The sequence below is a fragment of the Adelges cooleyi genome, unplaced genomic scaffold (assembly GCF_023614345.1).
Source record: "Adelges cooleyi isolate 19-005CV unplaced genomic scaffold, UGA_ACOO_1.1 ACOO_flye_CR_arks_rails_tigmint_CR_PRNA_523, whole genome shotgun sequence".
Lineage (NCBI taxonomy): Eukaryota > Metazoa > Arthropoda > Insecta > Hemiptera > Adelgidae > Adelges > Adelges cooleyi.
The window spans coordinates 1-141,905 of record NW_026096212.1 but is presented as its reverse complement, the minus strand read 5'-3'; the positions used below and the strand labels follow the sequence as shown (position 1 = coordinate 141,905).

Here is a 141,905-nt window from a genome sequence, read left to right as displayed (position 1 = left end):
ATGTTAAAAATAAAATATGAACAAATACGCTGATTTAACACTCGAATTAGTTCCACATTTTTATGGAATATTCGTTAAACATAGCACTATTGGTAAATATTAGAAAACCAATAACATATCATAAGTCATTTCTGGAAGAAATAGAATTTATTTTTCTTTAATTGCCTTTTTCAAGCAGCGTTTTAGGGATTAAGGTATGACAATTAGACCGTAGGTAGAGCTACAATGGAGGCGACCTATAACATTATGAATATTTTCTTCAAAATTCTGTAGTCAAACATTAAGTAAAAAAAAAATAGGAAAATTTTACTTAAAAAACTGATAAATACCATTTTGAGCGAAAAATTATAGTATATTAAAGAATGTAATACAACAGTAATAGTTATACAAATATTATAAAGAAATTATTTAAATTTTTTAAATTGCTTATACATTTATACGTAGATTTTTATTATTAGATAACACATAAGGAATTTTTGGCAAACATTTTTAAACAGGAATTTTTAGACATATTGAATTTGAATTTTAGTTAAAAAATGTGTGTGTTGATTTTGTCCTAAAGCGAAGCCAATCGTAAATATTATAATCGTCTAATTATATTCTCACTTAGGAATTGATGCAGTTGATTGAAATCGTCCCTGCTACAGCTTGGTCGGGCGTCCGTGTCTTTTTTAAAGTAAGTGGTTGCAAGATTTAAGATACTTTCAAGTTCTAGTGTTGCTCTGGTGGCAGTCGGGAAAAGTTCGACGTCCGTATACACACCAGTACTCACCAATCCCATCATGTTACGATATCGTTGACTAAACTCCATGCATGTATCCTTGTAGAATACTTTTCGTTCGGCCAATGACTTAAATGTCGTCTTTAATACTGTGATGGCCTGTACTATTTGACTCACCGGCTCAGTCGATATTAAATACATTTTAAACTTGTTTTTAATGTGTGTTATTACAGGATCGATCAAATCGAAGTGAGGTTTGAGTGCCCTCTGTGGCATCTTTTCTAATATTCTATTTGATAACCGACATATTCTACCTAACATCGAAATACCTTCACTTTCGATCACGTTTATAAGTCGAATAAATGCCTCTTGGTAATTTCCTTTTATTACACAGTCCTGCACCACATCGTGCAATGATCGATTTACAGCACGACTGCAATAGGTTTCTAGTGTATAGGCCATAAAACTTTCTGTATTGGTTGTCAGCCAATTTCCAGTGAATACAATATTATGGCTCAGATCTTCAGTAACCGTAAAAGGTGGTATCGCATTGTATTTTTCATAGTCCACTACAACGTCTGCGATACTAACACATCTTTTCCGAGGGGCTTCTTCGGTCTCGTGAGTATAGCACGTAGTGTCCGAAAACACCAAACTCATAAAATTCCGCTCGGATCCATAAAAATGTTGAAATGTTTCCAATGTGATCATCGTTTGACAATGGCGAAGACTGCATAGTGCAAAAAGACAGATTTGGAGCAAAAACATTTTTCAACTTTTATCGATTTTTTTTGAAAAAAATCAAAACTGGTATCTACGAACAAATGATATTAGTTATATTATGAACTTTTATGTTTTTACAAAATTATGACTGTTCACTACAAAGTATGTTGTATCGACTGAATCGCCGTTATACCTTACGTGCCAATCCAAAAAACTTTTTACAGTTACGTTAAATTTGTTTCTAACTATAATAATGTTCGTGGTGGGTAGGTTAGATTTTTTAGAAAAACTTGAACAAATAACAAGACGACGTTGGAGAGGTACAATTGTTGATGTTGGTTTCATGTACTTTACCCTTCACCGTCTTTCCGAAAATAAAGAAAACATATTCTCTTTTATATTTTTTTAACGCAAATATCTATGAATTTGCAAAGGCGTATAAAGTTTTTATTATTATTTAAACGTAAAAAAAAAAAAATTGATGTACGCTTGTGTAGACACTGGACTTGGTTTTGATACAATCACGCTATGCGGGTTTATACTTTACTTGGTTATACTATTCCTATTTAGTTTAAGCTATATATATATACTCGTATATAAGAAATCGATAACCAGATAATGTTAACCGGAGGAGGGGTGTGGAATAAGGTTATTTATTATTATATAAATTTGAGGATTTTGCCGTATGCCAAAAACTGCTACACTCTAAAATAGCGAGGATATGGATATTTTTCGTATCATTAATAGAGAAGATAATTAACAGGTAGATCGGATATAATTGTTAGAAAGTTGAATCTATGTATGTCTTTTATCAAAGGGTATTGGGGGTGCCTTAGTTACAGTCTTTTCACACTATTTTCATGTAAGCTAATGATATTAAACAAGTCAAATTAATCACTCTATCTGTGTACTTTATATTTTTATAAGTATTTAATTATTTCTTTATTGTATTCGTCTTGATGAAATATTACTTATTCATTATTACTATACAAATTGTGTTTGTTTTTTATATTGTCTCGATCCGCACAAATCGTCGAAATTCAACTCAGATTTTTTTTTTTGTGTTGACAATGTTGGCACGTTAATTTATTTTAGCTATCTATTTTACAGTTATAAACAAACTGCACCGCCGATAATAAAATTGGTACTGTATTAAACATGTACTAACGGTATTAAATCATTTGGGACATTAACAAGAAGTAATATTTATAAGATATAAGATTTCTAATCAAAAAAAATAATTAGTAATGATTAAAATGTTTTGCCAAATTTCAAGATATTGTGTAAAACTAATACTAACACAAATTTCGTCGGGCAAAAAAGGAAATAATACTTTCAATATAATTTTTCAAACGCTATGTTGCGCATTTTTGTAAAATCGCAGCGGATTTTAATGCGATTGTAAAACAATTATTCTTATATCTGATGTACGCAACACGAGCTAAGGCTTTATTGATCAATGTTATGTTTGAAGAGCTGATGTTTTTTGCGCGCGTTTGACAAAAACTTTACGGTATCGCTTCTTGTACATGGTGATTTTGGCTGTACAGAATAAAAAAGACTTATTATTATTTTTTTCAATTTTATTATTTGTTATTTTTATTTTTTTTAGTCCACCCAATTTTGATATATTTTGTCAAAAATAAGAAAAAAATATTTTGTGAATTAAGACCAACAAAAAACTGTGAAAAAAAAGGTCTAACATTTCAGATGAATTTGAGAGAACCGTAGTTAACCAATCACCCTGTACAACATGTATTAAAATATTAATACTTTGAAAAAATAAAATGCTAGTAACAGTTTTGCTTTTCAATCCTCTATTGACTAATATATAACCATGGACGATCTAAAGACGATGATACTAATGGCGGTGCTTTAGCAAAATATACGAACAATATTATACCCATATGCACTTAAAAATATCTTATAACATATTATTAACACTGGTAAAATTAATTTAAAAGATGTTCAAACCCGAATTTAATCTCTAACCTCTCAAATATGCTCTAATAGGTAAAAAAGTTTTTCAGCCGATTCTGCAACCACGAAAGAGCATTTTCATATCTCGTTGAATTACCGAATATTTTTCGCCCCCTTTCTTATAACCCCTATCTTATCCCCCCCCCTCTACCTCTTATCCCCTTTCTCATTAATCTTACTCCTACCCTCAACCCCATTCCCAACCCCTATCGCTGTAAAAAACCTAATAATCCGCGCTCTAGTTATAAAATACAATTGGGAGAAAAGTTATCAAACATAATATTAGAACTTAATACTTTAGCAAGGAAAAATGACATTGTATTTATTATGTTCATAGGTAATTTTAGTACACCAATTTAACCCTTCATTGCGTTATGTTGCTTACTCGCAACAATCTATTTTTCCTTTTCCATTATTTCGTTTGTCATATTTCATCTTACTAGTGAAAATCTAGCGGATAAATCTAAAACTCTTTAAAATCAAAAAAAAATCATGGTTGAACAATTTTCAAATTTAGTTTAACAGTTGTAATAGAATACTAAGACATAGCTTAGACATAAATTTCTATACAAAATTATTAATTTTTAATCTCAAAACTTGCAGTTTAATACATAGTTTTTACATTTTTCAAACAAAAGTTTAAAGAATAATATTTACAGTTAAGTAAAAATTTAATTATTCCAAAAATGAAAATAAAAACCATTTAGGAGCGAAAAATTTGTTTACTATAGTAATGGTAAGATTTAAGTACATTTTTAGGTCTAATATATTATATTACTACTTACTTCTTATAAGCAAGCCCCAATTTTATCAGCTTTTACATAGTCATTAGTTGGAAAATGTGAGTTTTGACCTAAGCTGAAGCCGTCCATAAGTACTATAATTGCATATTTATTACCTAATTTTGGAGTTGATGCAGTACGTGGAAATCGTCACCGCTTGATTCAGTGTCCGTTTCCTTTTTGAAAAATTTAAATGCAAGTTTTAGAATATTTTGGAGTGCTTTAGCGGATTTGTGGCAATTCGTTAAACTTTCGAACTTCGCAAATTCGCAAGTATACACCAAATCCTTCATGTTATCATATCGTTGCCTATACTCATTACTTGTATTGATGAAGAAATTATTTGGTCCTTTTATATACTTTTCAGAATATTCTGTAACTTTTACTACGTTGATGGCGACTTTTATTTGACGCAACGGCTTAGTCGATATGGAATAATTTTCAATTGTGTTGGCAATGTGTGTTATTAAACATTCTACCGCATCATAGTAAGGTTTCATGTCAAAGGTATGCGACTTCTTTATATTACTCTTAATGTCTCGTAGAATCTGCACATCATTGAAATGCCCACTCTTTCGACCACGTTCATAAGCCAAATAAATGCCTCGACGTAACGTCCTTTACCTGAACACTCATCCACTACGTCGTACAATGATTTGCCCACGACAGTTATCTGTACATAGGCCATGTAACTGTCTGGATATTGCTCACCGGTCGTCAGCGAATTTTCAGTGAATAAAATATTACTGCTCAGGTCTACAGTAACCGCAAAAGGTGCAATCACACGGTATTTTTTATAATCTATTACAACGTTCGGGATACTGACACATCTAATCGCCACGTTAGTATAGCACGTGCCGTTCAACAAGACCAATTTCATCAATTTAGACTCGGTTTCTTTCAAAGTTTTAACGGTTTCCAATGTAATCGTCGTTTGACAATGGCCAAGACAGCATAGTATAATAACACAGATTTGGAACAAAATTATTTTTAACTTATACTTGTTAATTTAAAAAAAATATATATACATTAAAAACAGGTAGGTATGTTATGAACAATCGTTATTTACTATAAGCCGTATTTTTTTTCACAAATTTATAACATGCGCCCTACAAGTGATTCAGTTGATGCAAACTGAATCACCGTTATAACTGGCGTGGCAATCCGAAACACTTCACAGATACATTAAATATGTTTTTAACGCTATTATGTTTGCTAGTAGCTATATTTCTATTTGTTTTTTTTTTCTTAGAAAATTTCGGGACGAATAACAAGACGGTTTAGATACAATGCTTGACTTCGGTAACCTATATTTTAATAAATATGTTGTTTGTACTTTTCACCGTAAGGTACTGCCTGAGTGTGCTGGTTTATACTTTGAATGAATTTTATTTAAATTTTCACTTGGTCCAGATTTACTTCCTGCACTTTTCCCATATAAATTTCGTTATTCATTAGCTTTTTCAGTCTAATTTTTATTTCATTAATCTTGCTTTGAAACTTTCCAAAAGATGATTTGATCTAAAAACGTTTGCCGCAGTAAAATGATTTGTTTGTTTTTTCTTTAATACAACCGTTAACATTGTGGTTTGGATTAGAGCTGCACTTATTGTTTTTTAATTTATATTTTCAAGAACGACGATATCATATTGTTTATTGAAAATTTGCACACTTTATGTACATTACTGAAATTGTCATGAACCTTGACTTAATCTATATTAAATAGATAAATAATATCAATTAGAAAAACGTTCGAGAAACAGGTAATATTCAAAAGGGACTTTTAAAAGCTTCTGCGCTTTTGTTTGAGGTTATAACATTTCAAGTCCAATCAAATTGTATTTTAATTCCGATGTTTGAAAAAAATAGCTTAACACGCATATCTAAAGTAACATACAGATTATAATGGGAGATTTTAATATCACACCTCCTTCTGTCTTGTTAACGAAGGGGAAACAATTATAACGACATAGTATGAACATCAGTAACATCAGTATGATAAAAACCAAAAATATTTCTCGTTGGTCGTTTTTTTATAATTTAAGTATATCGCCAACAAGTCAGGTTGGCCTTCAGTTGTAAGTTAAAATACTGCAAGCCTAATTGGGGTACCCGAAAAATCGTTACAGTCTTATGACTTTGATTCATTTGAATTTGAAAAATTGAAGATTTCGACGGTTAAGTAAAAAAATAATGACTTAAAAAAAAAATTATTCCCTGTTATTCAGTGCAAAAAGCTCACCTTAAAGAAGGGGTTACATCATTTTCAGTTTTTTTCAGCCCCTAACTCTTCTCTTATAACTTATCTTATCATTTTTTTCTTACCTCTTAGTCTCTAATCATTTATCTCTTATCACTAATATCTTATTATTTATTTCTTATCTCATGTTTCTAATTATTTATCTCCAAACTCTTATCATTTAGCACCTATCTCTTATCATACATCTCTAATGTCTCATAATTTATCTCTTACCAATTATCTCTTTTCTTTAACCTAACCTTCAATTTTTGAATTATCGAAAAAATAAAAACGAGGTATGTCCCAGATTCTTCTTTGGATGTGTCCCAGATGTCCATTCACCTATTACTTACCTTTTAAGCTGGAACACCCTGTATATATATATATATATATATATATATATAATATATAAAATATACTTACCGAGCCGAGCCGAGCGTATATATATATATATACAGGGTGGCCCACAAAGATTTGACAAATTAAATAACTATGGTACAAGCGAATGTTTTTGACATTTTTCTTTTAAATAAGTTATTCTCATTTGCGCTATAAGTACCATGGTATTTTTGTACTTACCTGTTTCACTTTTTTAAATTATTTTTTTATTTTTTTTATCTCCTTTTTTTAAATTTTTTTTTCAAGATAGCCGTTTTATTCAAAATAATTTTTAAAAAATAATTGGTGGAAAAAATGTGTATCTCTATTCGTCCGTTCAAAAGTTATATTCATTTGAAAGTGAGGATGACTGATGACTGAGAGGTGAAGTGCGGTAGAGTAAACTGCATGTGCCGTCATCAGTCATAGTTCTGTAGTCAAACATTAGGTAAAAATAAAAATGGAAAAATTTCAATTTGCTAACTGAAGAAGACCATTTTGAGGGAAAATCATAATATAATAATAATAATAATAATAGTTATACAAATATTATAAAGAAATTATTTAATTTTTTTAAACTGCTTATACATTTTTACGTAGATTTTTATTATTAGATAACACATAAAGAATTTTTGGCAAACATTTTTAGACATTTTGAATTTGAATTTTAGTTAAAAAATGTGCGTGTTAATGTTGGCCTAAAGCGAAGCTGTTCGTAAATATTATAATTATCTATTCATATTCTCACTTAGGAGATGATGCAGTACATTGAATCTGTCACCGCTTGGTCCAGCGTCCGTCGTAAAGTACGTTTTTGCGCGTTCTAAGGTACTTTCGAGTTCTTGGCTGGCTTCGTCACTAGTCGGTATAAGTTCGACGTCCATATATTCGCCAGTACTCACCAAGCCCATCATGTTATTATATCGTTGATTAAACTCCATGCATGCATTTTTGTAGAAGGCTTTTCGTTCCCTGCTAATGGCCTTAGCTTTCACATTTAATATTCTCATGGCTCTGTAGTATTTGACTCCACTGGCTCAGATCGATATTAAATACATTTTAAACTTGTTGATAATGCGATCTATTACAGGATAGATCAAATCTGAGTGAGGTTTAATTGCCCTCGACGGCATCTTCTCTACCATTTTATTTGATAAACGACATATTCTACCTAACATCGAAATGCCTTCACTTTCGATCACGTTCATAAGCCGAATGAATGCCTCATCGTAACGTCTTTGTTTTATACAGTCTTCCATCACTACGTGCAATGATTGATTTACGGCAAGACCGCAATAGGTTTGCAGCGTATAGGCCATAAAACTGTCTGTATTTTGTAAATTAGTTGTCAGCGATTTTCCGTTGAATAAAATTTTATATCTCAGATCTTCAGTAACCGGAAAAGGTGGTATCAAATCGAATTTTCCATAATCCACTACAACGGTCGGGATACTAACACATCTTAACCGAGGGGCTCCTTCGGTCTCGTGAGTATAGCACGTAGTACCCGAAAACACCAAACTCATAAATTTCCGCTCGGATTCATAAAATGTTTGAACTGTTTCCAATGTAATCATCGTTTGACAACTGCGAAGACTGCATAGTGCAATAACACAGATTTGGAACAGAACCATTTTTTAAACTTATATTTGTATTTTTTCTACCCTGATATCTTTCACAAAACTATGACTGTTCACTACAAAGTATGTTGTATCGACTGAATCGTTGTTACACCTTACGTGCCGATCCAAAAAACGTTTTACAGTCACATTAAATTTGGTTCTGACGATAATAATGTTCGTGGTGGGTAGGTTAGATTTTTTAGAAAAACTTGAACAAATAACAAGACGACGGTGGAGCGGTACAATGGTTGATGTTGGTTTCATGTACTTTACCCTTCACCGTCTTTCCAAAAATAAAAAAAACAATTTCTCGTTTATATTATTTACCGTAACGTTAATATCTATGAATTCGCAAGGCACATAAAGTTTTTATTATTATTTAAACGTAAAAAAATAAAATGATATAATTTATAATATAATGATAATTTGATATCAGCGCAATCCTTATCATAATCAGATATAATAATTAACCACCCATTATGATACGTTCTGACATTAGTAGATATGTGTTCGAAAGACGAAAGGTAGACTGCTACGGATAACGGACTTCCGTTCCGAACTATTTGTCGTTGAAATGTATCACTACAATTGTTTTACTATGTGCTATCAATGTTTAAATTATGTAAAGCACACACAGCAAAAATTAATGAACATTGTTCATTTAACTCTTTAATGTAGGAAAATTGTCGCATACGCATTACTGGAAATATTCTTTTAATCGTTATTTGCATCATTAAATGTAAACAAAGTTTATTTTTAACAACTATGCATTATAAGTCAGTATAATTGATCTTATAATTATTTGTATTCATACATAAATGTAGTATACATACATGTATGTGTAAAAAATCAGACAAACTTGCCGCGTACAAATTTCGTAAATTTGAAATCCTCAAAAATGTGTTTTGTTACACAATAATTGTTGAATTTAGAGACTAAAATTTAGCAAAGGCTATTTTTGATTTAATATTGCTACTTTTGCATGATCTTAGTAAAACATACCCGTTATAATTGTTTAATAATGTCAATTTTACTTTAATTTGTATGGTTAATCAAGAAAATATAAAATAATGGTTTTCTTTTTAAACGACTAACGTCTATTAAGCTTTTAATTTTCTAGATATTAAACAGTGGAGTAAATTATAAAAAAAAAAAAAATACTGATTATAAAATCAAATTAAACGGATTCAACTGTAAAATAATTAACTTTTCGATTTGAAATGTTTTAAATAGACATATTTTGTTATAAAGGCTTATAAGTTATAATAAAAGTTAGTCAGTACTAATAAAAGGATTAGAAATATATAAACTATTTAATTAAATAGTTCTGATCATTTAATGTTTGAGTGACACAAACTGTAACTTTATTTCTGAAGTTTGAGTATCATTGTGTGGTTTAGTGTAATTCTTTAGCCGCTGATAATATAGGTTTGTCGAGAGATATATACAGTGGAGGGAATTGGAGGGAATTTTAGATATGAAGATGTACCTGACAGTAGGCCAGTATAAAGAATCCGTGGGGGGGGGAGGGATTATTTGGTATTTTTGTAAATAAAAAAATTGAAAGAGTTTGTTAAAGCTAAAAATTATGTTATGAAAAAAGACGATTGCGCTGAACTGATATGGTGTTAGTTCAATGAATAAGCAACCTTATACAATAATCGAGTAATTCGGTAACATTTTGTTCTTTGGTGAATATTGATGTTTGTTATGATGTTAGATTTTTCAAAGTCTAGGTGGCCGCTTAAAAAAGACATTTTGAAACGAATAAAATACTGCATATTTTCACATTATTGCACTGTAAACACTAAATCTTAAAAATTATATTGTAAATTACATAATATTGTCCGTGTACTGCGAAATTGATTATATATTTAATGCTTAAATATGTGTTGTGTGTTAAAGTTTCATTTAGTGTTATCGAAGATGTTTACATGTTTATTGGGTTTAAGTGAAATACAATTTTATTTGTGTTGGTGAGTCAATGGGAAATTAATGGTGAAATTCCAGAAAGACAGGCCTATAATAATATATATCGAACAAATGTGTATCTCTCTTCGTCCGTTCAAAAGTTATATTCATTTGAAATTGAGGATGACTGATGACTGAGAGGTGAAGTGCGGTAGAGTAAACTGCATGTGCCGTCAACAGTCATAATTCTGTAGTCAAACATTAGGTAAACACAAAAATGGAAAAATTTCAATTTGCTAACTGAAGAAGACCATTTTGAGGGAAAAATCATAATATAATTATAATAATAATAATAGTTATACAAATATTAAAATAAAATTATTTAATTTTTTTAAATTGCTTGTACATTTTTACGTAGATATTTATTATTAGATAACACATAAAGAGTTTTTGGCAAACATTTTTAGACATTTTGAATTTGAATTTTAGTTAAAAAATGTGCGTGTTAATGTTGGCCTAAAGCGAAGCTGTTCGTAAATATTATAATTATCTATTCATATTCTCACTTAGGAGATGATGCAGTACATTGAATCTGTCACCGCTTGGTCCAGCGTCCGTCGTAAAGTACGTTTTTGCGCGTTCTAAGGTACTTTCGAGTTCTTGGCTGGCTTCGTCGCTAGTCGGTGTAAGTTCGACGTCCATATATTCGCCAGTACTCACCAAGCCCATCATGTTACGATATCGTTGATTAAACTCCATGCATGCCTTACTGTAGAAGTCTTTTCGTTCCTGCAATGGCCTTCTCACATTTAATATTCTGATGGCTATTACTATTTGACTCACCGACTCAATCGATATTAAATACATTTTAAACTTGTTGATAATGTGTTCTATTACAGGATAGATCAAATCTGAGTGAGGTTTAATTGCCCTCGACGGCATCTGCTCTACCATTTTATTTGATAAACGACATATTCTACCTAACATCGAAATGCCTTCACTTTCGATCACGTTCATAAGCCGAATGAATGCCTCATCGTAACGTCTTTGTTTTATACAGTCTTCCATCACTACGTGCAATGATTGATTTACGGCAAGACCGCAATAGGTTTGCAGCGTATAGGCCATAAAACTGTCTGTATTTTGTAAATTAGTTGTCAGCGATTTTCCATTGAATAAAATTTTATATCTCAGGTCTTCAGTAACCGGAAAAGGTGGTATCAAATCGAATTTTCCATAATCCACTACAACGGTTGGGATACTAAGACATCTTAATCGAGGGGCATGTTCGGGCTCGTGAGTATAGCACGTAGTGCCCGAAAACACCAAACTCATCAATTTCGACTCGGTTTGTTGCAAATCTCGAATGGTTTTCAATGTAATCATCGTTTGACAACTGTGAAGACTGCATAGTGCAATAACGCAGATTTGGAGCGAAAACATTTTTAAACTTATATGTGTATTTTTTGTACCCTGATATCGTTCACAAAACTATGACCGTTCACTACAAAGTATGTCGTATCGACTGAATCGTCGTTACACCTTACGTGCCGACCCAAAAAACGTTTTACAGTCACATTAAATTTGGTTCTAACGATAATAATGTTCGTGGTGGGTAGGTTAGATTTTTTAGGAAAACTTGAACAAATAACAAAACGACGTTGGAGAAGTACAATGATTGATGTTGGTTTCACGTACTTTACCCTTCACCGTCTTTCCGAAAATAAAGAAAACAATTTCTCTTTTATATTTTTTAACCGTACCGTTAATATCTATATTATATCTATTTTATTCAATTTTATCAATTTTATTTATAATAATTCTTGTAGACCTGTGACCTCTCCGTTTCCTCATTGCTTTGATTACATTATGCCAATACTCTACTGTACTAGTTCTGTCGGATAAAATCGCTTTTAAATAAACGCTTTGATGCTCATTTGAAAATACAGAACCTTCATTTAAAACTTTTTAACTTTGCTGGTTTATACTGTGCTTGGTTTGGACTGTACTGGCTTGAAAATACTAACTACCGATTTGCATCGAAGCGTTTTTTCGAAAGTGATTTTATCACTGATCGGATGAATAGTGTACTAATGCATAAAGGACAAACAAACAGACAGACAAACATTCATTTTTATACATTTGGATAATAATCTGTTTCCTATATTTATATGTGTTAATAACCATGAAAAATGTTTTTTTTAGTAAATTAATACTGCTCAAATGGTTACACGTGGGTGCTAAACTAGAAAAAACGTAATAAAATCTATGTTTTTTTAATAAAGGCCGCATCTCCTCTGCTGCTCTTCTGCTTTTAGCCCGCACTCATAATAATAATGTTCTATCCGGACCATTGATTTGCTGTAATTGAGTACAAAGATGTTGAAGTGGAAAAAGGTGTCGTGTTTGAAATAAAGATAAGGTACTTTCAGAAATAGTGATGTATTTATTTGTGTCCATATTCCTGCAATTCATCTTAGGGCACCTAAAAATGTCTACATCCGGGCATGAATAATTTTACCATTTTATTTTTATATTCATTTGAACCCGTTTGAAAATATTACTATGTTCATCATTGTTATTACTTTTCTAAATTTCGTGTTGAAAACACTTTTTAAATTCTACTATTTATTAAACAAAGTAAAAACATAATTTCATGCGTTGTTTTGTATGCTTGTTTAACCAGTAAGTCATACACTAATGCACGAAATAAGAAATATATCCAACACAAAAACAACGTCTCTAACATCGACCTAGTTATATTATTTTAACGTTCTAAAATAAAAAAAAAAAACATCAAAATTTCTATTATATAATCGGTAATTTTAAGCTTTTCCTCCGGCGTAATCTCAAATTGCTAATAACTCCATAAATATATGTTCAATACTTGGTAACGACCAGTTTTTTTTTCTATTGAATAATCCTGATATATTTAACAAAATATTTAAAAAAACATACTTATATTACATTATTTTTTTTTGTGTCTAGAACTTTTTGAGAAATTGACCACCCCCCGCCCAGGGAGTTGGAGAAGTGGAAATATCATTAGTATGATTTATATATTGTGTATTATAAGTAATGTTGCTTACTTGAGTTCTAATTTGGAATGAACGAGGGCACAGTACAGTACTTACAAGTCTTACATGCGGCTACGAAGACAGCGGTAGTCAGTGTTCTACTATCAAAACGCCAAATCAAGTTCCAACTATTGAGTCACACACTTTATACTTTAATATTATTATAATATACTACTTATCTTATGAAAAATAATTTCAAACCTTTTCAAATAGTACGCGGGTTGCTATAAAAATGTTTGGCTATACAATTATTTACAAAGACAAGCTATGATTATTATATAATTTGTGTGTAATAACTGATAACACTGGCATCCGCGGTGGTCGGCTGGAGATAGACGGCAATACAAAATGATAAATTTATCGTGAACCACTCAAATTATTATATTTAACGAGAAATTTAATTTGTATTTTTCATAATGTTTTTGTACAATGTAATCTAAATTGTTCACAAAATTTTATTTTTTTTTACCCCACTCCCAACTTGTTTTTTTTTATAGCGACTTTATATATATATAGTTTTGTGTATGAACCTTAAATGTGGACGCACACGTATCATTAACTTTTGAGAATAATATACTAAAAGTATGGATATAAAGGATATGGAAAATGTTTGCAAGGCTCTATTAAAGGTGTTCACATCGGTATTACATATTACATTTTAACAGTATGCGTACGAGTCCGCCACACCACGGTAAACAATTTTATGTATCTAAGGTTGCTGGTAAACATCAAATTTTTGGCTAATATTTTAGTGTTTTCATAAGATCAAGCCCAAAACAATTCATAGAGAATTTTGCCTCTTAAATGATTGAATTTATTGTCCATTTCTATTTTGAACGTTGTGAATACAACATATTATATGCTATCTTATCAGATAAATAGGCTTATTTTTTCATTTTGATAACTGGTGTCGATGTTTCGGTTTATGGGCCAAAGCAAAGACATAAAAATGTCAAAATGTGAAAAATTTGAATCACATTGTACAAAAACAGTATTTAAAAAATAATAATTAGTGCAATGTGTAAATCTACATCTATTACGTACACCTAACTATGAAGAGGCTGGCCGGTAATATTGTAAGTAGAGGAAACAGAACCAACCATAACATTTAAAATTAGTTTTTCCAATATAAAAACAATTTTAATAAATAACTTAGGATATAATATAACTAGGTAGTAATTACGGTAGTTATTACGTGTAACCATTAAAAGTTGGTCAGATTAATAATATTATAAATACCGATTTCTTCTTGTAGCTCCTCTATAAATCAGAAATCGTACCAGAAAATTATTTTAAATGATGTAAAAAATAAAATTAAAAAAAATACTCTGCTTTGTTTTTTTAGAATATTCGTTAAACATAGTACTAGTGGTAAATATTGGGAAACCAACAAAATAGCATAAACCATTTCCCCTAGAAGGGATAGATTTTTTTTTTTTAATTCACTATTTCAAGCAGAGTTTTAGGGATTAAGGTATGAAAATTAGACCGTAGATAGAGCTACAATGGAGGCTACCTATAACATTTTACATATTTTCTTCAAAATACTGTAGTCAAACATTATGTAAAAAAAAATGGGAAAAATTCACTTTGCTAACTGATGAAAGCCATGTTGAGCGAAAAATTATAATATAATAATAATAATAATAGTTATACAAATATTAATAAGAAATTATTTAATTTTTTTAAATTGCTTATACATTTAAATGTACATTTTTATTATTATATAACACATAAGGAAATTTTGGCAAACATTTTTAGACAATTTGAATTATAGTTAAAAAACGTGTGTGTTGATTTTGGCCTATAGCGATGCTACCCGTAAATATTATAATTATCTATTTATATCCTCACTTTGGAGTTGATGTAGTACATTGAATTGGTCCCCACTACCGCTTGGTCCAGCGTCCGTGTCTTTTTTAAAGTAAAAGGTTGCTTGCCTTAAGGTATATTCGAATTCTTGGGTGACCATTTGTTGAGTCAGTAAAAGTTCGACGTCTGTATATTTACCAGTACTCACCAAGTCCATCATGTTATGATATCGTTGATTAAACTCCATGCATGCATTTTTGTAGAAGTCTTTTTTTTCCCCTAGGGTATAGGCTTTTATATTTAATATTTTCATGGCCTGTACTATTTGATCCACCGGCTCAGCCGATATTAAAAACATTTTAAACTTGTCCTTAATGTGATCTATTACAGGATAGATCAAATCTGAGTGAGGTTTAATTGCCCTCGATGGCATCTTCTCTGCTATTTTATTTGATAAACGACATATTCTACCTAACATCGAAATGCCTTCACTTTCGATCACGTTCACAAGCCGAATGAATGCCTCATCGTAAAGTCTTTCTTTTACACAGTTCTCCATCACTACGTGCAATGATTGATTCACGGCAAGACCGCAATAGGTTTGCAGTGTATAGGCCATAAAACTGTCTGTACTTGGTAAATTAAATGTCAGCGATTTTCTGTTGAATAAAATATTGTATCTCAGATCTTCAGTAACCGGAAAAGGTGGTATCAAATCGAAATTTTCATAATCCACTACAACGGTTGGGATACTAAGACATCTTAATCGAGGGGCATGTTCGGGCTCGTGAGTATAGCACGTAGTGCCCGAAAACACCAAACTCATCAATTTCGACTCGGTTTGTTGCAAATCTCGAATGGTTTCCAATGTAATCATCGTTTGACAACTGTGGAGACTGCATAGTGCAATAACGCAGATTTGGAGCGAAAACATTTTTTAACTTATTTTATTTGAAAAAATCAAAACGGGAGTCTACGATGAAATGATATAAGTTATATTATAAACACTAATATTTTTCACAAAATTATGACTGTTCACTACAAAGTATTTTGTATCGACTAAATCTTCGTTATAACTTATGTGACAATGCAAAGCACTTTTTGCTGTTACATGAAATTTGTTTATAACGATAATAATGTTCGTAGTAGGTAGGTTAGATTATTTAGAAAATCTTGAACAAATAACAAGACGACGTTGGAGAAGTACAATGATTGATGTACGTTTCATGTACTTTACCCTTCACCGTCTTTCCGAAAATAAAGAAAACATATTCTCTTTTATATTTTTTACCGTAACGTTAATATCTATGAATTCGCAAAGTCGTGTAAAATTTTTATCATTATTTAAACGTAAAAAAATAAAATGATATAATTTATAATATAATGATAATTTGGTATCAGCGCAATCCTTATCATAATCAGATATAATAATTTGATTTACGCATGACGTGTAGATAGTGGACTTGATTTTGGTACAATCATGCTATGCGGGTTTATGCTCTATTTGGTTAGACAATTCCTATTTAGTTTAGGCTATATATACTCGTATACTATATAACATCGATTATTAGATAATGTTAACGGGAGGAGGGTTGTGGAATATGGGTATTTGCTTATACATATAAAAATGAATGTCTGTCTGACGTATGGCAAAAACTGCTACATACTATAATAGCGAGGAGATAGATATTTTTCATAGCATTAATAGAACATAATAAACAGGTAGATCGGATTTCACATTCATGCCGTGTAATGATTTGAATTTTTAAGTATCGTCAACCTGATTAACACACCAGCAGTCCTCATATCGTTCTCAATCGCAACTAACCACTACTTTACCGGTCTTTCTCTTCCCTCCTACGTTTATTTGCACTACCGTTATTACTGCTTCTAATAGAATACACGCCATTAAATATATTCAATTTAAATACATTCGAATAATACAAAACATACATTTTAAAACCTCGTAATTGTTCTATATTAAAAATTGTCTATAAAATAGGTATATGTGTTGTCATTTGAAAGCTTAAGCTGATAAAGCTTTAACGCTTAAGGGATGTGATTATATTTTTTAATAAGTAAATTAATTTGGAACAAATTATCTCTCTGGATTGCTATATTTTTTTTTTATACCTGAAAACATATTTTTAACGGGTAAAACGATTATTTGCTAACGTGTAGAGAACACTTTATCCAGAGGCCCAAATTTAGGTTTCCAAGTGATAATATGCTGGGTTTTATTACTGAATTTACTGAATTTTCGTTGTGCGAAATGCAACATACGGTTAGAAAAACATATTATTTTGCGTTATGTTTACCTTACATTCGCATCGATATGAAAAACATATTATGTTACCGGATTTTTTGCACTAGTAAATGCGGTGGTATAAAACAAAAATACTTATAACTGTTGCGTGAAAAACACACAATTTTTTTTACCATTGTTTTTAGCGTCTTATTTTTTTAAGTATTTTTTGGATCGATGTGAACAACATATGATCTATTGCCCGCAAATCACACTTCTCTAAATCAATACACAACCAAAAGAGCACTTTTACAAATATGCAATTTACCACACATTAAGGTGTTGGAAAACGATTTGAAATCGAAATTGTTTTCAATTTAAAATTTGTAGGATTCATTTTTGTACCCCGAATCGTTCTTATGTGTATTTAATATTGCGTTTGTTTTTTTCCTCCCCTCTGTGGTTACATCCCAACAATAAACGTACTCATGTCCATACCGAAGAAAATACAATGTTTCCCCATTTTTTTTTTTTGCAGCTGTTAAATTTTATTATTATTCATAACTACTATACTATAAGTTTTTATACCTTTTCCTCGATCTACTTGAGGTGGAAATATGCCTCTAAAACTCTCACTATTTTGTCTTAGGTCTCTTCAACACTTACTTCACTTAAGAAATCCTTAATCACCCTAGTCTTTGTCTACAGCTTTACAGCACACCTTTAACTGCCCTCCGTTATGTTCTCAATATTTTTATCTCACCTGTCTTCTGAGGTCACATGGCTAAAGATCTGTCTGGCCTATCTAATTCTTTAGTCAATTTCCTTTTTGATGACTTCCGTTTTTCCCACTTCCCTAATTTCCTTAAAATTTATACCGATGGCTCTGTTTTCCCTAGATCAGCAGGTATTGTCTTTTATATCCCTTAACTTAATTTCTCTTATTCCGAAAAATAAATGTCTTATGCTTCCTCTTTTACAGCCGAATGTTACACTAGTATTAGTTCCCTTCAATACCTTTTTTCTATTGACTTCGACTGTTGTCTTATCATTTCTGAATACCAGTCATGCCCCCTGCTTTGTGCTCCAACCCCTTTAATTTCGCACTCTCTCTTCTTATTCTCTTCATTAAATCCCTAATCTATAGTCTATTATAGTCTATGCTAGTAAAAAAGTTTAACTCCTCTGGGTGCTCGAACATTAAGGTATTTTTGGTAATGAAGTTGCAGATAAGCTATTGTTCTCTGCCAGCCCCAACACCTAACCCTCCTATTTTTGAATTCCACACACAAGTATCAGAAAAATAATTATCTTTATTGTTATAACATCTTTATTGTATTTAAATGTAAAATTCAATTTTTTTTTTTTTATTCTAACAGAAAAATTATTTTCAGGGACGAAAAATACTGCGAAACGTTGAAAACAATAATATGCAAAATGTTATAAAAGCAAATAGTAGTATATCGACTTGTACTGAACAGGTACAGAATTTTTTTTTTCGTTTTTGAGACATTTGTACAAATAAGAACTATTACAACAAGAACAGCAGAAAACACAAAAACAATTTTGTTTTGTCGGCAAATGAATAGATTTTCAATTCAAACCTACCTGTCGATATAAAATCCGTTTAAACTTGTACATTACAACGCAAATTGAGAAAAATGTACAAAATTAACAGCTATAACACTAATGGAGCAAAATCATTATTCATTTTGATAAGGATTACACAAGCGATTAAAAAGTAGTGAAAATTAAATTTTTGGATTTAATGCTAATTATATTTAATTTGCTCTTCAAAAAAGTATTTTAAAAATAATGAACAAAACACAAATTTGGTTAGAGGAAAATGTTATTTTCTCTCTGGGAAATTCGAGAAAATTTAGAAATACCCAAATAGGGTAGCAACCCTGTTAAATGATGCCCATTTAGTGGCACTTACGAAAAAAAAATATGTCCCTGCCAGTGGCGGCCCGTAGGAAAATATTCGGGGGGAAAATGAAAATTTAAACTATGAATACCTACTAAAACAAAAACCTTTATTACATTTGATTTATTTAATAATTGAATTGAATTCATAACAAGTCAACATGCAATTTAATTTACATATATTTATATCGTTATGTCTTACATTTTCTTATATATGAGTACTAATTCAATTTTGCGAAATTTTTTTTTGCAAACTCATCAATAACACTGTATAAATGTTGGATCCATAGTTATCTCGCCAACTAAGCTTTTTTCAATTGCCATAGATGATAAACTCGAATTCTTTAATAGATGGACATAGAATTATTTTCAAAATATTATTTATTGCTATTAAATGAAAAAAAAAACGTTATTAACATTACTCACGTACTAGACGGTTACAATAACAAAAAGGAGTAAACGTTTTCATCATTTTTCCTATATTTTTCGGTAAATATTATTTTGGCACCATACGACCGATAATATTCTTTATCATCAACACGATGACTATGTTTGGGCTCCTCGTGTGAACCAATTCAAACACACCAACGGCTTACAATCGTCTGTCCCTAGGTCTATTCTCTATCTATACATAGCGGGTTGGATGTGTTAAGATATTGTGTAGGGGGGTTATTAGAATAATACAACACAAATCCCGTCATTTAAATATTTGTGTTTATTTAGGTATACTAAGTCCCGTTGGTCGTGGAAACGCGTCCCTCCGACAAATTAATGTACTTATGCCGGGTTGCACCAAATCTCAGCCAGACTCCAAAATTTTAGGTGATGACTATTTAGCAATACCCCATTCCACCTTTGCCCAAATGGCGGTTTAATTTATCATAACATTTAAGTTATGACTAAATATATTAATGTAGCTAGTGAGGATGTTATAGAGAATTGACAAACCAAATTTAACCAGTGTGACGATAATAAGGATAGTTTAATCTCTAAGGGTATTCCAGAAACTATTTTTCGAAGTCCATAGGATTCGTCACCAGATATATTTAATTCTTGTTAAGGCGACACAACAATGTACTGCATTCATATCGTGTATATTTATATCAGTTGACGTAAATATTTTCTGGAGATGATCAAATTATACTTAAAAAATTTAATAAAATGGAACCGCCAATGACTATTTAAAATTTGTTTGCGTTTTCCTATAATTTTGATTTTTTTTACTATACCCTTTACTTTGTTTTTATCTATTAAATTACAATAAAGAGAATTTTGAAATGATTCACTGATACAACTTTTAGTAAGTTGTATAAAAAAAAAAAAAATGTAGGTACTACATTTCACAATTTGCCTATAATATACATACATTTTGTCCCAAGACGTATAAATTTGTATTGGTGTATCGTGAGCCGTAGCAGCTGTATCGCAAAAAAAAAAAAATAGAAGACTGACGTCATAAATATAGTTGAACAACTAAGGCAACCGTTTGTTCGACGGTTTATGAAAAATTTCACTTTTTACATGATCAAAATATTAATTGCTAAAGATTGCTCTGTATTTTCGGCAAAATATTCATTATTCAAAAAGAAAATCAAGCGTACAAGTTAGCATTTATATTTGAAAAGTCCACCTTTTTTAGACCCCCAGAAAGAGTACTAAGCGTTTTCCACCGTTATTTGGCTACATTCGTTTACTTTGACTATTTTTTGCGCATCGATGATGAAAACGAAATAATATAGCGTTGTAAAACATATATTCTTTACAATAATATACGAGTACCTTCAAATTTTGTGCTAAAACCTGGAATTCAAATATTTTCATTTTCGTTATATCAAAGTACATTAAACAAAGGATAAGACACTCACTTTTTGTAGTTTTGATAATTGGAGATACTTGAGTTTGTGTAAAAAAAAAATACTACAAAATTGCTATATTCTAAGGAAAAATAAGCGTATAATAATTAATGTATCATCCTGTATATATATATATATATAACAGGCTTCCGTGAGGTTCCGATGATCAGTGGACTTATTGGGTCGTATTGGCCTAAAATGAGGCCCCTAATTTTTTTTGAACATGGATATTTTATTAGGATGGGGTCAATTGGAAAATCTGTGCGAACGCTAAACGTTACCGAGTATATATATAAAGTTATATATATACAGGGTGACCCAACTAACGTAAGACACTCATTTTCTGACATGAAATATAGTGAACAATCTTTTTTCCCAAAGTTTTTTTGGTACACATTTTACTACATTTCTCAATATTTTGAAAATTTTGTTCACCAATCCTTATAAGCCAAAAAAAGGGCATTTTGGTTTTTTTAAATGGCAACATATGTTTTGAATTACATAAATTTGTAGACAAAAAATATGATAGCGTTTGAATTTTGAATTTTCATTTATTTGTTCATTTGTTGTGACTTTATAAAGATTTGATTTTTTGACTGTATTTCTTAACATTTTTAATCGTTACTACAAAGACAAGTAGTTTTATTACATCGTGTGAAAATTATTTGACGTGTTACCGTACACTGTACAGCGTACTCTGTATCATAATCAGACATACCTATTAAATAATGTGTAATCTATGACGTAATCTGTAGATAAGAACCGTTTGTCTATCATTATTTCAAAATCGTTTATAGTGTCTTCCTAGTTGTTGGAATGTTATCACCAATTGGACAATGCGAACATAAATATAAATTTTATGCGCTACTGGCTTTGGAAAACCGAAGAAATATGATTAATATTAAGAGGAAATGTAGTATATTTACAAAGTCATAGCTAACGGACAGATAAATGAAAATAAACGCTAAAATACTTTTAAATATTATGTCTACAAATGTATGTAACTAAAAACATATGTTGCATCTTCGAAGACCAAAAATCGAAGGAAACACATCAAATCCCAGCGCACTTGGCATCAGCAAATAGGATGTGACTCGGCGATTACAACGAAGAGTCACGTGTCTCTCTAGCTGCAATCTCCGCCGGGTTAGAGCCCTCATAAGTAGAAATTTGGAAAATTTTCCAGCTACAGTCGTTTGTTGATTAGCACAGCAACGGCCACCGACGGCCGGCTATCAACTTGGCAACCCCCAATAGGGTTGTTATTTCGGAGAAGGAGACGTCTTTGGGGGTCGTCAAAATTAACCATTTGGGAGCAAGTTTTAATCTTTAAATTGAATTTCCTCGAAAATATATTGCGGAAGTGCGGTTGGAAAATGCGCGCAGATAAATATAATACTACACTCCACCTTTCGTCCTGCCCCAAACTTACCTGTCCCATACAGTGTTTTACTACTTATAAATTTATCGCTACGGCTGTCGATAGCTGTAGTCTCTTTACACATTACTCTTAGTATTTAATATAAAACTAGTGTTTTTGATTATTTGTGTTGACAATTTTTAAATCCTAAGGCGATACCAGTTTCCACTCGAAGAAAATTGTGCATAATTTCTGTGGTAATCAAGCTGGGAAACCGCAGAAAAATAATTTTATTTAAAAATTCAAAAAAAAGCCGCCGTATTTATATATCTAATAAAATTGACTGTTAAAAGGGTTAACAAATATCACGAGACAATTAAAAGACATATCTTTAGAACTTTTTTGACGAATCTTAAATATATGTATAATTTGTAAAAAGATAACTTAAATTTTTAGAAAATTCACACAATTTGCATAAAACCGATTGATTTAATTGCATAGAGAAAACGATAAATCAAAGATGTTATTATTTATTTTATTAGACACGGGACAAACCCAAAGAACAAAGAAAATAAGTTCATAAGTGTATGGTTTTTAGAAATAAATTAGACAATAAGAAATAAGATAATACTTAGTAGAAAAACTACTTCATTGGCGAACCTCATTAGTCGAGTAATAAGGGAGTTTAAGCCATAGTTTGTAGGAAAGGGATTAGGAAGGGAATGAGAGAGTGTGTGTTAAGGTAGGTTTGCGGAAAATGATCAATGATAGTGGAGAAGGACAATTTATTTTATAAGTAAGAAAAGAAATATTAGCCTCATATCTACGATTGGCTAATGTAGTCGTGAGGAGGACAAGGAATATTATTGGTATATGCGACAAACCGAAAGAAATGTCTTGAAACACGCTCAATCAAATTACTAGCAGCAGCTCTTGAAGGATCCCAAATACCCATTCCATATTCTAATTTGTAACGAACAAGGGCACAGTAGAGAGCTTTAAGACGAAACACGTTGACTAAAGGCAAGTACTTAAGTACTTTGAGTGATCTATGACATACTTGCAGAATATGCTTATTAGGACATAAAATACGGTTTAGTAGTCGGTACTTACCAGTTTTACATACGGCTACGAAGGCAGCGGTAGTCAGTGTTCTGTTATTAAATCACACACTTTATACTTTAATATTATTAGGTACGGTAGTTATTATATATAACCATTAAATTGGTCAGATTAATAATATTATAAATACTGATTTTTTCGTGTTGCTACTATATAAATCAGAAATCGTTCCACGTTTTTAAAGAATATTCGTTAAACATAATACTAGCGGTAAATAATAGGAATTTCCACTAGAAGGGATAAAATTTAATTTTCTTTAATTCACTTTTTCAAGCAGAGTTTTAGGGATTAAGGTATGAAAATTAGACCGTAAATAGAGCTACAATGGAGGCGACCTATAACAATAAACATATTTTCTTCAAAATTCTGTAGTGAAACATGAAGTAAAAAAAAAAATGGAAAAGTTTCGCTTTGCTAAATGGTGAAAACCATGTGAGCGAAAAATTATAATGTAATAATAATCATAGTTATACAAATATTAATAAGAAATTATTTAATTTTTTTAAATTGCTTATACATTTATACGTAGATTTTTATTATTAGTTAACACATAAGGAAAATTTGACAAACATTTTAAGACAATTTGAATTTAAATTATAGTTCGTAAAATGTGTGTGCTGATTTTGGCCCAAAGCGATGCTACGCGTAAATTTTATAATCGTCTTTTTTTATTCTCACTTTGGAGTTGATGTAGTACATTGAATTGGTCCCCACTACCGCTTGGTCCAGCGTCCGTGTCTTTTTTAAAGTAAAAGGTTGCTTGTCTTAAGGTGTATTCGAATTCTTGGGTGACCATTTGTTGAGTCAGTAAAAGTTCGACGTCTGTATATACACCAGTACTCACCAAGCCCATCATGTTACGATATCGTTGACTAAACTCCATGCATGTATTATAGTAGAATACTTTTCGGTCATCCATTGCCTTAATATTCGCCCTTAATACATTGATTGCCTGTCCTATTTGACGCACCGGTGCAGTCGATATTAAATACATTTTAAACTTGTTTTCAATGTGTTTTATTACAGGATCGATCAATTTTAAGTGAGATTTAATATCACAAGGTTTCATCTTCTCTATTTTTCTATTTGATAAACGACATATCCTTCCTAACATCGAAATACCTTCACTTTCGATCACGTGCATAAGTCGAATAAATGCCTCGACGTAATTTTCTTCTAATACACATTCCTGCACCACTCCGTGCAATGTTCGGTTTACGACAAGACAGCAATAGGTATCCTTTACATAGGCCATATAACTTTCAATATTTTGTATATCGGTTGCGAGCGAAATACCAGTGAATAAAATATTATGGCTCAGATATTCAGTAACCCGAAAAGGCGGTATTGCCTTGTATGTTTCATAATCCACTACAACGTCTGGAATACTAACACATCTTATCTGCGGGTGTTTGGTGTCGTGAGTATAGCACGTAGTGCCCAAAAACACCAATTTCATAAAATTCCGCTCGGATTCATAAAATTTTTGAACTGTTTCCAATGTGATCGTCGTTTGACATCGGCGAAGGCTGCATAGTGCAATAACACAGATTTGGAGCAAAAACATTCTGTAACTTATATTGGTTTTGTTTTGAAGAAAATCAAAACTGGTATCTACGATCAAATGATATTAGTCATATTATGAACCCTAATGTTTTTCACAAAATTATGACTGTTCACTACAAAGTATGTTGTATCGACTGAATCTTCATTATAACATACGTGCCAATCCAAATCACTTTTTACTGTTATATTAAATTTGTTTCTAATGATAATTATGTTCGGTAGTGGGTAGGTTAGATTTTTTAGAAAAACTTGAACAAATAACAAGACGACGTTGGAGAGGTGCAAGTGTTCATGTTCGTTTCATGTACTATAACCTTTCTAAGGATTCGCAAAGGCGAATAAATGTTTTATTATTATTTAAACGTAAAAAAAAAATATATTTACGCATGTGTAGACACTGAACTTGATTTTGATACAATCATGCTGTTAAATCACAGACTTTAAACTTTAATATGATTAGGTACGGTAATTATTATATATAACCATTAAAAGTTGGTCAGATCAACAATATTATAATTACTGATTTCTTCGTGTTGGCTACACGAAAAAATCAGAAATCGTGCCGGAAAGGAAATTTCGAAATTATAATTTTGATTATGAACGGAACTTCATTCTTGCCATGTAAGCACGTCGAGTATGAAAAACTTAGCATGGTCGTATTTTTGGCGGCCCTCGTTAGATAAAGAAATTAAAGACATTGCACACATATTGCTCACCGGTCGTCAACGAATTTTTAGTGAATAAAATATTATTAGCTCAGGTCTACAGTAAAATTCGTGTGGCATTATTGACCGGGATTATAGCTAACTTGGTCCTCACCGGTCGGCCTAGTGGTGTGGTTTGCCGCTAAAAACCCGGGTGGTCACCCATCCGGGATCAAGTGGTACCAGTCGCAGCTTAACCTCAGGCGCCTTGCGGCAGCTGCGGCGTCCACTGCGCCACACCGTACCAGTAGGTCTACAGTAACCGCAAAAGATGCAACCACACAGTATTTTTTAGAATCTGTTACAACGTTCGGGGTACTAACACATCTAATCGTCACGTTAGTATAGCACGTACCGTTCAACAAGACCGATTTCATAAATTTGGACTCGGTTTCATGCAAAGTTTTAACGGTTTCCAATGTAATCGTCGTTTGACAATGGCCAAGACAGCATAGTGCAATAACACAGATTTGGAACAAAAACATTTTTAACCGAGACTTGTTAATTTAAAAAAAAAAAATATATATATATATATATATATATATAATATATTAAAAACAGGTAGGTATATTATGCGTTATACAAATGTTTGTATCGACTGAATCACCGTTATAACTGGCATGGCAATCCGAAACACTTCACAGATACATTAAATATGTTTTTAACGCTATTATGTTTGCTAGTAGGTACATTTCTATTTGATTATTTTAGAAATACTCGGAACGATTAGCAAGACGATTTAGACACAAACACTGTTTGACTTCGGTGACCTATATTTTAATAATGTGTTGTTTGTACTTTTCACCGTAAGCATACGGAAAGGCGTATACAGTTTTTATTATAATTATTTAAATTTAAAAAAAAATTCTTGATTTCCACATAATAGCTAATGTGTCTTCAGCGGTCACTGCAGCAGTGAATGGTAATGTGTGGGTACCTACTGGACTTGACTTCTGCACTTTCTTGCTGTGCTGGTTTAGTGTTAATATGTCGACGGGATGGTTTTTGTTGCTTAAGTAAAACCGCAAAAGTGAACATAAATGTCATGAGCTCTATAAAAAAGAAACCTTTATGGAGTTGGTGAAAAAAGTTGTTATAGCCTGTTTCTATAGGCTTCTCCATATTACTACAAAGACAACAATAATATACTACTTCCAAAAGTCGTAACGTGTGTATTATTTTATGGCAAAGGGCTTTAAATATTAATTTCTTTATTAATAGTCTTAAGTTAATTTCTACTTCTGGCCCAGATTTATTTTCTACAATTTTCCTATATAAATGTCGTTATTCATTAGCTTTTCCAGACTACTTTATTTTTAATTTATCTTGTATTCGAATTTGAAGTAGATGATCAGATCTAAGAACGGTTGTCGTCGACGATTGATTTGTTTGTATTTTCTTTAACACACCCGTTATCTTTGTGGTTTAGATTGGAGCTGCACTTGTTCTTTTTTAATTTATATTTTTAAGAACGACGATATCATATTACTCATTGAAAAGTTGACACTAAATGCACATTTCTGAAATTATTGTGAACCTTGAATTAATCTATATTATATAGCTAAATAATATCAATTAGAAAAACGTTTGAGAAAAAGGTAATATTCAAAAGGAACTTTTAAAAGCTTCTGCGCTTTTGTTTGAGGTTATCAACTTTCAATTCCAATTAAATGCTATTTTAATTTTGATGTTTGAGAAAAATAGCTTAAAATATGCCTATCCAAACAAACGTATAGATTATAATAGGAGATTTTAAAATCTACCCTCCCTTTTATCTTGTTACCGAAGAGGAAACAAATAACAACGACCTTAGAATATTATTGTATGATAAAAACCAAATGTATTTCACGTAGTTCGTTATTTTATAATCTTAGAATATCGCCAACAAGTCAGGTTGGCCTTGAAATTCTAGAGACCATGAGTATATGTCGACATTAGGGGTATGTTATAATATTGAAAGCTTAAACTGGATATCCTAAAAATTGTTACGATCTTTTGACTTTGTAAAATTGTTTTAACTCAAACAAGCACTAATTTTACCTACCATGTAAATAGTGTAAAATTTTAACGCACATCATGATATCACCTAGGTAAGAATATTAGATAAACAATATTTTAATCATAATTCCAAATTGTTTGTAGTTCGAAGATGGGATGATTATTAATGAAATATTACTTAATCGTTATTACAATACAAATTGTGTTTGGTGGGGGTTGGAATGGGGTTGGGGGCACATATGTTGTATTTACACTGTGCAAACTGAACTAAAATGAATTCAATAATTTGAGAGGATATATTTCTATGAATTGTTTTAACCCAGTTATGAAACACTTATGTGTTAGCCAGAAACTTAATATGTTTACTGACCACCTTAGATACTAGAAGTAGTTATGGTTATACCCTCAATGCTAAAACATATCCATGATTCAATGTTTTTCGGTGGTGCAGAGAAAATAACTTAATTTTTCAGTTGTGGACAAAGTGCAATGCCGACATTAAATTTCGCACACTTTTTCGTACCCCTAACCCCGATCTCCTACCCCTTATCTACTACCCCTTATCATCTATCTTTTAGCCCTACCCCCTACCTCCTACCTTTTACCCAATATCCTTTACCCCTACCCCTACCTCCCATTCCCTATTACTAAGCTAATTCCCAACCCCAACCACATCCCTCATCTCCTCTCTCTTATCTCTAATCTTTTATCAGATATGCTTTTGTAACTAACGCTTTTGTAAGGAACGCATTTTTCGGTTATGTGCCAGACCTAAGACATTAAAATGTCAAAAGTTACTAATGGACACAGATCCCTTTTTTAATACACTTAAAATATTTAGGAAATCGCGAAGAAGTAATATTTGTAAGATATTCGATTTCTAGCCAGAAAATAATTATAAAATACTAAAATGTTTTGCCAACTGGGGATATTGTATAAACTAATAAAAACACATAGGCGTCCAAATAGGAAAAAATATAATATAATGTTTTCAAATACTATTTCGCCCGTTTCTGTAAAATCATAGCGAAAGGTCTATCAAATAACTGGTGTATGCTACACGACCTAATACTTATTTGTATTTTGTTCTATGCTTTATGTATGAACAGCTGAAGTTGAACTATTCGCGCGCTTCGTTAGACAAAAACAATGCGGTTTTGTTTTCTCTTACATATATTAGTAAAAAGACTCGATAAAATTATTCTGTTTTATAATATAATGGTTTATATCAAACAATAAAATGCTAGTAACAGTATTGCTCTTGTAACCACTATATTGACCAGCATATTAAAACACTCAAAGTATAACAGCCATAATAACGCCAAATAATGATTTGGCTACATTCGTTTACTTTTTGCGCATCAATGGTGAAAAAAAAATATATCGTTGTAAAACATACACCTTACGATAATATACGAGTATCATAAAATTGTCTACTAAAACCTGGAATTCAAATATTTCCATTTTCGTTATATCAAAGTACATTAAACAAAGGATAAGACACTCACTTTTTATAGTTTTGATAATTAGAGACACTTAAGTTTGTGTAAAAAAAAAAATACTACAAAATTGCTATATTCTAAGGAAAAATAGTCGTATAATAATTAATGTATATATATATATTTATAAAAGGCTTCCGTGAGATTCCGATGACCAGTGGACTTATTGATTCGTCTTGGCCTAAAATGAGACTCCTAATTTTTTTTTAACAAAGATTTGGGATGAGGTCAATTGAAAAATCTGTGCGAACGCTGAACGTTACCGAGTATACAGGGTAATCCAATTAACGTAAGACACTCATTTTCCACCATGAAATATAGTGAACAATCTTTTTTCCCAAAGTTTTTTTGGTACACATTTTACTACATTTCTCAATATTTTGAAAATTTTGTTCACCAATCCTTATAAGCCAAAAAAAGGGCATTTTGGTTTTTTTAAATGGCAACATATGTTTTGAATTACATAAATTTGTAGACAAAAAATATGTTAGCGTTTGAATTTTGAATTTTAATTTATTTGTTCATTTGTTATGACCTTATAAAGATTTGATTTTTTGACTATATTTCTTAACATTTTCAATCGTTACTACAAAGACAAGTAGTTTTATTACATCGCCTGAAAATAATTTTACGTGTCACCGTACACTGTACAGCGTACTCTGTATCGTAATCAGATATACCTATTAAATAACGTGTAATCTATGTAATCTGTAGATAAGAACTGTTTGTCTCTCGGATCCCAAAAAACCATTCCATATTCTAACACCAACGAAGTAGTTATTAATAATCAAGTAACCCAAAAAAAAGCGGGGATAATAGAGACCTTAATATAGATATGGCGATGGTGTGTTAGTTAAAGATTACAGAAAGACAGATGAAAATTGGCAGATGGGTACAATTACTGGCAATATTAGTCATATTACTCGTAAAGGAGTTTTAAATGATGGTTCTGAATGGATAAGACATAATGATCAGATATGGCCACACAATTAAGAAGAAAAATAATTATCTCCCGCTTCTAATCATTCAGACACGCTTAGTGTTGATCAACCAAACTCCGATTCATTTGAAACCACTGTTCAAATAAATACCACAACACAAAAATCTCCTAGACCCTTTAGGATTAAAAAACCTATTCAGCGCTTTTCTTCTTGTGATTATAAATAGGTATGTTGCTGTATAATTTTTTGCATATTATAAAAACATGTTTAATAAACACCATTATTATTTTTGTACGAAAAATTATTATATATTAATAATAATAATAATAAATATACAAATATTATGAAGAAATTATTTAATTTTTTTTAATTGCTTATACATTTATACGTAGATTGGTATTACTAGATAACACGTAAAGAAATTTTGGCAAACATTTTTAGACAATTTGAATTTGAATTTGAGTTATAGTTATTATATAATTATAATAATAAAAATTGTAATAACTATAATTATTAGACAACATATAAGGAATAATTGGCAAACATTTTAAGACATTTTGAGGTCAAATATAATATATAACTATTTTATAATATATATCTATGCAAGCTTTAATTTTATAAATTTTCAAGACATTGGTTCAAAAACGTGTATGTTGATTTTGGCCTAAAGTGATGCTACCCGTAAATATTATAATTGCATATTTATATACTCACTTTGGAGTTGATCCAGTAGATTGAATTCGTCAACATCGCCACTTGGACCAGCGTCCGTTTCAAAGTACAAGGTGGCTTGACTTAAAGTAAATTGGAATTCTCTGTTGAGTTTTTGGGGAGTCGGTATAAGTTCGGCGTCTATATATACACCAGTATTCACCAAGCCCATCATGTTACGATATCGTTGACTAAACTCCATGCATGTATTTTTGTAGAATTCTTTTCGTTCCACCAATGACTGAAATGACGTCCTTAATACAGTGATGGCCTGTACTATTTGACTCACCGGCTCAGTCGATATCGAATACATTTCAAACTTGTTTTCAATGTGTTTTATTACAGTATCGATCGATTCTAAGTGACTTTGAAATGTCCACAATGGCCTCTTCTCTATTATTTTATTTGATAAACGACATATTCTACCTATCATCGAAATGCCTTCACTTTCGATCACGTTCATAAGCCGAACAAATGCTTGGACATAACGTCCTTCTGTTACACAGTCCAACACCACTTCCTGCAATGATCTATTTACGGCACGACTGCAATAGGTTTCCAGTATAATGGCCATAAAACTTTCTGTTCTTTTTAAATTGTTTGTCAGCGAATTTCTAGTAAATTTTATACTAGAGCTCAGATTTTCAGTAACCGTAAAAGGTGGTGTTAAATCGACAAATTTTTCATAATCCACTACAACGTCTGGAATACTAACACATCTTTTCCGAGGTGCTTCTTCGGACTCGTGAGTATAGCACGTAGTGCCCAAAAATTTCAAAATCATAAAATTCCACTCGGATTGATTAAATTTTTGAACTGTTTCCATTGTGATCATCGTTTGACAACTGTGAAGACTGCATAGTGCTATAACACAGATTTGGAGCAAGAACATTTTGTAACTTATATTGGTTTTGTTTTGAAAAAAATCAAAACGGGTGTCTACGATGAAATGGTATAAGTTATACTATAAACACTAATACTTTTCACAAAATTATGACTGTTCACTACAAAGTATTTTGTATCGACTGAATCTTCGTTATAACTTATGTGACAATCCAAAGCGCTTTTTACAGTTACATTAAATTTGTTTCTAACGATAATAATGTTCGTAGTAGGTAGGTTAGATTATTTAGAAAATCTTGAACAAATAACAAGAAGACGACGGAGAGGTACAATGATTGATGTTCGTTTCATGTACTTTACCATTCCCCGTTCTTCCAAAAATTAAGAAAACAATATCTATTTTTTTATTTTAACCGTAACGTCAATATCTACGCATTCGCAACGGCGCATAACATTATTATTATTATTTGAATGTAGAAAAAAAAATTGATTTACGCATGTGTAGATACTGGACTTAATTTTGATACAATCATGCTGTGCTGGTTTATACTTTACTTGGTTAGACTAATCCTATTTACAGTGTTGGGAAAGTTCCTTTTTTAACGGAACTCGTTCTGTTCCCCGTTCATTTCCTAAAATAAGTACTCGTTCCACTTTTCGTTCCTTTTTGCTAACCAAGTTATTTAAGAAATTATTATTATTATTTTGAATTTGATTATAAGTTTATAGTTATCTTGTGATTTCAAGATATCACGTTTTTCGTCAAATTATTTATGTAATATCATTGAAGGCATTATATTAATATCATTAATTTCAGATGAATATATTGAATAATTTTAAATTTTAAATCCTGTTCAAAATTATAGGTATATCAATAAGTCGAAAATATGGGAAATTGAAAAATAAAATAGATAGCTACTACCAGAAAATAAGTAAACATAATTTGTTTTATTAGAATATAAATATACTAGCATCTATTTAAAAGGCATCAATCTATTATCTATATAATATGTTTGATAACTACATACTATAACATAATAATAAATATCAGTTATAAATATCAATTGCCAATAGTGGTAATGAGATCATGAAAACGGTCAATAATAATCTTCATCAACGGTCGAAAACAAAACAAATTTGTGGTATACCTTAACTAAAAGTATTGGAAAATAGTATTTAAGCAGGCAACTGCTGACGACTTGTGTCAACACAGCCGATGTCTATTGTCTACATAGAAATTAGAAATAATATTTCGGAAAACCCAAAACCTTTAAGATACAACAGTTAACATGAAACGACGATAATATCCATTGGCACCATAAAATTTATTATTTAAAAAATATATATACATATATATTAATGTCTAATAACAGTATTTATAGTCAATAGATTCATTTAGATAGCCTACGGTATAGGCTGGGGTATGTAGGGGTCGTTCCGTTGTCAATAGTCAACGTAAACCAACTAAAAATAACATTTAAAACTCTTAGAAACAAAAAAAAAACTACACTTAAATATGTTTTTAAAAATTTTAAGGAACTGTAATTTTCGTTCACGTTCCTCAAAAAAAAGAATTCTTTCATTTTCTTCTTTTCTTTATTTTTTAAGGAAGCAGTTCCAAGCTTCGTCCCTACAAAAAGACCTCGTTCCAGGAATCCTTTCTTTTTGGAACGAATTCCTTCTCAACACTGCCTATTTAGTTTAAGCTATATATACTCGTCTTTAAACATCGCTTGTCAGATAATATTAACGGGAGGAGGGGTGTGAAATATGGGTACTTATCTATATATATATATATATATATATATAAATAATTATGTATTATTTAAAAGTTATTTGATACAAGGACCAATTTCATTTGTAACCTAGATTATATCATATATAGTATTAAGGTGTTGGATTACCACTCCATTACGGACACTGTCATAACTGTAACGTACGTTGTATACAGGGTGTTCCAGCATAAAAGGTAAGTAATAGGACATCTGGGACACCCCCAAATAAGCCCCCCGTTTTAATTTTTTCGATAAGTCAAAAATTGAAGGTTTCGACAGTTAAGTAAAGAAATAATGACCTAAGAAAAACAAAAAATTATTCCATGTTATTCAGTGAAAAAAGCTAACCTTAAAAGAGGGGTCACATCATTTTCAGTCCCTTTCGGCCCCTAACTCAAAAAATGATAAGAGAACAATGATTAGAGACCAGAAATAATTGATAAGTGATAAAAGAAAAGAGATAATTGGTAAAAGATAAATAATTATGAGAGATTAGAGATGAATGATAAGAGATAGGCGCTAAATGATAAGAGTTTGAAGATAAATAATTAGAAACAAGAGATAAGAAATAAATTATAAGATATTAGTGATAAGAGATAAATGATTAGAGACTTTATTTTCAACTTAAATACTAATTTCCACCAAGATACACAAGCGTATATCGCAATAATTATTACTGTACAAATTGTGTTAATTCTTATTTTGTCTCAATCCACACAAATCTCAACATTCAACGCTAATTTTTGTGTTGACAGTGTTTATACATTTATTAAATACATTTTTTTCCAGCCTTAAACAAATAGCAGCGCCGATAATAAAATTAGAACAGTATTAAAAAAGTTACTATTACTGATTTTTTGGGAAATTTAAAAGAAGTAATATTTATAAGATGTAAGATTTCTCGCCAAAAAAAAAAAAAATAGAAAATATTAAAATATTTGCTGAATTGCAAGATATTGTGTAACACAGACAATAACACAATTTTCGGCGGCCTAAAAGAAAATACATTTAATATAATTTTTCAAACGCTATGTCCCGCATTTCTGTAAAATCGCAGCGAATTTTAAAGCCTTTGTTATAAAGGTTTTCTTATACCTGATGTTTGCAACACGAGCTAAGGTTTTATTTGTTCACTGTTATGTTTGAAGAGCTGTTGTGATGCGTTTGACAAAAACAACACAGTAAAGTCTAATACAAGGTGATTTTGTCTGTACACGATGAAAAAAACATATTATTTTTTTAAACAATTTTATAGTATTTAGTCCACCCGAATTTGATTTATTTTTTAAAAAATAAATGTATTACTTTTAGAATAACTAAAGACTGTAAGAAAAAGGTCTAATATCTTAGAAGAATTTGAGAGAGTCATAGCTGTTAACAATCACCCAATCACCTTGCACATTTTGTAATAAAATATTAATACTTTCAATATATAAAATACTAGTAACAGTATTGCTTTTTTTTTTTTTTTTTTATTGATCATTATTTTACAACCCGGCATCTATGGCCATTAGTTACAGATGTGGTGGAAAAAAGTTATTTACAATGGGTATACATTAAGTTTGCGTATTCTAATAGTTAAGAGCCAAGAAGGAGAATGTGTAATTTTTAAATTAAGTTATATAAGTCGGTTGATTTTAGGAAGTCGATCATCTTAGCATTGTTCTCGGGTTCTGGTCCTAGTGAAGTGTCAAGTGTCGCGTCGATTCCAATCCTTTGTCTGTCTTGTTCGTACTTGAGGCATTCGGTTAATATGTGTTTCACGGTCAGTCTTACACCGCAAGCTACACATATAGGAGTTTCTTCCTTAGCCATATTGCTTTTTTATCCACTATTGACTAGTATGAAACCATGGCGGTTCTACGGATAATGATACTAATAGTGGTGCCTTAGCCAAAGACACGAATATTATTATACCCACATGAACTAAAAAAAAAATAATATAATATTTTTATAACACTGGTAAAGAAAATTTTAAAAATGTTCAAACCTGAATATAATTTCTAACTTCCCAAGTAATATGTTCTAATCAAACATATTAAAAATAAATACTTCAGCAGAAAAAATGACATTCTATTTATTTATGTTCACATGTGGCTCTCTTGCAAGAATCTTTTTCTCCTTCTAAATACTTATTAAGTCGCCAGAAACCATTTTTATAATAGTCGTTTTTATCATATTTTTACGTATTAACTCATATACATATAACATAACAACTTGTGACTAGGAATATATGTTATCTTATTTTACAAGAAAAAAATATAATCCAAGACGTCAAGAACAAATTTATTAAAAAGGTAAGTAAATGTATAATATAAATAAATATATGTATACAAATATTTTCAAGGTGATACAAGGTATTGTAAGACACTCTTTATCTCGGAAAATATAAATATTTTGAGCATTTTATTTTTTCCTGTGCTTGTAGGTACAATTTTATTGTATTTCTTTTGTGATTATTTAGTGGGGATGTTACTGTTGTAAAAACCAAACGAATACTGATCTTAAACTCTTTACAAGCACATAGCAAACGGACAGATTAATGATAATTAAAAATTCAAACGCTAAATTAAAAAAAAAAAATGTTGTTTTAATATTTATGAAATTAAAACCATATGTTCTCTTTTGAAAGAACAAGGTCCATACTTCTTTTACGTATAAGGGATGAAGATAAAATTTGTTCAAATTAATAAAAAAAATATTGTAACGTACGAACCTACAATAACATATGTGAAAATAATAATTTACAAAATATTCATATTTTCCGATAAAATGAGTGGCTTTAATTAGATAAATCTCTCTTTGTGTATACAAAGGGTTGATGGTAAAATATGATACAGTGAAATTCGTTTATAATTTTTTAAAAATATCATCCCATTCCAAAAGCGGTGAAGCTTTATCATTTTAATCTATAGTTTAAATACATATGTTATACTTTATACATGTTTTATGTTTAAATCATTTCTAAATAATAACTCAGAAAATTAAACTATATTCTATACTATTGGCTCAGCGCACATTTCGCACGATATTATAGGCATATGTTTATTTTTTTTGTAACAGTAAATTCAACAACACTTAACGTTCATTCAGTTACCATTGTACTATACACTAATATATTATAGTACAACTGTTATACTATGTTATTATAGCGAGTGGAAGTTTGGTATTTGAATAATAATAACAACACAAATAAATTAGGTGATTGACACACTACTATTGATACACATATAGTAAGTACAATAATTTATTTTTTTATAACAAAGAGTATAGTAAACGGTGCGATATAAACACTAGTATAACGTGATAACTGAACAGATAGAATCAGCCCCGAACCCTTAGTTGAAATATCAGTTCTTTTTCTCGAATAGTTTTGTATTACCTTCTTTTGGCGAATTTGGTAATACTATGGAATAATAACAACCGACGAGATAGTATAATAAAGTAATTGTATACAAACATGTGTGTGTATAAAACTGTACTTTTTTGTAACGATGGTGTAGCTTATGTCAACGTTTGACGGTATGTTTTGATTGAACTTAGAATGTGGTAAAAGCTAGTACATTATTTGTTTTTTTATTGTTTTTCTCGTTTCGGTTAAAAAACAAATATGTGTAAAAAAATGCTATTGTTCCAAATCTGTGTTATTGCACTATGGTGAAGATGAGAATGGGGCCAATAATTCTTCACTTAAATACGATCGATCCCGTAATAGAACACATTAACATTGCTTTTATATCCACTATTGATTAGTATATGACTATGGCTAATCTAAAGATGATAATAGTAATGGCGGTGCTTTAGCCAAATACACACCATAACATTAAACACCCATAACATTGTTAATATGCACTAAAAAAAAATCCTATAATATTTTATTAACACTGGTAAAATTAATTTAAATGATGTTCAAATCTGAATATAACTTTATATGATATGCTCTATTATGAAAATAATATATAATAACAAATTCTCTGATGTATTGTCCAAGTTGTTTAACCCCGTAGAGCTGCATAAAGCGTATAAGAAACCTAAAAGTGTGTAAAAACCTAAAAATCCGCTCTCTAGTTATAATATACAATTGGGAGAAAATATTTCAAACATAATATTACAACTTAATACTTTAGGCGGAACAAATGACATTGTACTTATTTATGTACACAGGTAATTTTAGTGCACCAATTTAAATTGCATCCTTCAATGCACCATGCTGTATATTTGAAACAATTTTTTTTTTCATTTTAACTAATTAATTTGTTATATTTCATGGCTGATCTAAGCCAATAGTTTCGTAATTAACCGTAAATGTGGTTTAAAAATTACAAAGACCCGATCATTATTTTTAAAACGGTGTCCCACATTTTTCAATTGTACCTACTAGGAAGTTGAAATATAACAAATCAAATAATTAAAAAAAATAATATAAAAATTGTTTCAAATAATCGACATGGTGCATTGACGGGTTCGATTGGTGTACCTAAATGTATTACATGGTAACTTAAATAAATATTATGTCATTTGTTCTGCTAAAAGTAATTAGTCCTAGTATGTTTCATGTATTTTCTCTCAATTGTATATTATAATAAGGAAGCGACTTTTTAGGTGTTTTACACATATTTATTAGCTTTATGCAGCTCTACAGAGTTCAATAATTTTGACAAATTAATCAGAGATTTTGTTAAAAGATACTGTTTTTCCTATAAGAGCATATTTGGGAGGTTAGAAATTATATCCAGGTTTGAACATCTTTTAAATTTATTTTACCAGTTTTAATAGACTACTAAGACATAATTTAGATATAAACGTCTCAACAAAACTCAGTTTTTAATCTAAAGATTTGCAATTTAGTACATAGTTTTTACATTCTTTAAATAAAATTAAAAAAAAATAACATTTATAGTTTATTAAAAATTTAATTATTCAAAAAATGAACACGAAAATCATTTTTGAGCGAAAAATTATTTTATTATAATAATGATAAGATTTAAGGACATTTTGAGGTAAAATATATTATATTACTTATTAAAAAACATTATAAAATAAACCCTTGATAATACAAATAATATACTCTCCGCGTATACGACGTACTTCGGCAACAATGTTGTCATCATCAGCGCTAACGACCTACTAAACAGTACTACTTATTACTTATTTGCAAGACCCAATTTTACAGTCATTATAAAGGAAAATGTGTAACCTATATTTTAATAATGTGTTGTTTGTACTTTTCACCGTAAGGTTAATATCCAAGCACTTGGAATGGCGTATAAAGTTATTATTATTATTTAAATGTAAAAAAAAATACTTAAGTAAGGTAGTGACCATTTCAGCGGTCACTGCGGCTGTGTATGCTGATGTGTTAATAATACGGTATGGTTTTTGTTGTTTAAGTAAAACCGATAATGTAAACATAGATGTGATGAGCCTTTAAAAAAAGATAAAAAATATTATAAATACCGATTTCTTCGTTTAACAACTGTATAACAATAGGAAAAATAATGATTAGTGAAATGTATAAATTATGTTTTGAGAATAATGTACTTAAAATTTCGACGCATATCCATTCAAGTTTCAATGGTTGCCATCATAAAATCTGAGTTGGGAGGAGGGTAAAAATACAAAAAAAAGTGAAGAATTGAGACCACATTGTATCAAAACAATAGGAAAAATAATGATAAGTGAAATGTGTAAATTATGTTCCTAAATAATTTGATCGAATAATTATTAACTACACCTAGCTGAAAAGGCTGGCCGGTGATATAGCAAGTAGGGGAAACAGCAAAACCAACCGTACTATTTAAAATTCATTTTTACAATAAAAATGGAATACAAAATATAGCATAAAGAAAACACACAAAAAACTTACTTGTTTTTCAACTTAAAAATACCATAATCTAATACTTTTTTTTTAAATACTCAAATTAGTTCCAAATTTGTTTGGAATATTCTTTAAACGTAATAATACCGGTTAACATTGGCAAACCAAAAATATAGCACAAACCATTTCCCCTAGAAGGGATAGAATTTTTTTTTAAAATCACTTTTTCAAGCAAAGTTTTAGGGATTAAGGTGTGAAAATTAAACTGTAGGTAGAGCTACAATAGACCATAATATTACATTATATACTTGTCAATTATTTTTCGGAATTCTGTAGTCAAACACTAAGTCATTAAGGAGACCCAAAAAAAAAGGGAAAAATGCACTTTGTTAACTAACTAATGAAAACCATTTTAATCGAAAAATTATAATATAATAAAAATAATAATTATACAAATATTATAAGGAAATTATTAAAAATTTTAAATTGCATATACATTTATAACGTAGGTTTTTATTTTTAGATAACACATAAGGAATTTTTGGCAAACATTTTAAGACATTTTGAGGTCAAATATAATGTATTACTATTACTGATATATACATGCAAGCTTTAATTTTGTAAAATTTTCAAGTCATTAGTTCATAAATGTGAGTGTTGATTTTGGCCTAAACCGTAGATATTATAATTGTCTATTCATATCTTCTCTTTGGAGTTGATCCAATGCATTGATTTGGTCGCCACCACCGCTTGGTCCAGCGTCCGTGACTTTTTTGAAGTACTTGATTATATTTCCTACGATCATTTCGCATTGTTGGTTGGCTTCGGAGGGATTCGATATATTTTGGACGTTCGCATATTGGCCAGTACTCACCAAGCCCATCATGTTACGATATCGTTGACTAAACTCCATGCATGTATCATAGAAGAATTGTTTTCGTCCATTCAACGCCTCGCCTTCCACCCTTACTACGTTGATGGCGGTTCTCATTTGGCTCACCGAAGCAGTCGATATGAAATAAGTTTTAAACTTGTTGTCAATGTGTGCTATTATAGGATCGATAATATCAAAGTAATCGTTAATTGTCTTTGACGGCATATTCGTTATTATTTTATCTGATATATAACATAATCTACTCAACATCGAAATGCCTTCGCTTTCGATCACGTTCATAAGCCGAATAAATGCCTCGACGTAACTTCTTTCTTTAACACAGTCCTCCACCACTGCGTGCAATGATCGATTTACGGCACGACTGCTATAAGTGTGCCGTATAAAGGCCATAAAACTTTCTACATTTTGATAATCGGTTGTCGGCGAATTTCCATTGAACAAAACATTATAGCCCAGATTTTCAGTAACCGTAAAAGGCGGTACCACACTGAATTGTCGATAATCCACTTGAACGTTCGGAATACTAACACATCTTATCTGCGGGGCTTCTTCGGTCTGGTTCGGTTTATCTCGAGTATAGCACGTATTGTCCAAAAACATCAATCCCATAAATTTCCACTCGGTCTGATACAAATGTTGAATCGTTTCCAATGTGATCATCGTTTGACTACGGCGAAAACTGCATAGTGCAATGAGACAGATTTGGAACAAAAACATTTTTCAAAACTTATAGTTGTTAATTTTGGAGAAAAAAATCAAACAGGTTTCTACGAAAAGCCGATTTGAACGAACAAAATTTTAACTGCTCACTACGAACTATGTTGTACCGACTGAATCGCCGTTATAACATACGTGGCAATCTAAAACACTTTTTACAGTTACATTAAATTGGTTTCTAACGATAAAATATGCTGGTAGTGGGTAGGTTAGATTTTTTACAAAAACCTGATCAAATAACAAGACGATATTGGATAGGTTTGACGTTCGTTTCATTTACATTACCCCTTCCCGTCCTTCTAAAAATAAAGAAAATAATTTATTATTAATTGCATTTTACGCCGTAACGTTGATACGTAAGCATTTGTGGGCGTAAAAAGTTTTTAATATTTTTTAAATGTATAAAAAACTGATTCACACACGTGGACTTGATTTTGGTACAATCTTGCTATGCGGGCTTATACTTTACTTGGTTAGACTGTTCCTATTTAGTTTAAGCTATTTATATAAAAAAAAAAATCGATTGTCAGATAGTGTTGACGAGAAGGGGTGTGGAAAATTGTTATTAATTATTATGTAAATTTGAAGATTTTGTCGTATGGCGGGGAGATAGATCTCATTCCACATTCATGCGGTAAGACGATTTGAATTTGAAAAAAATCTGTTAGATACATCTTTTTTTTTTTTTCAATCCTTAGATTGGTTAAATGACTTTGATGGATCTCGACTCGTCCCTATTCATCACAGCTGCTTTTAGTTTTTTGTAATTGGTTTTTCCTATGTCTTCTATTATCTGTTTCATAAATGGTGTTCTTGGTCTACATCTTTCAGCTTTTTCTTCTATCTTTCCTTCTATTATTGTCGTTATCCATTCATTGTTTCTTATTATATGTCCGATCCATTTTTTCCCTCCTTTCTCTGATTGTTTTCCATATTGTTTTTTGTTCATTCATTCTCGGGTATACTTCTTCATTTTGAACTTTTTCTGTCCAAGAAATTTTCAGTGTTCTTCTCCAGCACCATGTTTCAATTGCTTCAATCCTTTTTCTTTCTGCTTTGAGTATCGTCCATGTTTCTGCCTTATAGAGGGCTATAGTCCACACAAAACTCTTTATAAGAGAATTTTTCTGGTATTTAAATTAACAGCGTTTGCCGTGAATAGGTGCTTCTTCTTGTAAAATGCCGGTTTTGCTTGTGCTATTGTGCTCTTTATGTCCATCTCGCATTTTCCATCATACGTTATGTCTTTACTTCCTAAATATGTAAAACATTGAACAGCTTCCAGCTTCTCATTTTCAATTGTTATATTCGAAATCAATGCTTGCTTGCTGCATATTGATATTTTTGTTTTGCTATTATTTATTTTCATTTTGTACTCTTTTACAGGTATCATTCATTTTTGTTAGCATGTTGTCTAATTCTTCTTCATTTCCCGCTACTATTGCTATATCGTCTGCAAAACGCAACAATTGTACTAACGTACCATTAATTTTTATTCCCCCAAATTCTTCTGCCCTTAATTTTTTTAGAGTTTTTTCAATTAAATAGTGTTGGTGATAAGTTACATGATTTCCCTGATCACCCTTAGGCACAGTATAGCCTCCCTTGTTCCCTTATTCCTCCTTAAACCAAATTGATCTTCCTCTAGGTTGTCATTTATGTTTGCTTCTATTCTGTTGTGAGTTAACTTTGTTAATATTTTTTATGCATGTGTTATTAGACTTATGGTTCTATGTTCTGATACATCTTATAAACGCTTAATTTTCAATTTTTCCTAATCTATAATCATTATATTATTATTAAATAATCGCGCATCCCACGAATAGATTGATTACAAGTACTCGTACTAGTATGTTGTCTTTCGAAATTATCATTGATTTAATAATATCAATTTTTACCTCGCGCCTCCCCTGTTAAGTGCTTGCGCCTCTCTAGGGAGGCGCGCCTCACAGTTTGGGAACCACTGCTATAATGGATAGAAAGGTGAATCTATGCGTACCTTATATTAAAGGGTATAGGGAGAGCGTCATAGTTACACACTTTTCACACTGTTTCTATGTTAGCCAATGATACATAACAAGTCAAATTATGCACTCTATCTGTACACTTTAAATTTTTATAAGTCTTTAATTATTACTTTATTGTATTAGTCTAAATGAAATAATACTTATTCATTAATACTGTACAAATTTTGATATATCTTATTTTGTCTCAATCCAATTTTATTTTTTTCAGTTATAGATAAACTGCAGCGCCGATAATAAAATTGGTACGGTATTAAACCATTTGGGAAATTAGCAAGAAGTAATATTTGTAAGGTATCAGATTTCTAGCCAAAAAAAATTATCAGCAAATAATATTTAAACGTTTTGCCGAAATGCAAGATATTGTGTAAAACTAATAGTAAAACATATTTCAGCGGCCAAAAAGAAAATACATATAATATCATTTTTCGAACGCTATGTCGCGCTTTTCTGTAAAATCACAACGAGTTTCAATGCCAACACCCAGCTAAGGCTTTATTTGTTTAATGACAAGTTTGAAAAGCTGTTGTTCTTCGTCCGCGTTCGACAAAAGCAATACCTACGGTGTAGTTCTAGTACAAGTTGATTTTGGTCGTACAAAATGAAAAAGACTTATAATTCTATTTGATAATTTTGTAGTTTTGAGTCAGCCAAATTTGATTTAAGAAAAAAAAAATGTATTAATTTTAGATTAAGTAAAAACTGTGAAAAAAAAAAGTCTAACATCTCAGCAGAATTTGAGATAGCCATAGTTAACCAATCACCCTGTACAACATAATGTATTGAAATATGAATACTTTGACAAAAAAAAAATGCTAGTAGCAGTATTGCTTTTATATGCACTATTGAGACTAGTATACAACTATGGTTGATCTAAAGATGATGACACTAATGGCGGTGCTTTAGCCAATCACGAATATTATTATACCCATAACATTGTTAATTTGCACTAAAAAAATCCCATACTATTTTATTAACATAGGTAAAATCATTTTAAAAGATGTTCAAACCTGAATATAATCTCTAACCTCTCAAATATGCTCTAATAGGTAAAATAATATCTACGGACAAACTCTCTGATGTATTGTCCAAGTTGTTTAACCCCGTAAAGTGGTATAAAGCCTATAAATATGTGTAAAAACCTAATAATCCACTTTCTAGTTATAATAAGTATACGATTGGGAGAAAAGATATCAAACAAAATATTAGAACTTAATACTTTATAGCAGGAACAATGACATTGTATTTATTTGTGTTCACAAGTAATTAATTTTAGTACACCAATATCTTTTTTTCCTTTAATTTGTCATTAACCTAACCTAACCTAACCCACGAAAATCTTACTAGTGCTATGAAGCGGATGAATCTAGAAGTTTTTGATAAAAAAAAAAATTGATGGGCCTATTATAGTTTTGTTATCAGCCTCAGATTTGTTTAAAAATGATATTGGCTTATTTAATATTTTACCGGCTTTTATCATTTCACATTGTTATGATAACAATTTAAAAATTAGCGATACCGTTATGAAAATAATGATCGGGTCTTTGTAATTTTTAAACCATATCTGCGGTTAATTACAAAACTATTGGCTTAGGTCATTCATGACTTTTTTTTATCAAAAACTTCTCGATTTATCCGCTAGATAGTACCTACTAGGAAGATGAAATATAACAAATGAATTAATTAAAAAGAAAAAAAAGATTTGCAAGAAAGCAATACGGCACATTGAAGGGGTAAAACGAAAAAAACAAAATGGTGAAAAATTGTAATCACATTGTATAAAAACAATGTACAATAGTTCACGATAATATGATCACCCTGTATTCAATTAATAAAAAATATATTTTTGATTTTAAATCGCTTCCTAATTATCACGTGTTATAGATTACATTTTGATAATTAAGCGCTGACTTATGTTATATTAAATTATCTTTTAAGCAAAGCATATTTGTTTTGAAAATTAGTTGAATTAATTAATTTTTTTTTTTTAATGCTTTTATATGTATTTAAACAGAAATATAATATGCGGGGACAAAAAATACAGTGGGATATTGAAAATAACAATTCGCATAAAGTTATAAAAACTAATAGTACCGACCTATATGGAACACAAAAAAAATAAGCGGTTTTTCAGTGAAATATTTTCGCATATGACACATTTGTACAAGAACGGTTACAACGACAACAACAGCAGAAAACACAATAACAATTTCGTTTTAACAGCAAATGAATATATTTTCAACTGAAAAGCTCGATAAAATATCTGTTTATATTTTACATTGCCAATTGAGAACAATTTAAAAATTAAGGATCCCAGTAAGAACACTAATATTAAGCCTTCATTATTTTTAAACAAACCTGTGGCCGATAACAAAAGTATTGGCTGATCTAGATTTTTTTTTTTATATCAATAACTTCTCGATTTATCCACTAGAAAGAACCTACTAGTAAGATGACATATAACAAATGAATTGATTAAAAATAAATAAAAGATTGTTTTAAATAACCAATATGGCGCGTTGAAGAGTTAAACTGGTGTACTAAAATGTAATACATGTGAACATAATTAATATAATGTCATTTTGTGTTATGCTAAAGTCCTAGTATGTTTGATAAATTTTCTCTCATTTGCATATTATAATAAGTAAGCGGCTTTTTAGGTTTTTTACACATAATTACTAGCTTTATGCAGCTCTACGGGGTTGAACAATTTTGACAAGTTATCATAGGGTTTGTTAAAAGATAGTATTTTTCCTATTAGAGCATATTTCAGAGGTTACAAATTATATTCAGGTTTGAACATCTTTTAAATTCATTTTACCAGTTTTAATAGACTACTAAGAGATAGTTTAGACATAAATGTCTATACAAAACTCAATTTTTAATCTAAAAATTTCCAAATCAGTACAAAGTTTTTATATTCTCCACACAAAAGTTTAAAGGGTAATATTTATAGTTTATTTATAATTTAATTATTCAAAAAATAAACATGAAAACCATTATTGAACGAAAAATAATTTTAATATAATAATGATAAGATATAAGGAAATTTTGAGGTCAAATATATTATATTATTGTAGTAGCATATATCACTACTTATTACTTAAATGCAAGCCCCAATTTTGTCAATTTTTACATAGTCATTAGTTGGAAATTGTGTGTGTGTTGAATTTGACCTAAACTGAAGCCAACCGTAAGTACTACGATTGTCTATTTATTACCTCATTTTGTTGCTGCACATGGAAATTGTCTCCGCTTGATTCAGTGTCCGTGTCCTTTTTAAAATATTAAAATGCAAGTTTCGAGATTATTTGTAGTTCTTTAGCAGATTTATACACATCATTTTTATGTTACGGTTTTCACGTATTACCAAAAAGATTTCAAATGATTTCCGAAACTTAATAATGCCAAATAATTTCTGGGATTACCCTTAATGAATCACCCTGCATTTATGTATTTTTATTATACACCTCACCCCGTAGGATTCTGATAACCAGTAGACTTATAAATTCTTTTTAATTCGATAAGACTGCAACTTGGTTTTTTTTTTAATTCACTTTTGCAAAAAATAAGCTGCTCCCTTCAATGTACTACCGAATTGGGAATGGTTTTTTTATTGTTTTACACTCCTAAATCAAAAGGAAAATTAAATTTTACCCAGACAAAGTGTCTTTCTATGAATATTGTATTTTATTTAAATAAAATATTTAAAAAAATATAATAGTAACTGTATTCATCCCATCTTCGAAGTACATAAAATTAGTAATTATCATTAAAATATTGTTTATCTATTATTCTTACCTATGGTGACGACTCGAGAAAACACTTTTTACATTTCAGAAAAACACTTGTGTGTTAAAATTTTGCACTGTTTACATAGGGTATAATATAGTGCTCGTTTGTGTTAAAAAAATTTTACAAAGTCAAAAGACTGTAACAATTTTTCGGATACCCATATTAAGTTAGCATTATTATAAAAATCTCCCATTATAATCTGTATGTTTATAACCTCAAAAAAAAGAGCAGACGCTTTAAAAAGTCTCTTTTGATAAATGTGATATTTTGAATATTAACTTTTTCTCAAAAGTTTTTCTAATTGATAATGTTTAAAATTATTAAGCTATACATGCAGCTATTAATATAGATTAATTCAAGGCTATTGATGATTTCAGTAGTGTGCATAAGTGTGCAAATTTTCAATAAGTAATATGAAATCGTCACTCCTAAATATAAATTAAAAAAGAATATTTGCAGGACTAATCAAAACCAGATAAGATAAAACAAATAAATCGTTTAACGACGACAAACGTTTTTAGATCATATTATCTTCTTTAAATTTAAAGCAAGATAAATGAAATAAAAAGTAGTCTGGAAAAGCTAATGAATAATGACATTAATATAGGAAAAATGCAGAAAAGAAATATGGACCAGGAGAAGAATTTAACTTAAAACTATTAATTTAGAAATTAATGTATAAAACACTTAACCATAAAATATTACCTACACACGTTACGATTTTTAAAAATAGTGTATTCTAGTTGTCTTTGTAGTAACATAAAGAAGCCTAGAGAAACAGGTCACAACAACTTTTTTCACCAACTCCATAAAGGTTTCTTTTTTAAAAGGCTCGTCACATCTATGTTTACTTTATCGGTTTTACTTAAGCAACAAAAACCATACCGTATTATTAACATATCAATAATCTGACCGTCAACATTTCCTGGTTATCGATTATTTTGTAAGTAGTTTAAGCCAAATACATTCAAAGTATAAAAGAAGAAAGGCAGAAAGAACCAAAGTCAAGTCCAGTAGGTACCCACACATTAGCAAACACTGCCGCAGTGACCGCTGAAGTGGCATCATCTACCATACTCAAGTATTTTTTTTTACATTTAAACAATAATAATTATAACTTTATACGCCTTACCAAATGCTTGGATATTTACCTTACGGTGAAAAGTACAAACAACATTATTAAAGTATAGGTCACACATTTTCCTAAATAATAACTATAAAATTGGGTCTTGCAAATAAGTAATAAGTAGTACTGTTTAGTCGGTCGTTAGCGCTGATGATGACAACATTGTTGCCGAAATACGTCGTATACGCGGAGAGTATATTATTTGTATGCTCAAGGGTTTATTTTATTATTTTATTTAATAAGTAATATAATATAATATATTTTACCTCAAAATGTCCTTAAATCTTATCATTATTATAATAAAATAATTTTTCGCTCAAAAATGATTTTCGTGTTCATTTTTTGAATAATTAAATTTTAAATAAACTATAAATGTTATTTTTTAAACTTTTGTTTAAAGAATGTAAAAACTATGTACTAAATTGCAAATCTTTAGATTAAAAACTGAGTTTTGTTTAGGCGTTTATGTCTAAATTATGTCTTAGTATTCTATTAAAACTAGTAAAATGAATTTAAAAGATGTCCAAACCTGGATATAATTTCTAACCTCTCAAATATGCTGTAATAGAAAAAATAGTATCTTTTAACAAACTCTCTGATAATTTGTCAAAATTGTTCAACCCCGTAGAGCTGCATAAAGCTAATAAATATGTGTAAAACACCTAAAAAGCCGCTTTCTTATTATAATATACAATTGAGAGAAAATACATTAAACATACTAGGACTTAGTACTTTTAGCAGAACAAATGACATAATATTTATTTAAGTTACCATGTAATACATTTAGGTACACCAATTTAAACCTTCAATGCACCATGTTGATTATTTGAAACAATTTTTTTTTCTATTTAATTAATTGATTTGTTATATTTCATCTTACTTATCCGCTAGATACTACCTACTAGGAAGATGAAATATAACGAATTAATTAATAAAAATAAAAAAAAGATTGTTTCAAATAATCAACACGGTGCATTGAAGGGTTAAATAGGTGTACTTAAATTACCTGTGAACATAAATAAATACAATGTCATTTTTTCCGCCTAAAGTATCAAGTTCTTATATTATGTTTGAAATATTTTCTCCCAATTGTATATTATAACTAGAGAGCGGAGTTTTAGGTTTTTACACATACTTATAGGCTTTATGCAGCTCTACGGGGTTAAACAACTTGGACAATACACCAAAGAATTTATTATTATATATTATTTTCATAATAGAGTATATTTGGAAAGTTATATTCAGATTTGAACATCTTTTAAATTAAGTTTTGCAAGTGTTAATAAAATATTATAGGTTTTTTTTTTAGTGCATATCTAACAATGTTATGGGTGTTTAATATTCGTGTATATGGCTAAAGCACCGCCATTAGTATCATCGTCCTTAGATCATGGCCACATACTAGTCAAAAGTGGATATAAAAGCAATACTGTTACTAGCATTTTATTTTTGTCAAAGTATTAATATTTTAATACAATATGTTGTACAGAGTCCTTGGTCAACTATGGCTCTCTCAAGTTCTTCTGAAATGTTTTGGAAAACTATTTCTATAAAATATGGACAACTTTTGAAGTTATTGAAGTCTCAAGTTTAGGGCAGGAGGAAAGGTGGAGCGTATTTTTCTTTTTATCTGCACGCATTTCACAACCGTTCTTCTACTCTCCTCCTAACTTTAAACCTGTGTGTAAAAACAAAAAAAATTGTGAAAAATTGAGATCACAATGTATAAAAACAATATGGAAAAAAAAATCTTAATTTGTTATTAAACCCTATGAGATATTGAATGGTTCACGATAAGTGGATCACCCTGTAGATTAGGAGAAAATTGAATATTGAGCGTTTATAAGATGTATCAAACAGAACTTTTTCAAATTCAAATCATCATACCGCATGATTGTGAAATTCCATCCACTTGTTTATGAAAAATATCTATCTCCCCGCCATACGACAAAAGCCTCAAATTTTTATTATAATAAGTACCCATATTGCACACCTCTCCTCCCGTTAACATTATCTGACTATCGATTTGTTTATATTTATATAGCCTAATCTAATTAGGAACCGTCTAACCGAGTAAAGTATAAACCCGCTTAGCAGGATTGTATCAAAATCAAGTCCAGTATCTACACGTGTGTGAATCAATTTTTTATACATTTAAATAATAATAAAATATTTCTACGTCTTATACGAATACTTACATATCAACGCTACGGCGAAAATTTAAATAAGAAATGTATTTCTTTATTTATGGAAGGACGGGGAAGGGTAAAGTACATGACACGAACATCAAACATTGTACCTCTCCAATGTCGTCGTCTTGTTATTTGTTCAAGTTTTCCTAAAAAATCCAACCTACCAAATACGAATATTAATAACAAATTTAATGTAACTGTAAAAAGTGTTTTGGATTGAAACGCAGGTCATAACGACGAATGACTGTTTCGTAGTGAGCGGTAATAGTTTTGTGAAAAACATTAGGGTTCATATTATAACTGATATCATTTTATCGTAGATACCCGTTTTGATTGTTTTCTTAAAAAAATAACAAATATAAGTTAAAAAAAATGTTTTTGTTTCAAATCTGTGTTATTGCGGCATACAGTCTTCGCAGTTGTCAAACACTGACCACGTTGGAAACCATTCAAAAATTGTATCGGACCGAGTCGAAATTTATGAGTTTGGTGTTTTTGGACAATACGTGCTATACTCGAGATAAACCGAACCAGACCGAAGAAGCCCCGCAGGTAAGATGCGTTAGTATCCCGAACGTTGTAGTGGATTATGCAAAATTCCACGTGACACCACCTTTTACGGTTACTGAAAATCTGGGCTATAATATTTTATTCCCTGGAAGCCCGCTGACAACCGTTTCACACAATACAAGTTTTATGGCCTTTATACTGCCAACCTATTGGAGTCGTGCCGTAAACCGAACCGTGCACGCAGTGATGGAGGACTGTGTAAAAGAAGGACATTACGTCGAGGCGTATATTCGGCTTATGAACGTGATCGAAAGTGAAGGCATTTCGATGTTGAGTAGATTATGTCATATTTTAAATAAATTAACGGATAAGAAGAGAATGTTGCAAATAACTCTTCACTTAAATATGATTGGACCTGTAATAGAACACATTAAAAACAAGTTTAAAATGTATTTGTTATCGACTGAGCCGGTGCGTCAAATAGAACAGGCCGTCAAAGTATTAAGTGAGAAATATAGGACGTTGAAAGAACGAAAAGAATTCTTCAACGACACATGCATGGAGTTTAGTCAACGATATGGTAACATGATGGGCTTGGTGAGTACTGATGTATATATGGACGTCGAACTTTTACTGTCTGCCCAAAGTGTCAACAAAGAATACGGTTTTACCTTAGGACAAGCCACCATGTACTTTAAAAAAGACACGGGCACTGGTCCAAGCGGCGATGTTGACGAATTCAATCTACTGGATCAACTCCAAAGTGAGAATATAAATATGCAATTCTAGTATTTACGGGTAGCATCGGCTTAGGCCAAAATCAACACACACATTTTTGAACTAATGACTTGAAAATTTTTATAAAATTAAATCTTGCGTGTATATATCAGTAATAGTAATACATTATATTTGACCTCGAAATGTCTTAAAATGTTTGCCAAAAATTCCTTATGTGTTATCTAATAACAAAAACCTACGTTATAAATGTATATGAAATTTAAAAAAAATTAAATAATTTCCTTATACTATTTGTATAATTATTATTATTTTTATAATATTATAATTTTTAGATTAAAATGCTTTTTATTAGTTAGTTAAAAAAGTGCATTTTTCCCTTTTTTTTTTTTTTTGGTTCTCCTTAATGACTAAGTGTTTGACTACAGAATTCAGAAAAAAAATTGACAAGTATATAATTTAATAATATGGTCTATTGTAGCTCTACATACTGTTTAATTTTCCCATCTTAATCCCTAAAACTTTGCTTGAAAAAGTGATTTTAAAAATAATTCTATCCCTTCTAGGAGAAAGGGTTTATGCTATATTTTTGGTTTGCCATTGTTAACCGGTATTAATACGTTTAAAGAATATTCCAAACAAATTTGGAACTGATTTGAGTATTAAAAAAAAAAGTGTTAGATAATGGTATTTTTAAGTTGAAAAACAAGTAAGTTTTTTGTGTGTTTTCTTTATGCTATATTTTTTACTCAATTTTTATTGTAAAAATGAATTTTAAATAGTACGGTTGGTTTTGCTGTTTCCCCTTCTTGCTATATTATCGGCCAGCCTCTTCAGCTAGTTGTAGATAATAATTATTCGATCAAATTATTTAGGAACATAATTTACACATTTCACTTATCATTATTTTTCCTATTGTTTTGATACAATGTGGTCTCAATTCTTCACATTTATTTTTTATTTTTACCCCCCTCCTAACTCAGTTTTTATGATGGCAACCATTGAAACTTAAATGGAAATGCGTCGAAATTTTAAGTACATTATTCTCAAAAGATATCGAAACGTGTGTGTCCCCATTTAAGGTTCAAAAGTCGCTACCAAAAAACAAAGTTGGGAGTGGGGTAAAAATAAAAAATAAAAACCGTGAAAATTGAGATTACACTTTATAAAAACGTTATGAAAAAAAAACAAACTAAATTTCTTATTAAATCCTACTATTATATAGGTATTGAGTGACTTACGATAAAAAAATCATATTTTATTGCCTCCACTGCGGACGCCACTGTTATCAGTTATTTTACACTAATGATATAATAATCGTAGCTTGTCTTTGTAAATATTGTGTAGCCAAACATTTTTATAACGACCCAAGATTTATTTTAAAACCTTTGAAATTATGTTTATTAATTATTGACATTAATTTTTTTTTTTATTAGTCTATAATTTTGTAGACAAATGAACAATAATAACATGGCCATAGGTACCATCTCAGTCTTTATTCTCTCATTCTGTTTGCTAACTATCGTTTTCACTATATATGCTACGATTATTATATCATTATATCATATTCGGTACTTCAACGAGACATAAAAATGCTCTTTCGTGGTTGCAGACTGGGCTGAAAAACTTTTTTCGGTAAATGTGCCAGAACTAAGTAAATGTAAATGTAAAAAAAAACAAACAAATCATTTAACGACGACAAATATTATTTAAAGAAATTAAATAAAAATTAATCTGGAAAGTTTGAATAACGACATTCATATAGGATAAATGCAGAAAATAAATCTGGACCAGGAGAAGAATTGAACTTAAAACTATTAATTAAGAAATTAATGTTTAAATTGTTTTACATTTAAATAATAATATAAACTTAATGCGCCATTACAAACGCTTTGGTATTGTTGTGGTAAAAAAAAAAAAATATCAAATTGTTTTCTTTTTTTTTTTGGTAGGATGAGAAGGGGGAAACTACATAAAACGAAAATAGGTCACCGAAGACACATATACCTTCTGCGAAAAATATAAGCGTTAAACAGAAATATCATAACACTGTAAAATTTGTTTTGGATCGTTCCGTAAGTTGTAACAAAAATTCAGTCGATACAAAATATTGTAGTGCGCAGTTATACATTTGTGAAAAATATTAGGGCTCGTCAACAACATCAATTGTTCGAAGATACCCGTTTTGTTTTTTTTTTTCGAAAATTTACAAATATAAGATTAAAAAAATGTTATTGTTCAAAATCTGTGTTATAGCACTATGCGGTATTCGCGGTTGTCAAACAACGATTACATTGGAGACCATTCGAGACTTGCAACGAACCGAGTCTAAATTTATGGAGTTGGTATTGTTGGAAGGTACGTGCTATACTGACCCAACGATAAACTGTGTTGGTATACCAACTGTTGCGGTGGATTATGAAACATACGGTGTGATTGCACCTTTTACGGTTACTGAAAATCTGAGGAGTAATATTGTAGTCACTGAAACTTCGCCGACAGCCAGTAATGAACCTATAGACAGTTATATGGCCTATACAATGGTAATCAATACTAGTGCTGTCGTTGGCAAATCATTGAACGACGTGGTGGAGGACTGTGTAAAAGGTGGTCACTACGTCGACGCATTTACTCGACTTATGAACGTGATCGAAAGTGTAGGAATTTCTTTGTTGTGGAGATTCTGTGAGATAACAAAAAGAACACTGGAGATGTCGCTACAAGTCGATATGAAAACTCACTATGAAAGGGTTGACCGTTTAATAACTCACATGGAGAACACGTTTAAAACTTGTTTCATATCGACTGAGTCGTTGCGTCAAATAAAAGACGCCGTCAACGTAGTAAAGGAAAAAGAAAATTATGGAAAAGGACGAAAACATTTCTTCATAAATACATGCATTGAGTATGGTCAACGTTATGGTAACATGATGAACTTGGTGACTATAGGCACGTTTAGGGACTTGGCAAGTTTAACGAATGGCTACAGTTCCGTGCAGGAACTAAAATATACTTTAGAACTTGCAATGCATTACTTTGAAAAGGAAACGGACAATGACTTACTCGATGGTGACGAATTCAACGTACTGGATCAACTCAAAAGTGAGGAAAACAATAGAAAATTATAATATTTACTGGTGGCGTCAGTTTATGCTGAAATCGACACATACATTTTCCAACTAATGCCTAAAAATTCAAACAATTTGGGATTGTAATTAAATTTAATACTTTTGAATATAACATAATATATTTGACTTTAATGTATCCTTCTTGCCGTAAATCCCATAAATGTTACCTAATAATAAAATGTTATATATATATAAGCAATTATATATATATTATAATTGTATATATTATATATATATTATATTGTAATATATTATAGCAATATTAATATTACTACTATTAATTGTTATAATTTTTAAACTTTTATTAAAAGAATGTAAAATGTGTGTATTAAATTGCAAATTTTTAGATTAAAATTATACTAAAACTGTGTTGGCATGTATAAACAGATTATAAATGTATTGGGTATAAAAGCAATAAATTCTTCGTTATTTATAAATTATACTATTCGTAGCTTGTGATGTCAAAGTAAGTTATTCAGGATAATATTCTGACTTTCATCTTAAATAAAAATTGACCAACTCAATACCCACAACCCAGCAACTTACTAGTACTACCGCTAAACTTCAACATCTACATATATATATATATTTTTTATTATTTTGTATACTGACAAAATATGTGTAAATTTAGTTAGTTTATTAGTACTATCTAGCAGAAAAATCTAGAAGTTTTTGATAAAAAAAAAAATGTTTGATCGGCCTACTATAGTTTTGTTACAAAATTATAATTAACACAATTTGTATAGTCATAATGATTAAGTAATATTTCATTAATAATCATCCAATCTTCGAACAACAAAAAAATTGAAATTATCATTAAAATATTGTTTATCTAATATTCTTACCATGGTGTAAACTCGAGAAAAAAATTTTGATATTTCAGAAAAACACTTGTGTGATATTATGATGTGCGTTGAAATTTTGCACTGTTTACATGGTAGGTAAAATATAGTGCTTGTTTGTATTAAAACAATTTACAAAGTGGAAAGACTGTAACAATTTTCCCAATGCTTCCAATATTATAACATCACCCTAATGTCGACAAATACTCATGGTACCCAGAATTTCAAGGCCAACCTGACTTGTTAGCGGAATTCTGAAATTATAAAAAAAACGACCTAAATTTGAAAGCAAGATAAATTAAATATAAAGTAGTCCGGAAAATTTTAATGAATAACGACATTTTTATAGGAAAATTGCAGAAAGTAAATATGGGCCAGGAGTAGAAGTTAACTTAAGAATATTAATAAAGAAATTTATATTTAAAACCGTTTACCATAAAAAAATACACACGTTACGACTTATGGAAATAGTATATTATTGTTGTTTTTGTAGTAATATGAAGAAGCCTATAGAAACAGGCCATAACAACTTTTTTCACAAACTCCATAAAGGTTTCTTTTTTATAGGGCTCATGACATCTATGTTCACTTTATCGGTTTTACTTAAGCAACAAAAACCACCCAGTTAACATATTAACATATCATTAATCTGACCGTCAACATTACCTGATTTCAATTACTTTGTATGTAGTTTAAACTAAATACATTCAAAGTATAAACCAGCACAGCAAGAAAGTACCGAAGTCCAGTCCAGTAGGTACCCACGCATTACCATTCACTGCCGCGGTGACCGCTGAAGACGCATTATCTATCATGTGGAAATCAAGTATTTTTTTTTTTTATTTAAATAATAATAATAAAAACTTTATACGCCTTTCCATATGCTTACGGTGAAAAGTACAAACATTTTAAAGATATTGTATATGTAATAATGGCCTATCCAATAACTGGTGTATACAACACGACCTAATATTTCATTTGTATTTTATTCCATGTGTTATGTTTGAACTGAAGTTGACTTATTCGCGCGCTTCGTTTGGCAAAAACAATGCGGTATGGTTTCTCTTACATATATTAGTAAAAAGACTCGATAGAATTATTTTTTTTTATAACATTATAATTCATAGTCCGCCCCAATCGTTAAATATTTTTTCAAAAATAAAATTAATATGTTAAACAATAAAATGCTAATAACAGTATTGCTTTTATATCCACTATTCGCCGGCATATTATAACCATCAAACACGAATATTATTATACCCATAACAAATTAAAAAATTAGAGGGATGTCGGTAAAAATACTGATTAAGCATTTATAGTTTTTAAACAACATCTGTGACTGTTGACAAAACTATAGTAGGTCGATGGAGTATTCCCAACGATATAGTAATGTGAAAGGATTTTTAACGAGTGGCCGCAGACTGAACATAAACTAACTAAATTTACACATATTTTGTCAGTATACATAATAATAAAAAATATATAAATAATAATAATATATACATGTTGAAGTTTAGCGGTAGTACTATTAGGTTGTGGGTAATGAGTTGGACAAATTTTATTTTAGTTGAAAGTTAGAATGTTATCCCGAATAACTTACTTTGATATCATTAGCTACAAATAGCATAATTTATAAATAACGAAGAATTTATTATTTTATACCCAATGTATTTTAAAACTATTTATACATGCCAACATAATTTTTATCTAAAGATTTATAATGCATTACATAGTTTTAATATTCTTTAATCAAAAGTTTAAATATTATAATAATTAGAAGAATATTCATTAAAGATCCAATTACTCAGTAAATGAACTGATGGAAACCACTTTTTAACGAACAACTATTACAATAAAATAATAATAAAAATAATTTTGAAATTTTATAAAGAAATCATGGTATTTTTTTAAAGTGTTTATACATTTATAAAATTTTATTATAAGACAACATTTATGGGATTTTCGGCAATAATCTTAGGAAATTTTTAAGTAAAAATATATTGTATTCAATAATATTAAATAAAATTGAAAATCCCAAATTGTATCATTCTTTTAAGACATTAGTTGGAAAATGTGTTTGTCGATTTTGGTATAAACTGATGCCACCAGTAAATATTATAATTATTGTCTATTTCTTTCATTACTTCTGAGTTGATCCAGTACGTTGAATTTGTCACCACCGATTGATTCATTGTCCGTTTCCTTTTCAAAGTAATGCATTGCAAATTCTAAGGTATATTTTAGTTCATGCGTGGAACTGTGGCCATTCGTTAAACTTGCCAAGTCCGTTGATTGGACTGTAGTCACCAAGTTCATCATGTTACCATATCGTTGACCATACTCAATGCATGTATTTATGAAGAAATGTTTTCGTCCTTTTGCATAATTTTCTTTAACCTTTACTACGTTGACGGCGGCTTTTATTTGACGCAACGATTCAGTCGCTATGCAATACGATTTAAACTTGTTTTCCATGTGAGTTATTAAACGGTCCACCATTTCATAGTGAGTTTTCATATCGACTCTTTGCGACTTCTCTAATATTATTTTTGTTATCTCACAGAATCTCCACAACAACGAAATGCCTACACTTTCGATCACGTTCATAATTCGAGTAAATGCGTCGACGTAATGACCACCTTTTACACAGTCCTCCACCACGTTGTACAATGATTTGCCAACGACAGTGTTAGTATTCATCACCATTACATAGGCCATATAACTGTCTATAGGCTCATTACTGGCTGTCGGCGAAGTTTGAGTGAATAAAATATTACTCCTTAGATTTTCGGTAACCCTAAAAGGTGCAATTACACCGTATGTTTCATAATCTACCGCAACAGTTGGTATACCAACACAGTTTATCGTTGGGTCAGTATAGCACGTACCATTCAAAAATACCAACTCCATAAATGTGGACTCGGTTTGTTGCAAGTCTTGAATAGCTTGCAATGTAATCATTGTTTGGCAATAGCGAATACCGCATAGTGCAATAACACAGATTTGGAACAAAAACATTTTTTTAAACTTATATTTGTTAATTTTCAAAAAAAAAAATCAAAACGGGTATCTACGAACAAACAATATTGTTTATGAGCCCTAATATTTTTCACAAATGTATAACTGCGCACTACAATATTTTGTATCGACTGAATTTTTGTTACAACTTACGGAACGATCCAAAACAAATTTTACAGTTTTATGATATTTCTTTTTAATGCTTATATTTTTCGTAGAAGGTATATGTGACTTCGGTGACATATTTTCGTTTTATGTACTTTCCCCCTTCCCATTCTACCAAAAAAAAAAAGAAAATAATTTGATACCTTTATTTTTTACCGTTACTATATTCAAGCGTTTGTAATGGCGCATTAGGTTTATATTATTATTTAAATGTAAAAAAATTATTTTTGGTACGCTCTTACTGTACAGGTTTATATTTTGCTTCGTATTTAGTTTTGAACCATACACAAAATAATCGATAGTCAGATTATGTGGTCGGTCAGAATAATATTTATATGTTGATGGGATGTTTTTTTTTTGCATAATTAAAACTAATAAAGTGAACATACTTACAGGGGCGAGGCACACCAACAAATTATATGTTATACATTTCTAATCGACCTGACCACTTTTCTTGAAATTATAGCAAGTAAAAGCTTAAAAATCAAAATTCTTATGGATTTTTTTTTAAGATCTTCCAGGTTTTTCAGATACAAAATGATACATCATTATAAAACCAATGTGAACAAGAAATAACATTTATTTACAGAAATTAAATGTATGTGATATTTATAAAAGACACTTTCGTGGAGTTGGTGCAAAAAGGTGAATACTGGACCAATTGCTTCTAGTTGATATTTTTGGGGGGGAGGGGGGGGGGGCAATAGTTTAAAAAATTCACTTCTTCGCAGTTAAAATTTGGTCCGTCAACTATGCTCCGTCCCCACTATGCACCGACCCCACTGTACTGGTTTTTTAAATTTCGAATAATATCATGGTTGGATTAAAAAAATGTATAATTTTCAGTGGTCAAGATAAATAACTCCATAGTTGAATTTTTCACTACTAGAGTGCGTCAAGAAAATTGGCAATTGTATTTGCATACATTGTTTTAAGTAAGTTGGTTTTATATATTTTCTGAATGTAGAATATACAGAGTGATTAGTTTATCGTGAACCACTCAATGTCTCATAGGGTTTAATAAGAAATTTCATTTTTTTTTCATAATGTACTCATATAATGTGATCTTGGCTATTAATACCCCCCCCCCGCCCCCCCAGTGCAATTTGTTGTAATAATATTGAAACTCGAACAACCAGGTCGTCGTACACAGGGTCATATGTGTGGGTCATTTCACTAAAATTTCATGTTTTTCCAAATCTTCCAAATTAATTTAGTAATCTATTCACAATTATTAAGTACCTTTAATAGAACTATAAAATAAAAAATAAAATATTTAAAAACATTATATTCTAAAAATGTAGTACAAAAGTGAACTAAAAGTAAGATAAACAGCTTGTGTACGAGTCCGCAACACCACGGGATACATTTTTATGTATCTAAGGTGGGATAGTGAACTTATAAAGTTTCTGTCTAAAACTTTAGTGTTTTCATAAAAACTGGATTAAAACCAATCATACAGAATTTGGCCCCTTAAATTATTGAATTTATTATTTATTTCTATTTTGAACGTTGTGAATACAACATGTGCCCTCAGCCCCATTTCCACCGCCAAATCTTACCCCTATATCTCAACCCCTATCTCACACCCCTATCTCTTACCCCTATATTTCATCCCTATTCCCACCCCCATTCCCTTCCCCAACCCTTATTTCTTACCCCCTATCTCTACCCCCCTTCCCACCCTCAATCCACATCTCTTACTCCCTATCTCTCTCACTTGACCTCCTAACTTTTAAACTCTAAAATTAAATTAAATATTATTCGATTATTGTTTTTATATATTTATTCGTATAATTTTTTAAAAGTTAGTCGAATGAAATATATTAATATATATTTTTAAAAACTATTCAAATAAAAAATAATTTGAATAACTTTTACTCGAAAAATTTGGTATTTAAATGTTAGACTTATGTAATGTCTTATTCGAATGATGCACAACTCTAAATTTGTACTCCGTGTTGGATTGATTTGGGCTACTTAAATGGCAATCGAATTTAGAAAATATTAGAATAATAGAATTTATGAAGTCCTTTAATAAAAAATAGAAATTATTTGCTGTTTTCATATCAATGACGTGGGCAAATTACTTAACTAATTTTTTACAAAAGACCTACCTAAAGTGTGAGAAATTTAAATAATATACAATAATTTCGGATAAGGACAAATTTAGGATGGTCATTTTTTAAAAACATTATCCGGAAACCAACACACTACATTGGTTTTCTACATTCTGTTTCTTGAGTGAGATGATAATATATTAATATTTTTTGTATGATTATCCATGTTAGGGTGGTTGACAGGTTTCCTTAATAAGGTTTTGGTATATAGATGGGAAAATGACGGAATTGTGGATAAATGTAATCTGATACCAATATTTAAGGGCAAGGAAGATGTGCAGGAGTGTGAAAATTATAGAGGTATAAAACTGATTAGTCATAGTATGAAGGTTTGGTAATATATTGTAGATAAGAAAATATCGAAGAATCAATTTGGGTTTATGCCAGGGATATCAACTATGGAAGGACTAGGGTGGCCGACCCCATGTAATTGGGAGTGTAAGGCAAAAAAGAAGAAGATATGGACTATCCATGTTATAGTTCTAGAATACTCCAAAAAGTATCTTTACTGCAATTTTGCTTAAACACATATTTTATGTATTACTATTGAATTTGACATTATACTGTTTTTTTTTTAGATATCGATTGAAAATGACTAAGCTACAAGTTTTCTGTTTAATTGCGGTTACTATTTGCATTGTTATAAACAATATAAAATGCGCAGCGCAAAACGGTACTACCTAAATATTTGAATCATTTTTTATTACATTTTTTTAGTTTTGATAAGGAACTGACATTTATAAGACTCATATTTATTTCTAACTATGTACAGATTTGTTTAAATATTTTGTGCATTTTAACATAAACACGATAAATACATTTTGAACAATAATTATCAAATTGTGTTAATATTTTTATATCAACTTCAATTAAACGCTTCGATGCAAATTTTGACACACTAGACCTCACTTTAACACTTTCTAAATGTGCTTAGTTTGGACTGCACTGGATTTAACTTACTACCCACAGATTCGCACCAAAGCATTTATTTGAGAGGATTTTTATCACTTTAAGCTATAATAATTACTGTAGAACTGTGACCTCGCTGACAATTTGATATTTTACGAAATTATAATAAAACAATTTATTATTCCAGAATGCCGTAATTACATTTGTACGACCAGTGAGTTACAATTATAATTTTTTTTTTTAAGTCATTTAGGCAATTTTAACGTTATTTCATAATATGTAATTTAAAAATTATTCATTTGTGTCGTTATATTGTGTTAATTTTTGTTACAAATTCGCTAAATAATTTGACGCTTTGTCCTGATCACAAAACAAATAAAATTGCCTGTAAATAACTGCCTATTAATATTTTATTACTAAAATATAAACTGAACTGCCATGTGCTACATTAATGTGTTTGTGATCGACAAAACGAGAAGATGTTTATATACGTTTTCCAAACAATATTTTTTTATATATCGTATAAATACTCTTTACTTCCTTACTTAAACTATTTTAGCAAAGTCAAACATTTATAAAGTAAACGTGAATCAAACATTTAACTTTAGTTAATAAAAAATACCACCATTAATCCCGCAATATTAGGGGTATTTTAAATTACCATCAAAATTATAATTTAGTAACCTCGAATACCTCGAATACATAACCTACAATTTATTATTATTTTTTTTTTAATGGTGTACAAATGTAGCAGTAATAGTTTTAGCCAACATTCGGTTAGTGGTTTATCAAAATTAAAGACTAAATCAATGTAGAGTGCCACATACTAAAGATAGTACAAGCAATCGTTACATCATTTTGTTATACAACCTTTTTTTTGGTGTATCTAGCCTCTTAGCATCGCTTTGACTACATTGTATATTGTATTTGTTAATTATGTAAAATTTGTTTTGTTTTTAGACTACATGCTTAATGATTTAAATGACAGTGAGTGTTTGTATAGTTAATAATATAGTATATCATAATTGAGAGAAAAGAATAAAAAATTATTTTATAGAAAAAATGAAGTTTGGCAAAAAAAATAGGCATAGTCTAAACTCTAAACGGCGCCATACTTTTAATGTAATAAGGTAGAATTATTCCATCTCACCATGTTTAGATTTAACAGTTATTTTAACCAATTTCCTGCATTTAAATTGTCAATAATTGAAAATAATACTATCTAATCCATAATGATCACATCATAATTGAGCGGCTGGGTGCAAGAAGAGCATTTTCTAGAAAAACGTGTTTTGAAATAAACGAAGTTAATATGATATAACTTACAGTATGAGCAAATTTTTATACTGTGACTTAACTATCATTGTATTTAAAAGGTGGATGTTTAAATAATATCATATTGTGGCCAGTGCAGTGGTGTATAATTATATTTTCTGAATATTTGCTAAATTATAAAATTTACTTAAAAATGGAAATTCCCTTTTTTTTTTGGTTATATTTTCACGAAATTTTATTTTAACCAATATTAATGACAAGATTTGTAAATCAAACTGTTATTTATATATGATGAGATGTGATAAGGTAGATAAATAATCAATAGATAGATTATCAATTAAACTATATTAACCCAACCTAATATGTGTATGCATACAAAATTATATCTATTAAAACACGTTTTTAATATAAATGAATTAAATGTATTGTTCTAAACCTTTACTTTACTAATATACTCTCATCGTTTACATACATTTTCACCCTTTCAAAATTATAATTATTCATTTCCAACTGTCTCGTTTCACGGTTATGTCTCGTGACTATCATGTACTTTGTTTTTTTCTCATTTCTCATTAATCAAATTTGTTCACATATACTTCTATCAATTAGCTAGTAGTTCTCATTAGGTCTTCCTCACTCTCCACCATTTTTATAACATCATCTGCATATCCTGCCACTACCAGGTGCTGGTCATTTTTTATTTTGATTCCTGTGGCTTCAGCCTAGGTCTCTCTCATAACTAATTCTAGTGCTATATTGAAAAAGGCTGGTGACAAAAGGCTGGTACGTTATGTCTTATAAGTTGTATTAAGAGTGTCTGAAACATGTTCTTGGATGCCTTCGCTGTTTTGTCATTTTCTGTTAACATAGTCCCATATTTCATTCTTACCATGATATGCCTCGACTTAAAACCTTTCCTCATCTTGTTCACCTTTTCGAAGAACCTTTTCCACAATCGTTTATTTATCCTAATTATTCTGTTTGCCTCTCTCTATCTTATGGCTACCATCCTTTTGTTCTCCTCCGTTAGATTGATATACAATTATAGACTATCTGTGCTATGGCTACCTCACTTTAATGTTTTATTAAATATTGAATGGTAACTACTGAAGTTTTTTTAACGAAATCATTAATAATTTGTTTTTGTACTTTGATTCCAGATCAAAAAGAACAACTGGTCAACCAACTCATTCAAAGATACACAGATGGTAATGTTATGTGTAAATTATTATTTTAGATTTAAGTAAACTCAATTTTACAATATTAGGCTATTGATTTGCCATTGCATACCGAATAGTTTTGTTGTACTATCAATACCGTTTGCCACGTTTCAACCCGCATGCACTACTTTTTCTTTCCTTTTTTAACAAACAAATTATTTGTGTTTTTTTTTTCAGAGAATCTTCAGAAATTGATTTTTCCGCCAGGTAATTTACAATATGTTTTATACGATTAGGTGATATCATAGATCTACAAAGAAATGAACTGGACTTATCACACTGCACCTCCCATTATAACTTAAAATTTAAATAACATTAAAAGCAATTATTAAAAACTGGTTATCGACGAGTCTTAATATTCTTTAAATTATTCTGAATAAAATATGGTCATCTTGAATTTTAAAGAAAAAATGATTCAAAAATTATTGAAAAACGAAAACAGTTAATTGCAATAAAAAAAACGTCGTGTTTTGCAAATGAGTATAAATTAAGTTCCTCTTTCAAGCTATACCTAATATGTATATATGCATATACGAATATAGACAAAATCACAACGTTTAATAATAATAAAAATGATAATACTATTAGTAGTTTACCTATGATCGATGTTAAATTGTATAAGAAGATACAACTTGCCGGATGCATGATATTATCTTTATCTGATTTTATATTTACTTAAACTATGCATCAAATATCAAGATTTATTCTAGTTCTAACGTGTATTTGAGTTATTTTCTATTTCATTAACACTACACATTTATAACTAACAAACTATTTAGAGGATGTCCGTAAATCTACATATTAATATACCTACCTACTAAAGATATAGTTTTAAATTGTTTTTTTTTTACTAAAATTACCGGTTTTATTATTAATCCATTAATATTACTAGCTGGTAAATTTATATCAAAACAACATTTGCCTAAACACAGAATGTACATAAAAGTTTCATTTTGTAATTAAGCTTTCGATTGTTGTGGCTTTTGTCGATTACTTAAATATATGTGGCACCTTTTATCAGTAGCATTATAAAATCGAATCTCTTTTTTAGCTACCACGTCAATGGCACCCCAGGGCAGGGTGAAAGGTAAAAAAATATCGTCTGCATAACTTATAATTAATAGTAACTTTGTTTAGTAATGACGTTTCTTGTGATATTTTATGGTAGGCAGTGAAATTTTACATATAATATAACATTTTAATGGGGATTTAATGTTTTGATTATAGTTTTCGATACAATAATAACCCGAGAAAAGACTATACTAGAAGCATTATCAGCTATCATAAGTAACTAATAATATAATAATAATAATAATAATAATAATAATAATATGTTAATATATTATATTGTGTCTAATAGAAAAGGGTAACATGGCCTACTTATACGCACGTTTTTTTTCATTTTCCAGTGTTATATTTTTTTATTTAATGTATCTACTCATCGACTTTTCTAAACCTTAAATTACTGTTTAGTAGTTAAAACTTACAAGATAGCAAGCTTTTTCTATCTCTCTCGATTGCTAACGACTTTATTGGTGGTCACGTTTTAAAACATTAGCTCGATAATTATTGTCCATAAATGCTTGATTGGATTTATACGTCATATTCTATGACTAAAATAATAAACTTAAATAAGATTTATTATTTACATTTTTTGGACCCTTAATTATAAGAGTAATTATTTTTATTACAGTACAAGAGCCAACAATTGATTTAAGTAGTAAGTATAACAGTTTTCTCCAGAACAGTTATTTAGGTAGTATTTGAGTGAATATTACAATTGTACAATGTGCTTAAATAAGGCTATATTAATAATGGTCAATTGAAAAAGTTGAAAATTCTTATCTATAGTTTACATGGTATAACTTTAATGTTAAAAATAAAACTAAATACATCATCTGTATGATATTATAGACAGAATTGACTACGACAAGGCAGTAAAAAGCAGACATGTTGTTTTACATACTATATTCAACTATGTTCTACACCACAAAATGAGTAAGCATTTTTATAATATTTAACGCTACTTTTAAAACGTCGTTAAAACCAAACTTTGGCCTATACCTAACCTATCTATGCGTATGTTGGTATCTAGTATGGGTAAACAATAAAAACAAAAATACTTTTCCAGTAATAGCAATAGTCCAGCAATAGCAATCGCATGATTTAAGCAAAAGCTAATGTATTTATTTTTTAACTGTTTGGTAGATCCGGAATATTTTATATTATTTCTTGTCATCAATTTGTAGTGTTTAACGATTACCTATATTTCTTTTCAATAATTATGTCGTATGGTTTCAGATCACATCCAAATGTGCAAAAATGGCGAAATCGCTAAATGCAGATTGCTCGGGGTAGCGACGGGTGCATTAAATCCTGGGCGTAGATATACACAAGGATGTAATGATGTATTAAGTTGCGTTATAGGATTGGAAGCAAAAGGCGTTAAACCGGTAGAAAAGATCGAGTATGTAGATTTGAGACTTTCGTCAGGATTGTATGAAACAAAATTTGATATAATCTAATAAGAAAAATTGTATTTTAGTTAAAACCATTGTTTTATCTATTAAACTTTTAATGTTTCGATATCTATATAAAAGTATATTCATTAATAAACTATTATTATAACCAATACCGTCGTCGTATACCTGTTATTATTTCATACATTAGGAAAAACACCAGCACCGCACCGGTTGGATCAAAGGAGAATTTAGAAATCCATATAAATAAGATGTTAGACAATAATAGTGACATTTTATCCCTTAACTGGTATTATAGGTTTCAAGAATAAGCCAAGAAAAATATTTGTCGCTCTTGTCGAATATACTTGATAAAACTAATGGAAAAATTACGGAGTTGAGCGAAAAATATGGCATATCAACCACTTTTGTAGACCATTTAGATATGATTGAATTTAAAGCATTCGTCGGTTTACTTAGGACATGGATGTGTCTTATAGCTAGGTGTCGTTCTGGAAATTAGTCCGTCACGTTTAATGCCACAGTGCTGATTTATGCATATTAAACAGATTAACTTATCTTTATAAAGTGTTTATTATTTCTGAGTATATTTTCATCCTTATAACAAAAAGGGTAGAATTATTAACAAACAAATAATACTTTGGACAAAACAACAGTCCTATTTCATGCGATTATAAAAGCGTACGTCTTAAAATGGCGGCATTCGGTTAATCTTATTAATAATGTGTATAAAACACACTTATTTCGATTGTCGTATCATTGGATACAATTGTCAACTTCATTCTTTGAGTTTTTAAAAAAAATTTAATTTGGTTTTCCAAGGCTTGGACAGTGATCACATGCCGCACTTCTAATCGTTGAGCAATGGATTATTCCTAATTTGTATAATATTATGCTTTATTTAGCTTTCTCTATAACAACTAGAAGTGTATATCGTGGAACGTTATTTCCAGTAATCGTAGCTATTTTCACTTAGATCTTAGTGATGTCACAAGTTAGATTTATATATTATATATTAGATATTAAAAACAATATTTATAATCATATCAAATTGAAATAATTTGATAATAGGTAAATATACATTTATATTTATTAAAAAATCAATCACTAGGTATCATTGCAACTGTCAGCTTGTTCATCCTTTTCATCCATACTTAGCTTTTTTTCTTCGATTTTTCGTTTGCAAAAGTTCGGATAATATCTTTGAAGTCTAATGATTTTTAAAATTCACTCTCGATGCTGAACGTTCCAAGATTTTAGTATTTTAGTTCGGAGGCTATATTTTATTGATCTAAATATTAATGCGACACTATCATTATGTGGTATTAGGCATTGTTGGAACTTAAACACGGTTTTTATCTTTTTAACAATACTTTATTTTCTGCAAAAGTATTAAAATCGGAAACTGAAGAGATATATACATAAAACTGGAATGCCATTATTTAAGACCTTGACCTAGTCATGATAGCCTTAAATACCGGTCAAGAGAATCGAAAAGGATTTAATAAAGCAACATTTATTTTATAAAATTGCATGTTTTCAATAAAGAAGTCACATTTGAAAATCATTTACTTCGACTCGATGTTATATGCCAGTGGATACAAACTAATAAGGCAAGTAAGCCTATCTTTTATAACTATTATTATATAGAATTTCGGTAACAGAGTCCGCCGCCCACAATCGATTGTTAAGTAATGGCTATCAGTCTCTACAACTTACATAAATAGTGTTAATTAAATTAAAAACAATGTTTACAATTTATTTTCGACTAAAATAAGTGTCGGCTACACTACTGTTCTTATATTTGTAGTTCGGTGGAAATACAGTTCTGTTAGTTTGTGTTTCTGGATAATTTATTTTTCGGCAAAAATACGGTTCTGCCGATTTGTTTTCGGTGTTTTATGCGACTCGCCTATAACTACGTTGTATTTATACAGAAGGTACGATCACTGTTATTACACCAACACTTGATTTTGTTCATTTCAGTAACGTACACGAATCCAACAATTTGTCAAATCATAACAGGTAATATGAGTAGTTAAACTATAAAAAAATAATATTTTTTAGAACCCTCACAGTAGACATACCTTATATTATCTCAAATCAAAGTTTTGCAATCAGATTAACCAAAATCTCCAAGTTTTTTTAACACAAAAAATGTCTGATCCGAAATTGAAAATACTATGCATTTATAAATACAATATATTTATGCCGGTCTGGGTGGTACTGATAAATTAATTTAATATAGTTACTCGCATACAAATTTATTAAAAAAAGCGTTACACAATTTATTCAAATGAAAAAAAAAATTTAAATAATTATTTTTAAAACTATTCGAATAAAATAAAATATTTCTATATAATATACTGTTTTTATATATTTCCTAAATGTAGAACATATTAGAATTCTACGCAATAATATTTCCAAACACAATTTCTTGAAAAAAACACTTACAAACTATTTAAATAATATTTTTTAAAATAATTATCCGTGTTATTTATTTGTTCAAATGAAAAAATTGGATATCATTCGAATAAATCTTTCTAAATCTAATCGAATAAGTCTTTTTGAATAAAAAAGTTATATTTCTATATTTGAGGCGCTCAGATTCTAAACCGATTAACTCCACTTTTTTTAAAATTTCGAATAATAGTATGGTTGGATTAAAAATTAGTAGGGGTACGCGAAAATATCTAAAAAACGGTTTATAAACCGAATGGTTTGCAAGGCTCTATTCAAGGTTTTCACATAGGTATTACATATTGTATTTTAACAGCTTGCGTACGAGTCCGCAACACCACGGCATACATTTTTATGTATCTAAGGTGGCTAGTAAATATATCAAGTTTCTGGCTAATATTTTAGTGTTTTTATAATATCTGACCCAAAACAATTCATAGAGAATTCGGCCCCTTAAATTATTGAATTTATTATTCATTTCTATTTTGAACGTCGTGAATACAACATATATGCTCCTACCACATTCCCACCCACAACCGCAACCCTCATCTCTTACCCCCTATCTATCACTCCTTATCTCTCAACCCTATCTCAAACCCCCTAACTTTCATCCCTATCTCACACCCCTATCTCACCCCTATCTCATACCTATTCGCACCCCATTCCCACCCTGAACCCTTATTTCTTACTTTCTATCTCTCACCCCTATTCTCACCCCAACCCTCATCTCTTACCCCCTATCTCTCACCCCCAATCAGCTGTTATTTTTCTTTGTGATAACCGGTGTCGGTGTCGTTTTTCCGCGTGTGTGCGATAGCAAAGACATAAAAATGTCAAAAATTATAAAATGTATGTGTCACACACTGCTATTGAACAAAGTTTAAATTACAAAATAACTCACAATATAAAACCAGTTATGAACAACAGCTATTTCATTAACTTATTAGATTGAGAATAAAGTACTAAAAATGTTGACATGTCGATAACCAGTTTTGGATAATTATTTTTAAAGTTATTGAAATGTCAAGTTTAGGGCAGAAGAAAAGGCGAAGTGTAGTAATATTTTTATCTACGTCTATCCCCCCGCCTCCTAACTTTTAAAATCTAAAATTAAATTTAATATTATTCGATTATTGTTTTTATATATTTATTCGAATAATTATTTTACAAGTTAGTCGAATGAAATATATTAATATATATTTTTAAAAACTATTCGAATAAAAAAGAATTTGAATAACTTTTACTCGAAAAATTTGGTATTTAAATGTTAGACTTATGTAATGTCTTATTCGAATGATGCACTACTCTAAATTTGTACTCCGTGATTTGGGCTACTTAAATGGCAATCGAATTTAGAAAATATTAGAATAATAGAATTTATGAAGTCCTTTAATAAAAAATAGAAATTATTTGCTGTTTTCATAACAATGACGTGGGCAAATTACTTAACTCCTGTTTTACAAAAGACCTACCTAAAGTGTGATAAATTTAAATAATATACAATAATTTCGGATAAGGACAAATTTAGGATGGTCATTTTTTAAAAACATTATCCGGAAACAAACACACCACATTGGTTTTCTACATTCTGTTTCTTGAGTGAGATGATAATATATTAATATTTTTTGTATGATTATCCATGTTAGGGTGGTTGACAGGTTTCCTTAATAAGGTTTTGGTATATAGATGGGAAAATGACGGATTTGTGGATAAAAGTAATCTGATACCAATATTTAAGGGCAAGGAAGATGTGCAGGAGTGTGACAATTTTAGAGGTATAAAACTGATTAGTCATAGTATGAAGGTTTGGCAATAGATTGTAGATAAGAAAATATCGAAGAATCAATTTGAGTTTATGCCAGGGAAATCAACTATGGAAGGACTAGGGTGGCCGACCCCATGTAATTGGGAGTGTAAGGCAAAAAAGAAGAAGATATGGACTATCCATGTTATAGTTCTAGAATACTCCAAAAAGTATTTTTACTGCAATTTTGTTTAAACACATATTTTATGTATTACTATTGAATTTGACATTATACTGTTTTTTTTTAGGTATTGATTGAAAATGACTAAGCTACAAGTTTTCTGTTTAATTGCGGTTACTATTTGCATTGTTATAAACAATATAAAATGCGCAACGCAAGACGGTACTACCTAAATATTTGAATCATATTTTATTAAATTTTTTTAGTATCGTTGCGGAACTGAGATTTATAAGACTCATATTTATCTCTAACTATATCAATTTTAATTAAACGCTTCGATGCAAATTTTGGCACACTAGACCCTTTAACACTTTCTAAAAGTGCTTAGTTTGGAATGCAATGGATTAAACATACTACCTACAGATTCGCACCAAAGCATTTATTTAAGAGGATTTTTATCACTTTCAGCTATAATAATTACTGTAGAACTGTGACCTCACTGACAATTTGATATTTTACGAAATTATGATAATATAATTTATTATTCCAGAATGCCGTGTTAAGATTTGTAAGACCAGTGAGTTAAAATTATTGTTATTTTTTTTAAAGTCATTTAGGCAATTTTAACGTTATTTCATTATATGGAATTGAAAATTTATTCATTTGTGTCGTTATATTGTGTTACTTTTTGTTGAACTATTTTTGTTTCAAATTCATTAAATAATTTAACGCTTTGTCCTGATCACAAACAAATTAAATTGCCTGTAAATAACTGCCTATATTTTTTTACTTAAATTTAATTTGAACTGACATGTATATATAATAAAAATACTCTATACTTCCTTATTTAAACTATTTTAGCAAAGTCAAACATTTATAAAGTAAACGTGACTTAAAAATTTAACTTTAGTCAAGGGGACTCCATACAGACCATTTTTAAGGAGTTTTGTATAGGCAATATTTAAGAAAAAATTGGCTTAAATAAATTTTGACAATGTCAATAAATTGACCGGTTAATTTGTATAAGCTTCAAGGTATTATTTTTAATTTAAATCATTTTGTCTATGAGTAAAAGTCATTTTAGTCAATATACGATACATTTTTTGTTCCATCGCACAGGTTCAACCACTAATCTGATAAGTAATATGAAAACAGATTTGAATTCGTCGTGAAATGTACTTGAGATCGGTTGACGTACATTTTTGATATATTATTCCTACTACTTTTAAAAACAAATATATATATTTATATATATATATATTGCAAATAAATTTATAAATATAGTTATTTATTGCATCAGTAATAAAAATTAAAGAGAGGGGTGGGTAGAGAGAATAAGAGCCTAGCACGTTAATGACTAATTATGCCAAACCTTCATACGAAAGGGACTTCGTTCCAAACGCGTGTCCCGTGACACGAACGAGTTTTTTTTTGTGTATCCAGCCTTTTATGATCGCTTTGACTACATTGTTTATTGTATTTGTTAATTATGTAAAATTTGTTTTGTTTTTAGACAACAAACTTAGCATTTTAACTGACAGTGAGTGTTTATATATTTAATAATATAGTATATTATAATTAAGGAAAAAAAAATCATTTTACAGGAAATATGAAGTTTGGCAAAAAAAACAAAAAATAGGCACAATCTAAACTGTAAACGGCGCCATACGTTTAATATAATAAGGCAGAATTCTATCTCAGCACGTTTAGATTTTCCTGTTATTTTAACCAATTTCCTGCATTTATATTGTTAATAATTGAAAATACTACTATCTAATCCATAATGATCACATCATAATTATTATATGTATGTCTCCTAAATTAGTACAGTATGCTATAACTTACAGTATGAGCTAATTTTCTTACTACTACTTAACTATCATTGTACTTAAAAGATGGATGTTAGGTCATGTACCACTTTTAAACGTGCTCTATCTCTATCTTTCGACAATACCTTCATTTCATTGTTAATAAAAGTCATAATTTTCTTCTTCTCCTTAGTTCATGGCCTAATACTTCTTCTGCGGATCTTTTGACTGCAGTTTCCATTTATTTTCCAAATGTAAATTATATCCGTAGGTAACATTATCTGAGGCATCTAACTACTCAATTATTTTTTCTTTGTAATCTTTGGCCTAGTTTCCTTTCAATATTTCTTTGTTAATTTTCTGTGTACACTTATCATTATTAATACGTCGTTTGTGCTTAATCTAATTCGGTAGTCTACCATTACATGATCTATTTGATCTATACGTGTTTTAAATATATTTTGACTTTGTAGATTAGTTTGTGTTAGCTTTAAAGGTATCGGTTTAATGTATGCAATTGTTTTCATGATTTATTTAGTCATTTTTGTAGTGAAAATAACACATAACACACCTTTGTTAAAATTCCCTAAACTTCTTCAACCTCCACTAAAATTATAGACTATCTGTGCTATGTCTACCTCACTTTAATGTTTTATTAAATATTGAATTGTAATTGCTAAGTTTATTTAACGAATTTATTAATAATTTGTTTTTGTTCTTTGATTCCAGATCAAAAATACCAACTGGTCAACGGTCTCATTCGTGCATACTCATATGGTATTGTTATGTGTAAATTAATATTTTTGTTTTCAGTAAACTCGTTTTTACAATATTAGGCTATTAAATTGCCATTGCTTACCGTATAGTTTTGTTGTACTATCAATACCGTTTGTCATGTTGTACACTTTATCAGTACATTTAATCGTTCATTTAAAAATTGATGTCTAAGGAACCGTTAAATTTGTATTAATTCATTAAACGTTCACGCAACTCGCATGCACTAATTTTTTTTTTTTTAAGCAAATTATTTGTGTTTTTTCAGCGCGAATTCAGGTTTTGATTTTTCCGCCAGGTAATTTACAATTGTTTTATATGATTAGGTAATATCATAGACCTGCAAAGTAGTGAACTGGACCTACCACAATGCACCTCCAATTCTAACTTTAAATTTAAATAACAATTAAAGAAATTATTAAAAACTGGTTATCGACGAGTCTAAATATTCATCAAATTTTTCTGAATAATATATATAAAAGTTATTAAAAACCGAAAACAGTTATTTGCGATAAAAAAAAACCTCGTTTTTATTTTATAGTGCAAATGAGTATAAATTTATTTAAAAAACAAATCTTACACCATTCACTAGAACAAGAGTTATCTAATTTTTCTAATCTTTGTGAGACACCCTGTATTAGACAGTATTCTTTAAAACGTTGTTAGTAATAATGTGTATAATATATATATTATTGTAAGTTATTACTATTAGGTATGTTGGAATGAAAATCCCTCACAAATCTGTATCCAAGATTGAAAAAATTGATTAGTTTTTGTGATATCACCTTTTCAGTTCCTCTTTCAAGCTATACCTAATATGTATACATGTATATAATCAAAATCACAATGTTTAATGATAATACAAATTACATTACTATTAATAATATACCTATGATCGATGTTAAATGGTATAAGATGATACGACTTGCCGATGCATGATATTCTCTTTATCTGATCTTATTTTTACTTAAATTGTGCGTCGAATATCAAGTATTATTGTGTATGTTTTCTAGTACTAACGTGTATTTGACTTTTATTACATTTCATTAACAGTACACATTTATAACTAACAAACTATTTAGAGGATATCCGTAATTCTACATGTTAATATACTAAAGATGTAGTTTTAAATTGTTTTTTTTTTTCTAAAATTACCGGTGTTATTATTATTCAATTAATATTACAAGCTGGTAAATTTATATCAAAACCAAATTTGATTAAACACAAAATGTACATAAAAGTTTCATTTTTTAATTAAAAAGATTTTGTCGATTACTTAAATATATATGGCACGTATTAACAGTATCATTATAAAATCGAATCTTTTTTTTTAGTTCCTGCGTTATTGGTAAACAGAGGCAGGGCGAAAGGTAAAAAATTATCGTCTGCATAACTTATAATTAATAGTAACTATGATTATTAATGACCTTTTTTTGTGATATTTTATGTTAGGCAGTGAAATTTTACATAAAATGACACATTTTAATGGGGATTTAATGTTTTGATTATAGCTTTTGATTTAGTAATATCCCAAGAACGGGATATACTGTACTTTGTTACAGTACAAGAGCCAACAATTGATTTAAGTGGTATGTATAACAGTTTTCTCCAGAACAATTATTTAGGTAGTATTTGAGTGAATATTACAGTTGTACAATGTGCTTAAATAAGACCATATTAATAATGGTCAATTGAAAAAGTTGAAAATTCTTATTTATAGTTTACATGGTATAATTTTAATGTTAAAAATAAAACTAAATACATCATCTGTATGATATTATAGACCCAATTGACTATGACACGGCAGTAAACAACAGACATACGCTGATACATAATATATTCCACCATGTTCTACATCGTCAAATGAGTAAGCATTTTTATAATATTTATCGCTACTTTTAAAACGTCGTTACAACAAAACTTTGGCCTATACCTAACCTATCTATGCGTATGTTGGTATCTAGTATGGGTAAACAATAAAAACAAAAATACGTTTAAATGAGTAGAACAATGACTGTAGTCTAAAGTCCAGCAATAGCAACCACATGATTCAAGCAAAAGCTAATGTATTTATTTTTTAACACTTAGTTAATTCGGAATATTTTATATACTTTTTATTATTTCTTGTCATAAATTTGTAGTATTTAACGATTTTATTTCTATTCAATAATTATTATATTGTATGGTTTCAGATGACACCCGAATGTGCAAGAATGGCGAAAGCACAAAATGCAAATTGCTCGGGATAATAACGCGTGCATTAAATCCTGGGTTTAGATATACACAAGGATGTAATGAAGTATTTAATTGCATTATAGTATTGGAGGGGACGATTACGGCAGACGGCGTTTTGCCAACCTACGAGACACGAATGGAGTATTATGTAGATCTGCTACTTCCGTCAGGATTGTATAAAACAGAACTGGAGAGAGTTACAGATTTAATCTAAATGTTTCGATATCAATATACAAGTATATTCATTAATAAACTATTATTATAACCAATACCGTCGTCGTATAGCTGTTATTATTTCGTACATTAGGAAAAACACCAGCACCGCACCGGTTGGATCAAAGGAGAATTTAGAAATCCATATAAATAAGATGTTAGACAATAATAGTGACATTCTATCCCTTAACTGGTATTATAGGTTTCAAGAATAAGCCAAAAAAAATATTTGTCGCTCTTATCGAATATACTTGATAAAACTAATGGAAAAATTACGGAGTTGAGCGAAAAATATGGCATATCAACCACTTTTGTAGACCATTTAGATATGATTGAATTTAAAGCATTCGTCGGTTTACTTAGGACATGGATATGTCTTATAGCTAGGTAATATAAATAAGATGTTAGACAATAATAGTGATGTTTTAACCCTTAACTGGTATTATAGGGTTCAAGAATAGGCCAAAAAAATGTTTGTTGCTCTTATCGATTATATTATCAACTTATTTTTTGATAATGAAATTTCACAAAATGTGTTTGATAAAACTAATGGAAAAATTACGGAGTTGAGCGAAAAATATGCCATATTTTTTGCTATGATAATTTTACATTAATTTTATAAAGTTTAAATTTGGTTCTTTATAAAAACAAAAAAAGAGGTGACTTTTTATTGAAAAGTATATATATTTTATTCATTAAAGCTCATTAAATGACTTCCATATCAAATTTCAATATTAGGCCATATGATTAAAACTGTCTAATCATACAGCAATCTGAGACATATCTTAGATACTGAAAGAGAATTTTTTTTCTTGTCTTAGGGATCCAAAAGAAATCTTTCATTCTTTAAACATTTTTTATAATTTGTGACTTTGTCGATGCCCACCCTTTGTTGGGGCACTGCTAAAAAATCGGCTTATATCTTCTTATGTACACAAAAGTGTACTGCTGGTTGTTTTTTTATTTTTCACTATTTATCTCACGTTTTCTGTTTTCATTTTCTTTTACGAAATGTCTAGATTCTTCTGCTTGCCTTGAGTTAAGCAAGACGAAAAAAAAGAAAACGGGTACATGAACTAAATAACAAAAGAATAGAATTTGGGGAGTTTCACCGACTATGCTGTATTCTCAACGTTCAAACTAGAACTGAACTAAATTGAATTCAATAATTTAAGAGGTCATATTTTTATGAATTGTTTTAAGCCAGATTTTAAACACTAAAATATTAGCCAGAAACTTGATGTTTTAATATACTAGCCACCTTAGATATTAGCTTGTTACTGCTTGTTAATATACTATATCATTATCTACCATTATCTATAATTCCACTACTACTTCAAATTTATTTGGTACTTCAACGAGACATGAAAATGCTCATTCGTGGTTGCAAACTCGGCTGAAAAATTGTATTAAATTTTACATTTTTGTGAAGTGTTGATACCAGTCTTTTGTCGAATCAGTCCATTTTTCTGTTTTTTTTATAATCTGGATGCCACGTATCACACAAATAAACACATTCTCGAACTAGATCAATCAATCGTTCCGTTTCATCGGTCATTTTCAGTGCACAAATTTAAAATAAATTTTTTTTTTAAATTAATTACGATATTTTGTCATCAATATTGTTTGTATATTTTATGTTCGATAATTATATAATAAATATTTTAGAAGTGCTGATACGTGTGGAAAATCCAGTGTATTGTCTATATTAAATATATATTATATTTTTTTTATTTTACAAAATTATTCCAGTCCGTCGCGAACTTTGTGAAAAAATACAACCATCAGTTGTAGGCCGCGGTCTGTTTAACCAGAAAGATGCATTTAAATAGAGTACAGAGTACGCGGCGGACAGTCTGCTTTCTGTTTGACCGATCCTTTATTCGTCTATCCATCTTTTCTTAGGTCTTTTTCCCTCTACACTCATCTTTATAACACATCTCACTGCCTCTGCCTCTGCCTTGTCCCTTCTCATAACATGACTGAACAATCTCAACCTATTCTCTTTCATTTCCCTCACAATTGGTTCAACTCATAGACTACCCTTAAGTATTCATTTTTTATTCTATCCACCCTAGTCACTTCAATCGCCCATCCTAACATTCTCATCTCCACTACACTTGTTCTATATTCAGTTTTCTTATCTACGGCCCAACATTCCGACCTATATAAAGCAATAGTTGGTATAAGAAACCCAGGGTTGTTTATATTATATTATATTTAGGTACCTATGTCATTTGGGACTTTACGTTTTTATGCTTGACTATTATGTATCAGTGGTTGAATTTATTTCCTAATACGCATTAACTTTCTATAAACACAAGTTATTCTAGTGCTGAACCTATTTTTCTGTTGTTTAATACATTTACTTAGTTTGCATATTAGTATATAACGTAGGCTTTTACTATGTATAATTGTCAGTCGGTCAGTTTGTGTTTATCTATGATACAGTTCATTATTACGGTCAACCATTGTCTATTTAAGTGCTTATTTTATTATTATTAAAGAGATTAACTTATCTTTATAAAGTGTTAATTATTTCTGAGTATATTTTCATCCTTATAACAAAAAAGGTAGAAGTATTAAGAAACAAAAAAAGCCAGTACAGTGGGGTCGGGGCATAGTGGGGACGGAATGGTCACAGGTCTACAGATTTTATTATAACTGAAAGTGATGAATCACTTTTAAATAAACGCTTTGATGTGAATCTGTGGATAGTATGTTCAAACCAGTTATAGCGGCTTAGAAGATATCGTGGGACCAGCAAAAATGTACTTAAAATTTATTATTACTCTTGTGCAGGGTGGGTACGATAAGGTTTGATCGTATGTCTATAAAATTGTACTGTCATAGTAACCCATTTATCAGTATTAACAAAATAATGAAAAAATTTCATTACCTGTTGACTGTTGGTTCACACACACATAGCAACCTAGAAACTGACTACGGCCAAAGTGTAAATTAACCCTATTTTTGGAGTTTTTCCTTAATAAAAAAAAAAAATTAGACAACAGATTTTTGAGAAAACCGTATATGTATAGTTCCATTTTAGATCTACCTTTGGTCTAATTTTCAGATCAAAATCTCTAAAACTTTGGTTGAAAAAGTGTAATAAAGAATGAAATTCTATTTCTTCTAAGGGAAAAAGTTTATGATACATTTGTGGAATGTTAATGTTTATCTAGTTAAACTAGTTAGAAAAGTTTTTCTAGTTTTTATAGATTTTCTAGTTTTTCTAGTTTTTCTAGATTTTTAAGCGTTTCTAGTTTTTCTAGGTTTTCTAGTCATTCTAGTTTTTCTAGTTTTTCTAGTTTTTACTAGTTTTTATAGAAAAGATAGAAAAACTAGAAAAACAAGATTTTCTAGATAACATAGAAAAACAATTAACACTAGAAAAACTAGAAAAAATAGAAAAACTAGAAAAACCAGAAACACTAAAAAAACTAGAAAAACTAGAAAAACTAAAATAACTAGAAAAACTAGAAAAACTAGAAAATCTAGAAAAACTAGAAATACTAGAAAAACTAGAAAAACTAGAAAAACTTGAAAAACTAGGAACCTAGAAAAACTAGAAAAACTGAAAAACTAGAAAAGTTTTTCTCCTTTTCATTTTTTTTAGTTTTTTTAGTTTTTCTAGAAAAACTAGAAAAACTAGAAAAACTAGAAATACTAGAAAAACTAGAAAAACTAGAATAGTTTTTAGTTTTTCTAGTTTTATGGGTTTTATAGGAAAAAATAGAAAAGATAGTTAAAATAAAAAACTAGAAAAACTAGAAAAAATTGAAAAACTAGAAAAACTAAAAAAAGTTTTTCTACTTTTAATTTTTTTTAGTTTTTCTAGTTTTTGAATTTATTCTAATTTTTCAGGTTTTTTTAGTTTTTCAAGTTTTTCAGGTTTTTCTAGTTTTTCTAGTATTTCTAGTTTTTCTAGTTTTTTAGTTTTTCTATTTTTTCTAGTTTTTCTAGTTTTTCTAGTTTTTCTAGATTTTCAATTTAAAAAAAAAAGAAAAACTAGAAAAAATTGAAAAACTAAAAAAACTTGAAAAACTAGAAAAAATTGAAAAAATTGAAAAACTAAAAAAACCTGAAAAACTAGAAAAAATTCAAAAACTAGAAAAACTAAAAAAAATTAAAAGTAGAAAAACTTTTTTTAGTTTTTCTAGTTTTTCAATTTTGTCTAGTTTTTCAGGTTTTTCAAGTTTTTCAGGTTTTTCTAGTTTTTCAATTTTTTCTAGTTTTTCTAGTTTTTCTAGTTTTTTATTTTAACTATCTTTTCTATCTTTTCCTATAAAACCCATAAAACTAGAAAAACTAAAAAACTAAAAAACTATTCTAGTTTTTCTAGTTTTTCTAGTATTTCTAGTTATTCTAATTTTTCTAGTTTTTCTAGAAAAACTAAAAAAACTAAAAAAAATTAAAAGTAGAAAAACTTGAAAAACTAGGAACCTAGAAAAACTAGAAAAACTGAAAAACTAGAAAAGTTTTTCTACTTTTAATTTTTTTTAGTTTTTTTAGTTTTTCTAGAAAAACTAGAAAAACTAGAAAATTAAGAAATACTAGAAAAACTAGAAATACTGGAAAAACTAGAAAAAATTGAAAACCTAAAAAAACATTTTTAGTTTTTATAGTTTTTTAATTTATCAATATTTTCTATCTTTTCTATCTTTTCTTTAAAACCTAGAAAAACTAGAAAAACTAAAAAACTAAAAAACTATTATAGTTTTTCTATTATTACTATTTTTTCAGGTTTTTCAAGTTTTTCAGGTTTTCCTAGTTTTTCAATTTTTTCTAGTTTTTCTTTTTTTTCAAAATTGAAAAACTAGAAAAACTAGAAAAACTAGAAAAAATAGAAAAAATTGAAAAACTAAAAAAATTAAAAAAACTAAAAAAATTGAAAAATTAGAAAAATTGAAAAATTGAAAAACTAGAAAAATTAGAATAGTTTTTTAGTTTTTTAGAAAAACTAGAAATCTTGAAAAAATTGAAAATTTAGAAAAACTAGAAAAACTAGAAATCCTAAAAAACTATAAAAACTAGAAAAAATTGAAAAACTAAAAAACTAGAAATCCTGACAAAATTAAAAAACTAGAAAAACTAGAAAAAATAGAAATCTAGAAAAACTAGAATAGTTTTCTAGTTTTTTAGAAAAACTAGAAATCTTGAAAAAATTGAAAATTTAGAAAAACTAGAAATCCTAAAAAACTAGAAAAACTAGAAAAAATTGAAAAACTAAAAAACTAGAAATCCTGACAAAATTAAAAAACTAGAAAAACTAGAAAAAATAGAAATCTAGAAAAACTAGAATAGTTTTCTAGTTTTTTAGAAAAACTAGAAATCCTGAAAAAATTAAAAAACTAGAAAAATAGAAAAATTGAAAAAATTGAAAAACTAGAAAAACTAGAAATCCTGAAAAAATTGAAAAAATTGAAAAACTAGAAATCCTGACAAAATTGAAATACTAGAAAAACTAGAAATCCTGAAAAAATTGAATATTTTAAAAAAACTAGATTTTATTACAACTGAAAGTGATAAAATCACTTTTAAATAAACGCTTCGATGCAAATCTGTGAGTAGTAGTTAAAAATATAATGAAAATATTTTCATTTTACAGATTTTTAAAGAAATTGTATATGTTGTAGTTCCATTGTAGATCTACCTTCGGCCTAATTTTCAGATCTAAATCTCTAAAACTTTGCTTGAAAAAGTGAAATAAAGAAAAAAATTCTATCCCTTATAAGGGAAAGGGTTTATGATTTTTTTTTTGATTTGTTAATGTTTATCGATAGTACTATATTTGAGGAACAATTCATATAAATTTGGAACATTTTCGACTATTTTTAAAAAAGTTATAGAGCATCGTAGTTTTAAGTTGAAAAATTTGTACATTTTTTTCTCAATTTTTATATAAGGAATAAAAATATCTAATAATAACACTGTCATTTTTGTAACGACAATTAACGTTTGCCTGAGCTCTATATGTTTATTCTCCATTGACTGTTTGTTAATAACATAGACATTACTTATCATTTTTACCAAAATTTAAGTACACAACTGTGTGTGTCATGTTACAGGTTTGGACGCCCAAGACAGTCCAGCATTAGTATATTTAGATGAATAAATCAATAACCAGATTACAGTAAGTACACCTAAATGCTACATAATATCTAAATGTTCTTCTGCTGACAGAAGGGATGCCAAATAATATCAAATTTCAACTATTCGAATAAATAAATCCAAAAAATCGCATTAAAAAAAAATATTTTATTATTTGAGTAAAACATTTTTTTGTACATTCTTTGCAAATTTGTTTTACTATCATTTGTAGTTGTAAAAAAACTGACAATGAATTTAAAGCCAACGACACATGTAAGACATTGATAAATTATAATAATAACACACGTGCAAATTGAAAATATTAAAAACAAACAAAATCACTACTACAAATAAATCTTATTTAAACCATTATAAAAATAAACTTAAATTTAAAAAGTAATGACACACATGCAATTAATTTAATAAGACATTTTTAAAACGTTATTATAAAGAAATACAAAAATAAATAAATAGATAAAATAAAAAATACAGTGCATAAGTTAGACAAAAAAAAAATTTTCTTTAATGTCAACTTTCTTCGACAGTAAATGTAATAGAGAATATAAAAATATTTAAAATTTAGTGATTTTACGTTACGTGAACATACTCAAGTCTTATAAATTGAATGTCAGCCGAATAAAATGCATTGACTAGTATAGGATCGGTGGGGGTTTGTAACTTCCTATTCACTGAAACATGCAAATCAAAAATTATAGAAGTAATATACTATAAGGATAGTAATTATTGACACACACATAAGACGTCAAAATAGGAATGTTTGAGAACAATTGGAAATAATTGTTGTAACGCTTTACAGCAGTAAAGAAGTCTCGACTCTGGAATATAAGTCTTGACCGATGTGTCAGTGTTACTCGACGTTGTGATAGGTAGGAGTATGCTTTTGTATAGTATAATTATCCAAGCTATAAAATGAACTTACGCTAATTGTACACAATGATTTTTTTGAATCTACGCTCGACACAGTTGGTGAAGTATTCAAAGGTCTAGGCGCTACTGATGAAACGGAAACTATTTTAATGCAGTTATCATCTTCATCTTCATCTTCGCTGATAAGAGATGAGTATAGTGAAGTGTCCGGACAACTGATAATCTTTGCTTTTTTATTTTCATAATATTCATCAATGTCCTGATGGTCTTCCGTTTGTCGTCGTTTGATAGGTTCTTTTTCTTCGCTGTAATCTATGGAAAAAAAAAGATTAAAATAAAGAATGTTTGTCTATTATTTGGGTTAGGATTTAAAACGCCGAGTCAGAAAACATAATACGTTGTCGATGGGAATATAATAAGAACATTAGCTGTAAGCTAACATGTCAATAACTTTATCTTGGATAAAAATAAATGGTGACTTATGCAACAAATGTGCAAGTTGTTTAAATTCAAAGGAAAAAAAAGTAAGTCTGGTCACATCAGTTAATTCAGATAAATGTAATGCATTCGATAAAAAAAATCTTAAAAAGTACCTTCAAAAAGACATTTCTTTGGAATTTGCAAGATGCAACCAACTAATAACAAAAATTATTTTAAATGGTTTCATTATAAATAAAAAAAAACCTTTCTTTAAAACATTTTAAATTTGACGCAAATACTTTTTTTTTTTTAGACCACTAAGAAAAATTAAAATCAAACCTACCTAATTTGGTGTTTTTGACTTTATGTTTATTCGCAGGATGTGTCAATTTCCAATCTCTGTACAGGTTTATCTTTGATTCGTTGTTGGTGCTTAGATAATTGTATTCGTGCTTTTCAACGCATCGGAGATATTCTTCGAGCGAAAGTATTAAGCTCTCAGGGTTTCCCTCGGCTACGGATTCCTCGATAAGCGTACGGACTCCTTGCACAGTGTTGGCTATCATTTTGAAATTATCTTCGTTAGGTTTGAACTGGGATCTCGATCGAAACGTTTTACATATGCCTAAACAAAGTAGGAAATTGTTTTAAAAAAAGAGAAACAACAAAAAATCAACGTTATCTCACCTTTGAGCCTAGGCAATTCGTCTTCCAGATCTCTGTTTTCAAATGGTTCTCCTTTAAGACCGCCATCAAACTAGGGTAAAGTTAAAAACAAATAATTAGCTTAAAAAAGATAAATCATTTACATTTTTTTACATAAGTTCTCCTGTAAAAACGCATAGTTACCTTCTTATCATTGGAAGTTTTATGATAGTACAGTCGCAGATCGGGCATTATACTAAAGTAAAAATACTCTTCGGTACCATCATTGCTTTTCCATACTGTACATTTCTCTTCTTTACATTTTACAACAATGTCCTTCATACTTTTATATTTAAACTAAAAAAAAAAAAACAGTTTACGAATAATTACTTTTAAAAAAATTAGTTCTCAAAATATGTTGTAGCTTAAATTAAAAAGCCGTAACTCTATAAATACTTTGGTTTTAATCAAACTAAAAGATTCTAAAAAGCATAGAAGTTTCATGAAGATTTTTACTTTTTTTTTTGGAAGCAATATCTAAAAAACAAGCTGCATCGCATCAAGCCATTAATCTAGCATTCGGTTTGGCCTGAACCGTCCAAAGCACGCAGGCGAGTCCAGTACTATGTTGTATTTAAAATACCTACGGTAAAATTAAATTAAAATGCAACAATTTTTGTGATATTCCAAATTTTGACTTGATAATGTTGAATTTTTTTTTTATCTACCACCATTGTTTTTTTATTTTAACTTGACTTCAAATTGTGTTAAACTCGGTCCGCGATGGTCTTACAGTAAACACACCGATTTTTAAATAAAAATATTGATATGACATCCCCCATTAAATTATCATCTTCTATATAATTACATTATGCAGTGCATCGTGTACTAAGCGTTCTTGGTGAAAGCCAACTCCAATAAAAATATTGATTAAAACGTTAGTTATTTAGTTGGTTTGACTTATAATTTTGATATTATTTTCAAGTTGTACTAATCTAATTGTTTGTGTAAATTTGACTATGAATGTTGTAAATTAACACGTCCGAACTGTACCGTGAAATATTTTGTAGGTATTTTAAATTTTAAAATCTTTGTTTATTTTTATTTAATTGTGAAGTTGGATTTAAGATATTTTAGCGGTTCATACCGATGCGCACCGATAGGACACATTTAAGAAAACCGTTTGATTGTGTGGCCGTTCACTTCTGATAACGTTATTTTTATTTATCACAATTTCCTTTTTGTTATCAAAAAAAAAAATACAAGCAATAAAAGCAGCGATATTTTCTACACTAAGCTACAAGCTTTTTTAAAGATAGGTTAGGTTAAAAAAAAAAGAAATAGTAAATAAATTGAATTTAAATTTTTAAGTCGTCAACTAAGATGTATTGTTATGATTAATTAATAATCACAAAAGTCGTAAGAAAAAAACATAAGACGGCCAAATGCAAAATAAAAAAAAAGATTATGCAAGCATGCAAACTTGTGAGACATTGGCTTTTTGGCCATAAAATAATATTAACAGCAATTATTATCCGTGAATTAGTTTCAATGAAGAATTGGTCGATATTTTGAAAAAATAAACATCTTTAATTCTTTCAACAAATACACTGTCAATATGATTATTATTATCTTATATTGATCGCATTATGTTTGCAGTTAATTTATTGTTCAGACTTTGAAATAAAAAAATAATCGCGTATGACTTGGCCGGCTATGCAAAAACTACTGGTAAATAAAATTTAAACAAGCTCCGAGATCTACTTAACTATGGTTTTTAATATTTTATGCAGGATTATTAAACTTACCAGTACATGATCGCACAGTCCTTTAAGTAACCAGACTTTAACCAAGTATGGCAATTCAAAATATTCTTTATCGATTAATGGGTTCTTGTCGCCCACGACAGTCCAAAAATCTCGATGGATGCCGAATTCTTTGAAAACCTAAATAAAAATCACAAGTAGTTTCAATTGTAAAAAAAAAACAATCTCTTTTTGCCATTATAATATACGTATGGTGCCATCGTATTGATTTGTTACAAATTTAAACACTTACCTTAGCTTTGCCTTGGTCCTTTTCGTGGTAAACTTCAAACCAACTCGATATTTTTTTCGACAATTTCTCGGTCCAAACTTTGTATGACATTAAATTATTGATACATCTCTTACCGCTCATCGGCCCCAACAATAATGTCATTATTTTACTCATTAACGTCGACTCTTTAGGTATCAAAAACATCCCTTCGATTTCGCCTTGATATACATCTCCGATATGAAAAGTCCCAGCAAGAGCAGATACGAAGTTTCCGATTTCAGCCAACTGAAAAAAAATTATATTTATACAATTTTAGTATTAACGTATAATATAAATTTAAAATTGCATCGAAGCTAAAAGTATAAAATTAAATTTTTCATACAAACCTCCCACATTGAAGTTACATATTGACTGTGGCAATCAAAATCGATTTCATTTTTCCTTCTATTTAGTTCTTCTAATAACATAACACTTTTCTCAGTTAGGGCAATCTTATCCTCAATAGCGTTATGATATATCTTCAATCGTTCTGGACGACAATGAGCGACACTTTTTAATAACTTTGAATCATAATGGTCTGAAATGACAATTTAAATTTAAATAAATACCCATTATTAAAAAAATATATATATATATGTTAACAATATTCGTTTAACAGTAATACAAAATTAACACAAGCAACTACGACATCACAAATTTTGTAATAAATATGAAAATACCTTTAGGGTATAAGTATTTATAGTCGTAAGTCTTCTCCGTTTTAAATATATCCAAAACCTGTTGAACATCTGTTGTACTCTTTAGACGTCTGTAACACAATCAAATAATAATATATAACATAAATAGTTGTTTTCCTTAAGGTACAACTGTGTGATCGATCATAAGTGCGTAGGTTGATGAGATGAATTATTTAAATGAAACGTTCACTAAAATTAGCTGTTAACATAAATTGTTAAAGCCATTAGTTGTTGTACTAAATTTATTATGAGGAGGCACTTATGAACAATTATAATTTATTATTTGTAAAATATTATTACTCGTCCAGGCAAAAAATACATTCATCCAACAATTTTTCAACGTTCAAAGCAGCATAAGTAGTCTTATGTCTAGGGCCAAAATATTTGTAACAGTTCAACAAAAGACATCGTATTTCCGTAATCACATCGGCAAACGACTTGTATTCTCCGTCTTCCGCATTCATTTCGACTAAAATTATAGATTATATTTATTAGACTATTTTTTAAAATCCAACGAAAATATGACAGCGTTTACTATAAACGTTTTATTTTATACATACTCTCGTTTAAATCTCTGTTGTCTCTTTTATCAATGTATTCTAGGTAATCCAAATTATGAGCAATTACTTGAACACATTGTGGAGCTACTGTATAGAGTTGCCTTATTATTCTATAAATATTTGTATTATTATTATTACTGTTTCAAAATATTATTTGTAAATTTGAAAAATAAAATAATTTAATGCTTACAATATGGCTTGGTGTAGTTCTTGCTTTTTTTCATCCACAAAATTCGTTGACTCGTCCATGTTTACCTAAACATACAAAAATTGCGGTTTATAGATGTTATTGATTTTCAAACAAATATATATATTTATATACAGATAGATTTCCACAAATATTTAGTCAATAGAATCATGTTTTTTCCGTTGAATATTTAACACAATACTTTTAATCTCGTGTTTAATTAAATTACTATTTAATAACATATATTTTACTTATAGAAATACAGTTTTTACCTATGTTAGTGCCTGCACAACTTTAAATTGTGCTATCCTTAAGAGTTAAAATGCGATAGGTCACTACGAAACCATTCATCGCAACACAAGTAGTTTCAACGCAAATCAAATAAAACTAAACATTAGAATTTCAATAAACATATAGGTATATACCTATATTTTATTAACTAGTTTTCATAAAAAAAATAAACATTATTAATTATTTATCATATTATTATAATGTCTACTATTTTTTCATCAGTTAATAATGTAAACAATTCAATGATAACCACCACCTATATCATCCCTCTTATCACATTCGACTCTTAATCTAATTATTATTACCAAAAAAAAAAAAAAAATGATTAGCAAATCCAAGTTTACCAATGATTCGATTATAATAATACAAATAAAAATCGATGAATGTATCGATTGTATAACCTACCTAAGAAATAAACGCACAATTGTTTTTTTTAAATTAACGCTATGGCTTTTATTTTTAGTCATACTGTTATAATTTTAGAATTGCCCAAACAAAGGTAGAAAGCAAAATAGTTGACATAAAATACACTAAAAGCTATATAAATTAGCGTTTATGTATTATTTCACGGTATTCAAATAGTTTTAAATATGCCTAGTGACAATAGTAAAATTAAATGTTTTCTTTTAATTTTTAAATAAAAATATATTTTTTTTAAAGATAATATTAAATTCAAATTAATTTCAATTTTTCTGTGTTCACTTGACTATAGAAACGACACTTATCGCATAAAATAGTTACTAAACGTAGCTTAAGTATTGTGACCAAGTTTGTTAAAATCTAAATGAAAAATTGGACATAACATTATGCCAATATCTCATAAATAGTATATGGATTATAAAACCCAGAAAAAAAAATTTTTAACATAGTAGTTATTTAAGTCAATGGTGTAAACATTTAATTGTGAGCGCAAACACAGTTCCCATAAAGTAACCGCAAAATAAAAATGTTGCTGAGTAATATAGGGACAAAATACTAATTCTTTGATTGAGTTTGAACTGTTCTAAGAACATCAGAGACGAGTGAAAGTGTTTAGTTCTTTTTAAACAGCCATAAGATATAAAGACACTACGCTGCTCTGATAAAACTGAATTAGCGTTGTGTATTCTAATAATTAATTTTTGAATAAGAGTAATAAAAATGTATAAACTTATTAATTAAATTCTATAAATATCAATAAAATAAATAGGGATAGCTACTGGTAAGAACTTGTACTGCATGTTAACATGATTTTGACGCCAGAGAGTTGTCATACGAAATGTTCAAAAAATGTTGTTATTTTTTTAAAAATAATAGCTCAAACAAAAAAAATCCTTCGGGTTATTTAATTTTGTACAAATCACTCTTCATACCACCTAGTTTCATTTCAATAATTGTTGCAAAAAAAATTCGGGATCATTGTGTTATGGTAAGATAAACAGATACATTTTTCAAATTTAGTTTAGAAATTGTGGTGAATTTTTTAAATGATTATTCTCTGGACTAATATTTTAACTTGAAATTTCTGTTTGTACAAACGTTCAAAAAAAAAACAACGCTCAGAAGGACCGTCGACGAAATACACGTTGGTAATTTAAAGTGATTTAATACATTTTTAAATAAAATAAATAACAAATTTATCATTTATTTACCTGGAGGTCGGTGGTCATCATCGGATCTGCGTCAATGTCCATTAGACTTCTTTGGATAATGGAATATTCTTGAAATAAACACTGTTAGAAGAGACTCGTTACAACGTTGTGCTCGTCCGGAAACCGAATGTCGTTTGCCAAAAAACCAAAATATGATTCACCAGCTAATGTTTGGGACACGCCATTACAATAGATAAGGTCTACGGTCAAAATTTCAAATGCGCCATCTACCGCGACCAGCAGGTACCTACAACCTCTTTGGGCGTTTCCAAAGAGATTGTAAGCGATCCGTACCTGTCGTGGCGGGCTCGGGACAATTTCAAAACCGAATAATATTACCTATTATACTTCTCATCGTGTTTATGATTATAATGAAGAATGTATTTATTACCTTGGAAAAGGTTATTTTTCATATCGTTCAACTAATTAACACAACCCGCGTACATCAAGGTAAATAAAAACGGCTGTAATCGTAACTTTTGTGGGCTACAAGAGTCTTATTACTAATCGATTTTCAATGATCTCAGAGTGACCGATTTTTGTGGTTTCATCGTTTATTATTAGTTTACAATATTGTTGATTATCAATGTTTTTGTTTAAACATACGAAACAATAATCAGAAGCGGACACCCAAAACAATTTGGCAAAACAAAGTTTTAGGTTTTAAATTGTTTTTTTATTGGTTTTTAGGAGAGGGAAACAAGATAAATACTTCTCCTTCCCCTCTCCTCTTTCTCGTTAAAAGCGAACCGGTTATTGGCCACTGGTACTAATATTAGTTAAAGTAATTGACATACGTTTATTTGTAATTAGTATAGTATGTTAGATAAAATTGGGTTAAATAATTGTATTATAATAACGTAATGATACAATTTTATTAAAAATTGTAACTAAAAATAACATTTTAGTGAGATCATTTTAGTTTTTTTAACTAAAAATAACATTATAATGAGATCTATACTCGATTTCGTTGATTTGTGTTTATATGTATCTATCTTTATTAAATATAATCAACAGTTTCGATAGGAACGAAATAAAAAAAGGCGAAAATTTAAGTTCAATTAAATTAATTTAAAAGTAAAAAAAAAAAAAATTGGGCTAGTTAAGAGGCAAAAAAATAGACATTATTTAACAAAAATTTATCTAGTAACAATTTTAAGTAAACCGACTAATTTTAATGAAAATAAATATTACGTTTATCTAGTTATAAAACTTTAAGTTATTTTTCTCCGAGTTATGGACCTAACCGAACGTTTTCCAGCGTTATCTATTGGGCGGATTTCAATTTTTATTTTCTTTGTGTGAAGTTTACTATTTTCTCTATGCGGGCGAAGAGGCCGATTTCTTATTTAGCCATTTGAAAATACCGTAAAAATATAAACGTGTAAACCAAAGCGTTCCGTTTTGAAATAGTGTATAGTTTTACACGCTGTTTGTTTAAAAAAAAAGTGTTGTATCACAGTGTACACTTTTTTCACACCGACCGTAGAGTAGGTGTAATACCTAATTTTCGGCGTTGGTCGTTATCATATTTCTTATCAACCAAATTGTATTATCAATAGAAAACAGTTATCAGTTGATTAATCCTACACCAAAAACACGTTTGTTTTGAAATACCACACCATTTACACTTGACGCTAATTGGTGTAATTTTTTGTCAAAACGAACAAAGCTATTATTGTACCAAAATTGAATTTTTCAATGTATTAAGTCGAAAACTTATATTTTCGACCTAAGTCGTTTGTACCAAGCATATCCAGTATATATATATATTTTATTGATATAATAATATATATTATATGCATTGATAACACACCTAAATCCCACCAGAATGGCGGACCGTCGGCTTCAATTCTTATCGCTAGTTAGCAATCTAGTTTATTATATATATCTGTGTATCAAAGTCTCTTGTACTCTCTCTTTCGTTTAACGTCTTGTACACGCTAAATAATAACAATAGTAATGTTATAATATTTGCGAACAATACAAAAATTGCAATCTTCGTACTACCGGGGGAGGGGTTGGGGGGTGTTTTAGCCGTCGCCATTCTGCGGTAGTCAATAATAGTAAACGGCCACCACTTGGGTGGTGCAAAACAGCTCGGCGTTGCGGTAATTCTCGTGGACCAGCCGATCGGTTTTCTCGTCCCACAGGCACCGCATGCCGATGGTGACCGACTGCCAACGATGCGCCCCGATGAACGTGTGTGCAATTATCTTGTACCGGGACCCCGCCGGGCGTGTGTCGTCGCATATCTCCTTGACGCGGCGCTCCACGTCCCGGACAACGGCCCGGCAAGTGACCTTGTGGTCCAGGTCTTCCCACGTCTTCCCGGCCAGGTAATCCGAGTGGACGGTTTGCACGGCGGTCCTGACCAGCCGCTCGTTGAACGCGTCCCTCAGCCGGGGCCTGACCCTGAACCCGCCGAGCGATTGTAACGATTCGTCCGCTCGCCTGTGGTCGTACTCCCAGTTCGGTTTGCCCGCAAAGATTTTCTCTGTCTCCGCCGTCGTCATGTCTTCGTAACCTCGGCCCTCTTACACCCACACACAATATATACTAACATACATAAAATATAGATAACAGGCAACACTTGGTTTTTAATCCAAAACAAACGCATCCCAAAAAAAAAAAAAAAAAGCCCCGTGACACGGTATAAACACAGCATGCGTTGCCCGGCTAACGGTCGCCTATGGCACGGGGGAAGCGTGTTATTACCCGGGTTGGCGTTGAGAATTTAAATTTAACAATAATATCAATTAAATACATAGGTAAAACTCAAACCTCGGCAAAGTATATTATATTTTTTACTGTGACTCGACCATGTCGTATCAATTGTATGTTAGGTATAATATAGTATACATAATAATATACATTATAATGTATATACTATATATACATTATTAAAACTTATAAAAACACATTGCCCCTTTTCCGCAGTCGGGTATTGACATATTATATAAATAATCAAAAAATATAAAAATCCAAATAATAAATAATATGGTTTGTCCGACGAACATAGATCCTTTTTTTTTTTTTGTACCGGTCTTCGAATTTCGAATCCGACCTTTACAAGTATAATATAGTTATCTAAAGAACGACAATAGTAATGAAGGGTGTTTTTAAAAATACTATATAAGACCGCAGCGTAGGTATATGCCTATTGTTATCAAATGTGTATAAATTCCGATTGTTTGGTAAATATCTATGGCATTGTTGAATAGGTAAAAAAATAACCAGGCCAAATGCTGATGAAAAAAGGTTCCCAATGCTATAAAGGCTAACATTTTTCATCTACCTAAAATAAATCGAAAATGATTTTATCAAACGACTAAGTGTGACAAAAAAAAAATCACTCATTTTAGAGAGAAAAAAATGATTTGGGCTATAAAATAGGTTTTTAATCCAAAACAAACGCTTCCCAAAAAAAAAAGCCCCGTGACACGGTATAAACACAGCATGCGTTGCCCGGCTAACGGTCGCCTATGGCACGGGGGAAGCGTGTTATTACCCGGGTTGGCGTTGAGAATTTAAATTTAACAATAATATCAATTAAATACATAGGTAAAACTCAAACCTCGGTAATACTTCATTACATAAAAATTAACATATTGTTGAAAACGGGTGTTGATTAAACGAGTGAAATCCGCATCGAAATCGGCTTGGCTCTAAACATGTCCGTGATTAATGCACTTGATAATAGGTTTACTTTTATGGACGACAATGCGTGTACCGGAAAATATGTTATGCTTTTAAGACATCCTTAAAATTGTATAAATAATATATGAAGCGCATACCGCTAGAAAATATAATACACAAATCCGTTTTTTCAAGAAATAGCCAAATATAATTTTTTTTAACTTCATCGTTTAAATGCTGGATCAATTTTTTTTTTGGTTAATTTAGTTTTGTAATATCATAGTACCTATTATAAAATGTTTAATGCTATTAACGAAATTTAATTTTTAGCGGTTACCTTTTTCTGCCGGTATTCAAATAAAAGTACATTTTATATATGATTACTTAGGACTAGGTGAGTTGACAACCAATGAAATAAAATTTTTGTGTTTTCGAACAAGGAAAATAATAATAAAATTTGGTTGTTTTATTTATTTATAGTAATATACGCCAAACGGCTTTTTATAAATTAGAAAATTATATATATATATATAATTTTCTAATTTATAAAAAGTCGTTTGACGTAAATTACTATAAATAAATAAAATAAATAAATAAAACAACCAAATTTTATTATTATTTTCCTATATATATATATGTAGTGATATTTAAAATACACAAACCAACCAAAAGAAAACGAAACAAAGCAAAACAAAACAACAAAAAATATACATGTTAAAAAGTTAATATTGAGAGGTGTGGCCTTGACACGAATAATATAAATCAAAAATCGTTAAAAATTCCCATCATACGAATGAGAGGTGCATTTTTAGTGAAATTGGATCTGGTAGTAGGAAGATAAAAGAACTTCGGTAGAATTGAAATCAGACGAATGTCTTCTAATAAACCCAAGAGCTCGTAACGCTCTACTGATTGCGAAATCAATATGGGGCCGAAAGTCTAGGGAAGGGACATACACAAATCCGAGATCCTTTACTTGGTAAACCCGCTCGAGAGGCATCGCATTTAGACTATAGTTAAATGTCAACATCGCACGCGTACGCTATATTTTTGGAATAATCTATTTTATAGCCCAAATCATTTTTTTCTCTCTAAAATGAGTGATTTTTTTTTTGTCACACTTAGTCGTTTGATAAAATCATTTTCGATTTATTTTAGGTAGATGAAAAATGTTAGCCTTTATAGCATTGGGAACCTTTTTTCATCAGCATTTGGCCTGGTTATTTTTTTACCTATTCAACAATGCCATAGATATTTACCAAACAATCGGAATTTATACACATTTGATAACAATAGGCATATACCTACGCTGCGGTCTTATATAGTATTTTTAAAAACACCCTTCATTACTATTGTCGTTCTTTAGATAACTATATTATACTTGTAAAGGTCGGATTCGAAATTCGAAGACCGGTACAAAAAAAAAAAAAGGATCTATGTTCGTCGGACAAACCATATTATTTATTATTTGGATTTTTATATTTTTTGATTATTTATATAATATGTCAATACCCGACTGCGGAAAAGGGGCAATGTGTTTTTATAAGTTTTAATAATGTATATATAGTATATACATTATAATGTATATTATTATGTATACTATATTATACCTAACATACAATTGATACGACATGGTCGAGTCACAGTAAAAAATATAATATACTTTGCCGAGGTTTGAGTTTTACCTATGTATTTAATTGATATTATTGTTAAATTTAAATTCTCAACGCCAACCCGGGTAATAACACGCTTCCCCCGTGCCATAGGCGACCGTTAGCCGGGCAACGCATGCTGTGTTTATACCGTGTCACGGGGCTTTTTTTTTTTTTTTTTGGGATGCGTTTGTTTTGGATTAAAAACCAAGTGTTGCCTGTTATCTATATTTTATGTATGTTAGTATATATTGTGTGTGGGTGTAAGAGGGCCGAGGTTACGAAGACATGACGACGGCGGAGACAGAGAAAATCTTTGCGGGCAAACCGAACTGGGAGTACGACCACAGGCGAGCGGACGAATCGTTACAATCGCTCGGCGGGTTCAGGGTCAGGCCCCGGCTGAGGGACGCGTTCAACGAGCGGCTGGTCAGGACCGCCGTGCAAACCGTCCACTCGGATTACCTGGCCGGGAAGACGTGGGAAGACCTGGACCACAAGGTCACTTGCCGGGCCGTTGTCCGGGACGTGGAGCGCCGCGTCAAGGAGATATGCGACGACACACGCCCGGCGGGGTCCCGGTACAAGATAATTGCACACACGTTCATCGGGGCGCATCGTTGGCAGTCGGTCACCATCGGCATGCGGTGCCTGTGGGACGAGAAAACCGATCGGCTGGTCCACGAGAATTACCGCAACGCCGAGCTGTTTTGCACCACCCAAGTGGTGGCCGTTTACTATTATTGACTACCGCAGAATGGCGACGGCTAAAACACCCCCCAACCCCTCCCCCGGTAGTACGAAGATTGCAATTTTTGTATTGTTCGCAAATATTATAACATTACTATTGTTATTATTTAGCGTGTACAAGACGTTAAACGAAAGAGAGAGTACAAGAGACTTTGATACACAGATATATATAATAAACTAGATTGCTAACTAGCGATAAGAATTGAAGCCGACGGTCCGCCATTCTGGTGGGATTTAGGTGTGTTATCAATGCATATAATATATATTATTATATCAATAAAATATATATATATACTGGATATGCTTGGTACAAACGACTTAGGTCGAAAATATAAGTTTTCGACTTAATACATTGAAAAATTCAATTTTGGTACAATAATAGCTTTGTTCGTTTTGACAAAAAATTACACCAATTAGCGTCAAGTGTAAATGGTGTGGTATTTCAAAACAAACGTGTTTTTGGTGTAGGATTAATCAACTGATAACTGTTTTCTATTGATAATACAATTTGGTTGATAAGAAATATGATAACGACCAACGCCGAAAATTAGGTATTACACCTACTCTACGGTCGGTGTGAAAAAAGTGTACACTGTGATACAACACTTTTTTTTTAAACAAACAGCGTGTAAAACTATACACTATTTCAAAACGGAACGCTTTGGTTTACACGTTTATATTTTTACGGTATTTTCAAATGGCTAAATAAGAAATCGGCCTCTTCGCCCGCATAGAGAAAATAGTAAACTTCACACAAAGAAAATAAAAATTGAAATCCGCCCAATAGATAACGCTGGAAAACGTTCGGTTAGGTCCATAACTCGGAGAAAAATAACTTAAAGTTTTATAACTAGATAAACGTAATATTTATTTTCATTAAAATTAGTCGGTTTACTTAAAATTGTTACTAGATAAATTTTTGTTAAATAATGTCTATTTTTTTGCCTCTTAACTAGCCCAATTTTTTTTTTTTTTACTTTTAAATTAATTTAATTGAACTTAAATTTTCGCCTTTTTTTATTTCGTTCCTATCGAAACTGTTGATTATATTTAATAAAGATAGATACATATAAACACAAATCAACGAAATCGAGTATAGATCTCATTATAATGTTATTTTTAGTTAAAAAAACTAAAATGATCTCACTAAAATGTTATTTTTAGTTACAATTTTTAATAAAATTGTATCATTACGTTATTATAATACAATTATTTAACCCAATTTTATCTAACATACTATACTAATTACAAATAAACGTATGTCAATTACTTTAACTAATATTAGTACCAGTGGCCAATAACCGGTTCGCTTTTAACGAGAAAGAGGAGAGGGGAAGGAGAAGTATTTATCTTGTTTCCCTCTCCTAAAAACCAATAAAAAAACAATTTAAAACCTAAAACTTTGTTTTGCCAAATTGTTTTGGGTGTCCGCTTCTGATTATTGTTTCGTATGTTTAAACATAAACATTGATAATCAACAATATTGTAAACTAATAATAAACGATGAAACCACAAAAATCGGTCACTCTGAGATCATTGAAAATCGATTAGTAATAAGACTCTTGTAGCCCACAAAAGTTACGATTACAGCCGTTTTTATTTACCTTGATGTACGCGGGTTGTGTTAATTAGTTGAACGATATGAAAAATAACCTTTTCCAAGGTAATAAATACATTCTTCATTATAATCATAAACACGATGAGAAGTATAATAGGTAATATTATTCGGTTTTGAAATTGTCCCGAGCCCGCCACGACAGGTACGGATCGCTTACAATCTCTTTGGAAACGCCCAAAGAGGTTGTAGGTACCTGCTGGTCGCGGTAGATGGCGCATTTGAAATTTTGACCGTAGACCTTATCTATTGTAATGGCGTGTCCCAAACATTAGCTGGTGAATCATATTTTGGTTTTTTGGCAAACGACATTCGGTTTCCGGACGAGCACAACGTTGTAACGAGTCTCTTCTAACAGTGTTTATTTCAAGAATATTCCATTATCCAAAGAAGTCTAATGGACATTGACGCAGATCCGATGATGACCACCGACCTCCAGGTAAATAAATGATAAATTTGTTATTTATTTTATTTAAAAATGTATTAAATCACTTTAAATTACCAACGTGTATTTCGTCGACGGTCCTTCTGAGCGTTGTTTTTTTTTTGAACGTTTGTACAAACAGAAATTTCAAGTTAAAATATTAGTCCAGAGAATAATCATTTAAAAAATTCCCCACAATTTCTAAACTAAATTTGAAAAATGTATCTGTTTATCTTACCATAACACAATGATCCCGAATTTTTTTTGCAACAATTATTGAAATGAAACTAGGTGGTATGAAGAGTGATTTGTACAAAATTAAATAACCCGAAGGATTTTTTTTGTTTGAGCTATTATTTTTAAAAAAATAACAACATTTTTTGAACATTTCGTATGACAACTCTCTGGCGTCAAAATCATGTTAACATGCAGTACAAGTTCTTACCAGTAGCTATCCCTATTTATTTTATTGATATTTATACAATTTAATTAATAAGTTTATACATTTTTATTACTCTTATTCAAAAATTAATTATTAGAATACACAACGCTAATTCAGTTTTATCAGAGCAGCGTAGTGTCTTTATATCTTATGGCTGTTTAAAAAGAACTAAACACTTTCACTCGTCTCTGATGTTCTTAGAACAGTTCAAACTCAATCAAAGAATTAGTATTTTGTCCCTATATTACTCAGCAATATTTTTATTTTGCGGTTACTTTATGGGAACTGTGTTTGCGCTCACAATTAAATGTTTACACCATTGACTTAAATAACTACTATGTTAAAAATTTTTTTTTCTGGGTTTTATAATCCATATACTATTTATGAGATATTGGCATAATGTTATGTCCAATTTTTCATTTAGATTTTAACAAACTTGGTCACAATACTTAAGCTACGTTTAGTAACTATTTTATGCGATAAGTGTCGTTTCTATAGTCAAGTGAACACAGAAAAATTGAAATTAATTTGAATTTAATATAATCTTTAAAAAAAAAATATTTTTATTTAAAAATTAAAAGAAAACATTTAATTTTACTATTGTCACTAGGCATATTTAAAACTATTTGAATACCGTGAAATAATACATAAACGCTAATTTATATAGCTTTTAGTGTATTTTATGTCAACTATTTTGCTTTCTACCTTTGTTTGGGCAATTCTAAAATTATAACAGTATGACTAAAAATAAAAGCCATAGCGTTAATTTAAAAAAAACAATTGTGCGTTTATTTCTTAGGTAGGTTATACAATCGATACATTTATCGATTTTTATTTGTATTATTATAATCGAATCATTGGTAAACTTGGATTTGCTAATCATTTTTTTTTTTTTTTTGGTAATAATAATTAGATTAAGAGTCGAATGTGATAAGAGGGATGATATAGGTGGTGGTTATCATTGAATTGTTTACATTATTAACTGATGAAAAAATAGTAGACATTATAATAATATGATAAATAATTAATAATGTTTATTTTTTTTATGAAAACTAGTTAATAAAATATAGGTATATACCTATATGTTTATTGAAATTCTAATGTTTAGTTTTATTTGATTTGCGTTGAAACTACTTGTGTTGCGATGAATGGTTTCGTAGTGACCTATCGCATTTTAACTCTTAAGGATAGCACAATTTAAAGTTGTGCAGGCACTAACATAGGTAAAAACTGTATTTCTATAAGTAAAATATATGTTATTAAATAGTAATTTAATTAAACACGAGATTAAAAGTATTGTGTTAAATATTCAACGGAAAAAACATGATTCTATTGACTAAATATTTGTGGAAATCTATCTGTATATAAATATATATATTTGTTTGAAAATCAATAACATCTATAAACCGCAATTTTTGTATGTTTAGGTAAACATGGACGAGTCAACGAATTTTGTGGATGAAAAAAAGCAAGAACTACACCAAGCCATATTGTAAGCATTAAATTATTTTATTTTTCAAATTTACAAATAATATTTTGAAACAGTAATAATAATAATACAAATATTTATAGAATAATAAGGCAACTCTATACAGTAGCTCCACAATGTGTTCAAGTAATTGCTCATAATTTGGATTACCTAGAATACATTGATAAAAGAGACAACAGAGACTTATACGAGAGTATGTATAAAATAAAACGTTTATAGTAAACGCTGTCATATTTTCGTTGGATTTTAAAAAATAGTCTAATAAATATAATCTATAATTTTAGTCGAAATGAATGCGGAAGACGGAGAATACAAGTCGTTTGCCGATGTGATTACGGAAATACGATGTCTTTTGTTGAACTGTTACAAATATTTTGGCCCTAGACATAAGACTACTTATGCTGCTTTGAACGTTGAAAAATTGTTGGATGAATGTATTTTTTGCCTGGACGAGTAATAATATTTTACAAATAATAAATTATAATTGTTCATAAGTGCCTCCTCATAATAAATTTAGTACAACAACTAATGGCTTTAACAATTTATGTTAACAGCTAATTTTAGTGAACGTTTCATTTAAATAATTCATCTCATCAACCTACGCACTTATGATCGATCACACAGTTGTACCTTAAGGAAAACAACTATTTATGTTATATATTATTATTTGATTGTGTTACAGACGTCTAAAGAGTACAACAGATGTTCAACAGGCGTTGGATATATTTAAAACGGAGAAGACTTACGACTATAAATACTTATACCCTAAAGGTATTTTCATATTTATTACAAAATTTGTGATGTCGTAGTTGCTTGTGTTAATTTTGTATTACTGTTAAACGAATATTGTTAACATATATATATATATTTTTTTAATAATGGGTATTTATTTAAATTTAAATTGTCATTTCAGACCATTATGATTCAAAGTTATTAAAAAGTGTCGCTCATTGTCGTCCAGAACGATTGAAGATATATCATAACGCTATTGAGGATAAGATTGCCCTAACTGAGAAAAGTGTTATGTTATTAGAAGAACTAAATAGAAGGAAAAATGAAATCGATTTTGATTGCCACAGTCAATATGTAACTTCAATGTGGGAGGTTTGTATGAAAAATTTAATTTTATACTTTTAGCTTCGATGCAATTTTAAATTTATATTATACGTTAATACTAAAATTGTATAAATATAATTTTTTTTCAGTTGGCTGAAATCGGAAACTTCGTATCTGCTCTTGCTGGGACTTTTCATATCGGAGATGTATATCAAGGCGAAATCGAAGGGATGTTTTTGATACCTAAAGAGTCGACGTTAATGAGTAAAATAATGACATTATTGTTGGGGCCGATGAGCGGTAAGAGATGTATCAATAATTTAATGTCATACAAAGTTTGGACCGAGAAATTGTCGAAAAAAATATCGAGTTGGTTTGAAGTTTACCACGAAAAGGACCAAGGCAAAGCTAAGGTAAGTGTTTAAATTTGTAACAAATCAATACGATGGCACCATACGTATATTATAATGGCAAAAAAAGATTGTTTTTTTTTTTTACAATTGAAACTACTTGTGATTTTTATTTAGGTTTTCAAAGAATTCGGCATCCATCGAGATTTTTGGACTGTCGTGGGCGACAAGAACCCATTAATCGATAAAGAATATTTTGAATTGCCATACTTGGTTAAAGTCTGGTTACTTAAAGGACTGTGCGATCATGTACTGGTAAGTTTAATAATCCTGCATAAAATATTAAAAACCATAGTTAAGTAGACCTCGGAGCTTGTTTAAATTTTATTTAACAGTAGTTTTTGCATAGCCGGCCAAGTCATACGCGATTATTTTTAATTTTTTTTTATTTCAAAGTCTGAACAATAAATTAACTGCAAACATAATGCGATCAATATAAGATAATAATAATCATATTGACAGTGTATTTGTTGAAAGAATTAAAGATGTTTATTTTTTCAAAATATCGACCAATTCTTCATTGAAACTAATTCACGGATAATAATTGCTGTTAATATTATTTTATGGCCAAAAAGCCAATGTCACACAAGTTTGCATGCTTGCATAATCTTTTTTTTTATTTTGCATTTGGCCGTCTTATGTTTTTTTCTTACGACTTTTGTGATTATTAATTAATCATAACAATACATCTTAGTTGACGACTTAAAAATTTAAATTCAATTTATTTACTATTTCTTTTTTTTTTAACCTAACCTATCTTTAAAAAAGCTTGTAGCTTAGTGTAGAAAATATCGCTGCTTTTATTGCTTGTATTTTTTTTTTTGATAACAAAAAGGAAATTGTGATAAATAAAAATAACGTTATCAGAAGTGAACGGCCACACAATCAAACGGTTTTCTTAAATGTGTCCTATCGGTGCGCATCGGTATGAACCGCTAAAATATCTTAAATCCAACTTCACAATTAAATAAAAATAAACAAAGATTTTAAAATTTAAAATACCTACAAAATATTTCACGGTACAGTTCGGACGTGTTAATTTACAACATTCATAGTCAAATTTACACAAACAATTAGATTAGTACAACTTGAAAATAATATCAAAATTATAAGTCAAACCAACTAAATAACTAACGTTTTAATCAATATTTTTATTGGAGTTGGCTTTCACCAAGAACGCTTAGTACACGATGCACTGCATAATGTAATTATATAGAAGATGATAATTTAATGGGGGATGTCATATCAATATTTTTATTTAAAAATCGGTGTGTTTACTGTAAGACCATCGCGGACCGAGTTTAACACAATTTGAAGTCAAGTTAAAATAAAAAAACAACGGTGGTAGATAAAAAAAAAATTCAACATTATCAAGTCAAAATTTGGAATATCACAAAAATTGTTGCATTTTAATTTAATTTTACCGTAGGTATTTTAAATACAAGATAGTACTGGACTCGCCTGCGTGCTTTGGACGGTTCAGGCCAAACCGAATGCTAGATTAATGGCTTGATGCGATGCAGCTTGTTTTTTAGATATTGCTTTCAAAAAAAAAAGTAAAAATCTTCATGAAACTTCTATGCTTTTTAGAATCTTTTAGTTTGATTAAAACCAAAGTATTTATAGAGTTAGGGCTTTTTAATTTAAGCTACGACATATTTTGAGAGCTAATTTTTTTAAAAGTAATTATTCGTAAACTGTTTTTTTTTTTTAGTTTAAATATAAAAGTATGAAGGACATTGTTGTAAAATGTAAAGAAGAGAAATGTACAGTATGGAAAAGCAATGATGGTACCGAAGAGTATTTTTACTTCAGTATAATGCCCGATCTGCGACTGTACTATCATAAAACTTCCAATGATAAGAAGGTAACTATGCGTTTTTACAGGAGAACTTATGTAAAAAAATGTAAATGATTTATATTTTTTAAGCTAATTATTTGTTTTTAACTTTACCCTAGTTCGATGGCGGTCTTAAAGGAGAACCATTTGAAAACAGAGATCTGGAAGACGAATTGCCTAGGCTCAAAGGTGAGATAACGTTGATTTTTTGTTGTTTCTCTTTTTTTAAAACAATTTCCTACTTTGTTTAGGCATATGTAAAACGTTTCGATCGAGATCCCAGTTCAAACCTAACGAAGATAATTTCAAAATGATAGCCAACACTGTGCAAGGAGTCCGTACGCTTATCGAGGAATCCGTAGCCGAGGGAAACCCTGAGAGCTTAATACTTTCGCTCGAAGAATATCTCCGATGGGTTGAAAAGCACGAATACAATTATCTAAGCACCAACAACGAATCAAAGATAAACCTGTACAGAGATTGGAAATTGACACATCCTGCGAATAAACATAAAGTCAAAAACACCAAATTAGGTAGGTTTGATTTTAATTTTTCTTAGTGGTCTAAAAAAAAAAAAGTATTTGCGTCAAATTTAAAATGTTTTAAAGAAAGGTTTTTTTTATTTATAATGAAACCGTTTAAAATAATTTTTGTTATTAGTTGGTTGCATCTTGCAAATTCCAAAGAAATGTCTTTTTGTAGGTACTTTTTAAGATTTTTTTTATCGAATGCATTACATTTATCTGAATTAACTGATGTGACCAGACTTACTTTTTTTTCCTTTGAATTTAAACAACTTGCACATTTGTTGCATAAGACACCATTTAATTTATTATCCAAGATAAAGTTATTGACATGTTAGCTTACAGCTAATGTTCTTATTATATTCCCATCGACAACGTATTATGTTTTCTGACTCGGCGTTTTAAATCCTAACCCAAATAATAGACAAACATTCTTTATTTTAATCTTTTTTTTTCCATAGATTACAGCGAAGAAAAAGAACCTATCAAACGACGACAAACGGAAGACCATCAGGACATTGATGAATATTATGAAAATAAAAAAGCAAAGATTATCAGTTGTCCGGACACTTCACTATACTCATCTCTTATCAGCGAAGATGAAGATGAAGATGATAACTGCATTAAAATAGTTTCCGTTTCATCAGTAGCGCCTAGACCTTTGAATACTTCACCAACTGTGTCGAGCGTAGATTCAAAAAAATCATTGTGTACAATTAGCGTAAGTTCATTTTATAGCTTGGATAATTATACTATACAAAAGCATACTCCTACCTATCACAACGTCGAGTAACACTGACACATCGGTCAAGACTTATATTCCAGAGTCGAGACTTCTTTACTGCTGTAAAGCGTTACAACAATTATTTCCAATTGTTCTCAAACATTCCTATTTTGACGTCTTATGTGTGTGTCAATAATTACTATCCTTATAGTATATTACTTCTATAATTTTTGATTTGCATGTTTCAGTGAATAGGAAGTTACAAACCCCCACTGATCCTATACTAGTCAATGCATTTTATTCGGCTGACATTCAATTTATAAGACTTGAGTATGTTCACGTAACGTAAAATCACTAAATTTTAAATATTTTTATATTCTCTATTACATTTACTGTCGAAGAAATTGACATTAAAGAAAATTTTTTTTTGTCTAACTTATGCACTGTATTTTTTATTTTATCTATTTATTTATTTTTGTATTTCTTTATAATAACGATTTAAAAATGTCTTAGTAAATTAATTGCATGTGTGTCATTACTTTTTAAATTTAAGTTTATTTTTATAATGGTTTAAATAAGATTTATTTGTAGTAGTGATTTTGTTTGTTTTTAATATTTTCAATTTGCACGTGTGTTATTATTATAATTTATCAATGTCTTACATGTGTCGTTGGCTTTAAATTCATTGTCAGTTTTTTTACAACTACAAATGATAGTAAAACAAATTTGCAAAGAATGTACAAAAAAATGTTTTACTCAAATAATAAAATATTTTTTTTTAATGCGATTTTTTGAATTTATTTATTCGAATAGTTGAAATTTGATATTATTTGGCATCCCTTCTGTCAGCAGAAGAACATTTAGATATTATGTAGCATTTAGGTGTACTTACTGTAATCTGGTTATTGATTTATTCATCTAAATATACTAATGCTGGACTGTCTTGGGCGTCCAAACCTGTAACATAACACACACAGTTGTGTACTTAAATTTTGGTAAAAATGATAAGCAATGTCTATGTTATTAACAAACAGTCAATGGAGAATAAACATATAGAGCTCAGGCAAACGTTAATTGCCGTTACAAAAATGACAGTGTTATTATTAGATATTTTTATTCCTTATATAAAAATTGAGAAAAAAATGTACAAATTTTTCAACTTAAAATTACGATGCTCTATAACTTTTTTAAAAATAGTCGAAAATGTTCCAAATTTATATGAATTGTTCCTCAAATATAGTACTATCGATAAACATTAACAAATCAAAAAATAAATCATAAACCCTTTCCCTTATAAGGGATAGAATTTTTTTCTTTATTTCACTTTTTCAAGCAAAGTTTTAGAGATTTAGATCTGAAAATTAGGCCGAAGGTAGATCTACAATGGAACTACAACATATACAATTTCTTTAAAAATCTGTAAAATGAAAATATTTTCATTATATTTTTAATTACGATACATGGGTAACTATGACAGTACATTTTTATAGACAGACGATCAACCCTTATCGTATTCACCCTGCACAAGACTAAATATTAAATTTTAAGTGCATTATTGCTGGTCCCACGATATCTTCTAAGCCGCTATAACTGGTTTGAACATACTACCCACAGATTCGCATCGAAGCGTTTATTTAAAAGTGATTTTATCACTTTCAGTTGTAATAAAATCTAGTTTTTTTAAATTTTCAATTTTTTCAGGATTTCTAGTTTTTCTAGTATTTCAATTTTTTCAGGATTTCTAGTTTTTCAATTTTTTTCAATTTTTTCAATTTTTTCAGGATTTCTAGTTTTTCTAGTTTTTCAATTTTTTCATATTTTTCTATTTTTCTAGTTTTTTAATTTTTTCAGGATTTCTAGTTTTTCAATTTTTCTAGTTCTTCTAGTTTTTCTTAATTTCAATTTTTTCTAGTTTTTCTAAATTTTCAATTTTTTCAGGATTTCTAGTTTTTCTAGTTTTCCAATTTATTCAGGATTTCTAGTTTTTCTAGTTTTTCAATTTTTTCAGGATTTCTAGTTTTTCTAAAAAACTAGAAAACTATTCTAGTTTTTCTAGATTTCTATTTTTTCTAGTTTTTCTAGTTTTTTAATTTTGTCAGGATTTCTAGTTTTTTAGTTTTTCAATTTTTTCTAGTTTTTCTAGTTTTTTAGAATTTCTAGTTTTTCTAAATTTTCAATTTTTTCAAGATTTCTAGTTTTTCTGAAAAACTAGAAAACTATTCTAGTTTTTCTAGATTTCTATTTTTTCTAGTTTTTCTAGTTTTTTAATTTTGTCAGGATTTCTAGTTTTTTAGTTTTTCAATTTTTTCTAGTTTTTCTAGTTTTTTAGGATTTCTAGTTTTTCTAGTTTTTCTAAATTTTCAATTTTTTCAAGATTTCTAGTTTTTCTAAAAAACTATTCTAATTTTTCTAGTTTTTCAATTTTTTCTAGTTTTTTAATTTTTTCTAGTTTTTCAATTTTTCAGGATTTCTAGTTTTTCTAGTTTTTCAATTTTTTCAGGATTTCTAGTTTATCTAAAAAACTAGAAAACTATTCTAGTTTTTCTAGTTTTTCAATTTTTTCTAGTTTTTCTAGTTTTTTTAGTTTTTCTAGTTTTTCTAGTCTTTTTTTCAAAAGATAGAAAAGATTGATAAATTAGAGAAACTATAAAAACTTATAATGCTTTTTTAGTTTTTCAATTTTTTCTAGTTTTTCCAGTATTTCTAGTTTTTCTAGTTTCTTTCTTTCTTTTCTATAAAAACTATTAACACTAGAAAAACTAGAAAATCTAGAAAAACTAGAAAAACTAGAAAAACTAGAAAAACCAGAAACACTTGAAAAACTAAAAAAAATTTAAAGTAGAAAAACTTTTCTAGTTTTTCTAGTTTTTCTAGTTTTTTATTTTTTCTAGTTTTTCTAGTTTTTCAAGTTTTTCTAGTTTTTAAAACTTATAAAATTATAAAAAATAATAATATGTCTCTTCCGTCAAGAAACTATACGGTGTTGTTTTCGCCAAACGCGCACGAATAACAACAGCTCTTCAAACATGACATTGAACAAATAAAGCCTTAGCTCGTGCTGCATACATTAGTTAAAAGAACACTATTATTACCATGGCATAGAAATTTGCTGTGATTTTATAAAAACGCGGGACAAAGTGTTTTAAAGATTGTATTATATTATGAAATTTCTGTTGAGCCGTGAAATTCTGTTATTATTAGTTTTACACAATATCATGCAGTTTGGCAAAACGTTTTAATATTTTCTATTTATTTTTTTACTATAACTATTACTTTTTGTAATTTCCCAACAAATTAAATTGTATTGAAAAAGCAATAGTAACTTAGTAGGCGCTATTATTTGTTTATATGTGAATAAAAGCTTAAAAGAATAAATAAACGTGTGAACTTTGTCAATACAAAAAAAATGCGTTCAATGTTGAAATTTGTGTGGATCGAGACAAGATAAGAATCAACACAATTTGTATAGTTATAATAATAAAGTAATATTTCATTAAGACTAATACAATAATGTAATAAATAAAAACTTGTAAAATAATAAAGTGCCCAGATAGAGCGTTTAATTTGACTTGTTAGTTATTATTAGCTTACATAAAATCTGTGTGGAAAATTAGTAACTAAGACGCCCCCCAATACGCTTTGATATTAGATATATATAAATTCAACTTTCTGTAAATTATACACTAGGAAAAATTAAAAATTCAGTGTTTCCGGGCGGTGAAAAAATACAAAAAAAAAGAAATTTTTTTCTTTATTTTTTTTAAGGACGGGAAGCGGGAAAGTACATAAAACGAACAGCAAACATTGTACCTATCCCATATCGTCTTGTTATTTATTTTAGTTTTTCTAAAAAATGTAATAGAAATATTCCTTCCCACTACCAAAACTATTGCCGCTACAAACAAATTTAATGTAGCTGTAAAAAGTGTTTTGGATTGTCACGTAAGTTAAACGACAATTCTAGTCGATACAGCATACTTCGTAGTGAGCAGTTATAATTTTGTAAAAAATATTAGTGTTCATATTATAACGAATAACAATTGTACATAGTATACCTGTTTTAAATTTTTTTCGACAGTTAAAGAATACAAGTAAAAAAATGTTATTGTTCCAAATCTGTGTTATTGCACTATGCAGTCTTCGCCGTTGTCAAACGATGATTACATTGGAGACCATTCGAAATTTGCAAGAAACCGAGTCCAAATTTATAAGTTTAGTGTTTTTGGACAATACGTGCTATACACGAGATAAACCGAACCACACCGTAGAAGCCCCCCAGAAAAGATGCGTTAGTATCCCGGACGTTCAAGTGCCATATGCAAACTACGGTGTGATGCCACCCTTTACGGTTACTGAAGATCTGAGCCGTAATATTTTTTCCACTGAAAGTTCGCTGACAGCCAATATACCAAGTACAGACTGCTTTATGGCCGTTATACTGGACACCTATTGCGGTCTTGCAGTAGGCCTGCCATTGCAAGTAGTGATGGAGAACTGTGTAAAAAAAGAACGTTACTTCGAGGCATTTATTCGGCTTATAAACGTAATCGAAAGTGAAGGTATTTCAATGTTGAGTAGATTATGTCATGTATCAAATCAAATAATACCAAATAAGTTATCAAAAGATATTAATGAGCTCTTTGATACGATCGTTCCTATTATAGAACACATTTACAACAAGTTTAAATTTTATTTAATATCGACTGAGGCGGTGCGTCAAATAGTAACCGCCATCAACGTAGTAAGGGTGAAAGAGAGGGGGGGTTTGAAAAAACGAAAAGAATTCTTCACACTTACATGCATGGAGTTTAGTCAACGGTATGGTAACATGATGGGCTTGGTGAGTACTGGCGTATATACGGACGTCGAACATCTACCGACTCCCTACAAAGCCAACCAAGAATTATCCCTTATTAGAATACGTGCAATCAGATACTTTAAAAAAGAAACGGACACTGGACCAAGCGGTGGTGTTGGTGAATTCAATATACTTCATCAACTACAAAATCAGGAATAAAATAGCCAATTATAATGTTTACAAGTGACATCGGATTAGGCTAAAATCTACACACACATTTTTAATCTAATTATTTGAATAATTGATAAAAATTATAGTTTGCATAAATGTGTATAAGAAAATAGTAGCATATTATATTTAACCACAAAAATGTCAAATTCTTCTATAATGTTAGACCTATTTTCATAGATTTTAGTTAATTTGAAATTAATGGATTTATTTATTTTTAAGTATATCAAAATTAGGTGCATTAAAAACCTATAAAATTATAAAAAAGAATAATAATTCTTTTTTGTTCTGTACAGCCAATGTCATCGTGTACAAGAAACGATACCATTTTTTTTATCAAACGTGCGCGAATGACAGCAGCTCTTCAAACATAACATTGAACAATATAAATCCACATAGTATCATCGTACCAAAATCAAGTCCAATATCTAGGTATGCTTTTGCGAATTCTTAGATATTAACGTTACGGTACAAATTCAAAAAAGAAATTGTTTTCCTTTTTTTGGAAGGACGGGAAGCGGGATAGTACATGAAACAAAAATCAAACATTGTCCCTATTCAATGTCGTCTTGTTATTTGCTTTGATGATACATGAATGGTGTTTAGACAACGATATAGTAACATGATGGGCTTAGTCAATACTGGCAAATATGCGAATGTCGAAAACTTATCGACTTGTGACATAGCTGACCTAGAATTAATCTTAGATCGTGCAACCAAGTACTTTACAAGAGACACCGACGTTGGTCTAAGCGGCGGTAATAAAGAATTCAATGTACTGCATCAACTCCAAAATCAGGAAAAAAATAGCCAATTTTAATGTTTACAAGTGACATCAGATTAGTCTTAAATCTACATACACATTTTTAATCTAATTATTTGAAAAATTTATAAAAATTAAAGCTTGCATAAATGTATGTAATAAAATAGTAGCATATTATATTTAACCTCAAAATCTCCTAAAAATTTTGCCAAAAATTCCTTTGGTGTTATCTAATAATAAAAATCTACGTTATAAATGTAAACATTTTTTAAAAAATTACAAACTTTCTTCATAATATTTGTATGATTACTATTATTATTATGATATCATAATTTTTCGCTAAAAGGGTTTTCTTTTTTCTTTTGGTTCTTCGTAATAACATAATGTTTGACTACAGTATATTTTATATATATATAATGTTATAGCTCCACTGTAGCTATACCTACGGTCTAGTTTTCAAACTCTAATCACTAAAACTTTGTTTGAAAAAGTGAAATAAAGAAAAAAAAATTCTATCCCTTCTAGAAATTAATTGGTTTATGCTATTTTTTTGGTTTGCCAATGTTTACCGGTAGGACAATGTTTAAAGAATATACCATACAAATGTATACAAAAAATAAATTAAAATACAATTATAAACATATTTTTGGCTTTACAATTATTATTTTTATCGGTATTTTATACTAACCATCCTCGCTCCACAGATTCAAACAGGTTGCAGAGTAGTTTCATTATGTTGTTAATAACTTTATAAGGAAAACAACACAATAAATCATTGTTTTAATAAACAAAAGATACCTGGAGGGGGGGGGGGAGAAATGACTACCGTCGGTGCCCTCCTAGGTCTTGATTCAATAAAAAAAAATATATATATTATTATTTTAACCTTTGTTTAAACAATGTAAAAGCCATGTATAAAATTGCAATTCTATGGATAAAAAATTGGGTTTTTTGTTTTGACATATTTTGTTATTAGTATATATAAATCGTTTTTACCTAGTTTATACGTTGGGAATAAAAACAATTGTTCATTATTTATAAATTATAGTATTCGAAGCTTATGTTTTAAAAGTAGGTAAGTTGTTCAGGATGAAACATGCATAATACTGTATTAAGAGTGGTAAACTAAATATTTAAAATTTTCAAATCTGTATATAATCTCTAACTCTTCAATGCGCCAAGTTGCTTATTTGAAATAATCTTTTTTCTTAATTAATTATTTAATTTGTTATATTTCATCATACTAGTACTATCTAGCGGATAAATCGAGAAGTTTTTGATAAAAAAAAAATTCTAGATCAGCCAATAGTTTCGTAATTAGCCGCGGACGTTGTTTAAAAATAATAAATACCCGATCATTATTTTTATAACGGTATTCCTCGTTTTTAATTTGTTAAGAGTATATGGAATTAATATATTTATTTTTGAAAAAGTATATGAAAATTTGGCGCATTAAAACTTATCTTTAGGTGTATATAGATATCTATAAATTATAGACTATGAAAAATTGAAAATTAAGTGTTTATACGATAAATCTTAACAAACTGAACAATGAAGGCTGCCGACACAAACGGGAACGCGGTAAGACGTCTAGTGGCAGTCATTCCAAACTTGACAACTCTCACTTTCATTCAAGCCTTACCAGGTCCAATACTTCTCAACCTACAGCCGTTAAAAGCTACACCATTATATTTGATACATCCTGTAGTGTGTAGAATTTTTAGCAATACGGCAAAAGCCTCAAATTTTTATAATAATTATTACCCATACTCCCGTCAACATTATCTGATTTTCGATTTTTTTTTTTTGTATAGCTTAAACTAAATATGTAAAGTCTAACCGAATAAGGTATAAACCAGCATAGCATGATTGTACATGATTTTACATTTAAATAAACGTAAACATTTTATACGCCTATACGAATGCTTAAGTATTAACGTCACGGTGAAAAAATACAAAAAATAAATTATTTTCTTTATTTTTTGAAGGACGGTAAGCGGGAAAGTACATGAAACGAACATCAAACATTGAACCTATCCAAAATCGACTTGTTATTTGTTCTAGTTTTTCTAAAAAATTGAATAAAAATATTACTTCACACTAACAAAATTATTAGCGTTAGATACAAATTTATTGTAGTTGTAAAAAGTGTTTTGGATTTTCAAGTAAATTAAACGACGATTTAGTCGATACAACATACTTAATAGTGAGCATAAATGCTTTTGTGAGAGTTCTTAGAGTTCATAGTATAAAAAATGTTTGTGTTCCAAATCTGTGTTATTGCACTATGCAGTCTTTGCCGTTGTCAAACGATGATAACATTGGAAACCATTCGAAATTTACAAGAAACCGAGTCGATATTTATGAGTTTGGTGTTTTTGGACAATACGTGCTATACACGAGATAAACCGAACCACACCGAAGAAGCCCCCCAGAAAAGATGCGTTAGTATCCCGGACGTTCAAGTGCCATATGCAAACTACGGTGTGATGCCACCCTTTACGGTTACTGAAGATCTGAGCCGTAATATTTTTTCCACTGAAAGTTCGCTGACAGCCAATATACCAAGTACAGACTGTTTTATGGCCGTTATACTGGACACCTATTGCGGTCTTGCAGTAGGCCAAACATTGCAAGCAGTTATGGAGAACTGTGTAAAAGAAGAACGTTACTTCGAGGCATTTATTCGGCTTATAAACGTAATCGAAAGTGAAGGCATTTCAATGTTGAGTAGATTATGTCATGTATCAAATCAAATAATACCAAATAAGGTATTAAAGGATATTAATGAGCTCTTTGATACGATCGTTCCTATAGTAGAACACATTTACAACAAGTTTAAATTGTATTCAATATCGACTGAGCCGGTGCGTCAAATAGTAACCGCCATCAACGTAGTAAGGGTGAAAGAGAGGGGGGGTTTGAAAAAACGAAAAGAATTCTTCACACTTACATGCATGGAGTTTAGTCAACGGTATGGTAACATGATGGGCTTGGTGAGTACTGGCGTATATACGGACGTCGAACATCTACCGACTCCCTTCAAAGCCAACCAAGAATTAACCCGTATTAAGATACGTGCAACCAATTACTTTAAAAAAGAAACGGACGCTGGACCAAGCGGTGGTGTTGTCGAATTCAATATATTGCATCAACTCCAAAATGAGGAAAAAAATAGCCAATTATAATGTTTACAAGTGACATCGGATTAGTCTAAAATCTACACACACATTTTTAATGTAATTATTTGAAAAATTGATAAAAATTAAAGCTTGCATAAATGTTTATAATAAAATAGTATTATATTATATTTAACCTCAAAATTGACTGCCAAAAATTACTTCTGTGTTATCTAATAAAAAAATGTATGCTATAAATGCATATGAAATTTAAACAAATTAAATAATTACCTTATAATATTTGTATAATTATTATTATTTTATTATAATTTTTCGTTTTAAATGGTTTTCATCTGTTAATAAATAAAAACTCATCATTGTAAAAACAATATTTTCTCAACTCCACGCCGAAATTATTATGTGTTAAAACCTGAAAATCTGCTCTCTTGTTATACAGTTGGGAAAAAATGTATCAAACATATTAGGTCTTAGTACTTTAGCAGAACAAATGAAATTCTATTTTTTTATGTTCACAGGTAATACATTTCAGTACACCAATTTAACCCTTCAATGCGCTATGTTGCTTATTTGAAACAAACTAATTAGCCGCTGATGTTGTTTAATAATGATAAAGAGCTGATCATAATTTTTTAACGGTGTCTCTCATTTTTAAATTGTTGTGGGTATAATAATATTAGTGTATTTGGCTAATGCATCGTCATTAGTACCATCATCCTTAGATCAGTCATGGATTTGAATACTATTCAATGGTGGATATAAACTCAATACTGTTAATAAAATTTAATTTTTAGGAATTTCATGATTAATGATAGAGAAGATAATTTTGATACATTAAAAATTCATGTGTGCGATAATAATAACTCATGCAATGATAAAAAATTCAAAACGTTTATAAGAGTCTCTAGTATTCGTTATCTGGGTTAGGTTGGGAATGTGATGTATTTAAAAAAAGCATTTGGTGAAAAATTCGTGGACTACCTGGGTCCTACTTATTTAAATTTTATGCCTGTTATTATAAAAAAGAATAAAATCGATAAACATAAAAGTGTTAAAATAACTATTAATAACTGGTTATTATTGAACTAAGAATAAGTTATTTATACGTTTACAATTAGTTACTATGTACACCTTAGTATTTTATTTTATTTTTCTTTCATTATTATTCAATTATTATTTGTAAGTAAACTGTCGCTCTCTACCTTCAACACAAGCTTGCTTTTAGAAGGTAGATAATCTCATTGTTATTTATGTATATCTTGTTTTAATGTAACAACAATGGATTTACAATAAAATAAAAAAATAAAATAAAAATTGCACTTGCCCTGAGTTATGGGGTTAATGTGTCACTTTATTGTTATATTGCTATATGTTGCTTATTTGAAACAGTATTTTTTTTTTTAAATTATATAATTTCTTATATTTCATCTTACAAGTACTATCTAGCGGAATAATCGATGTATTTTATGTAAAAAAAAATTCTAGATCGGTCAATAGTTTCGCAATTAGCCGCAGATGTTGCTCACTAATGATTAAGACTAGATCATCATTCTTTTAACAGTGTCACTCATTTTTAAATTATTATGGGTATTATAATATATGTGTATTTAGCTAACGCACCGTCATTAATATCATCATCCTTAGACGAGCCATGGCTACATACTAGTCAATAGTGGATGTAAAAGCAATAATGTTACAAGAATTTTATTTTTTTTAAGTATTCATATTTCAATACATTTATTTTGTACAGTATGATTGGTTTATTATGACTGTCTCAAATTCTTCTAAGATGTTAGACCTTTTTTTCCCACAGTTTTAATTCAGTTGTTAACCTAAAATTATTGATTTTTTTAAAAATATATCAAAATTAAGCGCGGTAAAACCTATAAAATTATAAAATAGAGTAATAGGTCTTTTTCATTCTGTCCAGCCAAAGTCACCATGTACAAGAAACGATACCGTATTGTTTTTGTCAAACGCGCGCGAATAACAACAGCTCTTTATACATAACCTTGAACAAATAAAGCCTAAACTCGTTTTGGCATTGAAATTGGTTGCGATTTTACAGAAACCCACGAAGCATGATTGTACCAAAGTCAAGTCCAGTACCTACACATTAGCCAACACTACCGCAGTGACCGATGAAGTCGCATAATCTTCCATGCGTAAATCAAGTATTTTTTTTACATTTAAATAACACTACAAATATAATACGTTTTTACAAATGCTTGAATATTAACGTTACGGTGAAAAAAATACAAAAAAAAAAATTAGTTTCTTTATTTTAGGAAGGACGGGCAAAAGGGGGAAAGTACAAGAAACGAACTTCAAACATTATACCCATCCAATATCGTCGTGTTGTTTGTTCTAGTTTTTTTAAAAAAACGCATAGAAATATTCCAACCCACTACCAAAATTATTACCGTTAGAAACAAATTTAATGTAGGCGTAAAAAGTGTTTTGGATCGCCACGAAAGTTATAATGACGATTCAGTCGATAAAATATACTTTGTAGTGAGCAGTTATTCTTTTGTGAAAGTTTATTGTGTTCATAGAATAAAAGATGTTTGTGTTCCAAATCTGTGTTATTGCACTATGCAGTATTAGCCGTTGTCAAACGATGTACACATTGGAAACCATTCAGAATTTGCAAATAACAGAATGGAAATTTATGAGTTTGGTGTTTTTGGACAATACGTGCTATACACGAGATATACCGAACATGGCCGAAGAAGCCCCACAGAAAAGATGCGTTAGTATCCCGGACGTTAAAGTACCATATGAAAACTACGGTGTGATGCCACCCTTTACGGTTACTGAAGATGTGGGGTACAGTTTTATATTCACTGGATATTCGCTGTCAACCAATGTACAAAGTACAAACAGTTTTATGGCCTTTATACTGGACACCTATATCGGTCGTGCCGTAGGACAATCATTGACTGCAGTGATGAAGAACTATGTAGATGAAGGTCGTTACGTCGAGGCATTTATTCGGTTTATGAACGTGATCGAAAGTGAAGGCATTTCGATGTTGAGTAGATTATGTCATGTATCAAATAAAATGGTAACGAAGAAGGCATCGAAGGATATTAATGAGCTCTTTGATACCATCATTCCTATAATAGAACTCATTTACAACAAGTTTAAATTGCATTTAATATCGACTGAGCCGGTGCGTCAAATGGAAGCCGCCATCGACGTAGTAAGAGGGTCAGAAAGGGGGGGTTTGAAAGAACGAAAAGAATTCTTCAAACTGACATGCATGGAGTTTAGTCAACGGTATGGTAACATGATGGACTTGGTTAGTACTGGCGTATATGCCGACGTCGAACTTCTAGAGACTACCCAAATGGCCAGACAAGAACTAAAACGTATTTTAGAACGTGCAACCAGGTACTTCAAAAAAGAAACGGACGCTGAACCACCCGGTGGTGGCGAACTGCAACAACTCTTAAGGAAATGAATAGACAATTGTCATGTTTACGGGTGGCAACGGTTTGGACCAAAATCTACACACACATATTTTAACTATTACTTAAAAAATTGATAAAAATTAAAGCTTGCATGTATGCATATTATAAAATAGTAATGTATTAACCTCAAGATATCCTTTCGTTTGACAAAAAGTCCTTATGCGTTATCTAATAATAAAATTCTACGTTATAAATGTAAAAAATGTTTTAAAAAATTAAAAACTTTCTTTTATTATACTTGTATAATTATTATTATTTTATTATAACTTTTCGCTAAAAATGGTTTTTTTTTGGTTCTCCTTAATGATTGACCACAGAAAATATTATATATTTATAATGTAATAGCTTCACTGTAGCTATACCTTTGGTCTACTTATCAAACTTTAATCACTAAAACTTAGTTTGAAAAATTGAAATAAAGAAAAATAAATTCTATCCCTTCTAGAAAAAGGGTATATGCTATTTTTTTGGTTTGCCAATGTTTGCCGGTAGTACTATGTTAAAAGAATATTCCATACAAATTTGGAAATAATTAGAATTTTTTTAAAAAAGTGTAAAAATCTAGTATTTTTAAGTTGAAAAATATGTACATTTTTTTGGTTTTTTTTTTAAAACAACAGTCAACATTTTTCAGTACATTATTTTTAATTAAAGTTAATGAAATGTATGCGAACCCATTTGAGTTTCAAAACTAAGACTTGTGATAAATTGAGATTACTACTATAATACCATTTGTTTTCCGCACCTAATGTCCTAACTTATATCCTGGCTATTATTTTATTTCTCACTAGTAAAATAGGTTGTCCTTTTCTACTTTCATTGATAAATTTCCGCACACCTAACTTATCACACACTCTATCATCCTTTTCCTAATCCCTTTCCTACAAACTATGGGTCAAACTTCCCTATGATTCAACTAAAACCAATGAATACTCTTCTTTAATATTGTAAATAGTCTTTCTAGGAGTATTATCTTATTTCTTACTGTCTAATTAATTTTTAAAACCCATAAACTTATACATTTTTTTTTTTGTTCTTTGGGTTCATTCTGTGTCTAATGAAATAAATTATATTATTTTTGATTTTATCCATTACTCTACGCCAATTGTGTGTATTTTCTAAAAATATAAGCAATTTTTTTACAAATTCTATATATTTTAGGTTCGTAGAGAGACAAGTGCTATCGACGGTCATAGGGACGAATTCATAAGAAATGAAACCTGTGTGGCTCTATACCGTGATATTTATATACCCATCTAACAGTCAATTACGTTAAATATATAAATACAGCAGCTTTAGTTTTAATTTATAAAATCATTTTTCTTCTGTTTCCGGATTTCATTACTAAAGAAATTATGCACAATTTTGAATTTTCTATGAGAGGAATAATCAAAATAACTTGTTTTATAATAAACACTTAGAGTAATATTAGTAAAACTGCCTACACATTTTTTGCCAAGATAACCTACCGGAACACGTTAATTTTTGACGATTGTTGTAACGAAATCGAAATTTGCTATTTGTTTTTATGCATCAAGTTATTTGCTGTTTTCATCGTACTCTGTGTGCTTATTAAAGTTTATGAAATTTGTTGTCGATAAACAATTAAAAATTAAGAGTAAATATAAAAACTCTATCTCATTCGTGAAAGACCGTTTGTAAAAACTTCATTCCACAAAAATGTAGCAAGCAACTTATTGTGTTTAAATCGTTTTTTTTTTCAAAGAAGATACGTTTTGTAATAAATATAATTGTTTACTTCTAATCGATTACCGCTAATGCTGTTGTTATCACATATTGTAAACAAATAATATATCAAATATTCGTAGCATCTCTTTTTGTAACATAAAATATTATTAATTATAGTTCGAAGCTTAACTACCTATATAGAATTTGAAAAGCTAAACAATTGTGTGTGATTACATAAGTAAAATAAACAAATGTTAAACATAACATTTTTTTTTTAATGTAAAACTTCATATTTATCAAACAAATTTAATTAATATTGGTAATACATAACATGTATGTATCAAACACATTTATATGTACATTACAGTTAAAATCATAATTACAAATCTTCCTTTATATTATTATTTAAAATCATCGGAATTCTATTTCTAGCCGCGAGGACGTGGCTTAGAAAATTTTGAATAGCATTTGTAATAAACAATAAATATCAAATGTTTTTTAAATATTTTACAATACTCAGAATAACACAATTTCACTTATTTATCTAATTTGTAAAATGTCATATCTATTTAATAAACGTGAGCCATATAAACTGGACAGAAACTCATAAAGAATACATTAATAAAAATACACTACATAGATCTTTAGTGTTGGGATCGAAGCATTCGAGTTCAGAACAATAACGCGTTGTAACAAGATCAACCCAGCCAGTTTAGTTTATCAAGCCTCTTGGCCAGTGGGATTGCGTTCGACCCGACAACTATTTCTTATATTTAAATAATTTATTCCTTATATAACTTCTATCTAGTGCTTATGCAATTTTATTTCAACTCAAAAACCAAAAAGTTGATCATTATTTCTCATCATAAAAATCGTTAATATCTTTTTTCTTTCTTTTTATACTTAAATATCAGGTACTCGTGAAGTTTATGTTGTACCAAAAAGTTTTCTATTTAACTTGGGTAATATCACGTCCGATTCAGATAGAAGACCAGCGGCAGTCTTGGTAGCTTTCTTTGTAAAGTGGTGCTATGAAAACGGTTAAGCTTAACTGCTGATATCGCACTTGATTTACCTCGGAAAAAATAGTTATACTGTCTTAGCTATTTCAGCAAGCGAGTTGTACACATTCAACATCGTAGTGTCAGAGAAAATTAAGGGTAACGTAATTAGTGCTTATAAGTTATCGTTTGTCTTCCAGCCTGAACACGTGTAATATTGATAGGCGCTTAACGCCAGTGGCTTAGCACAGCACAGGATGATTGATAAACATACTATAAGCGCTCCAGCCAGTCCGATAAACCGGTATGTGTCCTTGACCATACAGGCGTTGGTATAAAAATAATAATCCACCTTCCCTCCTGCCCTAAACTTCAAAAATAGTTATACAAAACTGGTTATAGACCAGTCAATATTTTTAGTACATTAGTCTCATTTTAAAAAGTTACAATATTATATTATGTTACCATATACGTTTCAATAGTTGCTATCAAAAAAACCAAGTTTGGAGGGGGTAAAAACAAAAAACATTGTGAAAAATTGAGATCACATTATACAACAACAATATGAAAAAAAAAATTTCAGTTTCTTATTAAAACCTATGAAATATTGAGTGGTACATAATAAAAGAAACGCTCTGTATATATAGTTTATACATTTTCTAAAAAACGTAACAAAATTATTTATTTTTTTATTCATAAGCAAATCAAACAACAATCCAACGTCACATAGGTAATCTTTGTCAGACCGGAAAACATGTCGACTTCTATTAAATGAATACCATGTAACAAAATGTCACAAAAAAACAATTAAACAAAACATGCCGTCACCGTTATTATAATGTGATAACGTATTGAAATGATAACGCGCGCCGGGACTGTGCACTGCTGATGCGCTTTAGATTCTTTTCTACGAGTGAGATAATATGTATTATTTTCTTTTCTATTTCAAATATAGTGTACTAAGATGGCCGATTACTATTTGATATTTAATAGACTCTGTGAGCATTACTACGTTGATAACAACTTGACGAAACGGCTCAGTCAACATAAAACAGGTTGTAAACGTGTTGCCAATGTGTGTAATGTAAAGATATGTAATTGACAAATGTATATTGAATCCAAAGAATTGTTTAAATTTGAGATTGGACTTTTGGTTTTTAAAAGTTCGAAATATTTTGATAATATGCACTAAAAAAAAATCTCATAATATTCTATTATTACTGGTAAACTAAATTTTAAAAATATTCAAACCTGAATATTATCTCTTACCTCCCAAATATGCTCTAATAGGCAAAATAATATCTATTGTATTGTACAAATTGTTCAACTTCGTAGAGCTGCATAAAGCTAATAAATATGTGTGAAAACCTAAAAATCTGCTCTCTTATTATAATATACAATATATTAGGACTTAGTACTTTAGTAGAACAAATGACATTCTATTTTTTATGTTCACAGGTAATACATTTGAGTACACCAAATTATCCTTCAATGCGCCATGTTGCTTATTTAAAATAATATATTTTTTTTAAATAATATAATTTGTTATATTTCATCTTGCTAGTACTTTCTAGCGGAATAATCTATAATCGAATTTTTCATAGTATTATTATTTCAATAAATGTTGTACAGTATGATTGGTTGACTATGACGCTCTTAAATTCGTCTAAAGTGTTAGACCTTTTTTTTGTACAGTTTTTAGTAAATCTTAAATTAATAGATTTATTTTTTAAAACATATATCAAAATTGTGCGCGCTAAAACCCATAAAATTATAAAACAGAATAATATGTCTTTTTCTTTCTGTACAGCCAAAGTCACCATGAAAAAGAAACGGTACCATGTTGTTTTTGTCAAACGCGCGCGAATAACAACAGCTCTTCAAACATAACATTGAACAAATAAAGCCTTAGCTCGTTCCTAAACTAAATAGGTACAATGTAACCAAGCAAGGTATTAACCCGCATTGCAGTAGTGTGAGCAGTTATTCTTTTATGAAAGTTTTTGGTGTTCATAGTTTACCTGTTTTGATTATTTTCGACACTCAACGAATACGAGTTAAAAAATGTTTGTGTTCCAAATTTGTGTTATTGCACTATGCAGTCTTAGCGGTTGTCAAACGATGATCACATTGGAAACTATTCAGAATTTGCTAATAACCGAGTCGAACTTTATGAGTTTGGTGTTGTTGGACAATACGTGCTATACTCGAGATAAACCGAATCAGACCGAAGAAGCACCACAGAAAAGATGCGTTAGTATCCCAGACGTACAAGTGCAATATGAATACTACAGTGTGATGCCACCCTTTACGGTTACTGAAGATCTGCGGTATAATATTTTAATCAGTGAATATTCGCCGACACCCAATATAGAAATAACAGAAAGCTATATGGCCATTATACTGCAAACCTATTGCGGTGGTGCCGTTGGTCAAACATTGAATGCAGTGATGATGAACTGTGTAGATAATGGACGTTACGCCCAGGCATATATTCGGCTTATGAACGTAATCGAAAGTGAAGGAATTTCGATGTTGAGTAGATTATGTCATGTATCAAATAAAATTATAACGAATAAGGTATCGAAGAGAATTAATAAGCTCTTTGATACGATCATTCCTATAATAGAACTCATTTACAACAAGTTTAAATTATATTTAATATCGACTGCGCCGGTGCTTCAAATGAGAGACGCCATCAACGTAGTAAGAGTGTCCGAAAGGGGGGGTTTGAATGAACGAAAAGAATTCTTTAAACTGACATGCATGGAGTTTAGTCAACGGTATGATAACATGATGGGCTTGGTGAGTACTGGCGTATATGACGACGTCGAACTTCTAGAGACTCCCCAAATGGCCAGACAAGAATTAAAACGTATTTTAAACCGTACAATCATGTACTTTAAAGAAGAAACGGACGCTCGACCAAGCGGCGGTGATGTACTACAACAACTTCAAAATGAGGAAATAAATAGACAATTATAATGTATACAGGTGGCATCGGTTTGGACCAAAATCTACACACACACATTTTCAACTCATGACTTGAAAAATTGATGAAAATTAAAGCTCACATGTATGTATATTTTAAAATAGTAATGTGTTATAATTAACCTCAAAATCTTCTTTTGTTTGTCAAAAATATCTTATGTGTTGTCTTATAAAAAATTACAAATTTTCTTTATTATACTTGTATAATTATTATTATTAAATTATGATTTTTCATCCAAAATGGTTTTTTCCTTTCTTTTTTTTTGGTTCTCCATAATTATTTAATGTTTGACCACAGAAAATATTATATATATATATATATTTATGTAAAGCAAAATACTTTCTTTATTGTACATTGGTGTGAGCTACATAAGTTGGTATTACTGATCAGAAGAAATGAATATATGGAATCAGTTGATATAGATTGTTTAAATAAAAATTGTAAAATATTGTTTAATATAAAAAGTGTAAGATATTGTTGATATCTTGATATACTCACCATTGTTTGAGAAACACGTGGAACATATAAAACAGGTGTTAGAGGCAATAACAAAAAAAAGGTTTCAGATTAAAATTCAAGAAATTTACGTTCGTCTCGGATTTGGTAAAATATTAAGGCTATATAATCCAGAACAACTCGGTAAGACATAACTCGGTAAAATATTGTTTAATTTAAAAAGTGTAAGATATTGTTTAACATATTAAGTTTATATTAACAGTTAGAGGTGTAACAAAGAATTACAATTTGTGGTTTCTCTTGTTACAGGTAAGTTTGTAAATATTGTAAACATGACGTTAAACGCAGAAAATAAAATTATAATCTCTTGTTACGGAGCATCGCATTGGTTTATTTTTTTCCACGAATATTCACACTATTAGACTAGTCATACATATATATATGTCAGCTAAAAAAAAATATATTCTTATTAAAAAAAATCTCATAATATTCTATTATTACTGGTAAACTAAATTTCAAAAATTTTCAAGCCTGAATATAATCTCTTACCTCCCAAATCTGCTCTATTAGGCAAAATAATATTTATTGTATTGTACAATGTGTTCAACCCCGTAGAGCTGCATAAAGCTAATAAATATGTGTAAAAAACTAATAATCTTCTTTCTTGTAATAATATGTAAGCGCGTTGTTACAAACTAATAACAGTATGATACTTCTCAAACAACAGATAATAAGTAAATAATGAATTAAATGTTACTCCAAACACATTTTTATATATGGCAACACTGTATAACAAACACATGATAAAACTGGCTTGATAAAGAAATGCTCGGTAGTGTTATCAACTTATTTAAATGAACATACTGTTTTTGAAAATTTATAATCAATAAAATATACAGAGTCATCAAATTTTTCCTAGTCAATATAAACCCATTACTAATGTGCTTTGTGTTTTTGTCATGAATTTTATGTAATTCTTCTTTTTAATTACTATTATATTCAATGATGCACTTACCCCGCTGAAAAGTATTCACGGGCAAAGCCCGTTATGTAATACCGGGACAAGAGCGTCATTTTTTTTTCCATACAAAAACACAATTGTTAATAAATATTATTGAAGTCTAACTAAAAAAAATATATATTATTTACTTGTAGGGCACAAGGCCTCGTAATAGGCCAAGAACGTCTACAAGAAAAAAAGTTCCTAAAAAAATTGTTTAAATCGGTACCTACCTAAATAATAATAATAATAAATGTGATAATTTGTACCTCTAAGACTTATTCTAAGTGAAATTTTGATTGATTTAAAGTAAATAAAAATGTTAAATTTAAAATTTAAAATTTCGTTAATTTAAAATGTTTATTGTGAATGAAAAAAAATGATAATTTATATCTGATAAAAAATGTTTATAGCTATGATTTTATATTATAACGCTCTTGCCCAGTTGTCGTACTTATATTATTACATTTAGAAGTATATTCATACAATACATTTACCCCGAGTTATGGGGTTAATGCATCATTTTTTTTTTTTTTTTTAAGCTCTTCTAAAAATTACATTTTCAACTATTTATTTTTTGTTATAAAATATGAATAGCTTCAATACTAAGGATAACAAAGATACCCTTAGCGAAATCATAAACCTAGAAAGTAAGCTAATATAAATGAATAAGTAAAAAAAAAAAAATATTTTAACGCACTTACCCCAACTAACCCTACACCAATTTAACCCTTTAATGCGCCATGTTGCTTATTTGAAACAATCTTTTCATTTTTAATTATATAATTTCATATATTTCATCTTATTAGTACTATCTAGCGGAAAAATCGATAAGTTTTTGATGTAAAAATAAATTCTAGATCGGCCAATAGTTTCGTAATTAGCCGCAGATGTTGCTCAATAACGATAAAGACCAGATCATTATTTTTTTAACGGCATCTCTCATTTTTAAACTGTTATGGGTATATTGATATTCGTGTGTAAGGCTAATGCACTGTCATTAATATCATCATCATTAGACGAGCCATGGCTACATACTAGTCAATAGTGGATGTAAAAGTAATAATGCTACAAGAAATTTTTTTTTTTCTTAGTATTCATATTTCAATACATGTTGTACAGTATGATTGGTTTATTATGACTGTCTCAAATTCTTCTAAGATGTTAGATTTTTTTTCCCCACAGTTTTAATTAAGTTTTCAACCTAAAATCATTGATTTTATAAAAAATATATCAAAATTAGGCGCGCTAAAACCTATAAAATTATAAAATAGAGTAATAGGTCTTTTTCATTCTGTACAGCCAAAGTCACCATGTACATGAAACGATACCGTATTGTTATTGATGAACGTGTGTGCAATTATCTTGTACCGGGACCCCGCCGGGCGTGTGTCGTCGCATATCTCCTTGACGCGGCGCTCCACGTCCCGGACAACGGCCCGGCAAGTGACCTTGTGGTCCAGGTCTTCCCACGTCTTCCCGGCCAGGTAATCCGAGTGGACGGTTTGCACGGCGGTCCTGACCAGCCGCTCGTTGAACGCGTCCCTCAGCCGGGGCCTGACCCTGAACCCGCCGAGCGATTGTAACGATTCGTCCGCTCGCCTGTGGTCGTACTCCCAGTTCGGTTTGCCCGCAAAGATTTTCTCTGTCTCCGCCGTCGTCATGTCTTCGTAACCTCGGCCCTCTTACACCCACACACAATATATACTAACATACATAAAATATAGATAACAGGCAACACTTGGTTTTTAATCCAAAACAAACGCTTCCCAAAAAAAAAAAAAAGCCCCGTGACACGGTATAAACACAGCATGCGTTGCCCGGCTAACGGTCGCCTATGGCACGGGGGAAGCGTGTTATTACCCGGGTTGGCGTTGAGAATTTAAATTTAACAATAATATCCATTAAATACATAGGTAAAACTCAAACCTCGGTAATACTTTATTACATAAAAATTAACGTATTGTTGAAAACGGGTGTTGATTAAACGAGTGAAATCCGCATCGAAATCGGCTTGGCTCTAAACATGTCCGTGATTAATGCACTTGATAATAGGTTTACTTTTATGGACGACAATGCGTTTACCGGAAAATATGTTATGCTTTTAAGACATCCTTAAAATTGTATTAATAATATATGAAGCGCATACCGCTAGAAAATATAATACACAATTCCGTTTTTTCAAGAAATAGCCAAATATAATTTTTTTAACTTCATCGTTTAAACGCTGGATCAATTTTTTTTTTGGTTAATTTAGTTTCGTAATATCATAGTACCTATTATAAAATGTTTAATGCTATTAACGAAATTTAATTTTTAGCGGTTACCTTTTTCTGCCGGTATTCAAATAAAAGTACATTTTATATATGATTACTTAGGACTAGGTGAGTTGACAACCAATGAAATAAAATTTTTGTGTTTTCGAACAAGGAAAATAATAATAAAATTTGGTTGTTTTATTTATTTATAGTAATATACGCCAAACGGCTTTTTATAAATTAGAAAATTATATATATATATATAATTTTCTAATTTATAAAAAGTCGTTTGACGTAAATTACTATAAATAAATAAAATAAATAAATAAAACAACCAAATTTTATTATTATTTTCCTATATATATATATGTAGTGATATTTAAAATACACAAATCAACCAAAAGAAAACGAAACAAAGCAAAACAAAACAACAAAAAATATACATGATAAAAAGGTAATATTGAGAGGTGTGGCCTTAACACGAATAATATAAATCAAAAATCGTTAAAAATTCCCATCATACGAATGAGAGGTGCATTTTTAGTGAAATTGGATCTGGTAGTAGGAAGATAAAAGAACTTCGGTAGAATTGAAATCAGACGAATGTCTTCTAATAAACCCAAGAGCTCGTAACGCTCTACTGATTGCGAAATCAATATGGGGCCGAAAGTCTAGGGTAGGGACATACACAAATCCGAGATCATTTACTTGGTAAACCCGCTCGAGAGGCATCGCATTTAGACTATAGTTAAATGTCAACATCGCACGCGTACGCTATATTTTTGGAATAATCTATTTTATAGCCCAAATCATTTTTTTCTCTCTAAAATGATTGATTTTTTTTTTGTCACACTTAGTCGTTTGATAAAATCATTTTCGATTTATTTTAGGTAGATGAAAAATTTTAGCCTTTATAGCATTGGGAACCTTTTTTCATCAGCATTTGGCCTGGTTATTTTTTTACCTATTCAACAATGCCATAGATATTTACCAAACAATCGGAATTTATACACATTTGATAACAATAGGCATATACCTACGCTGCGGTCTTATATAGTATTTTTAAAAACACCCTTCATTACTATTGTCGTTCTTTAGATAACTATATTATTCTTGTAAAGGTCGGATTCGAAATTCGAAGACCGGTACAAAAAAAAAAAGGATCAATGTTTGTCGGACAAACCATATTATTTATTATTTGGATTTTTATATTTTTTGATTACTTATATAATATGTCAATACCCGACTGCGGAAAAGGGGCAATGTGTTTTTATAAGTTTTAATAATGTATATATAGTATATACATTACATACAGGATTTCTAGTTTTTCTAGTTTTTCTAGTTTTTCTAAATTTTTAATTTTTTCTAGTTTTTCTAGTTTTCTTAATTTTCAATTTTTTCAGGATTTCTAGTTTTTCTTGTTATAATATTGTGAAGTACATGTCCAACATGGCTTTGTCTCTCTCGCACATATTATCATCTTGGATAACATTATATTAGGTTTCAATTGGCAGTCCATTTAATATAGTGAATAATTATCGTTCATTTTGGAATTTTTTACCCATTTGTAATCGTGACATTGGGATTTGTACTTTGGCAAAGTATATTATTTTTTTTACTGTGACTCGACCATGTCGTATCAATTGTATGTTAGGTATAATATAGTATACATAATAATATACATTATAATGTATATACTATATATACATTATTAAAACTTATAAAAACACATTGCCCCTTTTCCGCAGTCGGGTATTGACATAATATATAAATAATCAAAAAATATAAAAATCCAAATAATAAATAATACGGTTTGTCCGACGAACATTGATCCTTTTTTTTTTTTGTACCGGTCTTCGAATTTCGAATCCGACCTTTACAAGTATAATATAGTTATCTAAAGAACGACAATAGTAATGAAGGGTGTTTTTAAAAATACTATATAAGACCGCAGCGTAGGTATATGCCTATTGTTATCAAATGTGTATAAATTCCGATTGTTTGGTAAATATCTATGGCATTGTTGAATAGGTAAAAAAATAACCAGGCCAAATGCTGATGAAAAAAGGTTCCCAATGCCATAGAGGCTAAAATTTTTCTTCTACCTAAAATAAATCGAAAATGATTTTATCAAACGACTAAGTGTGACAAAAGAAAAATCACTCATTTTAGAGAGAAAAAAATGATTTGGGCTATAAAATAGATTATTCCAAAACTATAGCGTACGCGTGCGATGTTGACATTTAACTATAGTCTAAATGCGATGCCTCTCGAGCGGGTTTACCAAGTAAAGGATCTCGGATTTGTGTATGTCCCTACCCTAGACTTTCGGTCCGATATTGATTTCGCAATCAGTAGAGCGTTACGAGCTCTTGGGTTTATTAGAAGACATTCGTCTGATTTCAATTCTACCGAACTTACACCCACCTCATGATTACAGTCCCATTGATAATGTTCTTGGACTGCAACCACTAGAACAGCGGCGCAAGAACCTCTGCTCTCGGTTTATTTCGGGTTTGTTAGACGGCCGAGTTGACGCCCCTCGCTTATTGGAACAACTTAGTATTCGGGTCCCGACTAACACCAGACTTCAAAAGTTCTTTTATCTTCCTACTACCAGATCCAATTTCACTAAAAATGCACCTCTCATTCGTATGATGGTAATTTTTAACGATTTTTGATTTATATTATTCGTGTTAAGGCCACACCTCTCAATATTACCTTTTTATCATGTATATTTTTTGTTGTTTTGTTTTGCTTTGTTTCGTTTTCTTTTGGTTGATTTGTGTATTTTAAATATCACTAAATATATATATATATAGGAAAATAATAATAAAATTTGGTTGTTTTATTTATTTATAGTAATTTACGCCAAACGGCTTTTACCAAATTTTATTATTATTTTCCTTGTTCGAAAACACAAAAATTTTATTTCATTGGTTGTCAACTCACCTAGTCCTAAGTAATCATATATAAAATGTACTTTTATTTGAATACCGGCAGAAAAAGGTAACCGCTAAAAATTAAATTTCGTTAATAGCATTAAACATTTTATAATAGGTACTATGATATTACGAAACTAAATTAACCAAAAAAAAAATTGATCCAGCGTTTAAACGATGAAGTTAAAAAAATTATATTTGGCTATTTCTTGAAAAAACGGAATTGTGTATTATATTTTCTAGCGGTATGCGCTTCATATATTATTAATACAATTTTAAGGATGTCTTAAAAGCATAACATATTTTCCGGTAAACGCATTGTCGTCCATAAAAGTAAACCTATTATCAAGTGCATTAATCACGGACATGTTTAGAGCCAAGCCGATTTCGATGCGGATTTCACTCGTTTAATCAACACCCGTTTTCAACAATACGTTAATTTTTATGTAATAAAGTATTACCGAGGTTTGAGTTTTACCTATGTATTTAATGGATATTATTGTTAAATTTAAATTCTCAACGCCAACCCGGGTAATAACACGCTTCCCCCGTGCCATAGGCGACCGTTAGCCGGGCAACGCATGCTGTGTTTATACAGTGTCACGGGGCTTTTTTTTTTTTTTTTTGGGAAGCGTTTGTTTTGGATTAAAAACCAAGTGTTGCCTGTTATCTATATTTTATGTATGTTAGTATATATTGTGTGTGGGTGTAAGAGGGCCGAGGTTACGAAGACATGACGACGGCGGAGACAGAGAAAATCTTTGCGGGCAAACCGAACTGGGAGTACGACCACAGGCGAGCGGACGAATCGTTACAATCGCTCGGCGGGTTCAGGGTCAGGCCCCGGCTGAGGGACGCGTTCAACGAGCGGCTGGTCAGGACCGCCGTGCAAACCGTCCACTCGGATTACCTGGCCGGGAAGACGTGGGAAGACCTGGACCACAAGGTCACTTGCCGGGCCGTTGTCCGGGACGTGGAGCGCCGCGTCAAGGAGATATGCGACGACACACGCCCGGCGGGGTCCCGGTACAAGATAATTGCGCACACGTTCATCGGGGCGCATCGTTGGCAGTCGGTCACCATCGGCACGCGGTGCCTGTGCGACGAGAAAACCGATCGGCTGGTCCACGAGAATTACCGCAACGCCGAGCTGTTTTGCACCACCCAAGTGGTGGCCGTTTACTATTATTGACTACCGCAGAATGGCGACGGCTAAAACACCCCCCAACCCCTCCGCCGGTAGTACGAAGATTGCAATTTTTGTATTGTTCGCAAATATTATACCATTACTATTGTTATTATTTAGCGTGTACAAGACGTTAAACGAAAGAGAGAGTACAAGAGACTTTGATACACAGATCTATATAATAAACTAGATTGCTAACTAGCGATAAGAATTGAAGCCGACGGTCCGCCATTCTGGTGGGATTTAGGTGTGTTATCAATGCATATAATATATATTATTATATCAATAAAATATATATATATACTGGATATGCTTGGTACAAACGACTTAGGTCGAAAATATAAGTTTTCGACTTAATACATTGAAAAATTCAATTTTGGTACAATAATAGCTTTGTTCGTTTTGACAAAAAATTACACCAATTAGCGTCAAGTGTAAGTGGTGTGGTATTTCAAAACAAACGTGTTTTTGGTGTAGGATTAATCAACTGATAATTGTTTTCTATTGATAATACAATTTGGTTGATAAGAAATATGATAACGACCAACGCCGAAAATTAGGTATTACACCTACTCTACGGTCGGTGTGAAAAAAGTGTACACTGTGATACAACACTTTTTTTTTAAACAAACAGCGTGTAAAACTATACACTATTTCAAAACGGAACGCTTTGGTTTACACGTTTATATTTTTACGGTATTTTCAAATGGCTAAATAAGAAATCGGCCTCTTCGCCCGCATAGAGAAAATAGTAAACTTCACACAAAGAAAATAAAAATTGAAATCCGCCCAATAGATAACGCTGGAAAACGTTCGGTTAGGTCCATAACTCGGAGAAAAATAACTTAAAGTTTTATAACTAGATAAACGTAATATTTATTTTCATTAAAATTAGTCGGTTTACTTAAAATTGTTACTAGATAAATTTTTGTTAAATAATGTCTATTTTTTTGCCTCTTAATAGCACATTTAGTAGTCCCTAACTAGCCCTTTTTTTTTTTACTTTTAAATTAATTTAATTGAACTTAAATTTTCGCCTTTTTTTATTTCGTTCCTATCGAAACTGTTGATTATATTTAATAAAGATAGCTTATCATAGATACATATAAACACAAATCAACGAAATCGATTATAGATCTCATTAAAATGTTATTTTTAGTTAAAGTAATAAAATTGTATCATTACGTTATTATAATACAATTATTTAACCCTATTTTATCTAACATACTATACTAATTACAAATAAACGTATGTCAATTACTTTAACTAATATTAGTACCAGCGGCCAATAACCGGTTCGCTTTTAACGAGAAAGAGGAGAGGGGAAGGAGAAGTATTTATCTTGTTTCCCTCTCCTAAAAACCAATAAAAAAACAATTTAAAACCTAAAACTTTGTTTTGCCAAATTGTTTTGGGTGTCCGCTTCTGATTATTGTTTCGTATGTTTAAACATAAACATTGATAATCAACAATATTGTAAACTAATAATAAACGATGAAACCACAAAAATCGGTCACTCTGAGATCATTGAAAATCGATTAGTAATAAGACTCTTGTAGCCCACAAAAGTTACGATTACAGCCGTTTTTATTTACCTTGATGTACGCGGGTTGTGTTAATTAGTTGAACGATATGAAAAATAACCTTTTCCAAGGTAATAAATACATTCTTCATTATAATCATAAACACGATGAGAAGTATAATAGGTAATATTATTCGGTTTTGAAATTGTCCCGAGCCCGCCACAACAGGTACGGATCGCTTACAATCTCTTTGGAAACGCCCAAAGAGGTTGTAGGTACCTGCTGGTCGCGGTAGATGGCGCATTTGAAATTTTGACCGTAGACCTTATCTATTGTAATGGCGTGTGCCAAACATTAGCTGGTGAATCATATTTTGGTTTTTTGGCAAACGACATTCGGTTTCCGGACGAGCACAACGTTGTAACGAGTCTCTTCTAACAGTGTTTATTTCAAGAATATTCCAATATCCAAAGAAGTCTAATGGACATTGACGCAGATCCGATGATGACCACCGACCTCCAGGTAAATAAATGATAAATTTGTTATTTATTTTATTTAAAAATGTATTAAATCACTTTAAATTACCAACGTGTATTTCGTCGACGGTCCTTCTGAGCGTTGTTTTTTTTTTTTTTTGAACGTTTGTACAAACAGAATTTTCAAATTAAAATATTAGTCCAGAGAATAATCATTTAAAAAATTCACCACAATTTCTAAACTAAATTTAAAATTTTATCAGTTTATCTTACCATAAAACAATGATCCCGAATTTTTTTTGCAACAATTATTGAAATGAAACTAGGTGGTATGAAGAGTGATTTGTACAAAATTAAATAACCCGAAGGATTTTTTTTTGTTTGAGCTATTATTTTTAAAAAAATAACATAACATTTTTTGAACATTTCGTATGACAACTCTCTGACGTCAAAATCATGTTAACATGCAGTACAAGTTCTTACCAGTAGCTATCCCTATTTATTTTATTGATATTTATACAATTTAATTAATAAGTTTATACATTTTTATTACTCTTATTCAAAAATTAATTATTAGAATACACAACGCTAATTCAGTTTTATCAGAGCAGCGTAGTGTCTTTATATCTTATGGCTGTTTAAAAAGAACTAAACACTTTCACTCGTCTCTGATGTTCTTAGAACAGTTCAAACTCAATCAAAGAATTAATATTTTGTCCCTATATTACTCAGCAATATTTTTATTTTGCGGTTACTTTATGGGAACTGTGTTTGCGCTCACAATTAAATGTTTACACCATTGACTTAAATAACTACTATGTTAAAAATTTTTTTTTCTGGGTTTTATAATCCATATACTATTTATGAGATATTGGCATAATGTTATGTCCAATTTTTCATTTAGATTTTAACAAACTTGGTCACAATACTTAAGCTACGTTTAGTAACTATTTTATGCGATAAGTGTCGTTTCTATAGTCAAGTGAACACAGAAAAATTGAAATTAATTTGAATTTAATATTATCTTTAAAAAAAAAATATTTTTATTTAAAAATTAAAAGAAAACATTTAATTTTACTATTGTCACTAGGCATATTTAAAACTATTTGAATACCGTGAAATAATACATAAACGCTAATTTATATAGCTTTTAGTGTATTTTATGTCAACTATTTTGCTTTCTACCTTTGTTTGGGCAATTCTAAAATTATAACAGTATGACTAAAAATAAAAGCCATAGCGTTAATTTAAAAAAAACAATTGTGCGTTTATTTCTTAGGTAGGTTATACAATCGATACATTTATCGATTTTTATTTGTATTATTATAATCGAATCATTGGTAAACTTGGATTTGCTAATCATTTTTTTTTTTTTTTTGGTAATAATAATTAGATTAAGAGTCGAATGTGATAAGAGGGATGATATAGGTGGTGGTTATCATTGAATTGTTTACATTATTAACTGATGAAAAAATAGTAGACATTATAATAATATGATAAATAATTAATAATGTTTATTTTTTTTATGAAAACTAGTTAATAAAATATAGGTATATACCTATATGTTTATTGAAATTCTAATGTTTAGTTTTATTTGATTTGCGTTGAAACTACTTGTGTTGCGATGAATGGTTTCGTAGTGACCTATCGCATTTTAACTCTTAAGGATAGCACAATTTAAAGTTGTGCAGGCACTAACATAGGTAAAAACTGTATTTCTATAAGTAAAATATATGTTATTAAATAGTAATTTAATTAAACACGAGATTAAAAGTATTGTGTTAAATATTCAACGGAAAAAACATGATTCTATTGACTAAATATTTGTGGAAATCTATCTGTATATAAATATATATATTTGTTTGAAAATCAATAACATCTATAAACCGCAATTTTTGTATGTTTAGGTAAACATGGACGAGTCAACGAATTTTGTGGATGAAAAAAAGCAAGAACTACACCAAGCCATATTGTAAGCATTAAATTATTTTATTTTTCAAATTTACAAATAATATTTTGAAACAGTAATAATAATAATACAAATATTTATAGAATAATAAGGCAACTCTATACAGTAGCTCCACAATGTGTTCAAGTAATTGCTCATAATTTGGATTACCTAGAATACATTGATAAAAGAGACAACAGAGACTTATACGAGAGTATGTATAAAATAAAACGTTTATAGTAAACGCTGTCATATTTTCGTTGGATTTTAAAAAATAGTCTAATAAATATAATCTATAATTTTAGTCGAAATGAATGCGGAAGACGGAGAATACAAGTCGTTTGCCGATGTGATTACGGAAATACGATGTCTTTTGTTGAACTGTTACAAATATTTTGGCCCTAGACATAAGACTACTTATGCTGCTTTGAACGTTGAAAAATTGTTGGATGAATGTATTTTTTGCCTGGACGAGTAATAATATTTTACAAATAATAAATTATAATTGTTCATAAGTGCCTCCTCATAATAAATTTAGTACAACAACTAATGGCTTTAACAATTTATGTTAACAGCTAATTTTAGTGAACGTTTCATTTAAATAATTCATCTCATCAACCTACGCACTTATTAATCGATCACACAGTTGTACCTAAAGGAAAACAACTATTTAATTTATATATTATTATTTGATTGTGTTACAGACGTCTAAAGAGTACAACAGATGTTCAACAGGCGTTGGATATATTTAAAACGGAGAAGACTTACGACTATAAATACTTATACCCTAAAGGTATTTTCATATTTATTACAAAATTTGTGATGTCGTAGTTGCTTGTGTTAATTTTGTATTACTGTTAAACGAATATTGTTAACATATATATATATTTTTTTTAATAATGGGTATTTATTTAAATTTAAATTGTCATTTCAGACCATTATGATTCAAAGTTATTAAGAAGTGTCGCTCATTGTCGTCCAGAACGATTGAAGATATATCATAACGCTATTGAGGATAAGATTGCCCTAACTGAGAAAAGTGTTATGTTATTAGAAGAACTAAATAGAAGGAAAAATGAAATCGATTTTGATTGCCACAGTCAATATGTAACTTCAATGTGGGAGGTTTGTATGAAAAATTTAATTTTATACTTTTAGCTTCGATGCAATTTTAAATTTATATTATACGTTAATACTAAAATTGTATAAATATAATTTTTTTTCAGTTGGCTGAAATCGGAAACTTCGTATCTGCTCTTGCTGGGACTTTTCATATCGGAGATGTATATCAAGGCGAAATCGAAGGGATGTTTTTGATACCTAAAGAGTCGACGTTAATGAGTAAAATAATGACATTATTGTTGGGGCCGATGAGCGGTAAGAGATGTATCAATAATTTAATGTCATACAAAGTTTGGACCGAGAAATTGTCGAAAAAAATATCGAGTTGGTTTGAAGTTTACCACGAAAAGGACCAAGGCAAAGCTAAGGTAAGTGTTTAAATTTGTAACAAATCAATACGATGGCACCATACGTATATTATAATGGCAAAAAGAGATTGTTTTTTTTTTACAATTGAAACTACTTGTGATTTTTATTTAGGTTTTCAAAGAATTCGGCATCCATCGAGATTTTTGGACTGTCGTGGGCGACAAGAACCCATTAATCGATAAAGAATATTTTGAATTGCCATACTTGGTTAAAGTCTGGTTACTTAAAGGACTGTGCGATCATGTACTGGTAAGTTTAATAATCCTGCATAAAATATTAAAAACCATAGTTAAGTAGATCTCGGAGCTTGTTTAAATTTTATTTACCAGTAGTTTTTGCATAGCCGGCCAAGTCATACGCGATTATTTTTAATTTTTTTTTATTTCAAAGTCTGAACAATAAATTAACTGCAAACATAATGCGATCAATATAAGATAATAATAATAATATTGACAGTGTATTTGTTGAAAGAATTAAAAATGTTTATTTTTTCAAAATATCGACCAATTCTTCATTGAAACTAATACACGGATAATAATTGCTGTTAATATTATTTTATGGCCAAAAAGCCAATGTCACACAAGTTTGCGTGCTTGCATAATGTTTTTTTTTATTTTGCATTTGGCCGTCTTATGTTTTTTTCTTACGACTTTTGTGATTATTAATTAATCATAACAATACATCTTAGTTGACGACTTAAAAATTTAAATTCAATTTATTTACTATTTCTTTTTTTTTTAACCTAACCTATCTTTAAAAAAAGCTTGTAGCTTAGTGTAGAAAATATCGCTGCTTTTATTGCTTGTATTTTTTTTTTTGATAACAAAAAGGAAATTGTGATAAATAAAAATAACGTTATCAGAAGTGAACGGCCACACAATCAAACGGTTTTCTTAAATGTGTCCTATCGGTGCGCATCGGTATGAACCGCTAAAACATCTTAAATCCAACTTCACAATTAAATATATATAAACAAAGATTTTAAAATTTAAAATACCTACAAAATATTTCACGGTACAGTTCGGACGTGTTAATTTACAACATTCATAGTCAAATTTACACAAACAATTAGATTAGTACAACTTGAAAATATTATCAAAATTATAAGTCAAACCAACTAAATAACTAACGTTTTAATCAATATTTTTATTGGAATTGGCTTTCACCAAGAACGCTTAGTACACGATGCACTGCATAATGTAATTATATAGAAGATGATAATTTAATGGGGGATGTCATATCAATATTTTTATTTAAAAATCGGTGTGTTTACTGTAAGACCATCGCGGACCGAGTTTAACACAATTTGAAGTCAAGTTAAAATAAAAAAACAATGGTGGTAGATAAAAAAAAAATTCAACATTATCAAGTCAAAATTTGGAATATCACAAAAATTGTTGCATTTTAATTTAATTTTACCGTAGGTATTTTAAATACAACATAGTACTGGACTCGCCTGCGTGCTTTGGACGGTTCAGGCCAAACCGAATGCTAGATTAATGGCTTGATGCGATGCAGCTTGTTTTTTAGATATTGCTTCCAAAAAAAAAAGTAAAAATCTTCATGAAACTTCTATGCTTTTTAGAATCTTTTAGTTTGATTAAAACCAAAGTATTTATAGAGTTACGGCTTTTTAATTTAAGCTACGACATATTTTGAGAGCTAATTTTTTTAAAAGTAATTATTCGTAAACTGTTTTTTTTTTTTTAGTTTAAATATAAAAGTATGAAGGACATTGTTGTAAAATGTAAAGAAGAGAAATGTACAGTATGGAAAAGCAATGATGGTACCGAAGAGTATTTTTACTTTAGTATAATGCCCGATCTGCGACTGTACTATCATAAAACTTCCAATGATAAGAAGGTAACTATGCGTTTTTACAGGAGAACTTATGTAAAAAAATGTAAATGATTTATCTTTTTTAAGCTAATTATTTGTTTTTAACTTTACCCTAGTTTGATGGCGGTCTTAAAGGAGAACCATTTGAAAACAGAGATCTGGAAGACGAATTGCCTAGGCTCAAAGGTGAGATAACGTTGATTTTTTGTTGTTTCTCTTTTTTTAAAACAATTTCCTACTTTGTTTAGGCATATGTAAAACGTTTCGATCGAGATCCCAGTTCAAACCTAACGAAGATAATTTCAAAATGATAGCCAACACTGTGCAAGGAGTCCGTACGCTTATCGAGGAATCCGTAGCCGAGGGAAACCCTGAGAGCTTAATACTTTCGCTCGAAGAATATCTCCGATGGGTTGAAAAGCACGAATACAATTATCTAAGCACCAACAACGAATCAAAGATAAACCTGTACAGAGATTGGAAATTGACACATCCTGCGAATAAACATAAAGTCAAAAACACCAAATTAGGTAGGTTTGATTTTAATTTTTCTTAGTGGTCTAAAAAAAAAAAAAGTATTTGCGTCAAATTTAAAATGTTTTAAAGAAAGGTTTTTTTTATTTATAATGAAACCGTTTAAAATAATTTTTGTTATTAGTTGGTTGCATCTTGCAAATTCCAAAGAAATGTCTTTTTGTAGGTACTTTTTAAGATTTTTTTTATCGAATGCATTACATTTATCTGAATTAACTGATGTGACCAGACTTACTTTTTTTTTCCTTTGAATTTAAACAACTTGCACATTTGTTGCATAAGACACCATTTAATTTATTATCCAAGATAAAGTTATTGACATGTTAGCTTACAGCTAATGTTCTTATTATATTCCCATCGACAACGTATTATGTTTTCTGACTCGGCGTTTTAAATCCTAACCCAAATAATAGACAAACATTCTTTATTTTAATCTTTTTTTTTCCATAGATTACAGCGAAGAAAAAGAACCTATCAAACGACGACAAACGGAAGACCATCAGGACATTGATGAATATTATGAAAATAAAAAAGCAAAGATTATCAGTTGTCCGGACACTTCACTATACTCATCTCTTATCAGCGAAGATGAAGATGAAGATGATAACTGCATTAAAATAGTTTCCGTTTCATCAGTAGCGCCTAGACCTTTGAATACTTCACCAACTGTGTCGAGCGTAGATTCAAAAAAATCATTGTGTACAATTAGCGTAAGTTCATTTTATAGCTTGGATAATTATACTATACAAAAGCATACTCCTACCTATCACAACGTCGAGTAACACTGACACATCGGTCAAGACTTATATTCCAGAGTCGAGACTTCTTTACTGCTGTAAAGCGTTACAACAATTATTTCCAATTGTTCTCAAACATTCCTATTTTGACGTCTTATGTGTGTGTCAATAATTACTATCCTTATAGTATATTACTTCTATAATTTTTGATTTGCATGTTTCAGTGAATAGGAAGTTCCAAACCCCCACCGATCCTATACTAGTCAATGCATTTTGTTCGACTGACATTCAATTTATAAGACTTGAGTATGTTCACGTAACGTAAAATCACTAAATTTTAAATATTTTTATATTCTCTATTACATTTACTGTCGAAGAAAATTGACATTAAAGAAATTTTTTTTTTTTAATAATCAACGTTTTTAGTATATAAAAATGTGTCGTAAGTTTATTTTTTAAAATTATATTTTTTTGAAGTCTAACTTATGCACTGTATTTTTTATTTTATCTATTTATTTATTTTTGTATTTCTTTATAATAACGTTTTAAAAATGTCTTAGTAAATTAATTGCATGTGTGTCATTACTTTTTAAATTTAAGTTTATTTTTATAATGGTTTAAATAAGATTTATTTGTAGTAGTGATTTTGTTTGTTTTTAATATTTTCAATTTGCACGTGTGTTATTATTATAATTTATCAATGTCTTACATGTGTCGTTAGCTTTAAATTCATTGTCAGTTTTTTTACAACTACAAATGATAGTAAAACAAATTTGCAAAGAATGTACAAAAAAATTTTTTACTCAAATAATAAAATATTTCTTTTTAATGCGATTTTTTGAATTTATTTATTCGAATAGTTGAAATTTGATATTATTTGGCATCCCTTCTGTCAGCAGAAGAACATTTAGATATTATGTAGCATTTAGGTGTACTTACTGTAATCTGGTTATTGATTTATTCATCTAAATATACTAATGCTGGACTGTCTTGGGCGTCTAGTTTTTCTAGTTTTTTAGGATTTCTAATTTTTCTAGTTTTTCTACTTTTAATTTTTTCTAGTTTTTTAGGGTTTCTAGTTTTTCTAGTTTTTCTAAATTTTCAATTTTTCAGGTTTTCTAGTTTTCTAAAAACTAGAAAAGTTTTTCTACTTTAAATTTTTTTTTGTTTTTCAAGTGTCTGGTTTTTCTAGTTTTTCTAGTTTTTCTAGATTTTCTAGTTTTTCTAGTGTTAATAGTTTTTATAGAAAAGATAGAAAAACTAGAAAAACAAAAAACCAGAAAAACTAGAAATACTGGAAAAACTAGAAAAAATTAAAAAACTAGAAAAACTAAAAAAAGTTTTTCTACTATTAATTTTTTTTAGTTTTTCAGGTTTTAGTTTTTCTAGTTTTTTTAGTTTTTCTAGTTTTTCAATTTCGTAAAAAAAGAAAAACTAAAAAAAATTGAAAAACTAGGAAAACCTGATAAACTAGAATAGTTTTTTAGTTTTTTAGTTTTTAGTTTTTCTAGTTTTTCTAGGTTTTATAGAAAAGATAGAAAAGATTGATAAATTAGAAAAAATATAAAAACTAAAAATGTTTTTTTAGTTTTTCAATTTTTTCTAGTTTTTCCAGTATTTCTAGTTTTTCTCGTTTTTTTGTTTTTCTAGTTTTTCTTTCTTTCCTATAAAAACTATTAACACAAGAAAAACTAGAAAATCTAGAAAAACTAGAAAAACTAGAAAAACTAGAAAAACCAGAAACACTTGAAAAACTAAAAAAAATTTAAAGTAGAAAAACTTTTCTAGTTTTTCTACTTTTATTTTTTTTAGTTTTTCTAGTTTTTCTAGTTTTTTAGGATTTCTAGTTTTTCTAAATTTTCAATTTTTTCAGGAATTCTAGTTTTTCTAAAAAACTAAAAAACTATTCTAGTTTTTCTATTTTATCTATCTTTTCTAACTTCCTATAAAACCTAAAAAAACTAGAAAAACTAAAAAACTAAAAAACTATTCTAGTTAATTTCCAGGAAAAGATAGATAAAATAAAAAACTAGAAAAACTATAAAAACTAAAAATGTTTTTTTAGTTTTTCAATTTTTTCTAGTTTTTCCAGTAATTCTAGTTTTTCTAGTTTTTTAAGTGTTTCTGATTTTTATAGTTTTTCTATTTTTTCTAGTTAATCTAGTTTTTCTAGTTTTCTATCTTTCTAAAAAAACTAGAAAAAATAGAAAAACTAGAATAGTTTTTTAGTTTTTTAGTTTTTCTAGTTTTTATAGGTTTTATAGAAAAGATAGAAAAGATTGATAAATTAGAGAAACTATAAAAACTAAAAATGTTTTTTTAGTTTTTCAGTTTTTTCTAGTTTTTCCAGTATTTCTAGTTTTTCTAGTTTTTTTGTTTTTCTAGTTTTTCTTTCTTTTCTATAAAAACTATTAACACTAGAAAAACTAGAAAATCTAGAAAAACTAGAAAAAACTAGAAAAACTAGAAAAAACCATAAACACTTGAAAAACAAAAAAAATTTTAATTTTTTCAGGATTTCTAGTTTTTCTAAAAAACTAAAAAACTATTCTAGTTTTTCTAGTTTTTCTAGTGTTAATAGTTTTTATAGAAAAGATAGAAAATTTAGAAAAACAAAAAAACCAGAAAAACTAGAAAAACTGGAAAAACTAGAAAAAATTAAAAAACTAGAAAAAACTAAAAAAAGTTTTTCTACTATTAATTTTTTTTAGTTTTTCAGGTTTTTAGTCTTTTCAGTTTTTCTAGTTTTTCTAGTTTTTTTAGTTTTTCTAGTTTTTTAATTTTGTAAAAAAAGAAAAACTAGAAAAAATTGAAAAACTAAGAAAACCTGAAAAACTAGAAAAACTAGAAAAAATAGAAAAACTAGAATAGTTTTTTAGTTTTTCTAGTTTTTATAGGTTTTATAGAAAAGATAGAAAAGATTGATAATTAGAGAAACTATAAAAACTAAAAATGTTTTTTTAGTTTTTCAATTTTTTCTAGTTTTTCTAGTTTTTTAATTTTGTCAAGATTTCTAGTTCTTCTAGTTTTTCAATTATTTCTAGTTTTTCTAGTTTTTTAGTTTTTCTAGTTTTTCAATTTTTTCTATTTTTTCTAGTTTTTCTAGTTTTTCTAGTTTTTCTATCTTTTCTAGAAACACTAGAAAAAATTGAAAAACTAGAAAAACCTGAAAAAAATTGAAAAACTAGAAAAACTAAAAAAACTA

The 141,905-nt window shown here is 29.7% G+C and overlaps 6 protein-coding genes and 2 long non-coding RNA genes across 8 annotated transcripts; 5 read left to right on the top strand and 3 right to left on the bottom strand.

Moving 5' to 3' along the window:
• The first annotated feature begins 75,285 nt into the window (after positions 1 to 75,285).
• LOC126842478 (uncharacterized) lies at positions 75,286 to 76,174 on the top strand. The gene is made up of 3 exons (XR_007686343.1): positions 75,286 to 75,313; positions 75,508 to 75,591; positions 75,917 to 76,174. It is a non-coding gene; the product is annotated as an uncharacterized LOC126842478 (long non-coding RNA).
• A 6,697-nt stretch (positions 76,175 to 82,871) lies between these two features.
• Positions 82,872 to 84,032, bottom strand: LOC126842477 (uncharacterized). Its single transcript, XR_007686342.1, has 3 exons — positions 83,917 to 84,032; positions 83,206 to 83,465; positions 82,872 to 82,954 (listed from the first exon to the last, which is right to left on the bottom strand). It is a non-coding gene; the product is annotated as an uncharacterized LOC126842477 (long non-coding RNA).
• Positions 84,033 to 84,374: 342 nt separating this feature from the next.
• Positions 84,375 to 87,456, bottom strand: LOC126842482 (uncharacterized protein KIAA2026-like). The gene is made up of 6 exons (XM_050579493.1): positions 87,323 to 87,456; positions 86,975 to 87,063; positions 86,642 to 86,832; positions 86,277 to 86,540; positions 86,027 to 86,164; positions 84,375 to 84,575 (listed from the first exon to the last, which is right to left on the bottom strand). Exons 1-6 carry the CDS (start codon positions 87,454 to 87,456, stop codon positions 84,375 to 84,377), a joined length of 1,017 nt encoding a protein of 338 aa, XP_050435450.1.
• A 4,262-nt stretch (positions 87,457 to 91,718) lies between these two features.
• On the bottom strand, positions 91,719 to 92,177 carry LOC126842481 (dynein light chain Tctex-type protein 2B-like). The gene has a single exon (XM_050579492.1). It carries the CDS (start codon positions 92,175 to 92,177, stop codon positions 91,719 to 91,721), a length of 459 nt encoding a protein of 152 aa, XP_050435449.1.
• A 3,063-nt stretch (positions 92,178 to 95,240) lies between these two features.
• LOC126842480 (dynein light chain Tctex-type protein 2B-like) lies at positions 95,241 to 95,699 on the top strand. Its single transcript, XM_050579490.1, has one exon. The coding sequence runs from the start codon at positions 95,241 to 95,243 to the stop codon at positions 95,697 to 95,699; it is 459 nt and encodes a 152-aa protein (XP_050435447.1).
• A 2,010-nt stretch (positions 95,700 to 97,709) lies between these two features.
• On the top strand, positions 97,710 to 104,581 carry LOC126842476 (uncharacterized). Its single transcript, XM_050579487.1, has 13 exons — positions 97,710 to 97,756; positions 99,611 to 99,675; positions 99,756 to 99,865; positions 99,957 to 100,125; positions 100,355 to 100,443; positions 100,586 to 100,776; positions 100,878 to 101,141; positions 101,256 to 101,393; positions 102,853 to 103,005; positions 103,098 to 103,167; positions 103,230 to 103,511; positions 103,964 to 104,223; positions 104,475 to 104,581. Exons 1-13 carry the CDS (start codon positions 97,715 to 97,717, stop codon positions 104,475 to 104,477), a joined length of 1,836 nt encoding a protein of 611 aa, XP_050435444.1. The 5' UTR covers positions 97,710 to 97,714; the 3' UTR covers positions 104,478 to 104,581.
• Positions 104,582 to 129,699: 25,118 nt separating this feature from the next.
• Positions 129,700 to 130,158, top strand: LOC126842479 (dynein light chain Tctex-type protein 2B-like). Its single transcript, XM_050579489.1, has one exon. The coding sequence runs from the start codon at positions 129,700 to 129,702 to the stop codon at positions 130,156 to 130,158; it is 459 nt and encodes a 152-aa protein (XP_050435446.1).
• Positions 130,159 to 132,150: 1,992 nt separating this feature from the next.
• Positions 132,151 to 139,064, top strand: LOC126842475 (uncharacterized). The gene is made up of 13 exons (XM_050579486.1): positions 132,151 to 132,197; positions 134,059 to 134,123; positions 134,204 to 134,313; positions 134,405 to 134,573; positions 134,804 to 134,892; positions 135,034 to 135,224; positions 135,326 to 135,589; positions 135,702 to 135,839; positions 137,301 to 137,453; positions 137,546 to 137,615; positions 137,678 to 137,959; positions 138,414 to 138,673; positions 138,925 to 139,064. The coding sequence occupies exons 1-13, from the start codon at positions 132,156 to 132,158 to the stop codon at positions 138,925 to 138,927; spliced, it is 1,836 nt and encodes a 611-aa protein (XP_050435443.1). The 5' UTR covers positions 132,151 to 132,155; the 3' UTR covers positions 138,928 to 139,064.
• The last annotated feature ends 2,841 nt before the right edge of the window (positions 139,065 to 141,905 follow it).

Coding starts and splice junctions, on each gene's coding strand:
- LOC126842482 (XM_050579493.1), bottom strand. CDS start 87,456: ATGAATGCGGAAGACGGAGAATACAAGTCGTTTGCCGATGTGATTACG. Junction 86,541..86,641: donor ATGTAACTTCAATGTGGGAG/GTTTGTATGAAA, acceptor ATTTTTTTTCAG/TTGGCTGAAATCGGAAACTT. Junction 84,576..86,026: donor GACTGTGCGATCATGTACTG/GTAAGTTTAATA, acceptor TTTTTTTTTTAG/TTTAAATATAAAAGTATGAA.
- LOC126842481 (XM_050579492.1), bottom strand. CDS start 92,177: ATGACGACGGCGGAGACAGAGAAAATCTTTGCGGGCAAACCGAACTGG.
- LOC126842480 (XM_050579490.1), top strand. CDS start 95,241: ATGACGACGGCGGAGACAGAGAAAATCTTTGCGGGCAAACCGAACTGG.
- LOC126842476 (XM_050579487.1), top strand. CDS start 97,715: ATGGACATTGACGCAGATCCGATGATGACCACCGACCTCCAG. Junction 97,757..99,610: donor TGATGACCACCGACCTCCAG/GTAAATAAATGA, acceptor TTGTATGTTTAG/GTAAACATGGACGAGTCAAC. Junction 103,006..103,097: donor AAACTTCCAATGATAAGAAG/GTAACTATGCGT, acceptor ACTTTACCCTAG/TTCGATGGCGGTCTTAAAGG.
- LOC126842479 (XM_050579489.1), top strand. CDS start 129,700: ATGACGACGGCGGAGACAGAGAAAATCTTTGCGGGCAAACCGAACTGG.
- LOC126842475 (XM_050579486.1), top strand. CDS start 132,156: ATGGACATTGACGCAGATCCGATGATGACCACCGACCTCCAG. Junction 134,314..134,404: donor CAACAGAGACTTATACGAGA/GTATGTATAAAA, acceptor CTATAATTTTAG/TCGAAATGAATGCGGAAGAC. Junction 135,225..135,325: donor ATGTAACTTCAATGTGGGAG/GTTTGTATGAAA, acceptor ATTTTTTTTCAG/TTGGCTGAAATCGGAAACTT.